The following is a 144,179-nucleotide window of genomic DNA, read 5'->3' on the forward strand; positions in this document are numbered from 1 at the left end:
TGGTTTCAAGCGCAGCATTAAACCCGTATTTCTTTTATCCATATTGTTTTATCTCTCGCGTCGGGGCTGCTGCTGACCACTTTCTGATATATGTGCATCAAGGAGTTGTGCCTGACACAACTTCAAGAGGTGAGTGTGCCTTTGGCACCAAATTTGCGAAATCTTATACCTGGAAAGACCCTATGTGCGCTTTCTCTTCCACTGACAAATAACTCCATGGTACAATGAAAGTGGAATCAGGTAAAAATGAAAAATCAAAAACCATTTTATTTACATAAATAGTTTAGCACAGAACTTTACATAACTACAGTTCACATTCTAGGTAGGCTGGCACATAGCAGACCTGCACGGAGGTGTTTAATGTCACAGCAGAGGCACAGGTATGAGGAGGTACAATGGAAAAGTGACAACTTTATTCTCGTGTGATAGTTTCCATTTGAGAGCACTATAAAAAAAATGCATAGATTATTGGAAAGATCATTTACAGAGGAAATTTGCATGAACGGACATTCTTAAATAAGTTCAGGCAGAATACACTAGATAGCAGCCAAATGTAAAACCTATACATGGCGTGTATCAGTCACTGTCAAACTCCTCTATCTTCAGCTCTTCATCTTCCATAATGTTTGCAGCGGTAACAGGTTGAGGTTGACTATTTGGAAGATCAATTTCTCCTCCTTGACTGGAAGGCAGTACTGAACGGTCTGATCTCTCCTGAGTCTTGGGTCTGATTTCACTCCCCTTTTCTTTTGTAGCTTGTCCATTAGGTGCGTCTTCTTCATCTCCACTATCCCCATCTGGTACGCCGGAGTCCTTGTCAGTTAGGGCTTCAAGCCTCAGCCTAGACCAACAATATAGAGGTCATTACTGGAATAACTCAAAACTTATTCATATTTACAGATTGCTTGCCACAGATACATTTAAAGGAAACTGATCAGGTCCAATAACGCTATTACCTGCAGATACAGGGTTAGTCTTCAGATAACAGCAGTACCAATGTAACAATTTTTGGTTGCACGTCCCCCCCCCCATCCAAGGATGCCCCTCTAGGCTCTATTTACAATTCATTTGCCAAAAGAAACATTTGGTACAATTTCTGGTGCTTCTGGTTGAGAATGCGCAGTGCAGTCAACTAACTTTCAGCATGGCATCTAGCTTTAAATATATGCTATGCCTCTGTGCACGGCCTACTTCTGTATAGTACCCTGTCAGGCCGATTTCAATTTTTGCCATCTACATTAGTATAGCTGTCTGTCTGATTTTATATATATTAGCTGGTTTCTAGCAGAGATCAACTCTCCTTCACTCCTATACATCATGGCTTGTAACTACTAGGCAATGCTACATTAATCCGTATGGCAGAAGATTATCCTTTGCCATATGCATCAACAGAGCAGGATTTGCAGTTTCACATCACTGATCCTCCTGCATATTATTGGAGGTGTTAAGGAAAAAAAAAAAAAAAAAAAAAAAAAAAAAAACAGTTGGCCTGAATTATGGTTCTATGATATTTATAGCAAGTTATATTAAACACTTTTCTTAAAACCTGGAAAACCTGTTGCATCAATTCTTTACATAGCATTCTCTAAAGCCATTTGCTAGGTATGACAGCACAATTTTTGCCAAAAGAAATTTTAAGAGCAAAGCCAAATATGTAATTCACATTGCAGTGACGAACCACACAAGCCAAAATAAAAAAAAAAAATGTTTAAAAAAAAAAAAACAACATGACCACCACATCACAACCTGACTGATTTGTCTGGTCTCCACAACACGAAACCTAATTATTGTTTTATTATGTTTCCAACTAAAAGCTACACTTTGAATATAAAAAGGACATTGTCTGTAGCATGAGTAGTTTTATGGTTAAGAGCTATGCTAAAAAATATTCCCAACTAAAACTGTGGCCAGTGACTGACACTGACGGACTAAGGCTCTATGCCCACGTTGCGTATTTGCATGCAGTTATGCTGCGTATTGCACTGCAGCGTAACTGCATGCGTCCTGCGTCCCCTGCACAATCTATGAAGATTGTGCATAATCCATGCGCACGTTGCATTTTAGAGAGCAGCGATTTGCATGACTGCCAAATCGCTGCGTTCTAAAAAGCAACATGTCAATTATTCCGTGCGCTTTGGATGCAGCTCCCGCTCTGTCTATGGTGGGTGCTGCATCCAGAGCGCATGAAATCGGCTTTTTCACTGCATTTATTACGGACTGTTTCTGCAGCGATTTGAAGCGCACAGGTGCTGTTCAAATCGCTGCAGAAATTTTTGCAGGGACACAATGCAATGTGGGCACATAGGCTACAGGCCGCTTTACACGCTGCGATATCGGTACAGATATCGCTAGCGTGCGTTACCGCCCCCATCGGTTGTGCGACACGGGCAAAATCGCCGCCCGTGTCGCACAGCATCGCCTGGACCCGTCACACATACTTACCTTCCCTGCGACGTCGCTGTGACCGGTGAACCGCCTCCTTTCTAAGGGGGCGGTCCGTGCGGCGTCACAGCGACGTCACTGAGCGGCCGCCCAATAGAAGCGGAGGGGCGGAAATGAGCGGGACGTAACATCCCGCCCACCTCTTTGCTTCCGCATTGCGGGCGGCGGCAGGTAAGGAGAGGTTCCTCGTTCCTGCGGCGTCACACGGAGCGATGTGTGCTTCCGCAGGAAAGACGAACTACATCGTACCTGCAGCTCCAACGATATTCGAGAATGGACCCCCATGTCACCGATAAGCGATTTTGCACGTTTTTGCGATGATGCAAAATCACTCATAGGTGTCACACGCAACGGCATCGCTAATGCGGCTGGATGTGCGTCACAAATTCCGTGACCCCAACGACTTCGCATTAGCGATATCGTAGCATGTAAAGCCCGCTTAAGTGTAATACACCAGTAAACTATTTCACATTTCCTGAAACATGAAGTTTGGCCACATTCGGCTGCTGGTTAATGTGGATGTGGATTTTGCACGGATAATCTGTTACTATTCACATTCCAACTCAAGTAGTTGGGGGGGTCTTCCAAACAGTCTCAGATTTTCAGTGTATTTCATCCTTTTTAAGTGCAACCCTCTGATATCTGTGCCCCAAAATTACAGCAGATTGGCAAGAAAATTGACGGCAGAAAAACTGCTTGACGTCTAAACCCACTTAATCTATCGAATTACAGAAACCTAACGTTAGAAAACTCTAAACCAATACTGCCTGATATCATAGACAACACACTGGCAGATATAGCACAAGAGACACGGTCATGCAATACACAGCATAGTAAGCTTTGAAATACCTTGCAAAATGTGTCTTCAATGGAAGCCTGCCAATATCCTGGATAAATGCAATTTGTGCTGCAGAAGAAAAAAAAAATGACCACTTATGACTACTGTATCTTCATCAATACCCAAAAATGAAGCCAGGATCACCATTTACAAGTGTTGACTGACAAGGAACAACTTTAAAAGGGAACCTGTCACCAGATTTGGTGACTATAAGCTGTGGCCACCACCAGCTCTTATATACAGCATTATAACATGCTGTATATAAGAGCCCAGGTCGCTGTGTAGAACGTAAAAATCACTTTACACCACTTACCTAAACGGTCGGTATCGTGCAGACTGGTCGGATTGGTGTCTCAGTTCTCCGGTATCGGCGCTTCCTCTTTTAACATCTTTGTCCTCCTTCTTCTGAAGCCGGGGTGCATGATGCGTCCTACATCATGCACATGCGCCGGCATTGAGTTCCTGCGCAGGCGCACTACAATACAATCTGCTTAGGGCAGATCAAAGTGCGCTTGCGCAGGACCTTAATGCCGGCCTGTGTGAATGACGTAGGACGTGTCATGCACCCCGGCTTCAGAAGGAGGACAAAGATGGCCAAAAGAGGAGACACATATGACCAGTCTGCACAGAACTGACTGTTTAGATATTATAAAGTGATTTTTACGTTCTACACAGCGGCTTGGGCTCATATATACAGCATGTTAGAATGCTGTATGTACGAGCCCACTGGTGGTGGCCGCAGCTTATAGTCACCAAATCTGGTGACAGGTTCCCTTTAATGCAGAGATACCACACACTGGAAGTGACAAGGGCCGGGGAATAACCTTGTAGTTTACCTTGGTTTCTTAGCGGATTTGTGAGCTTTGCCAGGTATGGCACCACTTGGGTCTGAAGGCACATTGGTGAAGAACAGAAATTTGAGAACAGTTCCCTGGCAGCAAGTGTATTTTCCTGATACTGGAAGAAAAAGGAAGGCATATTGAGTTCCTAGAGATACAGTCTTGTTGAAAAAGGAAGTCAAAATTTGCCTTTAAGCATCATATTACGCAGAACGGGTTAAATACATAAGTTGCAAAACCAGTTTTAGAAACTGCCTTACTAACTTTACAGGGAAACAATTTCTTTCAAGTAACTTTTCAGAATAAGGTGTCCTGTATATTTACATGAGGAATAATAATAATAATAATAATAATAATGAAGGGAATTTTGTTTACTTACCATAAATTCCTTTTCTTCTAGCTCCTATTGGGAGACCCAGACAATTGGGTGTATAGCTTCTGCCTCCGGAGGCCACACAAAGAATTACACTTTAAAAAGTGTAACCCCTCCCCTCTGCTATACACCCTCCCGTGGATCACGGGCTCCTCAGTTTTGGTGCAAAAGCAGGAAGGAGAAAACTTATAAATTGGTCTAGGGTAAATTCAATCCGAAGGATGTTCGGAGAACTGAAGACCATGAACCAAAAGAACAATTCAACATGAACAACATGTGTACACAAAAGAACAACCAGCCCGAAGGGCACAGGGGTGGGTGCTGGGTCTCCCAATAGGAGCTAGAAGAAAAGGAATTTACGGTAAGTAAACAAAATTCCCTTCTTCTTTGTCGCTCCATTGGGAGACCCAGATAATTGGGATGTCCAAGAGCAGTCCCTGGGTGGGTAAAAGAATACCTCAATAAAAAGAGCCGAAAAACGGCCCCCTCTTACAGGTGGGCAACCGCCGCCTGAAGGACTCGCCTACCTGGACTGGCGTCTGCCGAAGCATAGGTATGCACTTGATAGTGTTTCGTGAAAGTGTGCAGACTAGACCACGTAGCTGCCTGACACACCTGCTAAGCCGTAGCCCGGTGCCGCAATGCCCAGGACGCACCCACGGCTCTGGTAGAATGGGCTTTCAGCCCTGAAGGAAGCGGAAGCCCAGAAGAACGGTAGGCTTCGAGAATCGGTTCCTTGATCCACCGAACCAAGGTTGACTTGGAAGCCTGCGAGCCCTTACGCTGGCCAGCGACAAGGACAAAGAGCACATCTGAATGGCGCAGGGGCGCGGTGCGAGACACGTAGAACCGGAGTGCTCTCACAAGATTCAAAGAGTGCAAATCCTTTTCACACTGGTGAATTGGATTAGGGCAAAATGAAGGCAAGGAGATATCCTGATTGAGATGAAAAGGGGATACCACCTTAGGGAGAAATTCCGGGACCGGACGCAGAACCACCTTATCCTGGTGAAACACCAGGAAGGGGGCTTTGCATGACAGCGCTGCGAGCTCAGACACTCTCCGAAGTGATGTGACTGCCACTAGGAAGGCCACCTTCTGCGAAAGACGTGATAGAGAGACATCCCGCAGCGGCTCGAAAGGTGGTTTCTGAAGAGCCGTTAGAACCCTGTAAAGATCCCAGGGTTCCAGCGGACGCTTGTAAGGTGGGACTATGTGGCAAACTCCCTGCAGGAACGTGCGGACCTGCGGAAGCCTGGCTAGACGCTTTTGAAAAAACATGGAGAGCGCCGATACTTGGCCCTTGAGAGAGCCGAGTGACAAACCCTTGTCCATTCCAGATTGAAGGAATGAAAGAAAAGTGGGTAAGGCAAACGGCCATGGAGGAAAACCGTTATTAGCGCACCAGGATAGGAAGATTTGCTAAGACCTGTAATAGATCTTGGCGGACGTAGGCTTCCTGGCCTGTCTCATGGTGGCAATGACATCCTGAGATAACCCTGAAGACGCTAGGAGCCAGGACTCAATGGCCACACAGTCAGGTTGAGGGCCACAGAATTCAGATGGAAAAACTGGCCTTGTGACAGCAAGTCTGGGCGGTCTGGAAGCGCCCACGGTTGACCCACCGTGAGATGCCACAGATCCGGATACCACGACCGCCTCGGCCAGTCTGGAGCGACGAGAATGGCGCGACGGCAGTCGGACCTGATCTTGCGTAGCACTCTGGGCAGCATCGCCAGAGGAGGAAACACATAAGGCAGTCGAAACTGCGACCAATCCTGGACTAACGCGTCCGCCGCCAGAGCTCTGTGATCCTGAGACCGTGCCATGAATGCCGGGACCTTGTTGTTGTGCCGCGACGCCATGAGATCGACGTCCGGCGTTCCCCAGCGGCGACAGATCTCTCGAAACACGTCTGGGTGCAGAGACCATTCCCCCGCGTCCATGCCCTGACGACTGAGAAAATCTGCTTCCCAGTTTTCTACGCCCGGGATGTGAACTGCGGAGATGGTGGAGGCTGTGGCTTCCACCCACTGCAGAATCCGTCGGACTTCCTGGAAGGCTAGACGACTGCGAGTGCCGCCTTGGTGGTTGATGTAGGCGACGGCAGTGGCGTTGTCCGACTGGATACGGATCTGCCTGCCCTCCAGCCACCGATGAAAAGCCAATAGGGCTAGATACACTGCCCTTATCTCCAGTATATTGATCTGAAGGGATGACTATCGGAGTCCAGGTTCCCTGAGCCCTGTGGTGGAGAAAAACCGCTCCCCAACCTGACAGGCTCGCGTCCGTGGTGACCACAGCCCAGGTTGGGGGTAGGAAGGATTTTCCCTGCGACAGAGAATTGGGAAGGAGCCACCACTGAAGTGACGTCTTGGTTGCAAGGGAAAGAGAGACGTTCCTGTCGAGGGAAGCCGAACTCCTGTCCCATTTGCGGAGAATGTCCCATTGGAGTGGCCGAAGATGGAATTGCGCGAACGGGACTGCCTCTATAGCTGCCACCATCTTCCCCAGGAAGTGCATGAGGCGCCTTAAGGGGTGTGACTGACTCCGAAGAAGGGATTGCACCCCTGCCTGCAGAGAAAGCTGTTTGTCGCTCGGAAGCTTGACTAACGCTTGCTGGGTATGAAACTCCATCCCAAGGTACGTCAGTGATTGGGTCGGTGTCAACTTGGATTTCGGGAAGTTGATGATCCACCCGAACCGCTGGAGAGTCGCCAGAGTGACGGATAGACTTTGTTGACACGCCAACCGAGACGGGGCCCTGACTAGGAGATCGTCCAAGTATGGAATCACCGAGTGGCCCTGAGAATGCAGGACCGCCACAACGGATGCCATGACTTTGGTGAAAACCCGTGGGGCTGTCGCCAAGCCGAAAGGCAATGCCACGAACTGAAGGTGTTCGTCCCCGATGGCGAAACGCAGGAAACGTTGATGTTCAGGTGCGATCGGTACATGGAGATAAGCATCCTTGATGTCGATCGATGCTAGGAAGTCTCCTTGTGACATCGAGGCGATGACTGAGCGGAGAGATTCCATCCGAAACCGTCTGGTTGTCACATGTCTGTTGAGTAGCTTGAGGTCCAGAACAGGACGGAATGACCCGTCCTTTTTTGGCACCACGAACAAGTTGGAGTAAAATCCGCGACCATGTTCCTGAAGGGGAACGGGGATCACAACTACTTCCATCTTTAGAGCGGCCACTGCCTGAAAAAGTGCGTCGGCTTGAGCGGGGGGCGGAAAGGTTCTGAAGAAACGAGCCGCAGAACGAGAGCTGAACTCTATCCTGTAACCATGAGACAGAATGTCTCTCACCCATCGGTCTTGAACATGTGGCCACCAGGCGTCTCCAAAGCGGGAGAGCCTGCCACCGACCGAGGATGCGGCCAGGGGAGGCCGAGAGTCATGAGGTAGCCGTCTTGGAGGCAGTGCCTCCTGCGGCCTTTTGCGGGCGTGACTTGGATCGCCACGCATAGGAGTTCCTCTGGCCTTTCTCCGGCCTGTTGGACGAAGAGGATTGGGACTTGGCGGAGGGACGAAAGGACCGAAATCTCGATTGGATTTCTCTCTGTTGAGGTCTCTTAGGTTTGGCCTGGGGTAAGGAGGAGTCCTTTCCCTTGGATTCTTTAATAATCTCATCCAATCGTTCGCCAAACAAACGGTCGCCAGAAAACGGCAAACCGGATAAGAACCTCTTGGAAGCCGAGTCTGCCTTCCATTCGCGCAGCCACATGGCCCTGCGGACTGCCACGGAGTTAGCAGATGCTACCGCCGTACGGCTAGCGGAGTCACGGACGGCGTTCATGGCGTAGGACGAAAAGGCTGACGCCTGAGAGGTCAAAGACGCAACTTGCGGAGCAGAATTACGTGTGACAGCATTAATCTCAGTCAGACAAGCCGAGATTGCTTGGAGTGCCCACACGGCTGCAAAGGCCGGGGCAAAAGACGCGCCCGTGGCCTCATAGATGGACTTCACCAGGAGCTCTGTCTGTCAGTGGCATCCTTCAGGGATGAGCCATCTGCAACAGACACCACGGACCTAGCCGCCAATCTTGAGACTGGAGGATCCACCTTGGGACAGTGAGCCCAACCCTTAACGACTTCAGATGGGAAGGGGTAACGCGTGTCAGTGAGGCGTTTAGCAAAGCGCTTGTCCGGGACCGCTCTGGGCTTCTGGACAGCATCCCTGAAGTTAGAGTGATCAAAAAACGTATTGCGCGTACGTTTGGGGAACCGAAACTGGTGTTTCTCCTGCTGAGACGCCGACTCCTCTACAGGAGGAGGCGGGGGAGAGAGATCCAACACCTGGTTGATGGACGAGATAAGATCATTTACTAAGGCGTCCCCCTCAGGTGTATCAAGGTTAAGGGCGACGTCAGGTTCAGAGCCCTGAGCTGCGACGTCCGCCTCGTCCTCCAGAGAGTACTCAAGCTGGGATCCCGAGCAGTGAGAGGAAGTCGGGAAAGAGTCCCAGCGAGCCCGCTTAGCCGGTCTAGGACTGCGGTCCGGGCAGGAGTCCTCCGCCTGAGACCGAGGGGCCAACCTGGGAGCGCGCTGCGGCGCGGACCGAGAGGGGCCTGGAGGCGACGAGCTAACAGGGGCCGGGGCCTGTGAAAGGTCCGGTCTGGACTGCAAAGCCTCAAGCAGCTTAGAAGACCATTTGTCCATAGACTGTGCAATGGATTGAGAAAGAGACTCAGAGAGTTTCTCAGCAAAAGAGGCGAACTCTGTCCCTGCAGCCTGGTCAGGGGGAGCAGGGGGGTCTACATGAGCCGAGGGGCCCACCAGTGTCCGAGGCTCCGGCTGAGCAAGCGAGGCAGGAGTCGAGCATTGCTCACAGTGAGGGTAGGTGGAACCCGCAGGTAACATAGCCCCACAAGAGGTACAGGCCGCGAAAAAAAACCTGTGCCTTAGCAGCTTTGCTCCTTGTGGACGACATGCTGTTGTCTCTTAGGAGAGTGACCACTGAGGGTATATGGGAAATGGGTATACAGCCCGACCGAACAGATATATATATATATATGTATCTATTCCGGCACCCTAGGGGGACCAGCACCGGGTGACCGGTGTGGCTTACCGACCGCTAATGAGCGGAGTGTGTCCTCCAGATTCCCTGCCTTGGATCCCCCGGAGCTGCAGAGCTGTTCACTGAGAAGCCTCCACCGGCAGAATGCCAGAAAATGGCTGCCGGAGCTCTCAGGGGAGGAGTGGAGCCGTGGGCAGCGCCAGCAAAGTGCGGGAATCTGGGGTCCCCACAGTGATCAGTGAGGGGGGAGGAAGACATGCAGGCTGCTCCAGCCCTCACATCCGACATCATGTCGGTAATCCCGCCCTTACCCCTGACAGGCAGGCCCGGGGGCGGGATTTTTGCGACTAGGCCGCGATGAAGCCGGGGACTAAATTTGAGACTGCGCCCGATAAGCAGGCACTGTCGGCGCGGAAGTCCACCGGCCTCCTCAATTCAGCAGCTGCCGCGGCTTCCGGGAAGAAGGTGCGCTCCCTGCACAGTCCCCTATGGGGACACAGAGTACCTTTGAGTTGCAGGGCCCGGTCCCTTTGGTTGAAGAGGCTCCGGTCCGGCAGGTTCCCACAGGGGCTGCGGATGGAGCACGGTCCCAGCAAATGACCGCTTAGGATCCCACTTCTCCCAGAGCCGCATAAGGGATGGTGAAGGAGACGGCATGTGGCTCCAGCCTCTGTACCCGCAATGGGTACTTCAACCTTAACAACACCGCCGACATAGTGGGGTGAGAAGGGAACATGCCGGGGGCCCCGTGGGGGCCCTCTTTTCTTCCAACCGACATAACTAAGTATGAGAATGCATGAGTGGATGTGTGCCTCCTTCCACACAAAGCATAAAACTGAGGAGCCCGTGATCCACGGGAGGGTGTATAGGCAGAGGGGAGGGGTTACACTTTTTAAAGTGTAATACTTTGTGTGGCCTCCGGAGGCAGAAGCTATACACCCAATTGTCTGGGTCTCCCAATGGAGCGACAAAGAAAGAAGGGAATTTTGTTTACTTACCGTAAATTCCTTTTCTTCTAGCTCTAATTGGGAGACCCAGACAATTGGGTGTATAGCTACTGCCTCCGGAGGCCACACAAAGTATTACACTTAAAAGTGTAAGGCCCCTCCCCTTCTGCCTATACACCCCCCGTGGGATCACGGGCTCCTCAGTTTTAGTGCAAAAGCAAGAAGGAGGAAAGCCAATAAACTGGTTTAAGCAAATTCAATCCGAAGGAATATCGGAGAACTGAAACCATTCAACATGAACAACATGTGTATACAAAAAAACAGGGGCGGGTGCTGGGTCTCCCAATTAGAGCTAGAAGAAAAGGAATTTACGGTAAGTAAACAAAATTCCCTTCTTTGTCGCTCTATTGGGAGACCCAGACAATTGGGATGTCCAAAAGCAATCCCTGGGTGGGTAAAATAATACCTCGTAATAGAGCCGTAAAACGGCCCCTTTCTACAGGTGGGCAACCGCCGCCTGAAGGCTCGTCTGCCTATGCTGGCATCCGCCGAAGCATAGGTATGCACCTGACAGTGTTTCGTGAAAGTGTGGAGGCTGGACCAGGTAGCCGCCTGACACACAAGCTGAGCCGTAGCCTGGTGCCTCAAGCCCAGGACGCATCCACCGCTCTGGTAGAATGGACCTTCAGCCCTGAGGGAACCGTAAGGCCAGCAGCACAATAAGCTAGAGAATTGGTTCCTTGAACCACCGAGCCAGTCTTGATTTGGAAGCCTGCAACCCTTTACGCTGGCTAGCGACAAGGACAAGAGTGCTTCCGAGCGGCGCAGGGACGCCGTACGATCGATGTAGAGTCTGAGTGCTCTCACCAGATCTAATCAAGTGCAAATCCTTTTCACATTGGTGAACTGGATGAAGACAAACAGAGGGTACGGATACCCTGATTGAGATGAAAGGGGGGATTCCACCTTAGGGAGAAATTCCGGAACCGGACGCAGAACCCCTTGACCTGGTGAGACACCGGGAAGGGGACTTTGCACGACAATGCTGCCCCGACAGACACTCTCTGAAGTGAAGTGACTGTCCCTAGGAAAACCACTTTCTGCGAAAGGCGTGAGAGAGAAAAATCCCTCATAGGCTCGAATGGTGGTTTCTGCAGAACCATCAGCACCCTGTTCAAATCACAGGGTTCTAACAGTCGTTTGTAAGGAAGGACTAAGCGGCAAACCCCCTGCAGGAACGTGCGTACTTGAGGTAGTCTTGCTAGGCGCTTCTGAAAAAAATACAGAGAGCGCTGAGATTTGTCCCTTAAGGGAACCGAGCGACAAACCTTTTTCCAACCGAATTGCAGGAAGGAAAGAAAGTAGGCAAGGCAATTGGCCAGGGAGAAACTCCCTGAGCAGAGGACCAAGATAAGAATATCTTCCACGTTCTGTGGTAGATCTTGGCAGATGTGTGTTTTCTGGCCTGTCTCATAGTGGTAATGACCCCTTGAGATAACCCTGCAGATGCTAGGATCCAGGACTCAATGGCCACACAGTCAGGTTGAGGGTCGCAGAATTCAGAAGGAAAAAACGACCCTTGAGACAGCAAGTCTGGTCGGTCTGATAGTTCCCCCGGTTGGCCTACCGTGAGATGCCACAGATCCGGGTACCACGACCTCGTTGGCCATTTTGGAGCGACGAGGATGGCGCGGCGGCAGTCGGACCTGATCTTGCGTAACACTCTGGGCAACAGTGCCAGAGGAGGGAACGCATAAGGGAGTTGAAACTGCGACCAATCCTGAACGAAGGCGTCTGCCGCCAGAGCTCTGTGATCGTGAGACCGCGCCATGAATGCCGGGACCTTGTTGTTGTGCTGAGACGCCATTAGGTCGACGTCCGGCATCCCCCAGCGGCAACAGATCTCCTGAAACACGTCCGGGTGAAGGGACCATTCCCCTGCATCCATGCCCTGGCGACTGAGAAAGTCTGCTTCCCAGTTTTCTACGCTCGGGATGTGAACTGCGGATATGGTGGGTGCTGTGGCTTCCACCCACAGCAGAATCCGCCGGACTTCCTGGAAGGCTTGCCGACTGCGTGTCCCACCTTGGTGGTTGATGTAAGCCACCGCTGTGGAGTTGTCCGACTGAATTCGGATCTGCCTGCCTTCCAGCCACTGCTGGAACGCTTTTAGGGCAAGATACACTGCCCTGATCTCCAGAACATTGATCTGAAGTGAGGACTCTTGCTGAGTCCACGTACCCTGAGCCCTGTGGTGGAGAAAGATCGCTCCCCACCCTGACAGACTCGCGTCCGTCGTGACCACCGCCCAGGACGGGGTTAGGCAAGATTTCCCTTTCGATAATGAGGTGGGAAGAAGCCACCACCGAAGGGAAGCTTTGGTTGCTTGAGAGAGGGAGACGTTCCTGTCTAGGGACGTCGGCATCCTGTCCCACTTGCGTAGGATGTCCCATTGAAGAGGACGCAGGTGAAACTGCGCGAAAGGGACTGCTTCCATTGCTGCCACCATCTTCCCCAGGAAGTGCATGAGGCGCCTCAAGGGGTGTGACCGACCTTGAAGGAGTGATTGTACCCCTGTCTGTAGTGAACGCTGTTTGTCCAGCAGAAGCTTCACTATCGCTGGAAGAGTAAGAAAACTCCATGCCAAGATATGTCAGCGATTGGACCGGTGTCAGATTTGACTTTGGAAAATTGATGATCCACCTGAAACTCTGTAGAATCTCCAGAGTAACGTTGAGGCTGTGTTGGCATGCCTCTTGAGAGGGTGCCTTGACCAGCAGATCGTCTAAGTAGGGTATCACTGAGTGACCCTGAGAGTGGAGGACCGCAACTACTGTAGCCATGACCTTGGTGAAAACCCTTGGGGGTGTCGCCAGGCCGAACGGCAGTGCCGCGAACTGAAGGTGTTCGTCTCCTATGGCGAAGCGCAAGAAGCGCTGATGCTCAGGAGCAATTGGTACGTGGAGATAAGCATCCTGATATCGATCGATGCTAGGAAATCTCCTTGGGACATTGAGGCGATGACGGAGCGGAGGGATTCCATCCGGAACCGCCTGGTCCTTACGTGTTTGTTGAGCAGTTTTAGGTCCAAAACAGGACAGAAGGACCTGTCCATCTTTGGAACCACAAACAGGTTGGAGTAGAAACCGTGACCCTGTTGCTGAAGAGGAACCGGGACCACCACTCCTTCTGCCTTCAGAATGCCCACCGCCTGCAGCAGAGCCTTGGCTCGCTCGGGAGGCGGGGATGTTGTGAAGAATCGAGTCGGAGGACGAGAGCAGAACTCTATCCTGTAACCATGAGACAAAATGTCTCTCACCCAACGGTCTTTTACTTGTGGCAGCCAGGTGTCGCAAAAGCGGGAGAGCCTGCCACCGACCGAGGATGCGGTGTGAGGAGGCCGTAAGTCATGAGGAAGCCGCCTTGGTAGCGGCGCCTCCGGCGGTCTTTTTAGGGCGTGATTTAGACCGCTACGCGTCGGAGTTCCTCTGATCCTTCTGAGGCCTTTTGGACGAGGAGAATTGGACCTGCCTGCGCCCCGCAAGGACCGAACCTCGACTGTCCCCTCCTCTGTTGGGGTATGATCGGTGTAGCCTGAGGAAAGGATGTATCCTTTGCCTTGGATTGTTTGATGATTTCATCCAGTCGCTCACCAAACAAGCGGTCGCCAGAGAATGGCAAACTGGTTAGGCACTTTTTTGGAAGCAGAATCTGCCTTCCATTCCCACAACCACAAGGCTCTGCGTATTACCACTGAATTGTCGGACACAACCGCCTTCCGGCTCGCCGAGTCCAGGACAGCATTAATGGCGTATGACGCAAACGCTGTCGTTTGAGACGTTAAAGACGCAGCCTGCGACGCAGACATACGTGTGACTGCCTCAATTTGCGCTTGAGCCGCTGAGACCACTTGGAGCGCCCAGACGGCTGCGAAAGCTGGAGCAAAGACACGGCAATAGCTTCATAGATGGATTTCAACCAGAGCTCCATCTGTCTGTCAGTGGCATCTTTGAGTGAAGCCATATCTTCCACTGCAACTAAGGATTTAGCCGCTGGAGATAGGAGGTCCACATTGGAACACTGAACCCAGCCCTTGACAAGGTCAAAAGGGAAGAGATAACGTGTATCCTTAAGGCGTTTTGAAAAAACGATATCTGGACAAGCCTGGTGGTTCTGGACTGCCTCCCTGAAGTCAGAGTGATCCAGAAAGCGTACTCCATGTACGCTTGGGGAACCTGAAACGGAACTTCTCCTGCTGAGAAGCTGACTCCTCAGGCGTAGGAGCTGAGGGAGAAATAACCAACATATGATTGATGGACGCCGTAAGATCGTTCACTACGGTGTCACAATCAGGTGTATCCAGGTAGAGAACATTCTCAGGATCAGAATCCTGATCAGATACCTCCGCCTTATCATAGAGAGAGTCCCCATGCTGAGACCCTGAATGATGCGGTGACGTCGAGGGATGCTCCCAGCGAGGTCGCTTAGGGGGTCTGGGACTGCGGTCCGAGTCAGACCCCTCACCCTGGGATCCCTGAGACACTCCAGGAGCACCTTGTTGTACCAACTGGGGGGGGGGGGGACCAGGGGCAATGAATCAACAGAGCCCATGGTCTGAGGGACCGGTCTGGACTGCAAGGCTTCTAGTATGTTAGCCATAGTCTCAGAAAGTCTGAAGTAAATACTGCAAACTCCGTCCCCATCACCTGGACCATTAGCAGAGACTCCGGCTGAGTAAGTTCCACAAGGGCCGTGCATTGCATACAATTGGGGTCCGTGGAACCTGCCGGCAGTATAGCCGTACATGCTGTACAGGCTGCATAGAAAAACCTGTGCTTTTGCACCCTTGTTTTTCACAGACGATATGCTGTTATCTCCCCCGACCATCAAGGAGGGTATATAGCCAAAATACAAAAGTGCGACCGAACAGTGCAATGTATAGCGTACAAGCATATATCTATATGTGCATTTCGGCACTAGTGGGGTCAGCACCACAGGTGCTGCTTACCGCCCGGTCACAGCGGGTGTGTGACCACCAGAATCCCTGCCAGGGTCTTCCCAAACTTGTCTCTTTTCTCAGTCACAGAAAAAACTGACATGAATGGCTGCCGGCGTCCTGTGTAGAGGAGGAGGCCGTGGGCGTGCCCCAGAAAGTGCGGGAATCCGGTTTCACACTGTGTACAGTGAGAGGGGTGGAGTATGCAAAGCATGCTCCATCTCTCAGCGCTGCCGTGCTGTGCAGCGTCACGCCCTTACCCTGACTGGCAGGCCAGTGGCCGGTAACGAAGTGAGAGTAGGCCGCAAAAGCCGGGGACTAGAGTGATAAGCGCGGCCCGGCATATAAGCCCTGGTCGGCGCGGAAGTCCCCGGCGCACCACAAGTCCCAGCCGCGCCTGAGATAAAAATGGCAGCGGCGGTTAGCGCGGCAGTCCCTCAATACTCTAACACACCCAGAACGCTGTAGTGTGCGATGGCACCAGTGCGGGCAGCGCCGCCATCCCTGGCGCACTAACACACCCAGCAGTGCTGCCGTGTGTCTGTGCGCGGTCCCCTTCATGGGGACACAGAGTACCTCAACGTAGCAGGGCCATGTCCCTGAGGATACTCAGCTCCATGTCCAGCAGATTCCCAGGGGCTGTGGATGGAGCACGGCCTCAGTGCCTGGAGACCGATAAGATCCCACTTCACCCAGAGCCCTAAGGGGATGGGGAAGGAAAGCAGCATGTGGGCTCCAGCCTCCGTACCCGCAATGGGTACCTCAACCTTAACAAACACCGCCGACAAAAGTGGGGTGAGAAGGGAGCATGCTGGGGGCCCTAGTATGGGCCCTCTTTTCTTCCATCCGACATAGTCAGCAGCTGCTGCTGACTAAACAGTGGAGCTATGCGTGGATGTCTGACCTCCTTCGCACAAAGCATGAAAACTGAGGAGCCCGTGATCCCACGGGGGGTGTATAGGCAGAAGGGGAGGGGCCTTACACTTTTAAGTGTAATACTTTGTGTGGCCTCCGGAGGCAGTAGCTATACACCCAATTGTCTGGGTCTCCCAATAGAGCGACAAAGAAATAATAATAATTTTATTCATTTATATAGCGCTATTAATTCCACAGCGCTTTACATACATTGGCAACACTGTCCCCATTGGGGCTCACAATCTAGAGTCCCTATCTGTATGTCTTTCGAGTGTGGGAGGAAACCGGAGAACCCGGAGGAAACCCACGCAAACACGGGGAGAACATACAAACTCCTTGCAGATGTTGGCCTTGGTGGGATTTCAACCCAGGACCCCAGCGCTGCAAGACTGCAGTGCTAACCACTGAGCCACCGTCCAGTGCCGCCCTACACTTTCTTAACTATTGTACATTTTGTACCCTGAATTTTCACTAGTTTTTATCTCTGCAGGCTCTCTCTTGTTTACAAGTGACTCTGAGCTGGTGGGAGGAGAGTACCTGCTATCATTTCACCCATTCACAGCACACAGAAGGATTCCTGTTCTTCATTCCTTTTCAGCATACAAAGACAGAAGCAGAAGCAGTGTAAATGTGAATAAAGCCAAGGGGTGAGGCAAAAGACTTGCAAGAAAGCTCAGCATAATCTGTGTCTTCCTCTGTTTTCTCACGGCTTCTCCCCACTCCTCTTTCCGTAGAGTGTAATACATGTGGCACCTCAGGAGGAGGGGAGAGGGGGGGGGGGAGGGAACTGGTGGCTCATAAGTGGAGAAGGAAGCTAAATTCTATAATACTACGTTCCTTATAATTACTTATACAATTGTATTATGCAAAGTTTGTTAAAGATAGTTTCCATGTCATAAAAGTTGTAGGAATAAGTGACCCAGATGAGCTAATGTACCAAACTGTTCTTCAACCTCAGAGAAAACCATTTTACATATTGTAATAGGTGACTGAATAATTATTAATTTTCCAATCACAATACACTTATTGCCCTGTTATGCTGGAGAGAAGCTGACAGTATATAATGGCAGCAGTTAGAAGAATAATACACGGTATAGGGACCCAGATAAGAATGAAGTGGCTACAGAAAACCATTTTCACAATGTAGTACCGCTCTGTCTAATACGCAGCTCAGCCGCATCATTTGTGCTTATGGATAATCTTGCAATTCACCCACCAATGTCAAATCCTAAAAATCTCATTCAACTCCCTTCAGGACTAACCTATTTTGGGCCTTCTGGTCAGAGAACTTTTTTTTTCCCTTTGACATTTCAAGAGCCATAACATTTTTATATGTTTCCTTTGGAAGGAAGAAAAAGGTTAATCTCCTGCGCCGCAAAACCAGTCCAAATGATGTGGATAAAATATGATCTATTGCTCAACGCGTTTCAAAGCCCTCAGAGGCTTCTTCATCGGGTCCTCATGAAGTTTGGAGGCGCAGAAAATTAATCCTTTTCTTCCTTCCATTGTTGGTATCTCCACGTGGGTTCGGCAGCGGCCTCGGCGTTTTATGGTGGTTGTGAATTGCACAATCGCACAAGGTGAGCCTTTCCGAGTTGTTTCTCCTTTAATTTTAATTGGATAAGACCCTATTTAGCTCCATTTCTCTTTCCAGCTCCTATTAATTATAAGTTTCCTTTGACATAACCATATGAGGACTTGCACTTTGCAGGAACAAGTTGAATTAATCTGTCGCACCATATCAGGTATCAAAACATATTAACTAACTTTTATTAACCCTTTATAAAAATTAAAAAACAAAAACACAAAATTAACACAGCCATTGTATTTTTTTTTTTTAACATTCTAAATCTTACACTATTCACCGAGCTGCACAAATGAAGTATTCTCTTCATTTTGTAGATCCTTTATTACTTTCATGAAAAAATACAAACAAAAAGAAAACAAAAGGCAGTCAAACAGATCTGCCGTATCTGGATCTTATAGTCTGCTGTATATAGTAGACAGAGGTCATTGTTCGACCTCTGGCTACCATTGGCACCTTTCGGCAAACCACGATCATGCTGCGTCCAGTGCACTGACAGAGTGATCCCCCACCGTCAAAGTCTTTACATGTGGAGACTGTGGGAACACTACATGTAAACATAAAAACATACAGGATCACTACATGGGAACACTACAAGTAAACTACATGTAAACATAAAAATATACAGGATCCTAGATGATGCATACATACAGCTGGGCTCCTACAGCAATGGCTGGCTCTGACGCCATGTCATACTCGGCACTGTGCCATACATGTATGGCATGGCACAGTAACGGACAGGTACAGAGAGGTGAGTAAAGTATGTGTGTTAAAGAATCAAACACATTGTACCTTTTTATTAACGAGAAGCCATTGTGGCTTATGTAGAGGTCGGAATCCAACTCCTGATTGACAATTGGCAAAAGCCCTGGAACTATTGGCGTGTATTATCCCTCTGCTCGCCACCGAAGAGCCATACACATTCAGCGTAGATCGGAACTGCAGTGAGAAATCACATGGAAACAAATGAAGAAAAATGCAATCACATACAAAGACCCATACCAGACAACCATTTTCACAATGTAGTACCGCTGTGTTTAATACCATAGCTCATGACCACTGTAATCCTAACCAAGGGCAAAGAGAAAAAGCTAACTGGTAAATTCCACATGGTATATTTAATTTAATTATAATAAAAATGGATTATGACAGCAATAAAAGGAACAGCCTATGAGGTGGAGCACTGCACAGAGCGCTAATCTCAGCTGTGCTCGGTGTCTGGATTTGCAGTTCGATACACTTCAATACGAAAGAGCGGCAAAGGTATACGGAGCGCTGGGAAGGGTATCAGAATTGTAATCAGAATTTGGTTCAGCGCTGGAGCGGCGCTTTAAATCTAAGCCCCCTGCCCCAAGTCTTATACTAACCCTAAAGCGTTTTCATGCTTTTTTAGCAGCGGTCCGGTACCTCAGCCCCATCTTATGCTTGTAACTTCTGACTGGCTGAAAGTTAGAAGTTACATCACAAGCGCTCAATGCGTCTCAATAACATCCAGAACGAGGCTCTCAGTTACACTGATTTGTGACTGCAGCGCCGGAGCTGCTGGCAGGTCACAAATCACTGTAGACAAACTGGAGCAGCGGTGAGAACAGATGAAGACGGTGGCAGGCGAGTATAATGCAGAGGGCAGGGAACTTAGATTTAAAGCAACACTCCAGCGGTACAATAAAAAATAAATTAAAAAAATGCTGGAGTGAAAATAAAAAGATCATATTAGTACAGATGACAACTGTAAAAGCCTTACATTCCAGTCACCAGTGAGACCATCGGCCGCACTGAGATACTCGCTGGCTCGCACAACATCATCAATATCCGAGAAGAAATCTAAGTAGTTTTGGTGAAGATATAAATTAAATAATTCACTTCGCATATGAGACTTCTCTACAACGGCCTGTGGGGGAAACAAGAGAAATATTACAGAACAAATATCAAAACCCTAAAATATAGACTGCCAGAAAGAAAAGGGTAACAGACGTCTGGAAATCACTAAACATTCTTCACCGGTATCTACAACCTTATTACCCAGTCTAAATGGTGGTGCCATAAAGTACTGAAAATCTTCTACTCTACACAAAGCTCACAAAGCTATTGTACAGGTCCAGACAGACTGTGCATTTGTATGGTGGCGTAGCCCCTCTACATAATCCATTGGCCATATGATAGATTGTAATCACTCTGATCAGAGTGTATGTACAATGTGGGATATGTTGGGTCTACATAAGGAATAAGAGCCTAAAGCTAAATTCAGCTAACTCACTCTGTATAATGTGAACAATCTTTGCCTTTAAACAGAACACAGTCAAAAACCGTTTTAGTGCACCGGATTCACACATAAGAGCATCAATACTGGAAAGTAAATGTCTCACCTCTGGAAGAACCAACAGCAGGTCTCGGTCATGTTGTGATAAATGGGCAGGCAATCTATGGCCGTCAGAGTCAGATTCTGGAACCTCTCCTGGAAATACATATGGAAGAGGTCATCACTGAATAACGGGCTCTAATCCTAGTTACTGTTTGGGACAGTTTATGGGCCGGGATCCTTTATAACCGCATGTACTGATGTCACACACCACTTTGTAATGTGTCTATGCAGCTGGTATTTTCCTATATGAAAATACCGCGGCAAAACTAAAGAGGGTCTGAACTGTTCGCAGAGCAAAAGCCTAAACTCATGACAAGACCTTCAAGCACATGAGCCCTCTTAAGGTGGCTTTACACACTGCAACATCGCAAACGACATCGCTGTAACGTCACCGGTTTTGTGACGTAATAGCGACCTCCCCAGCGACATTGCAGTGTGTGAAACACATCAGCGACCTGGCCCCTGCTGTGAAGTTGCTGATCGCTACAAATCGTTCAGGACCATTCTTTGGTCCTTTGTTTCCTGCTGTGCAGCATGATCGCTAGAAAGTCTCAGTGTGTAAAGGGGACTTTACAGCGACTTCGTTAGCGACTTCCCTTTCAAAAAGCTGCTTTACAACGTCCCCAATGACTAGCTAGGTCATTCTGCAGGTCCATATCGCTGTTGCGTCATTTTCCAGGTATGCCTGTTTGACAGCTCATCAGCGATTCACCAGAGACTTTGTAGTGATCCCAGACAGGTTGGGATCGCTGGTGGGATCGCTAGAAAGTCTCAGTGTGTAAAGGGGCCTTTACACAGGCACATTTCTTTGAAGGGCACAAGCACCAATAATGATTGCATTGGGGAAAGCAAACATTTAACTATTTGTTAGTTTGTTCTCAGTTATTTTAGGCTGCTGACCACTGATGTTTTTCAGCTGATTTGGCCAAAATGAAGTATTCGCTCATTTGTTGACTGGTTCACGACTTCGTACATATTGGGCAATGATTCAGAAAAATAAACTTTGGTTCGATTGATCAACGGCCCTTTTAAATAATAAAGGAAAAAAAAAAACGGATTTTTGTGTACTCACCGTAAAATCGTTTTCTCTTAGCCATCATTGGGGGACACAGGACCATGGGGTGTTATGCTGCCTATCCATAGGAGGACACTAAATAGATGTAAAAAGCATTAGCTCCTCCTCTGCAGTATACACCCCCTGGCCGGGCCAGGCAACCTCAGTTTTAGTACACAAGCAGTAGGAGAAAAAAATATTAAAAACTTATCTCAACAGAGGAACATGAGAAAAAAAAGAGTCATAACCAAATAAGGTACTGAGAGAACCAAGGCCCAACAGGGTGGGAGCTGTGTCCCCCAATGATGGCTAAGAAAAAACGATTTTACGGTGAGTACACAAAAATCCGTTTTTCTCTGACGCCTCATTGGGGGACACAGGACCATGGGACGTCCTAAAGCAGTCCATGGGTGGGAAACATAAAAGAAGACAACACAACCCAAGGACTAGGAACCAGTCCCAGACAGCCTGGAGCGCCTACTGAGAGAGGTGCTCTACTGCCATTTTCAGAATTTTCCTACCCAGGTTTGCCTCAGTTGAAACCTGGGTATGGACTCTGTAATGCTTTGAAAAAGTATGTAGGCTAGACCAGGTCGCAGCCTTACACACCTGTTCCACTGAAGCCTGATGCCGAATGGCCCACGAAGCGCCAACTGCTCGCGTGGAATGAGCCCGCAGCCCACTAGGAATGGGCTTGAGTTGCAAGCGGTAGACTTCCTGGATCGCAGAGCGAATCCAGGGAGCCAGAGCCGCCTTTGAAGCTGCCTGTCCCTTCTTAGGCCCCTCAGGAATGACGAACAAAAGTCTGTTTACCTAAAGGGGGCTGTCCTGGATATGTAATATCTGAGAGCTCTGACGAGGTCTAACGAATGCAGAGACCTTTCCACCCTATGAACTGGGTGTGGACAAAAGGAAGGCAGAACGATGTCCTCGTTCAAATGAAACGGGGTAGGAACCTTTGGAAGAAAATCCGGAAGGGGGCGCAGAACCACCTTGTCCTGGTGAAAGATCAGAAAAAGCTCGTGGCAAGAGAGTGCTGCCAGCTCCGAAACCCGTCTGATGGACGTAATTGCCACCAGGAATGTTACCTTCCAGGACAGAAGAGCAAGGGAGGATTCCTTGAGAGGTTCAAAGGGAGACCTCTTGAGACCGTCCAGAACGAGATCGAGGTCCCATGGGTCCAGCGGCCGTTTGTGCGGGGGAACTAGATGGGAAACGCCCTGGAGGAAGGTCTTGACTTGCGGTTTTTGAGCCAGGCGGCATTTTGAGAGAGTGCTGAGACCTGCCCTTTAAGGGAACTGAGAGCCAACCCCGCTTGCAAGCCAGACTGCAGAAAGTCGAGAATTTTGGGGATGGCCAGAGGCATAGGCTGGACGTTAGTTTCCCTGCACCATGAAAAGAAGATTTTCCACGTACGGTGGTAGATGCGGGATGAAGCAGGCTTTCGGGCGCTGATCATGGTGGAGATAACCGCGGGGAGAATCCCGCTCTTGTTAATACCCAGGTCTCAATGGCCATGCCGTCAGCTTCAGAGCTCTGATGGGAAATGGGCCCTTGGGTCAGCAAGTCTGGGATGTCTGGAAGGCGCCACGGTACGTCTGCGAGCAGTTGTACTAATTCGGCGTACCAGGCGCGCCTGGGCCAGTCCGGTGCTATCAGCATCACCGGGACTCCCTCTGCCTTGATCTTCCTGATTACCCGCGGCAGCAGGGGTAGAGGTGGAAATATGTAAGGCAGGCGGAAGTGGTGCCAGGAGCAGACTAGAGCATCCGTGCCGATGGACTGCGGGTCGCGTGACCTGGCTATGAACGCGGGTACCTTTGCGTTCAACCTTGAGGCCATTAGATCCATGTCTGGTGTGCCCCAGCGAGTGCAGATGTGTAGAAACACTTCTGGGTGGAGAGACCATTCTCCGGCGGCCAGGCCTTGGCGACTTAGAAAGTCTGCTGCCCAGTTCTCTACCCCCGGTATGTGTACCGCTGATATCACTGATCCCGTCGATTCGGCCCAGCTGAGGATCTTGTGGGCCTCGAGATAAGCCGCTTTGCTGCGGGTGCCCCCCTGTCGATTGATATAGGCTACAGCTGTCGCATTGTCCGATTTGACTCGAATCTGACGACCCGCTAGCAGAGGGCAGAACGCCCTGAGCGCGAGGAAGATCGCGCGGATTTCCAGGATGTTTATGGGTAGGGAAGACTCCTGGGGCGTCCAACGTCCTTGAGCAGCGTGGTGCCGGTACACTGCTCCCCAGCCTAGGAGGCTGTCGTCCGTGGTCAGGACCAGCCAGTTCACTGGGAGAAAAGATCTCCCCTTCGATAGGGATGAGGACCGAAGCCACCAGCGGAGTGCATACCTGACTGAAGGCGTCAGGTGAAGATGTTTGTCCAGAGAAGGAGGGGCTCTTGTCCCAGGCAGCTAGAAGGGCTAGCTGCAGTGGGCGGAGGTGCAGTTGAGCAAAATGTACTGCCTCCATAGCCGCCACCATCCTGCCGAGCACCTTCATGCTGAATCGAATGGAGCGAGACGGAGTACGTAGAAGGCAGCGTACCGCTTGTCGAAGAGCGATCGCCTTGTCCTGAGGGAGAAGGATCAAGCCCCGACGGGTGTCCAGGGACATGCCCAGGAAGGTGATGGATATGCTGGGACTGGGGATGATTTGTCTATATTCAGTAGCCACCCTAAGCGGGATAGGGTGTCCACGGAGATCTGTACGCTGGTTGAGCAGTCGCGGAAGGAGGGGGCCTTGATGAGGAGGTCGTCCAAGTAAGGGAGAACGACTACTCCCCTGGCGTGAAGGATGCTCATGGCGGCCGCTATGACTTTGGTGAAGACCCTTGGTGCGGTGGCAAGGCCGAAGGGTAGGGCTACGAATTGAAAATGAGAGTCCTGAACTGCGAAGCGGAGGAACTTTTGGTGATCTGGAGCGATGGGTATGTGCAGGTACGCGTCCTTGATATCTATGGAGGCGAGGAATTCCCCTTCGACCATGGATGCAATAATGGACCTTAGGGACTCCATTCTGAATCTCCGTACGTGCACATGTTTGTTCAGGTGTTTGAGGTCCAGGATGGGTCGAACTGACCCATCCTTTTTGGGGACCACAAAGAGGTTGGAATAAAAACCCCTGATCTTCTCGTCGTCAGGGACGGGTATTATCACTCCTGCTGTTTGGAGCGAGTGAATTGCTGAGAAAAAGGCCTCGCGTCGTTTTCGAGTCTTTGGGGGGTTTGAGAGAAGGAACTGACTAGGGGGGTCTGCTCGGAAATTCTATGTGGTAACCGGAAGACACAAGGTCTTGCACCCATTTGTCGTCTGAGGCGGCAGGCCAGATGTGTTGAAAGAGCCGCAGTCGACCTCCTACAATGAGTGTGTCTTCTGGGGCGCCAAAGGAGTCATGAGGGGGGGAAAACGTCATGGACGAGTCTCCCTAGTCCTGGACTGTTTCGGTCTAGGCTGCCATGACGAAGTGGGTTTCGGGGAGAGCTGAGAAGGTCAGTCCCTGCGTAGTCCGCGGCTAGTGGCGGGGGCAGAGCAGGATGTCGACCAACCAAATGAGTTCCGAAAGGAGCGGAACGAGGACTGTGGACGTCTGGTGAAGGTCGTCCTGGGCTTCAGCTGGGGAAGGGAGGTACTTTTTCTTCCCGTGGCGTCAGAAATGAGCTTGTCCAGACGTTCGCCAAACAATCGGTCTGGAAAAAAAGGAAGGCCCGTGAGAGACTTCTTGGAAGCAGAGTCCGCTCGCCATTGTCGGAGCCAGAGAGCTCTATGGATGGCTATGGTATTTGAGGCGGCAAAAGCTGCGCAGGTAGCAGCATCAATGGAGGCCTGCATGAGGTACTCCGCCGCAGCGGCAATTTGAGCTGTTACCTCTGTGACGGTATGAGGGAATTGGGATTCCTCAAGCGAAGTGTTAAGGGATTTTGCCCAGACAGAGATCGCCTTTGCGACCCACACAGAGGCAAAGGAGGGCGAGAGGGAGGAACCCGCAGCCTCAAAGGCAGAGCGGGCGAGGTGCTCCACCTGTCTGTCTGTCGGGTCCTTGATGGAGGAACCATCGGGTAAAGACAGGAGCGTTTTTGTGGCAAGGCGGGAGACCGGGGGGGAGTCGACCGAGGGCGGATCGTCCCAGCCCTTAGGGGCAGGTGAGGCAAAAGGGTACCGGGACTCTATGAGTTTACGGTTACCGAAGTGCCTGTCAGGCTTCTCCCTTTGCTTTGTGAGGATATCCTGAAACTCTGGGTGATCAGCGAAAACCTTTTGGGGTTTCCTTGCCTTCTTAAAGGAGACCACATGGTCAGTGGTAGTGGATGGGGGATCCTCCACATGCAGAGTTTGGTTGATTGCTGCTATAAGGGAGTCTATTGCAGTTTGATCATCTGGGGAGGGTGAAACCAAGGAATCATCCTGGTACAAACAGCATTCTCCCTCCTCCAGCTCTTCAGAAGCCGTGCAGCGTGTGGGAGAGCCTGCCCTGTGTGCTCCCGAGGGAGAGCCATGGGTGCCATGAGAGAGTGTTGGAGACACCCGGCCGTGTGTTCTTTTCCTGATCCCTGCAACCGGTGAAGCATGGGCCCGGATTAACTCAGAAGAATCCTCCATAGGGGTATCCTCAGGCTGCGTTCCGTCCAGGGGCCCAGAAGGGTGTGGAGGACGACATTGCATAGCCAGCACCAGGTTCTGTGACAGTTTTTCCATGGATTGGGACAGAAACTGTGCCCATTCCGGTGGGCTGGGAGCCTTAGGCTCTGGGCTGACGGTTGCGGCGGTGGTGGTGGTGGGGGCGGGTTTTGGGGGGCTATAGGGACACAGGACTCACAGAGAGAAGAGGTGTGTTTACGTGGTAGCTCAGCGTGGCAGGCAGTGCAGGCTGAATAATAGACTATGTGAGCCTTAGCACTCTTAGTACCCTTAGAGTTCTGCATGTTCCTAATAGAAGTATGCCAGGAAGGGGAGCAATGATATGCAGAGCTACAAGTGAAGCAGTGGGAAGCAATGATTGTATTTGCTTCGGTGTACCTCTCCAGAATCAGCCGATGGCCCTGCGTCCTCAGGAAGGAGTCTCTGTGGAGAACTTCGCGCGTTTTCCTGGGGGGGGGTCGGGGCTTAGCGCTAAAAGAGCGCCAAGAAGAAGTTAGTGTGCCCCCCTGCTGTCGGCAGTAAAAAACGGCGGGAAGGGAGCCTCTGTGAGAGTTTTTCTCCCCCTCCCTCCAATCAGCACACAGCTACCAGTAGATTCTCTCTGCAGGATTCCCTGCAATCAGCAAGGGACTTTCCCCTCCTCCAGCCAGCACGCAGCTATGGTGGGAATAAAGACTGTAAATTCAGCAGTCCTGGGAGTCTTCCCTGCACCGTCTTTCTCCCTTTGTCTGGGAAACCAGTCAGGGGGGATCTCACCTTAACACTGCCTCAGTCCAGGCAGTGGAAATAGAGTCAGCCTGCTGTGTTCGGCCACACAGGTGCAATGTATTAACTCAGAGCCTGCAAAGAGGGGCTGAGGAATTGTGCCTCTGCCCTGGGCTCTGGAAAATCGGTGTCTGTGGGACCCGTCGTCCAGGAAAAGGCAGCCCAGGATCCAGCGTAGCAGGAGGGGGTACGTGGAGGCAACACTCCGCGTTCCCGCCCGTTGATGGTATTGGGAGATCGGTTCCTAAGGGAAACCATCGCCCTCAAAAAATAACAAAACCTTGAAAGGATGTGCCTCCTACAGACACTAAGCTAAAACGGAGGTTGCCTGGCCCGGCCAGGGGGTGTATACTGCAGAGGAGGAGCCAATACTTTTTGCATCTACTTAGTGTCCTCCTATGGATAGGCAGCATAACAGCCATGGTCCTGTGTCCCCCAATGAGGCGTTAGAGAAAAAAAAGAGAATTTTGTTACTTACCGTAAATTCTTTTTCTTATAGTTCCGTATTGGGAGACCCAGACCATGGGTGTTTAGCTTCTGCCTCCGGAGGACACACAAAGTACTACACTCAAAAGTGTAGCTCCTCCCTCTGAGCTTATACACCCCCTGGTAGCCAGTCCTAGCCAGTTTAGTGCAAAAGCTGAAGGAGAATAGCCACCCACAAGTAGAACCGAGTAAGAACCGGAACAACCGGAGACTCTGTCCACGACAACAGCTGGTGATAACACGCGGAACAAGAAAATTGCCAACAGGCAACAGGGAGGGAGCTGAGTCTCCCAATACGGAACTATAAGAAAAAGAATTTACGGTAAGTAACAAAATTCTCTTTTTCTTTATCGTTCCTTTGGGAGACCCAGACCATGGGACGTTCCAAAGCTGTCCCTGGGTGGGAATAAACAGAAAAAACTAAGAAGTAGGTGGAGCCTAACTTCACAAGTGGGCGACAGCCGCCTGAAGGATGCGTCTGCCCAAGCTCGCATCTGCCGAAGCATGAGCATGCACTTGGTAGTGCTTCGAAAAGGTATGCAGGCTAGTCCAAGTGGCAGCCTGACAGACTTGTTGAGCCGTAGCCTGGTGCCTAAAAGCCCAAGAGGCACCGACAGCTCTGGTCGAGTGTGCTTTGATCCCCGGCGGGGGAGGCACCTGAGTACTCTGGTAGGCGTCTGAAATGGTCGATCTAATCCAACGGGCCAAGGTCGGCTTAAAGCAGAGAGACCCTTGCGCCGCCCTGTGGTTAGCACAAAAAGAGAGGTGCACCGCCTAAGCGCAGCGGTGCGAGACACATAAATCCGGAGAGCACGCACCAGATCTAGAGTATGCAGCGCTTTCTCAAAGCGATGAACAGGGGCCGGACAGAAGGAAGGCAAGGAAATATCCTGGTTAAAGTGGAAGGGAGAGACCACCTTAGGAAGAAAGTCCGGGGTCGGACGGAGAACTACCTTGTCTTGGTTAAAAACCAAAAAAGGTGACTCCGAGGAGAGCGCAGCCAAATCAGAGACTCTCCTGAGAGAAGTTATGGCAACTAGAAAGGCCACCTTTTGAGAAAGATGATACAAAGAAACCTCCCTAAGGGGCTCGAAAGGGGGTTTCTGCAATACCGTAAGGACCAAGTTAAGGTCCCAGGGATCCAAGGGCCGCCGATAAGGCAGAATGATGTGAGACGCACCTTGCATGAAGGTGCGGACCTGAGCCAGCCGGGCGAGACGCCGCTGGAACAGCACTGATAGAGCTGAGACTTGTCCCTTGAGAGAGTTGAGGGACAGTCCTAGCTGCAGACCGGACTGTAAAAAAGACAGAAGGGTCGGCAATGAGAATGGCCAAGGAGAATGGACATCAGGAGAAGAGCGACATCAGGACAGGAAAATTTTCCAAGTCCTGTGATAGATCTTGACGGAGGAAGACTTACGGGCCCGAGTCATAGTGGAGATGACTTCAGGAGGAATACCAGAAGCCGTCAAAATCCAGGACTCAAGAGCCACGCCGTCAATTTGAGCGCCGCAGAATTCGGGCGGAAAAACGGACCTTGCGAGAGCAGGTCTGGACGGTTCGGAAGATGCCACGGCATCTCCACGGACAGTTGGAGCAGGTCCGGATACCAAGCTCTCCTGGGCCAGTCCGGTGCAATAAGGATGACTCGACGGCCCTCCATTCTGATCTTGCGCAGGACTCTGGGCAAGAGAGCTAGAGGGGGAAACACGTAGGACAGATGAAACTGGGACCAGTCTTGAACCAGAGCGTCCGCGGCGAAGGCCTGAGGATCGTGGGAGCGAGCCACGTAAACCGGAACCTTGTTGTTGTGACGGGATGCCATTAGGTCCACGTCCGGAGTGCCCCACTTGCGGCAGATTGACTGAAACACTGCCGGGTGCAGGGACCACTCGCCACCGTCCACGGATTGACGGCTGAGATAATCTGCCTCCCAGTTTTGGACTGCGGATATGGTGGACTTGGAGTCCTCCGCCCATTGAAGAATGCGTTGGACCTCCAACATTGCCAGGCGGCTGCGTGTCTCGCCTTGGTGATTGATGTAGGCAACCGCTGTCGCGTTGTCTGACTGGACTCGAATGTGCCTGCCCGCCAACAGGTGGTGAAAGGCTAGGAGAGCTAGAAGCACAGCTCTGGTTTCCAGCACATTGATTGAAAGGGCTGACTCGGACGGAGTCCAAGTGCCCTGAGCTCTGTGGTGGAGATGTACCGCTCCCCAGCCGGATAGGCTGGCATCCGTGGTGAGAATCACCCAGGACGGAGTCAGGAAGGAGTGCCCTTGGGACAGGGAGAGGGGTCGAAGCCACCACTGAAGAGAGCTCCTGGTCCGTGGCGACAGAGCCACTAACCTCTGTAAGAAGGAAGGCCGCTTGTCCCAACAGCGGAGAATGTCCAGCTGCAGAGGACGCAGATGGAACTGGGCAAAGGGAACCGCCTCCATGGAGGCCACCATTTGACCCAGCACCTGCATCAGGCACCTGAGGGAATAACGGCGGGGCCTCAGGAGCGAGCGCACCGCTAGCCGGAGAGACTGCTGTTTGATTAAGGGCAACTTCACAAGTGCCGGCAAAGTCTCGAACTGCATCCCTAGGTACGTGAGACTCTGGGTCGGAGTCAGAGTGGATTTGGGAAGATTGACAATCCACCCGAATTGGGCTAGGGTGGCGAGAGTGAGCGAAACACTCCGCTGACAGTCTGCGCTGGATGTACCCTTGACCAGAAGGTCGTCCAGATAAGGAAGCACTGCTAACCCCTGGAGGTGCAGGACCGCAATCACTGCCGCCATGACCTTGGTGAATACCCGAGGGGCCGTGGCTAACCCGAAGGGGAGAGCCACGAATTGGAAATGATCCTCTCCTATCGCAAAACGTAACCAACGCTGATGTGACACTGCGATTGGCACATGTAGATAGGCATCTCTGATGTCGATGGACGCCAGGAACTCCCCTTGGGTCATAGAGGCAATGACTGATCGCAGAGACTCCATGCGAAAATGCCGCACCCAGACATGCTTGTTGAGAAGCTTGAGATCCAGGATGGGCCGGAAGGTACCGTCCTTTTTTGGAACTAGGAAGAGATTTGAGTAAAAACCTCTGAACCGTTCCTGAGCGGGAACTGGGACAATCACTCCGTTTGCCTGCAAGGATGCCACGGCCTGCGAGAAGGCGGCGGCCTTGGAGCAGGGGGGAGTTGAGAGAAAAAATCTGTTTGGAGGGCTGGAAGAGAATTCTATCCTGTAGCCGTGAGATATGATGTCTCACCCACTGATCGGAGACTTGCTTTAACCAAGCGTCGCCAAAGTGGGAGAGCCTGCCACCGACTAAGGACGTGGCTGGAGCGGACCGAGAGTCATGAGGAAGCTGCCTTAGTGGTAGAACCTCCTGTGGTCTTCTGCAGACGCGCTTTTGGGCACCAGTTGGATTTCTGATCCTTGGCTGAGTTAGCGGACGAGGCGGAAGGCTTAGAGGATGACCAGTTGGAGGAACGAAAGGAACGAAACCTCGATTGATTCCTACCCTGGGCGGGTTTCCTGGTCTTGGTTTGTGGCATGGAAGTACTCTTCCCGCCAGTAGCTTCTTTAATGATTTCATCCAGCTGTTCACCAAACAGCCGTGAACCAGCAAAAGGGAGCCCAGCAAGAAACTTCTTGGAAGAAGCATCTGCCTTCCACTCTCGAAGCCACAAAATCCTGCGGATAACAAGAGAATTAGCTGAAGCCACCGCAGTGCGGTGAGCAGCCTCTAGCATGGCAGACATGGCATAAGATGAAAAGGCTGAAGCCTGAGCAGTTAAGGTAACCATCTCAGGCATAGATTCCTTGGTGAGGGAATGCATCTCCTCTAGAGAAGCAGAGATGGCTTTGAGAGCCCACACTGCTGCAAAAGTCGGGGAAAACGCGGCCCCCGCAGCTTCATACACAGATTTGGCCAGAAGGTCAATCTGACGGTCAGTGGAATCCTTAAGTGAGGTGCCGTCAGCCACCGACACAACGGTCCGGGCTTTTAGCCTAGACACCGGAGGGTCTACCTTTGGGGAGTGAGACCACTCCTTGACCACCTCAGGTGGAAATGGAAACCGGTCATCAGAACCACGCTTTGGAAAGCGTTTGTCAGGGCAGGCCCTGGGTTTGGTCACAGCGGTCTGAAAACTGGAGTGGTTAAAGAACACACTCTTCACTCTCTTAGGCGAGGTAAACTGATGTTTTTCTGCCAAAGAGAGTTGCTCCTCTGACACTGGCGGATTGAGATCCAGCACAGAATTAATAGAAGCAATCAAATCACTAAGATCTGAGTCACCCTCAGAGAAATCGATGGGATACATAGCCTCCGAGCCCCCAGTGAGGGCATCCTCCTCATCTTGAGAGTCAGCTCTTGAGACAGAGCCGTGGGATGGGGAGGGGGAGGAAACCCTGCGCCTTCTCTTAGAAGGACGGGGTCTGGGATCAGATGATGAATTCTCCGTGAGCTCTGATGGACGGAGGTCAGAGGATAGGAGTCCTCTGTCAAGAGTATTAGAGGTACCCTGTGAGGGAGGCTGATGCATATTCATCAAAGTCCTGGACAAAAGTCCCATGGACTCAGCAAATGACTGGGATATGGACCTAGAAAAGGACTCTACCCAGGCCGGGGGTTCAGTCACAGGTGCAGCAGCAGCCTGAAAGACCACTGGGGGTGAGACTCCAGGCTGTGGCACCGCCAAGTTAGAGCAACCATCACAGTGTGGATAAATGCTCGGCTCAGGCAGCAGGAACTTACATGCAGTGCATGCAGAATAAAGCTTTGGAGCCTTGCTCCTTGTGTGAGACATGCTGCTGGAGTGGGGACTTTGCAGAGAATGAACCCCAGGGAGAATATACAGAGGTCCACAACCGGAGACCTGCTGTGGCTTACCAGACCGCTGAGCGCGGTGTTGTGTGCCCTCCAGATCCCAAAGCCCGGTCCCCCAGTCACAGCACCTCAGCAGAGATGCAGAATGCAGGATGTCCCAGAGCAGAGTGAACTCTGCCTGAGAAATGGAGAGAGGGGGCGGGACTAGGGGGCGTTCCTATAAAAGAGCGGGAACTGGAGGGCTAGAGAGACCTGCAAGGAAGGAGGGACGCCCCAGCAGTGGGGAGTGTCCCTCCCCTGTGTAGAACGGCCGCCGGGAGGAGCTGAACCTGTCCCTCTGCATGAGTGACATGCAAGGGCAGGAAAATGAAACTAGGCCTCCGGCGAAGCCGGGGCCTAAATTTAAGCGGCGAGGCCGACAAGCAGGCACCATCGGCGCGGTTCTCAGGCAAAAGCTAGAGAACCCGCCGGAAAAGTTAAAACAATCACATACAGCATACTCTCCCCTTACAATAAAGAACCGGGACCCCCAACATAAACGTCTCAGGTACTTAGCTGCTGAGACGCAGGGCCATGTCCCTGGGGATGAGTGCTCCGGTCCAACAGAATCCTCAAGGGGCTGTGGATGGAGACCGGACTCCTGCCAGGCATGGAGACCGTGCTGGCTCCCACTTCAAGCCAGAGCCCAGAAGGGATGGTGAAGGAGCGCGGCATGTAAGGCTGCAGCCTTGTAAATCAACCTTAACAACACCGCCGACACAGTGGGGTGAGAAGGGACATGCCGGGAGTCCAGACATGGACCCGCTTTTCTTCAAACTCTTTCCAAAAGTCAAACAAATCAGATGAGAATGCATGTGTGGATGTATGCCTCCTGACACAAAGCAATAAACTGGCTAGGACTGGCTACCAGGGGGTGTATAAGCTCAGAGGGAGGAGCTACACTTTTAAGTGTAGTACTTTGTGTGTCCTCCAGAGGCAGAAGCTAAACACCCATGGTCTGGGTCTCCCAAAGGAACGATAAAGAAAAGCATTATTCCCTAAGATCATCAACCTAAAAATAATAGCCCAGTCTTCAGTCAGCGGTCCAATCCCTCCTAGGCAATCTAGCTCAAAAAAGCCCTCTGGATATATGAAAACGAAAAGTGGAAAGCAACACTCGAGGGGCCCTGCTGATGTATAAGTGGAGCTGTGTTCACCCATTTAGGTGCATTGATTAAAGGTGACATGTCACCATGAAAATGCATATCAATCTGCAGGCAGCATGTAATAAAGCAAGGGGACCTAAGCAGATTGATGTATAATTTTGTGGGAAAGAATATAGTATAACTTTGATTTCAGTAATTTAATCCTCTGCTCTTCCTGGGATTTTCAGTCCAGTGGGCGGTCCTATCAGTGACCGACAGCTATATTTGTATAGTTGTACATACAGATGTAGCTGTCAGTCACTGATAGAACCGCCTACTGGACCAAAAATCCCAGAAAGAGTAGAGGATTAAATGATTAAAATCCAGGTTATACTAAACCATGTCCCACAAAATTATCCATCAATCTGCTCAGCTCCCCTTGCTCTATAATATGCTGCCTGCAGATTGTACAGCATTGCAACGGTGGCAGGTTCTCCTAAAGGCTTCCAAACTGAAGCCCTTGGTGCAAAATATTAAGAAAAACCTAACAGGTATAGTAATGGAACCTTATTTGACCTTTTATTTTAACACGCGACTTGGAGCAGTAGATGAAGAAACATTAAAGTAAAATGCCTTGAGTGACTCTTACTTTTACAATGCAGTATTTTCCCCAATGCTCGGAACAAAAATAGAGACGCGTCTTTGCCTCCGATGGCTTGAATTTCATCTGCTTTGTCTCCTACTTTAGACGATTTTTTTTTATTCTTTAATTTAGATGATGTCTTTGACACCTTTGAGGGTTTTCCTTTCTTCTTAGACCAAAAATCACTTGTCAGGGAAGAATCTGTAATCATTCGAGAAACAGGAATATTAAATTCCCTGATACAACTACTACTGATAATAAAAGTAATCAATAAAAAGAAGGGAATTTTGTTTACTTACCGTAAATTCCTTTTCTTCTAGCTCCAATTGGGAGACCCAGACAATTGGGTGTATAGCTATTGCCTCCGGAGGCCACACAAAGTATTACACTTAAAAGTGTAAGGCCCCTCCCCTTCTGGCTATACACCCCCAGTGGGATCACTGGCTCACCAGTTTTAGTGCCAAAGCAAGAAGGAGGAAAGCCAATAACTGGTTTAAAGACCAATTCAATCCGAGGAAACATCGGAGAACTGAACCATACCACATGAACAACATGTGTACCCGAAAAAAAAAACAGAAAAACCCCGAGAAAACAGGGCGGGTGCTGGGTCTCCCAATTGGAGCTAGAAGAAAAGGAATTTACGGTAAGTAAACAAAATTCCCTTCTTCTTTTTCGCTCCTAATTGGGAGACCCAGACAATTGGGACGTCCAAAAGCAGTCCCTGGGTGGGTAAAAGAATACCTCGTGATAGGGCCGTCAAACAGCCCTTTCCTACAGGTGGGCAATCGCCGCCTGAAGGACTTATCTACCTAGGCTGGCGTCTGCCGAAGCGTAGGTATGCACCTGAAAATGCTTGGTAAAAGTATGCAGACTCAATCAGGTAGGTGCCTGACACACCTGCTGAGCCGTAGCCTGGTGCCGTAATGCCCAGGATGCACCCACGGCTCTGGTAGAATGGGCCTTCAGCCTTGAGAGAACCAGAAGCCCAGTAGAACTGTAGGTTTCAAGAATTGGTTCCTCGATCTTCCGAGCCAGGGTGGATTCAGAAGCTTGCGACTGTTTACGCCGACCAGCGACAAGGACAAAGAGTGCATCCGGGTGGCGCAGGAGCGCCATGCGGGAAGTAGAACCTGAGTGCTCTCACCAGAACCAACAGATGCAAATCCTTCTGAAATTGATGGACTGGACGAGGACACAAAGAAGGTGAGGTGATATCCTGATTGATATGAAAGTGGGATACCACCTTAGGGAGAAATTCCGGAATCGGACGCAGAACTACCCTGTCCTGGTGAAGGACCAGGAAGGGAGATTTGTATGAGAGCGTTGCTAGCTCGGAAACTCTCCTAAGAGACGAGACCGTTACTAGAAGGCCACTTCCCGAGAAAAGCGGGAAGGGAGACCTCTTTCAAAGGCTCGAAAGGCGGCATCTGGAGAGCAATTAGAACCTTGTTCAGATCCCAGGGCTCTAACGGCCGCTTGTACGGAGTGCTGAGACGACAAACTCCCCGTAGGAACGTGCGTACCTGAGGAAGTCGTTTCTGAAAAAATACAGATAGCGCTGAGACTTGTCCCTAAAGGGAACTGAGCGACAACCCTTTTTCCAACCTAGATTGCAGGAAGGAAGGAAACATAGACGATGCAACCGGCCAGGGAGAAACACCCTGCGCCGAGCACCGAGATAAGAATATCTTCCACGTCCTGTGGTCAATCTTGGCGGACGTTGGTATGCTAGCCTGTCTCATGGTGGCAACCACGTCCTGAGGTAATCCTGACGACACTAGGTTCCAGGACTCAATGCCACACCATCAGGTTGAGGGCCGTAGAATTCAAATGGAAGAATGGCCCTTGAGACAGCCAGTCTGATTGGTCTGGTAGTGCCCCCGGTTAGCCTACCGTGAGGCACCACAGAACCGGGAACCACAACATCCTCGGCCAATCTGTAGCGACGAGGATGGCGCGGCCGCAGTCGGTCCTGATCTAGCGCAGCACTCTGGGCAACAATGCCAGAGGTGGCACATAAGGTAGCTGGAACTGCGACCAATGCTGAACTAAGGCGTCTGCCGCCAGAGCTCGATGATTGTGAAACCGTGCCATGAAGCTGGCACATTGTTGTTGTGCCGTGACGCCATTAGATCGACGTCCGGCCTCTGTCAGCGGCGCCAGATCTCCCGAAACCCGTCCGGGTGAAGAGACCATACCCTTTCGGCCACACCCCGGCGACTTAGGAAGTCAGCTTCCTAGTTTTCCACGCCTGGGATGTGAACTGTGGATATGGTGGATGCCGTGTCTTCCACCCACATCAGAACCTGCCGGACTTCCTGGAAGGCTTGCCGGTTGCGCGTTCTTCCTTGGTGGTTGATGTATGCCACCGCTGTGGAGTTGTCCGACTGAAGTCGGATTTGCTTGCTGTCCAGCTGCTGTTGGAAGGTTTGTAGGGCAAGATACACTGCTCTGTGTTCAAGAACATTGATCTGAAGGGTGGACTCTTGCTGAGTCCACATACCCTGAGCGCTGTGGTGGAGAAAAACTGCTCCCCACCCTGATAGACTCGCGTCTGTCGTAACTATCGCCCAGGATGGGGATAGGAAGGACCTTCTTTTTGACCATGAGGTGGGAAGAAGCCACCACCGTAGAGATTCCTTGGCCGCCTGAGAAAGAAAGACGACTCTGTTGAGGGAGGTCGACTCCCCGTCCCATTGGCGGAGAATGTCACATTGTAGTGGACGCAGATGAAACTGCGCGAAAAGAACTGCCTCCATTGCTACCATCTTACGTAGGAAGTGCATGAGGCGTCTCAATGTGTGCGACTGGTTCTTAAAGAAGAGATTGCAGCCCGTAGTGAATGCTGTTTGTCTAGCGGAAGCTTCACTATCGCTGAGAGAGTATGAAACTCCATGCCTAGATATGTTAGCGATAGGGTCGGGGTCGGATCTGACTTCAAAAAGTTGATGATCCACCCAAAACTCTAGAGAGTCTCCAGCGCAACGTTCGGGCAGTGTCGGCCTGTTTCCTAAGAGAGTGCCTTGACAAGTAGATCGTCTAAATCCTCCTTCGCACAAAGCACAAAACTGGTGAGCCAGTGATCCCACTGGGGGTGTATAGCCAGAAGGGGAGGGGCCTTACACTTTTAAGTGTAATACTTTGTGTGGCCTCCGGAGGCAATAGCTATACACCCAATTGTCTGGGTCTCCCAATTAGGAGCGAAAAAGAAAAGAAAATTTGAAACATGCATTTCTGACTCAGGTCTCCTTGGATCTGTCGTTTTCCAATTCCATAGAATAACTTTTTAAGCACTAGCTAAATGAGACCTTTCACCAGTTTGAGCATGGTAAACTGGCCACATCATAGAAAGTGGCTGCAGTGTTGAATATAGCTTTTCATTTCTAAATTTCTCCTCTTTGTTAGGAGGGATAAGCTTGAAGTTTAGATTATAATTTATGATAAAACCAACTGGGCAGGAAGCGTCAAGTAGGGAAACAAATGAACAAAGAACACACAACCACAATAGGTTAGAACAGGCTTACTCCAGTGTGAGACATGTAATGACAGACAGTCTCCTCACTGATCTAACTGCAGACTTGTGTGTGGTTACAAAATGCAGTGAGTAGAGCAGAGGTGAGTGTGATTACTAAGACTTCTTTAGTTTTCACCTCATAACAGTCCATATGGGAGAGAGGCAAACGGCAGAGCTGAGCTTTATCGCATTACACGTAGTTCTAGCACATCTATACCCACACTGCTGTCAGCTCTGCTGTATGACCATACCCCCAAACTAATTGCCGTGAGATAAAAGATGAATTGTTAGTAATCACACATCTCTGCTCTACTCCCAGCACTTAGTAATCACACAGCGCTCTACATGTCTCACACATGAGAAAACCTGTTCCATGTCTTTGTGGGAGGAATGTTCTTTTCTGCCCTGCATGACTATTTCTGCTCATGATTGGTCAACTTCATACAGGGGAAGTAGTACACGCCCCTCCCCCCTCCCGAGAACAATCTCTGGTAACAGCCACTATGCACTGGAAAGGAGAAAATAAAACATAAAAACTACATGCTATTCAGCTCTGCAGCATCTCTTTGATGATGTGGCCAGTTTACCATGAACAAACTATAGAAAGGTCCTCCAAGTTCAGGCTTACCTTTAAGTGCTGAGAACTGAAGGCTGTTAATAGCGCTTCTAATATCACCCGAACATCCAGAGCACAAGAGCTCCAGAGCCTCCTTATCAGGGATAACAAATTTTCCTCCACTCTGAAAAGGAGAACAACAAAGTGCAAATCACAAATGCATTTTTGTGGTGCATACACTTAGAGATGTATGATATTATGCAGCTTTATTAAGACCATTTTATTTAAGATCACACATTTACTAATAGAAATGTCAAGGATAACAAGCTGACTGCTTATAGGGTCAACGTGGAGAAAAAAAATAAACCTGTCATTTAGTGTCCCCCTTCTAAACTACTGCCATTGCTTTGTTAGTGCACTAAAGAGGTTATTAAGTTATTTCATCCGTGCAGCATGGCACATCTGAGAAAAGTCTCTTTTTGTCTAGCAGCATATGCCAATCACCATCCTTTACTGTTAATTATAATACGAAGCAAAAGCAGCAAACAGTGGGGTGTGTGTGCGCTATCTGAATATTAATGAATGCTCGCTAGAAATGAGCGGACCCGTGGAAGTTTGGTTCGGCAAGTTCAGCTACACTTTATCTAAAATTCAGTTTGGGGCCCGGTGGTAATCTGTAGGACAATCCCTCTAAACAGTCATCCGGGGCCATTAGTTGTGAGAATTGGTGAATGAAAGATACCTATTTCACAAAAAGGCGAGGGCTAGAGAGGAGTAGACGCATGGAAGTTCGGGTTCTGCTGGTCCAGCTCAACTTTTTTTAAAGTTTGGATTCGGACCCGGGCTTGACCTGAACTTCATTTGAATTCACTGATTAGCGGCGTTTTTCCATTATTATTTATTTTTGGGGTACACACTACATCCAATCACGCTGTTGTTACCCCTAGCGCGAGCCATTCAAACACTGCAAGCGGCTCGCACTGGGCCGAGCACTGACTGGTGATCATACGTAAAGCATCCGAACTCGGTTTTTTTGTAAAGTCTGCGTTTGGTCCGAACACCAAACCTCAGGTTCGCTCTTCTCTAATGTTCACTAACACATTGCATTTTAGTGGACAATTTTGTACATTTGTAGGATGATTGTTATATAGCAAAAAGCATTCATTCCCTGTTTCCACAGATATCAATTTATCCATGCTATCCATTATGACATTTTACGATTGCCGATCTCATATTCTTGTCTTTATGTACCCTTTATAAATTCAATAAAAGCTTTGGAATAAAAAAGGATTATGAGGTGTCTAAACTATGCACATACTGACCATAGTAGCTTCTGTAGCTGCAATCCGGCTCAGCACTTTCATCATACTGGTGGGGGCAACAGGATTAAAGCTGCAAGAGAACAACAGCATTTACTACACGTTTTTTACAAGAAATTGTAGGATTTGTTTTCCGAGAGACCTCTTGATGACAGAACACTTATTTTATTGGGGTCACTTTAGCATTTAAAAAGGGATTATCCAGTGGGGGACAACTCCTCTTATATATGGCAATATTTTGGGTGGAGATAAATAGACAGGTCAGAATAAAGAAAGCCTTCACCTGATATTGCAAACACACAACTCGTCCTGGATTTCTTTTGGGAACAGTCGTCTTTGATGGCTGTCACCACTCAGACTGTCTGATATTATGAACACTAGGGGGCAGCGACCGGTCTTTACAAATTTCCTGTGGTGAAATCAGAAAAAGAAGTTTAACTCTACAAGCTATATGACCATACAGCAAAGGACCACAGCTTATATTCTAACTTACCTGAGAATATCATGTAGACTTGTAGGGTCCCTATAAAATTGGTTGGGCATATCCTGAAAGAAAAATAGTGATTTGGGCCATATGTAATCAATACACATTTTGTCAGTATTACACTCTGTGACAAAAAAACAAAGCAAATAATCAAAAAGAGGAATTGGGTATAAAGGACAAAGAAAAAAATCCCTTAAAAAATACTTAATTTAATACTAATTAAAACGGTATACCCTAGACCAGGGGTCAGGAACCTTTTTGGCTAAGAGAGCCGTAAACGCCACATATTTTGAAATATAATTCCGCGAGAGCCGTACAATATGTTTAAAGGGCCATTGACAGATCAATCGCTCCAATGTTCACTTAGTACAGCAAGGAATGCTCCTCCCTGCTGTATAAAGCCACAACTGGACTGAAACAATGGTAATTAGCAGTAAAAAAATCAAATAAATAACTTACATTGTGAACTTGCGATGCATGACATCAGTCCAGCAGTCTGGCTTCTTCTTTTTCCTGTGCATGACTGGAAGCTGGCATTCTTCCCACCTGATGTTGAGAGAATGCCAGCTTTGAGGCATTCGCAGAAGAAAGAAGCTGGAATATTGGACATGTCACACAACGCATTGTCAGTTATGTCAATTATCTATTTTATTATTTTACAGCGAATTATTGTTTAGGTCCAGCGGTGGCTTAGTGCAGCAGAGAGGAACACTCCTTTGTGTACTAAGTGACCGCTGGAGCAATTGTATCTGTCAGTGGCCCAGACACCCTGCTTCCCATACAGCCTGCACCCCCCATATCACACACACACACTGCTCCCCATACAGCCTGCACCCCCCATATCATACACACACACTGCTCCCCATACAGCCTGCACCCCCCATATCCCACACACTACACCCCCATATGTCGCATACCCTGCTCCCCATACAGCCTGCACCCCCATATCACACACACTACACCCCCATATCTCACACACCCTGCTTCCCATACAGCCTACACCCCCATATCTCACACACCCTGCTTCCCATACAGCCTACACCCCCATCTCTCACACCCTGCTTCCCATACAGCCTACACCCCCATATCTCACACACCCTGCTTCCCATACAGCCTACACCCCCATATCTCACACACCCTGCTTCCCATACAGCCTACACCCCCATATCTCTCACACCCTGCTTCCCATACAGCCTGCACCCCCCATATCCCACACACACACACACTGCTTCCCATACAGCCTGCACCCCCCAGATCTCACACACTACACCCCCATATGTCACATACCCTGCTTCCCATACAGCCTGCACCCCCCATATCACACACAATACACCCCCATATCTCACACACCCTGCTCACATATCTCACCCTGCCTGTACCCAACTTACCCCTCTCAAACACTCTGCACCCCTTCACATGCTTCTGTCACAGTCTGCAGCCCTCATATGCCCCTCACCCTGCAGCCCCCCTCACCCTCATGTCCCCTCTTTTCTTATTACCAGTCATCATGTGTCCAAATCTCCTTCAGGATTCAGCATCTCTTGCTTTCTGCCCGGCCTCCTGTGTCTCCTCCCACACAGTCACATGGGCGTGACATCATCGCAGGTCCTGCAGGATGGAGATTCCGTCTGCTGTGCAGGTCAGGACTAGCACTCCTGCAGCTCAGACATGGCTGGTGGCCTCTCCAGGTCAGGGGCCCCTCTACTGACACTGGGCTCCCCTGACTCACAGTTCGGCCACTACACAGCAGCACTACACATAGACGCAGAGCGGCTGCCGGGCCCCTATGTGTACTAGTGCCGCTGTGTAGTGGCCGGCCTGTGAGTCAGGGGAGCCCAGTGTCAGTAGAGGGGCGGCTCACTTCTCGTTCCCCCGCTGATCCGGTCTCCTCGGCGCATCGTCCATTGCTGTCGCTCGCTGACCTCTCAGCAGGCGCGCAGTGATGACGTCACCACGCTCGCTGCAGAGCTGTCAGAAGAACGCCGACAGTCACAGCGGGGAGAATGATAAGAGAGAGAGCGCGCCGCTCACTCTCTCATCATTGCTCTCAATTGTATCGGCACCTGCGATGCCGATGCAATTGAAAGCTCGATCCTCGGCGGGGGGCGGTGACAGCGCGGCCACCGGGCCCCCCTGAGTAGCGGTGCGCCACTCCTGCCACCGCGAGTGGGCCCCCCCGGCAGCTGACCGGGTTTGCCGGGTGCTGGCGCCGGCCCTGATCCTTCCCATAGACAGGTAGGAGCCCTGTCTGCGAGCCAGATACGGCCATCAAAAGAGCCATATCTGGCTCGCGAGCCATAGGTTCCCGACCCCTGCCCTAGACCCACCAATATAGTCCTACCACACCGTGGTCAAGTGAAGGGGGGGTGCAAAACACACAAAATAAGGTACAAGAGGAGGGGTAGTGGTGAAAAGGGTGACGGTATTCACTGATACTTTCAAGAATTACCGTATTTTTCGGACTGTTATGGGATGAGGATCTGTTGCTGACACTGTATGGGGGTAATAAAAAAAACAAACAAAAAAAACGGCGTGCGGTTCCCAAATTTCTGATAACCAGCCAAGATAAAGTCTCACAGCTGGGGGCTAGTATTCTCGGGCTGGGGAGACTCACGTTATTGGGAGCTCCCCAAGCCTAAAACTATCAGCCAGCAGCCGCCCAGAATTGCCGCATCCATTAGATGCGACAGTCCTGGGACTTTTCCCAGCTCGTCCCGATTGCCCTGATGCGGTGGCAATTTGGACGTTAATGGCAGCAGCTATAGCTACGAAGCAAACGAACAATAAGAAAATTTACTGCATTGGAGACCACAGCCTTTAAGATTTTGCAGAATGGTTTTATTTGACTTTTATTTGTAATCTGCAAGCAAGGTATGACGACATCTCCCTTCTATACGTAGGTAAGCTTTGTTGATGAGCACAGTCTATTTTTATTTTAGGACTTACATCTACGATGATGAGTTTTCTGTCGGTGGAGGGCGACTCTCCCAGCATCTGAAGTTTGTTGTACTTGTTAGCCCTTAAAAGAAAGTCCTGAAAAAGAGCGGACTGCGACTGACTGGTGAACATCTGGAATCCCATATCTACAAGAGAAAATGGAACCAAACATTTATGTTGAAAGCCATAATGGATATTTGAAAAATTCAAAGGGGCCGAATACTTTCGCAAGGCACTGTATGTGCCTTGCGAAAGTATTCGGCCCCTTTGAATTTTTCAACCTTTTCCCACATTTCAGGCTTCAAACAAAGATAAAAATGTTAATGTTATGGTGAAGAATCAACAAGTGGGACACAATTGTGAAGGTGAACGGTATTTATTGCTTATTTTATACTTTTATAAAAAATAAACTAAAAATTGGGGCATGCAATATTATTTGGCCCCTTTAAGTTAATACTTTGTAGCGCCACCTTTTGCTGCGATTACAGCTGCAAGTCGCTTGGGGTATGTGTCTATCAGTTTTGCACATCGAGAGACTGAAATTCTTGCCCATTCATCTTCTTTGCAAATAGCTGGAGCTGAGTGAGGTTGGATGGAGAGCGTTTGTGAACAGCAGTTTTCAGCTCTTTACACAGATTCTCGATTGGATTCAGGTCTGGATTTTGACTTGGCCATTCTAACACCTAAATACATTTATTTGTGAACCATTCCATTGTAGATTTTGCTTTATGTTTGGGATCATTGTCTTGTTGAAAGACAAATCTCTGTCCCAGTCTCAGGTCTTTTGCAGACTCCAACAGGTTTTCTTCAAGAATGGTCCTGTATTTGGCTCCATCCATCTTCCCATCAATTTTAACCATCTATCCTGTCCCTGCTGAAGAAAAGCAGGCCCAAACCATGATGCTGCCACCACGTTTGACAGTGGGGATGGTGTGTTCAGGGTCATGAGCGGTGTTGCTTTTACGCCAAACATATTGTTTGGCATTGTGCCCAAAAAGTTCGATTTTGGTTTCATCTGACCAGAGCACCTTCTTCCACATGTTTGGTGTGTCTCCCAGGTGGCTTGTGGCAAACTTTAAACACTTTTTATGGATAGCTTTGAGAAATGGCTTTCTTCTTGCCACTGTTCCATAAAGGCCAGATTTCTGCAGTGTACGACTGATTGTTGTCCTATAGACAGACTCTCCCACCTCAGTTGTAGATCTCCGCACTTCATCCAGAGTGATCATGGGCCTCTTGGCTGCATCTCTGATCAGTCTTCTCTTTGTTCGAGATGAAATTTTTGAGGGACGGCCGGGTCTTGGTAGATTTGCAGTGGTATGATACTCCTTCCATTTCAATATGATCACTTGCACAGGGCTCCTTGGGATATTTAAAGTTGTGGAAATCTTTTTGTAACCAAATCTGGCTTTAAACTTCTCCACAACAGTATCATGGACCTGCCTGTTGTGTTCCTTGGTCTTCATGATGCTCTATCTGCTTTTAACAGAACACTGAGACTATCACAGAGCAGGTGCATTTATACGGAGACTTGATTCCACACAGGTGGATTATATTTATCATCATCAGTCATTTAGGACAACATTGGATCATTCAGAGATCCTCAATGAACTTCTGGAGTGAGTTTGCTTCACTGAAGGTAAAGGGGACAGCCCACTTTTCAGTTTATTCTTTTTTACAAAAGTTTAAAATAAGCAATAATAGGAGCCCGGCCATGTAACCAGTGCTGCATATAAGTAGACCTGGCACAACCTTGATTATGACAGCTCACGTGATCGAACCCGTTTTTCCCCACAATTTTTTTCGTTTACATATTTTCCTACCTCGGTCAAAAATGACTGGTGGCTCATCTTGTTTATATTCTTGCATTAAAGGGTTGATCCATTCCTGGACTTGGATGCCCATCTCCTTGGCAAGCACTAGGATGGTTGCAGTTTTTCCACAACCAGGAGGGCCAGTCAGCAATAAAATAGACCCACCCTGTGAAGACATACAGATGTGTTAGGGCTCTTGGGGCTCCAGTGATCACTAGAATGGGGGGTCCTGAGCAGTCATGCTGTGAGGAGACAGCCCTCCATACAGTTGTCAGACTGACGACCCCCATTCCAATGATCTGCAATCAGCCTTTATTACCCGTCCTGTGCAGGAGTAATAAATGTCAACTATGGAAAATCAGTTTACCTTAATGTAGGTTGGACAAATTCTATATAGTGTTCGGACTGAAGATGAGCATAAAAAGAGATTTTCTAATAGACCATAAGGAAGCAATGTAACATAAGCAGACAAACCTGTTTTTTGTCAGCGTGAGCTCTTAGCCAAGTTTCAACCTCCTCCACTTTCTTCTTATGTACAGCAAGTTCTGTCTGCAAAAGGAGCAAAGGTGAAGATCACAGATGCTGTCCATATACTTTAATAATGGCAGTGCTCATTCTTGAACATTATAAGGCGTTGTCCCCTTTTCATATGCCTTATAAAGGGATTAAGTCTGCAGGTTTTTCCTATGTAATCTGAGAGCAGCATGATGTAGGGACAGAAACAGGATTCCAGTGGTGTATCAATAAACTGTGTGCCATGGCTTCAATGAAATCAGCAGAAGATTATCACTACAGGACTATATGTCTTCTGCCGCCTAGTGTGTGCTGTGTGTAACCTTCACCCACCACTGATTTGTAGCTTTCTGCCTATACACAGTGTACACAGAAAGCTGCCATTCAGTGGTGTGGTCGGGGCTGTACAGAGCTCAGCATTCAGAGAACTGGTAGATCTGAGCAGAGAAAACAGCGATTGTATCAAAATGAGATCAAGAAGCCAAATAAGTAAGACATCGCTGGAGTCAGGGTCTCTGTTCATATATTATGCTTTCAGATTACATAGAAAAAAGGATGGCGACAAATTCCCTTTAACTCCTTTATGGCATTTGACATACTTACGTCATGATCGGGAAGGGGCTCCCGCAAAATTACGTAAATGTATGTCATGGTGATCATGAGGGCACAGGGGCTGGGTTAAATGTGTCCAATATGGCGCTCTTCCCCTTCTCAGCTTTGCACTGTACCTCAAAAGTAGTTACAGATTAAATGGCGTGTATTGGCGAACTGACAAAAAACATTACATAAACAGTGTGGTGCATTTTTTTCTTATAAGCCCTTATAATATTTAAAAACTTGGGGCTAAAACAACATATTAATGAAAAAGATAAAAAAAATAAAATAAATGTAATTCTTCTTTCTTCGCCTCAGAATGCTAGAAAATTCTGTGACACACTTGTGGTGTAAATATGCTTACTGTACCCCTAGATGAATTCATTGAAGGCTGGACTTTGTAAAATGGGGTCACTTGTGGGGGATTTCTACTGTTCTGGCACCTCAGTGCTCTGCCAATGTGACATGGCACCCCTAAACCATAAAACCAAAATCTGCACTCCAATATGGCGCTACTCCCCTTCTGAGCTTTCCACTGTGTCTCAAAAGTAGTTTTTGACCACATATGGGGTACTGGCGAAAACATCAGAAATTGTGTAACAAACTGTATGGTCCATTTTCTCCCATTACCCTTTTTGAAAAGCAATATTTTAGTGGGAAAAAAATGGATATTCTTTATTTTCATAGCCCAATTTATACAATTCCATGAATCACCTGAGGGTTAAAATAGCACAGTACACCCCTAGAAGAAATCTTTGAGAGATATAGTTTGCAGAATGAGTTCACTTGTGGGGGGGGGGTTTGGTTCTGCTGTTTTGGCATGCTAGGCGATCTTTATATGTGACATGGCATCCACAATCTATTTCAGTCAAAACGGATGCTCCTACCCTTCCGAGCCCTGCTGTGCGCCCAAACAGTAGTTTTACATTACACATGGAGTATCTGTGTACTTAGGAGAAATTGCACAAAAAAAATTGTACAGTCGAATTTCTCCCGATTCCCTTATGAAAATGAAAAATTTGGGGTGAAGGCAACATTTTTGTGGTAAAAAAAAAAAAAAAAGTATTTTTTCCATTTTCATGGCTCAACGTTTTAAAATTCAGCGAAACACCTGTGAGTTCAATATGCTCACCAAACATCTAGATAAATTGCTTGAGAGAGGTGTAGTTTTCAAAATGGAGTCACTACTGTTTACCCACATCACGGGCTCTGCAAACATGACATGGTGTCCGCTATCGATACAAGACAATTTTGTGCTTCAAAAATCATAATTAAGATCCTTCCATTCCTGAGACCTGACGTGCGCCTAAAGAGTATATTTCCACCACATATGGGGTATCCCTGTATTCAGGAGAATTTGTATGACAAATTATATGGTGCACTTTCTCATGTTACTCTTGTAAAAATGCAAACTTTGGGGCTAAAGTAACATTTTTGTGGGGAACAAAAGTAACATTTAAATGTTTTCCTTCCATATTGCTTTAGTTCTTGTGAAGAATCTGAAGGGGTAAACTTCTTGAATGTAGTTCTGAGCACTTTGGGGGGTGTAGTTTTTAGAATAGTGTCACATTTGGGTATTTTTTTTATCACATAGGCCTCTTAAAGTCACTTCAAATATTGGGACCCTCCTCTAAGTGAAACTGCAGAGTTATTATAAAAGCCGCCCGCCCATGCATTATATGGGCAGCCATTATTCAGATTACCAGCCATATAATATTTCATAGTGGTGGCTGCAGGGAGAAGGTTTTCTGTAGGTCAGGCCTAATATGTGATCATAAACAACTAAAGGGTTATTCCAACCTCTGCCTTTCACAGCTGATATGGGAATAACTGTTCTCAGGTATCAGCCACCAATGGCAGAATTATGAAAACACCTTAAAGCGATCTACGCCGCCCCGGCAGCCTGCGAGTAACGCCAACAGTTCACTTTGCTACGTTATTTCCATAACTCTCAGCAGCATGGTGGCTCAGTGGTTAGCACTGCAGCCTTGCAGCGCTGGGGTCCTGGGTTCGAATCCCACCAAGGACACCATCTGCAAGGAGTTTGTATTCTCCCCGTGCTTGCGTGGTTTTCCTCCGGGTACTCCGGTTTCCTCCCACAATCCAAAAATATACAGACAGAGGATTTAGATTGTGAGCCCCAATGGGGACAGTGTTCCTGATGTATGTAAAGCGCTGCGGAATATGTTAGAGCTATATAAAAAAATAAAGATTTATTTTTATAACTCTCACTTTGGTGACCAAAAGCTGAAATGACAATAAAATTTTAATAAAGATGGACCATAAAACTGCTCAAGATATTATTTAATCCCTATAGTCAATTTCCAGGATTCTGCCAAGACATTATAATAAAGAACATTTCCTATACATTACTAAGAGAAATATAAGGGGTTAAAATTGGAATTAGAAAGTGAGATTTTCCGAATAATAAAGTCATTGCTTAAGATAAGCTCTAAAAAAAATCCATTACAAAACCGTCTTCACCTTTTCTGAGTGACCTACCTGACCACTGGGTCTGTATCTATCAATCCACGGGTCGCTCTGAGACTCGCCGGACGTCGCTGCGACTCCATCTTTACAATGATCCGCAGAGAATGGATTGGCTCTTTTTTTGCTGTGAGACTGGTTCTCTAGCGCGGACTCATCTTTTTTGCTAACGCCTCGCTTAGACGTCACAGAAACGTGTGAGGAGACTTTACCCGAAGCGCCAAAGAAATCTTCGAAGGACGGTTCTACCCAGTCAGTGATCTGGAAACAAGTCACATCAGAGAGGCAGGATATAATATACAGAAGGCTTCCCGCAGTGCGGTCATTCATAAAACCAAGGAACGGGTACACTGAGGAAAACATACATACATTTCTGGAGGATATCGGAACGGAAATAGCATTCGGTATCTGCATATGCACTCAATCATTTCATGTGTTGTGTGATTTTATCACAAATTGTGAGTGTACTGCAAAAAGCAGATTGTATTTCTGTACAAATGTACAAAGTATCATCCAACTATCAGACATTTCCTCCTCTACACACTGATCTCATGGGCCCGCACATCAAATACACTAGTCTATATAAAGCAATGTAAGGATTTATAGAAGGCACAATAATAGTATGGACATGTGAAAGCCAACGGCCAATATGAGCAGTAAATACGTCAGTATGGCCCCATATGGAACCCAAAATGTTGGGTAGCAAATTAGTACACGCAAATCATACCCACGCTCTGGGACTGGGTCTTGGACTTCTCTTCCAGACGGTATTATCCTAGGCACAGCACATACACTTCCCAGAGTAGTTAAAGGGAATCTGTCACCAGGTTTTTGCTCCCCCATCTGAGAGCAGCATAATGTAGAGACAGAGACCCTGATTCCAGCGATGTGTCACTTACTGAGCTGTTTGCTGTCATTTTAATAAAATCACTGTTTTCTCTGCTGCAGATCTAGCAGTTATATAGAGCTCATGAATGTGCTGGACTACCTGCAGCACGCCAAGTAGTCCTCTAATGATAATCTACTGCTGATTAATCAGTGATTTTATCAAAACTATACTAAGCAGCCCAGTAAGTGACATATCACTGGAATCAGGGTATCTGCCCCTATATTATGTAACTCTCATATTAGGTGGCAAAAAACTGGTGACTGGTGACTGATTCCCTTTGAAGAGTAATAGTCTTCATAAAGTATTTGACCTGTCATAGTAACATATTAGAGGGATTTAAAGGGGTTGTCCACTGCTAGGACATCCCCTTGTGATTCCAAACTTCCCTCAGGCAAAATAATAAAGCCTATACTCACCTTACGTGTCGGCGTCATTACATTCACGTGGCTAATGTGACCTAAAATAACACAAGCCCCACATTCAATCAGTGCCAGCTTCTGTCTCCCCGCCTTCGGACATACGAGTTAATCAACAGGAAGTGAGCGCTGTGGCTGCCACTCACTTCCTGTTGATTGCTCCAGTATCTGAAGGCGGGGAGACAGAATGCAGCGCTGATTGGACATGGGGGTCACATGGCATCACATGAGAGCTGGAACAGCGCCGGCATGGCAGGAGAGTATAAGCTTTTTTTATTTTACCTGGGGGAAACATGTGGAATCAGAAGGGGTTGCTCTAGTAGTGGAAAACTCCTTTAAAAGCTCCAGGGGCTCAGCTGCCCACTGATCAATGAAGCAAAATGTCAGCATTGGTCAGTCAAGTGCTGTAGTTATTTGGCTTTGATCGTCTCTAGTTCTCCAGAGAAAGGTGATTTTAACGTTGTAAAGACTTAGGCTATGTGCCCATGGGAATCTGTACCTGCGGATTGTGCCGCAGAAAACCTGCGGATTTATCTGGATTTTCTAGACAAATCCGCAGGTTTCAGCAAGTACAGACACTCCCGATGTTATCCTATGGGACATGGGGAGCGCTGTGTCCATGCTGCGGTATGTGCGGCTGTGGAATATGCTGCGGATGTGCCGCAGCCGCACATAATTGCATGTAAATTATTTCTGCTTAATTACCTGCGGAAATCCCGGCCCTCCACAATGGAGATAGAGGCCGGGACTTCCGCAGGTAAGTCGCATGAAAGTCCGCAGGTTTACCGCCGCTATTCCGCTGGAATCCCGCAGCAATGGATAGCTGCGGATTCCGGGGATCAGCTGCGGGAAACCTGCGGATATATCCGCGCGTACATAGTCCCGTGGGCACATAACCTTAGGGTTCTTCTCAGATGTCTGTGATCATCATCTGATCTTGGATTGCAATGCATTGACTGGCCACATGACTCCCGACCCAAGTGTGACCGCTTCATATTCTGCTTGGGTCGGGAGACGCGCGGCCAGTCCATGCATCACACTCAGACTTCTGAAGGAGCCCTTGGGCTATGTGCACACATTGGCTATAAAACACAGCAAACTCTCCATGTTTTTCAAGCAGAAGGTGCTCAGGACATTTTGGCCTCTTTTTGTCTGGTTTACAAGTTTTTGTGGTGTCTTTCTTTGACTTATGCTCCGGCCGTTCTTTTTTGTTTTTAAAAAAACATTTCATATGCTCATTCTTTTGAGCGTTGTCTGAATCTGTCTGAAAAAGACAATGTGTGCACGTTCCCTTACAGAGACTGAGCGTGTATACCACTGACCCCTCTACCTGAGAGCGGAGCAAAGCCAAACACAACCAAAAAGATGAATTCAAGGAACTCATAACATTAGTAACCAAGCTCTTTACCTTAGCAGAAGTGACTTTCCTTCTGCAAGATGTCTTTGACATTATAAAGTTGTAAAATTCCCATCAGCTCAGCACTGCATGATATCGGGGGACCAGGCCTTGTACTATAAAAAGGAAATGTGACACCATGTATAAATGGATTAGGCAAAAAAGATACCAAAGGGTTAAATCAGTAAGTATAAATCCACTGTAAGGGGGGGGGGGGAGAACTGCAGACCACATTAAACGATGTGCACTGAATGATCTGTAACAGAGTCTATGGGAGCCTCGTTCTGATTCTCATAGAGATGCATTGAGAGCCTGTAACGTATCTTCTGACTTCCAGCCAGTCAGAAGTTACGGGCACAAGATGGAGCCACTGGATCAGAGCGGCGTTGGTAAAAGATGAAGCCACCAAAAGGTAAGTATAGGATATGGGCGCAGGGGGGCTTAGATTTAAAGCGCCACTCCAATGGTGATAAAAACAAATGCACAATGGTGCTTTAAACATAAGAGATTCTGCACCTGAAATGTGCTGTCAATTTCAGTACAAAACATGTAACCTGAGTTTTAAAACATCATCCACCTCTAATGGAAATATTCAGAGCAGTAGAAAGAGAAGGGGGTGGATTATTAATGTGGATTTCACGCCTGTAAATCCATAGCACAATCCAAGGATGAGTTTAGCTGTAGCGCTGCAGACTGTGGCAGAAACATCTTTCTGCTGCTGGACCTAAAATGTCGACGTTATTTCTTGTAGGCTAATAACGGGCCGATTTCCATCAATGTTTTGGATCAGATTTTCAATAAGAGTTTGGTCATCAAATTTTCTTGTGAGCAAAAAAGAAAAACACTGATGGCGATTTCTCCAGCCTCACCTATGAAACATGGGTTGAGGGTGGGGAAGTAGCACCCACAGAAACCCGGCAAGGTGGGGAAGCATACACACACACACACACACACACACACAAGACCCCGGACAGTGAGGGGGGGCAGCGTACACACACAGGACCCCAGGACTGTGAGGGGGGGGGCAGCGTACACACACAGGGCCCCCGGACAGTGAGGGGGGGGCAGCGTACATGTAGCGCCCCTGAGTCATCAAGAGCTACAGCGAACTGCATCCTGTCAAAGATGCAGGGCCTACCCCCAAGGACCCAGAAGACCAGTGCCGGTAACAGTAAAACACACATATAATCCCGGTTTTTCCCTTCCCCAAGAACTGGTGACAGGCTAGGGTTGGACCCAATGGATGGCCACCTGGGGGTGGAACCGATCCAGTCCACTAGACGACAACCAGGGAGGAGGGTTCAGTCAGTAAGTTGAAGTGAAAGGAGACGGATGTAACGATACTGACAGGAGAGTGTAACAGTGACCTGTCAGGCGCATGCGTCTGGTTGCCGAAGGAGTACGGTGGAGTACTCTCGGAACCATAGCATTGACAGGGTACAGAGCCCTAGGTCAGGAAAATGCCCCAGGCAGGCCTGATAAAATCTGCACGGTGAGGGGACCATCAAGGACCTCACTGACCGTAGAGTCTGGGACACAGCAGTGACGGGAGAACCAGGGATCGGGACTTGAGGACCGACCCGACAGGGTTCATACTGCCTGCCATATGGACCAGAACAAACATAACCAGGAGGGGACCCCCAGACGCTCCAAGCCACGGGGACCCACCAGACACAGGTGCAGAGGAAGTAAGCCACCAGGTTACCACACAATGGCACTGGAAGTAAGGGGACCAGTAATGGGGACTAGTGGTGAGGACCAGCCTCACCCTTGTGTGGTCTACCCTCTTTCCACACCCCGCTACTGGTAATGGACTTAGGCTATGTGCACACTTACCGGATTTTGCCGCAGATTTTTTGCGGTTTTGCTGCATGTTTCGCTGCAGAAAATGTTCATAACATCTCTGCAGTGAATCACCAGCAAATCCTATGGGCAAAAAAAATCCTGTGCGCACTGGGCGGAATTTGACAGCTGCATGTTTTGCTGCAGGATTCCCGCAGCAAAAACAATTGCATGTCAATTCTTTTCCGCACGTCGCTGCGGGATTTCACTCCATTGACTCCAATGTTAATCGTGAAATCCCGCAGGGAATAACGCAGGAAGCAAATTCTGTGCGGTTCACTGCGTTTTCCTGCGTTATTCCCTGCGGTATTTCGCGGTTTACCTCCGGTAATGTACATCGCTTGCTTGCGGTTTTGCAGGGAAGTGATGTCATTACAGGAAGAGGAAGCGGAGCCGAGAGTAAACACACACAGATCACACTCACATAGACATCACAGACACAGACACATCACAGACACAGACATAGACACAGACACATAGAAAGCAAACGGAAATATAGAAAACAAAGAACGTGGGCTCCGCTGTATATTTACCGTCCAGCCGAGGTAAGCACACAGCGGCGGCCCGGTATTCTCAGGCTGGGGAGGGAGAGGGGCAGGGTTAATGTCCCCCGCCTCACTCCCCCTCCCGCAGCCGAGAATATCAGCCGCAGCTGCCCCGGCACTGTCGCATGCATTATGCGGCACTACCGGAGTGTCCTAGGCTCTTCCTGACGCCGTGTAGCAGTGGCAGCAGGGTAATACAAGGGGTTAATGGTGGTGGATCACCGCCATTAACTCCAGGCTTGATCATGGCAGCGTCTATGAGACAGCTGACATGATCAACCCGTAAGTAAAGTGAAAAAACACAGACACCGAAAAATCCTTTATTTTAAATAAAACAAACAAGCCTCGTTCACCATTTTATTAACCCCTCCCGCAGCAAAGCTCCGGCGTAATCCACAGCTCCTGCGCTGCTTACATCCAGCCGCGACTGTCACAGACACAGCGCTGAATGAATGCAGCAGAGGTAATTACTGGTCATTTCCCACGGCCGGTAATGTGAACTCACTGCCGACCGTGGAAAATGTAGCAATCTATCTATCTCTCTATCCATGTATCTATCTATCCCTCTATCTATTCTTCTGTTTATCTATCTACTATCTCAGAATTAAATGACTTTTTTTTTTCAATGTGCTTTATTGCATTGAATGCAATAAAGCACATCCCAACCCGCACGCGGCAAAACCTCGGCAATACCGCGAACAAAACCGCGGTGAAACCGCGGCAAACCGCATGCGGTTTTGGGGTGCGGTTTGCCGCGTTTTTTTACCGCGGGTGCGGTAATCTTTGAGAGCATGCGGAATTTTCTCAAGAAAATTCCATTTCCCAGTGCGCACATAGCCTTAAACATCAAACACCATAATTTATCCCCTGGGCCCCGACCTTACTTGCAGAGGGCCACAAAATCCAGGCTGCCATTAAATCCAGCCCCAGCAGTGAGAGACTGTGCAGCGGCGGCTCCATCCAAATCGCCGCAACCCGCAAGTGGCGTCACGACAAAAACTTTATTTTAATCCCTGTAAATACCCCCTTTTAAAAGCGACCCCCAGGGTCACGGAACCGGGCACCGGCCATTACACCTGTGACACTTAAAAGGGAAACCATGCCCGGGACTGAGTACCCCAAAGCCCTGGGGAGCGACATACACACACAGGACCCCCGGACAGGGGGGAGCGCACACACACAAGACCCCCAGGCAATAGGGGGGGGGGAGCGTACACACACAGGACCCCCAGGCAATGGGGGGGGGGAGCGTACACACACAGGACCCCCGGACAGGGGAGGGGGAGCGTGTACACACACAGGACCCCCGGACAGGGAGGGGGGAGCGTACACACACAGGACCCCCGGACAGGGGAGGAAAGCACACTGAACCTCTGGCTTTGCACTCACCTCTTCACACCACAACGCCGCCTTTCTCCGTGCAGCCGTTACCGTTCCCGTTCACACCGCGGGCGCCTCACATCTACGTCACCGGCGCAGAAAGAGCACTACTGAGGATGATGAAGGCAAAGACGCCATGTTTGATATGGGCAGAAATTTGTGTAAATAAATCCTTTGTGTAACCTGTATCGTAGGTATCGCGATATACCAATTATACGTCCGTGGGTTTATTTATTTTTGACTGTATAGTCATGATATACAGTCTGATGACACAGGCCTCAGCTGTGACGTCACGTCGCCCCGCCTCCCGTATGTGTGAGTCTCTATGTGGCAGGCTACAGCGTGCGATACCGGTGCAGCACGTGACTGAGCGAAATCATCGTGTGCGACCATGAGGCGCCCCAATATCCTGCTGACGGGTGAGTGCAGCCCCAGTGCCCAACCTACTGCTGCCAGGAGAGCAGAGTGCCCCCATATACTGCCCAGAGCCCAACCTACAGCTGCCAGGAGAGCCGAGTGCCCCCATATACTGCCCAGAGCCCAACCTACAGCTGCCAGGAGAGCAGGGTGCCCCCATATACTGCCCAGAGCCCAACCTACTGCTGCCAGGAGAGCAGAGTGCCCCCATATACTGCCCAGAGCCCAACCTACAGCTGCCAGGAGAGCAGGGTGCCCCCATATACTGCCCAGAGCCCAACCTACTGCTGCCAGGAGAGCAGAGTGCCCCCATATACTGCCCAGAGCCCAACCTACAGCTGCCAGGAGAGCAGGGTGCCCCCATATACTGCCCAGAGCCCAACCTAGAGCTGCCAGGAGAGCAGGGTGCCCCCATATACTGCCCAGAGCCCAACCTAGAGCTGCCAGGAGAGCAGGGTGCCCCTATATACTGCCCAGAGCCCAACCTACAGCTGCCAGGAGAGTAGGGTGCCCCCATATACTGCCCAGAGCCCAACCTACAGCTGCCAGGAGAGCAGGGTGCCCCCATATACTGCCCAGAGCCCAACCTACTGCTGCCAGGAGAGCAGAGTGCCCCCATATACTGCCCAGAGCCCAACCTACAGCTGCCAGGAGAGCAGGGTGCCCCCATATACTGCCCAGAGCCCAACCTAGAGCTGCCAGGAGAGCAGGGTGCCCCTATATACGTCCCAGAGCCCAACCTAGAGCTGCCAGGAGAGCAGGGTGCCCCCATATACTGCCCAGAGCCCAACCTACTGCTGCCAGGAGAGCAGAGTGCCCCCATATACTGCCCAGTACACCACCTAATGCTGCCAGGAGAGCAGGGTGCCCCCATATACTGCCCAGAGCCCAACCTAGAGCTGCCAGGAGAGCAGGGTGCCCCTATATACTGCCCAGAGCCCAACCTAGAGCTGCCAGGAGAGCAGGGTGCCCCCATATACTGCCCAGAGCCCAACCTACTGCTGCCAGGAGAGCAGAGTGCCCCCATATACTGCCCAGTACACCACCTAATGCTGCCGGGAGAGCAGGGTGCCCCCATATACTGCCCAGAGCCCAACCTACAGCTGCCAGGAGAGCACGGTGCCCCCATATACTGCCCAGTACACCACCTAATTCTGTCAGGAGAGCAGGGTGCCCCTATATACTGCCCACTACACCACCTGACCTAATGCTGCCAGGAGAGCAGGGTGCCCCCATATACTGCCCAGAGCCCAATCTACAGCTGCCAGGAGAGCAGGGTGCCCCCATATACTGCCCAGTACACCACCTAATGCTGCCAGGAGAGCAGGGTGCCCCCATATACTGCCCAGAGCCCAACCTAGAGCTGCCAGGAGAGCAGGGTGCCCCTATATACTGCCCAGAGCCCAACCTAGAGCTGCCAGGAGAGCAGGGTGCCCCCATATACTGCCCAGAGCCCAACCTACTGCTGCCAGGAGAGCAGAGTGCCCCCATATACTGCCCAGTACACCACCTAATGCTGCCGGGAGAGCAGGGTGCCCCCATATACTGCCCAGAGCCCAACCTACAGCTGCCAGGAGAGCACGGTGCCCCCATATACTGCCCAGTACACCACCTAATTCTGTCAGGAGAGCAGGGTGCCCCTATATACTGCCCACTACACCACCTGACCTAATGCTGCCAGGAGAGCAGGGTGCCCCCATATACTGCCCAGAGCCCAATCTACAGCTGCCAGGAGAGCAGGGTGCCCCCATATACTGCCCAGTACACCACCTAATGCTGCCAGGAGAGCAGGGTGCCCCCATATACTGCCCAGAGCCCAACCTACAGCTGCCAGGAGAGCAGGGTGCCCCGATATACTGCCCAGTACACCACCTAATGCTGCCAGGAGAGTAGGGTGCCCCTATATACTGCCCAGTGCACCACCTAATGCTGCCAGGAGAGCAGGGTGCCCCCATATACTGCCCAGTACACCACCTGACCTAATGCTGCCAGGAGAGCAGGATGCCCCTATATACTGCCCAGTGCACCACCTAATGCTGCCAGGAGAGCAGGGTGCCCCCATATACTGCCCAGTACATTAACTACAGGTGCCAGTAGAGCAGCGTGCACCCCATATACTACCCAGTACATAACCTAATGCTGCCAGGAGAGTAGGGTGACCCCACATACTGCCCAGTACACACCACCTAATGCTGCCAGGAGAGCAGGGTGCCCCCATACTCTGCCCATTACACAACTTACTGCTGCCAGTAGAGCAGGGTGCCCCCATATACTGCCCAGTAAACATATGCATTTCTGTAGCAGAGATTTTCTGTTCCTTTGGTCACTTTTATCGTCTTTTAGGTACGCCAGGTGTTGGTAAGACAACTCTAGGCAGAGAACTGGCAGAGAGAACTGGTCTGGAATATGTCAACATTGGAGATTTGGCAAAAGATGGTAAGTCACAGTGTGTGGAGGCGTTAATTCAACAATGAATGAAGTGTTAGCTTAGGGGTCTCAAACTCGGCTGGGTGTATGGGCCGCAAAAAGGAAAAAAAATAATTTGGGGGGCTGCATTCTTTGTAGGACAAAGTGTTTTTTGGGGTTTTTTTACACACTTTGGATCACTGATTTTGAACATTTTTCACTTGTTTATTATAGCAAATGTGCACATTCTTTGTTTATATATATATATATATATATATATATATATATATATAAAATGTTGATAGTGAAAAAAAAAAAACATAGGTAAGGATGGTTGACCTTGGGGGGATCAACCGTGAAGACACCATCACGTGTTTCTCAGCGCAGTGACACTAGAACAAGGCCCCCTGGGAAAATATGCAAAACAAGAATGCCGCGGAGACACCATAACATGTTTCTCAACGCCGGCAGGCAACTAGCCAGGTCTTTCACCGGAAAGGAAAAACCACGGGAAAGGCAGTCTCCAGTCAAGGAAACCGCCTATACCAAAACATGGTATCCATCCACAGACAGCTGTTTCGGGGTATTTGCCCCTCATCAGTGTGAAGTAGGAAACTGGCTAGTGGGAGCAATTCCTTGACTGGAGACTTTACTTCCCGTGGTTGTTCCTTCCCAGACCTGGTTTCCTGCCAGCATTGAGAAACTTGTGATGATGTCTCCGCGGCATTCTTGTTTTGCATATTTTCCCAGACGGCCTTGTTCTAGTGTCACTGCGTTGAGAAACACGTGATGGTGTCTCCGCGGTGCTGGATGTTGATCTCCCCGAGGTCAACCATCCTTACCTATGTAGTCTTCTACTAGACATTGCTCCCACTAGAATTCAGAAGTGCTGTGCCCACGTTTAGTGTTTCTTTGTCGCTCCATTGGGAGACCCAGACAATTTGGTGTATAGCTTCTGCCTCCGGAGGCCACACAAAGTATTACACTTAAAAAAGTGTAACCCCTCCCCTCTTCCTATACACCCTCCCGTGGATCACGGGCTCCTCAGTTTTATGCTTTGTGTGGAAGGAGGCACACATCCACTCATGCATTCTCATATTAGTTATGTCGGTTGGAAGAAAAGAGGGCCCCCACGGGGCCCCCGGCATGTTCCCTTCTCACCCCACTATGTCGGCGGTGTTGTTAAGGTTGAGGTACCCATTGCGGGTACAAAGGCCGGAGCCTCATGCCGTCTCCTTCACCATCCCTTAGCGGCTCTGGGAGAAGTGGGATCCTGAGCGGTCATCCATTTACTGGGACCGTGCTCCCTCCGCAGCCCCTGTGGGAATCTGCCGGACCGGAGTCTATTCAACCTCAGGGACCGGGCCCTGCAACTCTAAGGTACTCTGTGTCCCCATAGGGGACTGTGCAGGGAGCGCACCTTCTTCCCGAACGCTGCGGCAGCTGCTGAATTGAGAAGGCCGGCGGACTTCCGCGCCGACCGTGCCTGCTTGTCGGGCGCGGTCTCAAATTTAGTCCCCGGCTTCATCGCGGCCTAGTCGCAAAAATTCCGCCCCCGGGCCTGCCTGTCAGGGGTAAGGGCGGGACTGCCGACCTGACGTCGGATGTGAGGGCCGGACCATCCTGCATGTTTCCTCCCCCCTCACTGATCACTGTGGGGACCCCAGATTCCCGCACTTTCCTGGCGCCGCCCACGGCTCCACTCCTCCCCTGAGAGCTCCGCCAGCCATTTTTTGGCATTCTGCCGGTGGAGGATTCTCAGTGAAGAGCTCTGCAGCTCCGGGGGACCTAAGGCAGGGAATCTGGAGGACACACACTCCGCTTTTTAGCGGTCGGTAAGCCACACCGGTCACCCGGTGCTGGTCCCCCTAGGGTGCCGGAATAGATACGTATTTATATATATATTTCTGTTCGGTCGGGCTGTATACCCTTTTTTGCCCATATACCCTCAGTGATCATTCTCCTAGGAGACAACAGCATGTCATCCACAAGGAGCAATGCTGTTAAGGCACAGGGGTTTTTTGCGTCCTGTACCTCTTGTGGGGCTATGTTACCTGCGGGTTCCACCTACCCTCACTGTGAGCAATGCTCGACCCCTGTTTCGCTTGCTCAGCCGGAGCCTCGGTCACTAGTGGGCCCCTCGGCTCATGTAGACCCCCCTGCTCCCCCTGTCCAGGCGGCAGGGACAGAGTTAGCCTCTTTTGCTGAGAAACTCTCTAAGTCACTTTCACAATCCATGGCTCAGTCTATGGACAAATGGTCTGCCAAGCTGCTAGAAGCTTTGCAGTCCAGACCGGTCCTTACACAGGCCCCGGCCCCTGTTGGATCGTCGCCTCCAGGCCCCTCTCGGTCCGCGCCACAGCGTGCTCCCAGGTTGGGCCTTAGGTCTCACGTGGAGGACTCCTGCCCGGACCACAGTCCTAGACAGGCTAAGCGGGCTCGCTGGGAATCTTCCCCGACTTCTTCACGCTGCTCGGGTTCCCAGCTTGAGGACTCTCTGGAGGACGAGGCGGACGTCGCAGCTCAGGGCTCTGACCCTGACGTCGCCCTTAACCTTGATACACCTGAAGGGGACGCCTTAGTGAATGATCTTATCTCGTCCATTAACCAGGTGTTGGATCTCTCTCCCCCGCCTCCTACTGTAGAGGAGTCGGCGTCTCAGCAGGAGAAACACCAGTTTAGGTTCCCCAAACGTACACGTAGTGCGTTTTTCGATCACTCTAACTTCAAAGATGCTGTCCAGAAGCCCAGAGCGGTTCCGGACAAGCGCTTTACAAAGCGCCTCACTGACACGCGTTACCCCTTCCCCTCCGAGGTCGTTAAGGGTTGGGCTCAGTGTCCCAAGGTGGATCCTCCAGTCTCTAGATTGGCGGCTAGATCTGTGGTATCGGTTGCAGATGGCTCATCGCTAAAGGATGCCACTGACAGGCAGATAGAGCTTCTGGTGAAGTCCATCTATGAGGCCACGGGCGCGTCTTTTGCCCCGGCCTTTGCAGCCGTGTGGGCACTCCAAGCTATCTCAGCTTGTCTGGCTGAGATTAATGCTGTCACACGTAATTCTGCTCCGCAAGTTGCGTCTTTGACTTCTCAAGCGTCAGCTTTTTCTTCCTACGCCACAAGGATGCTTATCTCCACGTGCCGATCGCACCCGAGCATCAACGCTTCTTGCGTTTCGCCATCGGGGACGAACACCTTCAGTTCGTGGCATTGCCTTTCGGCCTGGCGACAGCCCCACGGGTTTTCACCAAAGTCATGGCATCAGTTGTGGCGGTCCTACACTCTCAGGGCCACTCGGTGATTCCCTACTTAGACGATCTCCTAGTCAGGGCCCCTTCTCGGGTGGCGTGTCAACACAGCCTTACCGTCGCTCTGGCGACTCTCCAGCAGTTCGGGTGGATCATCAACTTCCCGAAATCCAAGTTGACATCGACCCAATCACTGACTTACCTCGGGATGGAGTTTCATACACAGTCAGCGGTAGTCAAGCTACCGCGGGACAAACAGCTTTCTCTGCAGGCAGGGGTGCAATCTCTTCTTCGGGGTCAGTCACACCCCTTAAGGCGCCTCATGCACTTCCTGGGGAAGATAGTGGCAGCGATGGAGGCAGTGCCGTTCGCGCAATTCCATCTGCGGCCACTCCAATGGGACATTCTCCGCAAATGGGACAGGAGGTCGGCTTCCCTCGACAGGAAAGTCTCTCTTTCCCTTGCAACCAAGACGTCTCTTCAGTGGTGGCTCCTTCCCAATTCTCTATCGCAGGGAAAATCCTTCCTACCCCCAACCTGGGCTGTGGTCACCACGGACGCGAGCCTGTCAGGGTGGGGAGCGGTTTTTCTCCACCACAGGGCTCAGGGAACCTGGACTCCGATAGTCTTCCCTTCAGATCAATGTTCTGGAGATAAGGGCAGTGTATCTAGCCCTATTGGCTTTCCATCGGTGGCTGGAGGGCAGGCAGATCCGTATCCAGTCGGACAACGCCACTGCCGTCGCATACATCAACCACCAAGGCGGCACTCGCAGTCGTCAAGCCTTCCAGGAAGTCCGGCGGATTCTGCAGTGGGTGGAAGCCACAGCCTCCACCATCTCCGCAGTTCACATCCCGGGCGTAGAAAACTGGGAAGCAGATTTTCTCAGTCGTCAGGGCATGGATGCGGGGGAATGGTCTCTACACCCAGAAGTGTTTCGAGAGATCTGTCGCCGCTGGGGAACGCCGGACGTCGATCTCATGGCGTCACGGCACAACAACAAAGTCCCGGCATTCATGGCTCGGTCTCAGGATCACAGAGCTCTGGCGGCGGACGCGTTAGTTCAGGATTGGTCGCAGTTTCGACTGCCTTATGTGTTTCCTCCTCTGGCGATGCTGCCCAGAGTGTTACGCAAGATCAGATCCGACTGCCGTCGCGCCATTCTCGTCGCTCCAGACTGGCTTTCGGCGGTCGTGGTACCCGGATCTGTGGCATCTCACGGTGGGACAACCGTGGGCGCTTCCAGACCGCCCAGACTTGCTGTCACAAGGCCCGTTTTTCCATCTGAATTCTGTGGCCCTCAACCTGACTGTGTGGCCATTCAGTCCTGGCTCCTAGCGTCTTCAGGGTTATCTCAGGATGTCATTGCCACCATGAGACAGGCCAGGAAGCCAACGTCCGCCAAGATCTATTACAGGTCTTGGCAAATCTTCTTATCCTGGTGCTCTGATAACGGTTTTCCTCCATGGCCGTTTGCCTTACCCACTTTTCTTTCATTCCTTCAATCCGGAATGGACAAGGGTTTGTCACTCGGCTCTCTCAAGGGACAAGTATCGGCGCTCTCCGTATTTTTTCAAAAGCGCCTAGCCAGGCTTCCGCAGGTCCGCACGTTCCTGCAGGGAGTTTGCCACATAGTCCCACCTTACAAACGTCCGCTGGAACCCTGGGATCTTAACAGGGTGCTAACGGCTCTTCAGAAACCACCTTTCGAGCCGCTGCGGGATGTCTCTTTATCACGTCTTTCGCAGAAGGTGGCCTTTCTAGTGGCAGTTACATCACTCCGAAGAGTGTCTGAGCTTGCAGCGCTGTCATGCAAAGCCCCCTTCCTGGTGTTTCACCAGGATAAGGTGGTTCTGCGTCCGGTCCCGGATTTTCTCCCTAAGGTGGTATCTCCTTTTCATCTCAATCAAGATATCTCCTTGCCTTCATTTTGCCCTAATCCAATTCACCAATGTGAAAAGGATTTGCACTCTTTGGATCTAGTGAGAGCACTCCGGCTCTACGTGTCTCGCACGGCGCCCCTGCGTCGTTCAGATGCACTCTTTGTCCTTGTCGCTGACCAGCGTAAGGGTTCGCAGGCTTCCAAGTCAACCTTGGCTCGGTGGATCAAGGAACCGATTCTTGAAGCCTACCGTTCTGGGCTTCCGCTACCTTTGGGGCTGAAAGCCCATTCTACCAGAGCCGTAGGTGCGTCCTGGGCATTGCGGCACCGGGCTACGGCTCAGCAGGTGTGTCAGGCAGCTACGTGGTCTAGTCTGCACACTTTCACGAAACACTATCAGGTGCATACCTATGCTTCGGCAGACGCCAGTCTAGGTAGGCGAGTCCTTCAGGCGGCGGTTGCCCACCTGTAAGAGGGGGCCGTTGCGGCTCTTTTTATTGAGGTATTTTTTTTACCCACCCAGGGACTGCTCTTGGACGTCCCAATTGTCTGGGTCTCCCAATGGAGCGACAAAGAAGAAGGGAATTTTGTTTACTTACCGTAAATTCCTTTTCTTCTAGCTCCTATTGGGAGACCCAGCACCCGCCCCTGTTCCCTTCGGGCTGGTTATTCTTTTGTGTACACATGTTGTTCATGTTGAATTGTTCTTTTGGTTCATGGTTTTCAGTTCTCCGAACATCCTTCGGATTGAATTTACCCTAGACCAATTTATAAGTTTTCTCCTTCCTGCTTTTGCACCAAAACTGAGGAGCCCGTGATCCACGGGAGGGTGTATAGACAGAGGGGAGGGGTTACACTTTTTTAAGTGTAATACTTTGTGTGGCCTCCGGAGGCAGAAGCTATACACCCAATTGTCTGGGTCTCCCAATAGGAGCTAGAAGAAAAGGAATTTACGGTAAGTAAACAAAATTCCCTTCTTTTCCCTTGCGTATTTGGTGCAGATTTTTTTTTTTCTGCACCAAATACGCAAAGGAAAAATAAGCAACGTGGGCACAGCACTTCTAAATTCTCATAGACTTTGCTGGCTGTACAATGGACATGCAGATTTTGCTGCAGAATTCTAAAAATGCATGTCAAAACTGCACAACGTGGCACTAGGCCTAAAAGTTTACCAATCGGAAGTCATATTGAACCACCGCTCGATTCATGTATAAAGGACTCTTAAAGGGAACTTGTCAGGTCCAGTATGCACCCAGAACCACAAGCAGTTATGGGTGCATATTTCTAATCCCTGCCTAACCGTCCCTGTATCTAGGAGCATAGAAAAGGGATCTTTACAAATTTTATTTCTAAAGATCCTTTATGAGATGCTAATGATGCAGGGACTAGTCACAAGGGCATTAGTTCCTGCCTTCATTCTGCCCTCTTAGCAGGTTATCACACCCACAGGGGCATGCTAAAATGCTATTCTGTGCCCACTGCCCAGCCTCATCATCGGCAGTGACACGCGTACTTGTCCGTTGCACCGCTTCAGAACGCTGGGCATAGGGTCAGTGTGCATGACCGGAAGTTTTAGGATCATGCGCACTGAGCCAAAATCCAGCGTTGGGTACGGTGGCAGCAGAGGTGAGCGCGACCATACCTCTGACTCTGCGTATTCATTAGCATGCACACAGGGGTGTGCTTACATGCTAAGGGGCCGACTAGCCAAGGGAATTAATGCCCTTGCGACTAGTCGCTGCGCTCATTAGCATATTATAAAGGATCTTTAGAAATACTTTTTCTAAATATCTCTTTATCTATGCTAGTGTATACAGGGACGGTTAGGCCGGGATTAGTAATATGCACCCAGAACTGCTCGTGGCTCTGGGTACGTATTGCACCTGACAGGTTCCCTTTTAAGATTTAGTGAAATAAACAGCCATACGGTTAATCACATGCATTTGTACTGATCTTTTAAATGAGTAGTTTTTGGTGCTTTAAGGTGCCGTCACACATAACGAGATCGCTAGTGAGATCGCTGCTGAGTCACGGTTTATCTGACGCAGTAGCGATCCCATTAGCAAGCTTGTTATGTGTGACATCTACCAGCGATCAGGCCCCTGCTGTGAGATCTCTAGTCATTGCAGAATGGTCCAGGCCATGTTCTTCAAAGGCGATGTCCTGCTGGGCAGGACACATCGCTGTGTGTGACACTGTGTGACAGGGTCACAGTGACTGCTGAGATCGTTATACAGGTCGCTACTGCGATCTGTATTGTTCTGCATCGCTGGTAAGATCTGACTGTGTGACATCTCACCTGCGATCTCCCAGCGACTTACCTGCGATCCCTATCAGGTCGCATCGTTTACGGGATCGCTGGTAAGTCGTTGTGTGTGACTGGGCCTTTATGAATGAGGCTCTATCATCGCATAAGTTGCTGTCTATCTGGCGCTTTAAGTAAATAAGAAGATAAAGGGTGAGGGACTTTTCTGTCCCATTTTAAGTCGTGTTGTCCTTCTATGAATAGTATTAGGTAAAAAGCTGCCGAGACCTGTAATTACAAGGCCGTTCCACCCAAAACCAAAGACGCAGGCGAGGATGAGAAAATGCTAAAATAGGACTAAATTCTAGTCTGTTGTGTCTGGATAATTAGTCATGAGTTGTGTTATCCCTTAATTATACAGATGAACACAGCACCTATACACTGTACATAGTTACATAGGTTGAAAAAGACCTAGGTCCAGCTAGTTCAACCTTCCTCCACCAATTCTACATTTATTTTTTTTTCACTGAATCTTCTATAACCCACAATGTTGTGTGTACTGAGGAAATCATCCAGCCCTTTTTAAAAGCTGTTATAATATCTGCCATTACTACCTCTTGTGGTAGGGCATTCCACAGTCTGACTGCTCTAACTGTAAAGAACCCTTTCCTATTTAGCTACTGGAATCACATTTCTTCCACTCGCAGTGAGTGCCCCCTGGTCCTTAGTATTGTCTTTGGAAGGAATAAGTCATGTGCCAGTCCTTTATATTGACCACACATGTATTTATACATATAAGTGAGATCTCCCAACTCTGCCAACCTGTCATCATATGGGAGGCCTTCCATTCCTTGTAGTAGTCTAGTTGCCGCCTTTGAACTTTGTAGCTTCTGAATGTTCTTTTTAAAATGTGGAGCCCAAAACTGGATAGTTACATAAATAATATCCTAATATGTATAATAAATTAGGTTATTATATCCTAATATATAAAGCAGATTTAAAAGGACTGATGCCCTATTAATTTATATACGAACACCCACATATTTAACAATATTATTATTGCAATCGCACTAGTAGCATCTTTTTAAGGGATGGGGATTAGCAAAAGAGGATAGATACCCCATTAGATCATATGTAACGTCTACTTATTTATTAAAGGAATAGTGACCCTATTTATTTTTTACCTTTAGGCTATGTGCGCACGTTGCGTAAAAACATGCAGTTACGCTGCGCTTTGTAGCGCAGCGTAACTGCATGCGTCCTGCGGCCCCTGCACAGTCTATGGAGATTGTGCAGGGGCCGTGCGCACGTGACGTCTAAGAGCGCAGCGCTTCGGCTACTGCCGAAGCGCTGCGCAAAAAGAAGTGACATGTCACTTCTTTCCTGCGCTTTGCCGGCAGCTCCTGCTCTGTCTATGGCAGGAGCTGCAGGCAGAGCGCATGGAATCGGCGCTCACTACGGACATTTCTGCAGCGATCTAAAGCGCACATGTGCTCTTCAGATCGCTGCAGAAATTTCTGCAGGGCTTGTACGCAACGTGCGCACATAGCCTTATACCCCATTCTTTTACATCCACTTATTGGTATAATTAAATACAAGTGCCCTAGAAGCACTTTATTTAGGAGATGGTGATTGCAATATGTCAAAGTAGTTTTAAAGGGACAGATACCCTCTTATCAATTGTTGTAACATTTATTCATATTATGTATCGGTCCATAAAATTAATTTAATGCGGCAGTGTGAGACACCGCAAAGGTTTTGTCGGCAAGTATTTGACTACGTATTTAATTTGTTTCAATATTGTTTTTATTGAACATTTTTTTCCAAAAGGACAACTACAGAAAAGAAAAGAAAACAACAAACAATAACAATTTGTGAATAAATGTGCTTCTTTTAATTGTGTATTTAATAAATAATAATTTTAATGTTACAATATACTCATTTGTTAATTTTGTGGTATAATATTTGCATAGATTTTGTCATAACCCAGTCACGTTTGCAGATTTGGACATGATTAGGTAAATTATCACAAAGCCAGGTACAAAGGTGAAGGTCAAATTTTGATGACTAGATGCTGAGTCGTTTATCCAGTGAAAAGTGCAGGACCACCATTTGTGGGGACCACCGTGTGATGTTATACTTCACAAGGGTGGCACGGTGGCTCAGTGTTTAGCACTGCAGTCTTGCAGCGCTGGGGTCTTGGGTTCAAATCCCACCAAGGACACAATCTGTAAGGAGTTTGTATGTTCTCCTTATGTTTGCGTGGGTTTCCTGCCGGGTTCTTCGGTTTCCTTCCAAACTCTATAGACATACTGATAAACTTTAGATTGTGAGGACAGTGTTCCTGATGTATGTAAAGTGCTGCGGAATATGTTAGCGCTATATAAAAATAAAGATTTGATTCACAAAAGCTACTGTAGCCCAGATTGCTGAAATGGTGCTAATACTGAATATAAAGGGCTTGTTGAGTCAGTGCGATCTGCAGGCAGCATGTTATAGAGCAAATTGATATATAGTTTTGTGAGAAAAGATTTAGTATACTGTATATACTGGCGTATAAGACGACTTTTCTTTGTCACTCTATTGGGAGACCCAGACAATTGGGGTGTATAGCTTCTGCCTCCGGAGGCCACACAAAGTATTACACTTAAAAGTGTAAGGCCCCTCCCCTTCTGCCTATACACCCCCCGTGGGATCACGGGCTCCTCAGTTTTCATGCTTTGTGCGAAGGAGGTCAGACATTCCACGCATAGCTCCACTGTTTAGTCAGCAGCAGCTGCTGACTATGTCGGATGGAAGAAAAGAGGGCCCATACTAGGGCCCCCAGCATGCTCCCTTCTCACCCCACTTTTGTCGGCGGTGTTTGTTAAGGTTGAGGTACCCATTGCGGGTACGGAGGCTGGAGCCCACATGCTGCTTTCCTTCCCCATCCCCTTAGGGCTCTGGGTGAAGTGGGATCTTATCGGTCTCCAGGCACAGGAGACCGTGCTCCATCCACAGCCCCTGGGACTCTGCTGGACATGGAGCTGAGTATCTTCAGGGACATGGCCCTGCTACGATTGAGGTACTCTGTGTCCCCATAAAGGGGACCGCGCACAGACACACGGCAGCACTGCTGGGTGTGTTAGTGCGCCAGGGACGGCGGCGCTGCCCGCACTGGTGCCATCGCACACTACAGCGTAGCTGGGTGTGTTAGAGTATTGGGGGACTGCCGCGCTAACCGCCGCTGCCATTTTTATCTCAGGCGCGGCTGGGACTTGTGGTGCGCCGGGGACTTCCGCGCCGACCAGGGCTTATATGCCGGACCGCGCTTATCACTCTAGTCCCCGGCTTTTGCGGCCTAGTCTCACTTCGTTACCGCCCACAGGCCTGCCAGTCAGGGTAAAGGCGTGACGCTGCACAGCACGGCAGCGCTGAGAGCTGGAGCATGCTTTGCATACTCCACCCCTCTCACTGTGTACACTGTGAAACCGGATTCCCGCACTTTCTGGGGCACGCCCACGGCCTCCTCCTCTACACAGGACGCCGGCAGCCATTCATGTCAGTTTTTTCTGTGGCTGAGAAAAGAGACAAGTTTGGGAAGACCCTGGCAGGGATTCTGGTGGTCACACAACCGCTGTGAGTGGGCGGTAAGCAGCACCTGTGGTGCTGACCCCACTAGTGCCGAAATGCACATATAGATATATGCTTGTACGCTATACATTGCACTGTTCGGTCGCACTTTTGTATTTTGGCTATATACCCTCCTTGATTGTTCGGGGGAGATAACAGCATATCGTCTGTGAAAAACAAGGGTGCAGAAGCACAGGTTTTCTATGCAGCCTGTACAGCATGTACGGCTATACTGCCGGCAGGTTCCACGGACCTCAATTGTATGCAATGCACGGTCCTTGTGGAACTTACTCAGCCGGAGTCTCTGCTAATGGTCCAGGTGATGGGGACGGAGTTTGCAGCATTTACTTCAGACTTTCTGAGACTATGGCTATGATACTAGAAGCCTTGCAGTCTGGCTATGATACTAGAAGCCTTGCAGTCCAGACCGGTCTCTCAGACCGGGGGCACTGTTGTTTCATTACCCCTGGTCCCCCTCCAGTTGGTACAACAAGGTGCTCCTGGAGTGTCTCAGGGATCCCAGGGTGAGGGGTCTGACTCGGACGCAGTCCCAGACCCCCTAAGTGACCTCGCTGGGAGCATCCCTCGACATCACCGCATCATTCAGGGCCTCAGCATGGGGACACTCTCTATGATGAGGCGGAGGTATCTGATCAGGATTCTGATCCTGAGAACGTTCTCTACCTGGATTCACCTGATTGTGATACCGTAATGAACGATCTTACGGCGTCCATCAATCAAATGTTGGTTATTTCTCCCTCAGCTCCTACGCCTGAGGAGTCAGCTTCTCAGCAGGAGAAGTTCCGTTTCAGGTTCCCCAAGCGTACATTGAGTACGTTTCTGGATCACTCTGACTTCAGGGAGACAGTCCAGACCAACCAGGCTTGTCCAGATATCGTTTTTTCCAAACGCCTTAAGGATACACGTTCTCTTCCCTTTTGACGTTGTCAAGGGCTGGGTTCAGTGTTCCAATGTGGACCGCCTATCTCCAGCGGCTAAATCCTTAGTTGCAGTGGAAGATATGGCTTCACTCAAAGATGCCTATGAAGCTATTGCCGCGTCTTTTGCTCCAGCTTTAGCAGCCGTCTGGGCGCTCCAAGCGGTCTCAGCGGCTCAAGCGCAAATTGAAGCAGTTAAGCGTTTGTCTGCGTCGCAGGCTGCGTCTTTAACATCTCAAACGTCAGCGGTTGCGTCATACGCCATCAATGCTGTCCTGGACTCGGCGAGCCGGAAGGCGGTTGCGTCCGACAATTCAGTGGTAATACGCAGAACCTTGTGGTTGCGAGAAGGGAAGGCAGATTCTGCTTCCAAAAGGTGCCTAACCAGTTTGCCAATCTCTGGTTACCGCTTGTTTGGTGAGCGACTGGATGACATCAAACAATCAAAAGGAAAAGGATACATCCTTTCCACAGGCTAAACCGATCTTACCCCAACAGAGGAGGGGACAGTCGAGGTTCGGTCCTTGCGGGGCGCGGGCAGGCCCAATTCTCCTCGTCCAAAAGGCCTCAGAAGGATCAGAGGAATGCCGATTCACGGCCTAAATCACGGTTACAGATGAGAGTTTTCCTCTCGTCCTCCGACTCGATTCTTCAGAACATCTCCGCCTCCCAAGAGAGCCGAGGCTCTCAGGCAGGCGGTGTGCACTCTGAAGGCAGAAGGAGTGGTGGTCCCGGTTCCTTTTCAGCAACAGGGTCACGGTTCTTACTCCAACTTGTTTGTGGTCCCAAAAAATGGCGGGTCTTTCCGTCAGGGCAACAGACACGTTAAAACCAGGCGGTTCCGGAGGAATCCCTCCGCTTCGTCATCGTCTCAATGTCCCAAGGAGATTCCTTGCATCGATCGGTATCAAGGACGCTTATCTCCACGTGCCGATCGCTCCAGAGCATCAGCGCTTCCTGCAGTTCAACATAGGAGACGAACACCTTCTGTTCGCGGCACTGCATTTCGGCCTGGCGACAGTCCCGCGGGTTTTCTCCAAGGTCATGGCAACAGTAGTAGCGGTCCTCCACTCTCAGGGACACTCGGTGATTCCTTACCTGGACGTTCGGCTTGTCAAGGCACCCTCTCAAGGGGCATGCCAACACAGCCTCAACGCTACTCTACAGATTCTCCAGAGCTTCGGGTGGATCATCAATTTTCCAAAGTCAAATCTGACACCGGCACAATCGCTGACATATCTAGGCATGAAATTTCATGCCCTATCGGCGATGGTGATACTTCCGCTGGACAAACAGCGGTCACTGCAGCAGGGTTGCACAATGTGACATCCTTAGCAAATGGGACAGGAAGTCGGCGTTTCTCGACAGGAACGTCTCCCTCCCTCAGGCAGCCAAAGATTCTCTTCGGTGATGGCTTCTTCCCTCTTCATTGTCGAAGGGGAAATCCTTCCTACCCCCATCCTGGGCGGTGGTCACGACGGACGCGAGTCTGTCAGGGTGGGGAGCAGTTTTTCTCCACCACAGTGCTCAGGGTACGTGGACTCAGCAAGAGTCCTCCCTTCAGATCAATGTTCTGGAAGTCAGGGCAGTGTGTCTTGCCCTAAAAGCTTTCCAGCAGTGGCTGGAAGGCAAGCAGATCCGAATTCAATCGGACAACTCTTCAGCGGTGGCTTACATCAATCACCAAGGAGGAACACGCAGTCGGCAAGCCTTCCTGGAAGTCCGGCGGATTTTGATGTGGGTGGAAGCCACGGCCTCCACCATATCCGCAGTCCACACCCCGGGCGTAGAAAACTGGGAAGCAAACTTTCTCAGTCGCCAGGGCATGGACGCAGGGGAATGGTCCCTTCACCCGGACGTGTTTCAGGAGATCTGTTGCCGCTGGGGGATGCCGGACGTCGACCTAATGGCGTCTCAGCACAACAACAAGGTCCCGGCATTCATGGTGCGGTCTCACGATCACAGAGCTCTGGCGGCAGACGCCTTTGTTCAGGATTGGTCGCAGTTTTCAACTCCCTTATGCGTTCCCACCTCTGGCACTGTTGCCCAGAGTGTTACGCAAGATCAGGTCCGACTGCCGCCGCGCCATCCTCGTCGCTCCAGAATGGCCAACGAGGTCGTGGTACCCGGATCTGTGGCATCTCACGGTAGGCCAACCGTGGGCACTATCAGACCGACCAGACTTGCTGTCTCAAGGGTCGTTTTTTCCATCTGAATTCTGCGACCCTCAACCTGATGGTGTGGCCATTGAGTCCTGGATCCTAACATCTGCAGGGTTATCTCAAGAGGTCATCACCACTATGAGACAGGCCAGAAATCACACATCTGCCAAGATCTACCACAGAACGTGGAAGATATTTTTATCTTGGTGCTCTGTTCAGGGAGTTTCTCCCTGGCCAATTGCCTTGCCTACTTTCTTTCTTTCCTTCCGGCAATCCGGTTTGGAAAAAGGTTTGTCGCTCGGCTCCCTTAAGGGACAAATCTCAGCGCTCTCTGTATTTTCTTCAGAAGCGCCTAGCAAGACTTCCTCAGGTACGCACGTTCCTGCAGGAGGTTTGCCGCTTAGTCCTTCCTTACAAACGACTGTTCGAACCCTGTGATTTGAACAGGGTGCTGATGGTTTTTCAGAAACCACCATTTGAGCCTATGAGGGATTTTTCTCTCTCACGCCTTTCGCAGAAAGTGGTTTTCCTAGGGGCAGTCACTTCACTTCGGAGAGTGTCTGTCGGGGCAGCATTGTCGTGCAAAGTCCCCTTCCCGGTGTCTCACCAGGTCAAGGGGTTCTGCGTCCGGTTCCGGAATTTCTCCCTAAGGTGGTATCCCCCCTTTCATCTCAATCAGGGTATCCCGTACCCTCTGTTTGTCTTCATCCAGTTCACCAATCTGAAAAGGATTTGCACTTGATTAGATCTGGTGAGAGCACTCAGACTCTACATCGATCGTACGGCGCCCCTGCGCCGCTCGGAAGCACTCTTTGTCCTTGTCGCTAGCCAGCGTAAAGGGTCGCAAGCTTCCAAATCAAGACTGGCTCGGTGGTTCAAGGAACCAATTCTCGAGCTTATCGTTCTGCTGGGCTTACGGTTCCCTCAGGGCTGAAGGTCCATTCTACCAGAGCGGTGGATGCGTCCTGGGCTTGAGGCACCAGGCTACGGCTCAGCTTGTGTGTCAGGCGGCTACCTGGTCCAGCCTCCACACTTTCACGAAACACTGTCAGGTGCATACCTATGATTCGGCGGATGCCAGCATAGGCAGACAGGTCCTTCAGGCGGCGGTTGCCCACCTGTAGAAAGGGGCCGTTTTACGGCTCTATTACGAGGTATTATTTTACCCACCCAGGGATTGCTTTTGGACATCCCAATTGTCTGGGTCTCCCAATAGAGCGACAAAGAAGAAGGGAATTTTGTTTACTTACCGTAAATTCCTTTTCTTCTAGCTCTAATTGGGAGACCCAGCACCCGCCCCTGTTTTTTTGTATACACATGTTGTTCATGTTGAATGGTTTCAGTTCTCCGATATTCCTTCGGATTGAATTTGCTTAAACCAGTTTATTGGCTTTCCTCCTTCTTGCTTTTGCACTAAAACTGAGGAGCCCGTGGGAGCACGGGGGGTGTATAGGCAGAAGGGGAGGGGCCTTACACTTTTAAGTGTAATACTTTGTGTGGCCTCCGGAGGCAGAAGCTATACACCCCAATTGTCTGGGTCTCCCAATTAGAGCTAGAAGAAAAGGAATTTACGGTAAGTAAACAAAATTCCCTTCTTTACCCCCTTAAAATAATGGCTACAGTGGGGGGTCGTCTTATACGCCGGATATACAGCGGTGACTGCAATATGTTAACAAAAACCGCAGATTCGGGGAGGAGGGGACCTGTTCCTGACCTTAGGGGGGGTGGTGCCTCCTCCCCGGACCTACGGAGGCTGTGATTGGCTGACGAACGCCGCTCAACCAATCACAGCCACTGTAATGTTCCAGCCATTTAAAATGACTGAAACATTGAAATCCAGCCCTGGCCAGTGCAGCTGTAGCACTGGCCATTGGCTGGAGCTGGGTGACCTCACTGGATCACCCTCCCCCAGCTCCAATGCTCTGATTGGAGAGATCGGCCTTGTGACCACTGTCTCCAATCACAGTGGACCTGTTGCCGGTGACCGCCCCCATCAGCTTCACTTGTCCCTGCAGCACGCCAGCACACTGAGCACAGTGAGTGACTGTACACAGTGCAATGGCAGGGCGACAAGCTCCGGTCCCATGCTGTTATGAGACCGGAGCATGGGACCCGGAAGTTGCCGCGCTGCCATTGCACTGTACGAAAAGCGTCCCGATCCGCCGCTGCCCTCCGCGATCTGCCACCTGTCTCCCCGATCTCCTGCCCGCACCCTCACCCCCACACCTCCCGATCCGCTGCCGCCGCCGCCCTCCATCTGCCACAGTGCCACCGCTCCCCCCAATCTGCTGCCCGGCCCCTCACCTCCGTGCAGCAGATCGGAGGGAGCGGTGGCACTATGACAGATGGACAGTGAGTATATCCCAAATTCTATATTTTTAGGGCAGAAGTTGGGGGTCGTCTTATACGCCCAGTCGTCTTATACGCCGGCATATACGGTAATCTGTGTTTTCATCATTTAAAGGGAACCTGTCACAAGTTTTTTCATGTCTGACCAAAGACTAGCACCAGGCTGCACTCGTAAAGATTTCTATTATCCTCTGACTTCTCCCCAAAACACCTTTTAAATTCTCCCGTTCTCTATGTAAATGTTGACGGCCCGGTCCAATGGGCGTCCTTGGTGCGACGTTTATCCCTCCTCTCCGGTGCTGATCACTGTCCTTTTGCTTTGGTTGATGCGGATGACGCCTCCTGCTTCATCCACATAGCTGGGTGAAATCTCCCGTATGCACAGAGATATCGCCGGCTCACTTCTGCGCAGTTTGCTCTGTCCTGCTACGGGCCAAAATCATCAGTACCCATATGCGAGCTGTCGATGTCTCTGCACAGATGCGAGATTTTGCCCAGCTATCGAAGCAAAAGGGTGGTGATCATTAGCAGAGAGGAGAGACCCTGCACCAAGGACGCCCATCAGACCGAACCGTCCGGATTTACATACAGCATGGGAGAATTTAAAAAGGGTTTTGAGGGAATACAGGGGGAGTCGAGAGATAATTTACACCTTTATGGAGTGTAGCACGGGCGCTGCTGAAGCCAAAAATCCCTAGCTTTTTGTGAGTAGTGTATTAAAGAAGTTGTCCCCTACTTTTACTTTGATTGCCTATCCTTAGGATGGTCCATCAAAGTAGAAGTAGGGAACAACTTCTTTAATACACTACAGTATTAGCTAATCAGGTGTTCTTGGTCCTGGCTTCGGCAGCAGAAAATGCTCTGTCCTGTAATAGTGGCCATGGACATTCGTCTCCCATTCAGATCAATAGGAGGCAGATGTCTAGTACCTGGCTGTGGCCACTGTCAGATGATTGAGCAGTTTCGGAACAGAGTATTTTCAGCTGTCTGTTGCCGCCACCGGGACCGAGAACAGCTGATCGGCGGGGGTGCCGGATGTCAGGCCCCAGGACCCCGGATGATCAAACATTGATGACCTGGATAGGCCGTCAATGTAAAACTAGTGGACAACCCCTTTTTAATCTAAGCAAAAAAAAAAAACAAGTGATAAGTGAGATTACTGTCTGAATTTTAGGATACAAGTAGACAGGGCTGACTCTATGCCATAAATCTGGTATAGCGAGAAATGTTAAAAATTTCTCCTTCACCATTTCTTGCCTGGATTATTTTACATCAATATTTTGCATCAGAATAGCACACGCCATAATCCACTGCGTTTTGTGGCATTTCCAGCTCTAGAGCGTGGCAAATACATGGACTCTTTCAGTGAATTTTGCTTAGTAATTGTTTATATCTCTTCTTGTAGGTAACTTGTATGAAGGGTTCGATGAAGAGTACGAGTGTCCTGTACTTGATGAAGACAGAGTAAGTCGTACTACGTATTTTATTCTTATATATACGAACTTCATTCTGTAAATCTGGAGAAAAAAAATCTTGTCCTGTTTTTACCATTATTCTCAAAAATCCCTTTAACCGTAATTAATTTGGGTAGGAATCCTAGTTTCAGTTGTTTCCTTTCTTGTAGGTGATTGATGAGCTGGAGGACAGAATGAGTGAAGGAGGCATCATCATAGACTATCATGGCTGTGACTTTTTTCCAGAAAGATGGTTCCACATAGTATTTGTGCTGCGAACAGACAATTCCTTATTATATGATAGACTGGAAAGCAGGTAAGTACTGAAAATGCTAAACTAACCAGATAAAATACATCAAAGGGGTATTTCCATCCTTAAAAAATAAATACTGTATTTTTCGTTTTATAAGACTCACCGGATTATAAGACGCACCCCAAAATTTAGAGCTAAAAAAGTAAAAAAAAAAAAAAGTAAAAATCTGGGTTCCGTTTTATAATCCGGTGGGGGGCAGAAGCAGTGATGAAGTCGGGGGTCACAGGAGGCAGCGGCGGTGGTGGAGCAGGTCAATGCTACGGGGCCCAGATACTCACTGCAGAGCTGTGCTGGGGTGGCCAGCGCTGCTGTGTGCTGATGCGCTGCTGTTGTGCTGCTGTGCTGGGGCGGCCGTCGCTGCTGTGTGCTAGTGCTCGCTGCGGGCACTGGCCATTCTGAATATGTCAGCGGTGTGGACTTTAAAGAAATGGCGGCCGCAGTCGGCGCTTGCACAGATGGGAGCTTGAGCCGAGAGCTCTATCTGCGCATGCGCCGACTATGGGCGCCATTATTTGAAGAACTTACCGCTGATATCTTGAGCCCCAGCAGCACACAGCAGCGCAGGCTGCTGCACAGAGCCTTTCCGGGCAGCACCGAACGGCCACTCAGAGCCGCGCCGATCACCGCACAGGGAGCCGCGCTGGCCGCCCCACAGAGCCGCGTCAGCCCCGCACAGAGCCACGCCGGCCATCCCTCAGAGCCGCGCCGGGCGCCGCACACAGAAGCACAATATTGTCCTGCCTCCAGTGTCCCCTCTCCGCTACCCCCCCTCCCCCCGGTAAGCTATATTCGTGCATTTTAAGACGCACCCCTAATTTTCTTCCCAAATTTTTGGGAGGAAAAGTGCGTCTTATAATACGAAAAATACGGTACATGCAACAGAAAAACCTGTTGTAAACAATGGGCTTTTTTGGATTCTAGTTTCCCTTTAAACATTTAGAGTAGGTCAACAGGATAATTGGTTCATAGAGATGAGCGAACCTGAAGTTCAGTACGAACTCAGACTTTTCCAAGAAAGCAGAATTTGGGTGGTTTACGAATGCAAACCACTCACTCGAGCATCGCTGTGCTCGGGTACACTCGGTTTTCGGCCCAGTGCGATCCTCTTGCAGTGTTTGAATGGCTCGCACTGGGGGGTAACAATAGCGTGATGGGTTGTGGTGTGCAAAAAAATTTTGAAAAGCCCCTCCCTTGCTGTGGCTCGAGGGTCTCCAGACCCAGGGGCTTACGGCCACTTCAAATGTAAAAGGGGGAAATTATTTACAAGGGAGAGTTCGTGAAGCCACCCATGGTTCGCGGTAAGGGGGAGTACTGCCGATGGGAGTACCCGGGGGATATGGAGTGGCGCAGCCAGATGATGATCCCTCCACGGGTAGGGAATACCCCGGGACTCTGGATGTAAGTGGCAGATAGCATTGTGCAGGCTATGCGGGCAGGCAGGATGCAGGGTGAGCAGTGTACTCACTCAGGCTGTGTGGATGTGGCACAGTCATTAAGTAGACTCTGACACAGAAGTAAACCAAGTCTCTGGGTGCCGCTGCCACTCGGGGGAGCTCGTGCGGGTATCTGTCCCCACTGTTACTGCTTAGTGAGCCTGAAGCTGTGAGGGTCCCGCTCCCTATGTTGAAATAGTGGAGCTGTGCTCTCGATGGCTGACACTTGGGATTTCTGTAGGCCGCATAAGCTGGGAAGCCCTATCCCCCTCGTTGTGTTGGTGCCTTCGATCTCTGAACTCTTGGGGAAAGTTCATAAAGACTATCCTCCACAGGTGAATTATCAGGTTGTGTGAAGCTACTCCCTGATCTAGGGTCCTGTACCCCGCCGTGCGTGCTCAATATCGGTCGGGTTACTGGACTTTCCGGTGCCGACCGTTCTCCAAAACTAAATCAGTACACCCTTCTCCAATACCCTGCGACCAGGTCTCCGACTCCTCTGTTCCCAGACCACCGTCTGCGACCTAACCAAGGTTACAAAGTGAGTTCCAACTCCCTCCAGCTCCTCACTCTCTTAGAGCTACTACTCGACTTCAGGGAGCTGCTACTCCCAGCTCCTCACTCTTTGGGAGCTATTACTGATCTGATTTCTTCCCTCCCACCAGTCTGCCTGACCCCTAGGCGGGTGGCCCTTTTCCAGCTAGACCACCCACTAGTGTGCCTGATAAACTGTGGTGTGAGGTGTGGCTAGGATTTGAGTCCTGATGGAAGTAATACCAGTGTGTAGGAAACCAGAACCATGGAGGGTGAGTTCTGCACCATAAGAGAAAGGGGTGCAGTTCCCTGTGACACCCTGATAGTCAGGGGCGTCACACATGAAGACCCAAACTGCCAATCAGTGACTTGAAATTAAGTTCAAGTCAAGTCTGGGTCCAAAACCGAACTTTGAAAAAGTTCAGCTGGACCAGCAGAACCCAAACTTCCATCGGTCCACTTATCTCTAGCCCTCACCTTTTTGTAAAATAGGGATCTTTAGTTCACCAACTCTCAGCAGTCACGGCCCCGGTTGGCTTGTTAGAGGCAGGGTCCTACGCATTACTCTATTCTCTTCCTCTATAGATAAAATTTTTATGCCATGGGAAGCAAAGATGAAACCCCTGAGAAGGGGGCTGGCTTTAGGACTTAGACCCGCTGCTGACAGTTGGACGTTGGTGGAGCTTTGATTCTATTTAACCCTCAACTGGTGAGGTGGGGTTTGCAACACCCCAGGGAAATTTTGTTCAGCTGCCATTCATTGGAAAATGCTGGTATGAATCATCAATGTATTACATTTTCCGATACTTGTGGGTGTCAGAAATTTGGTATACTCATGTGTAATCAATCGCCAATAAGAAAATGATTAAAACAAACGTGATCTTTGCATTTTCTGTAAAATTAGAGATTTCCAAACACTGGGGTATAGGAAGCCCCACATCACCAGTTGCGTGACAAAAATCCCACCTCACCAGTTGAGGGTTAAAATAAGACAAAGAAACTTTTCCTCTAGTGGTACCACCCGTTTTTTCCCAGTTTGAGATTAGAAGACCTTTAGTACCAATGCACGTGACTTACCAGTGCTTCTCTTTATGAATTTGATGTTTGACATTTTTTATACTTTTAGAGGATACAAACAGAAGAAGCTTCAAGACAACATCCAATGTGAGATTTTCCAAACCATATATGAAGAGGCTATGGAGTCATATCGAAAGGATATAGTTCACCAGCTTCCCAGTAACACACCAGAAGACCTGGAGCAAAACCTGGAACAGATTTCCCAGTGGATCCAACAGTGGCTGAAGGATAATAACTGAATTGTGACTGCTTTTACCTGTGTGATTCTTGTTGCTTTAGAACATGCACTGCTGTGTGTTTCAGCATTTACTGCTACAGCTGAAGACATATGTATTGGACCCTATGTACATATTGTAAATTGTTATAATTATTACATATCCAAAGGTTAGGGTTTGGAGGCATAGACTGAACCCCTTTACTATAGCCTTGTATAGTATTCATCTTCCTTTGTTCCCTTTCTACACCATTTGATGGCAGTAGGCTGTGTTTCTTTTATACTATAAAGGATGGATAATAACCTGTAATATTTTAACTAAATAGTTAACTTCCTTACTTGAGTTTATTGTTGAGATGAGTTAAAAGACTTGCAGGGTGCTGTCCAAGCGGCAACGCCAGTACTCTGTCCACCAGAATATTGGACTACAACCGTACTGCCTGCTACATACCCAGTGCCTCTTTGACTCATAGGTCTCTGCGATTTAAACATGCGTCGCGGTGTACTGATCGGTTTTGCATGAAGACTGTTGTTTTTTTGCTTTGTTCTCTTCGGTCTAGTAATTTGGGGTAAGTGCACCCAAAATGAGAAACTGCCACCTAAAACATAAAGAAATCTATACAGTTAGGGAATCGGTAGAGGTAGAAACAGAAGTTGTATCAATTTCTTGGTGCCAAATGTAAAAAAAAAACAAGCAACAGACCAAAAAAATTTCTAGGAAGAACAAAAAAAAAAACCATTGCATGGAAATTTCAGATTTTTAACCAGCAGTATAGCATAAGGTTTACCCGAAGACATTTATTTTATTTCAGTGAATTCTAAGCTCCAGTAAGGGCTTTATACCACTGTCTATGGTGTGATGAGAAACGTGCTAAGAAAAAGGCCGGGGTTAAGAGGGAGGGACGTGGCCGACCACCGCCCAACAGGTTATTATAATTTACACAAGAAGTACGATGTAATATAATTCAGAGACCCTTGCTCATAATATGCAAATATTTTAAATTCTCACACATGCATGTCCAAAAAGGCACCAAATTTTAAGGGGTGTGAACAGTCTACTAATTTTTTTTCCATTTACTTCTAGTATTATCCCTCCTCCAGCAAACCTTACAGGTGGCACAGTACAGTCCGGCATTTGCCAAATCGTGACACTTCCAACGGAAGCATCAATAATGCGAATGGACACGGCACTTCTGCTAAAGAAAGGGTGCTCTAGTAGAATCCAACTCTATAAAACAATATAAAATGATGAAAAAATGATGATTTTATTAACAGCCAACAGTTCAGTCATCAGACGTTTCAGTCACAATATCGACTTTCATCAATAGGAACTAGCTGTATGTATTTGAATGTAAAAGGTTAGAAAAGCCAGAAGTAAATGATGTGTAGCGAGGAAAATGAGGGTTAGGTATAGGTTATAGACAACTGGTGGTGCCGAGTGATGCTAATAAGGAATAATCAGCTAATGGTCGCACTGATAAAGTATTAGACTATGGTAACCTAGGGTGGAAAATACAATAGATCCAAAATATTTTAAAGTAGAAATACACGCCATGTCCACCGTGAGTGTAAAGGGATCCAAGAATTATTTACATCAAAGCATAGTGGGTAAATGCTGTAATAGTGGTGCAATCTAGATAATATATATGGGTAACTGCATGGTCTCAACTGTTCTGAAGAGGTCAGGCGTCCGCAGCTGACTGATGTCGGGTATCCACCGCTAGTCTCTCCGCACACTAGTGGTGGATACCGCGTGTGTTCCCGCACTCCTGATACCTGACCATTACCCACTATGCTTTGAACTAAATAATTCTTGGATCCCTTTACACTCACGGTGGACATTGCGTGTATTTCTACTTTAATATATTTTGTATCTATTGTATTTTCCACCCTAGGTTACCATAGTGTAATACTTTGATTATCAGTGCGACCATTAGCTGATTATGCCTTATTAGCATCACTCGGCACCACCAGTTGTCTACACCCTATACCTAACCCTCATTTTCTTCACTACACATCATTTACTTCTATCCTTTAACATTCAGATACATACAGCTAGTTCCTATTGATAAAGGTCGATATTGTGACCGAAACGTCTGATGACTGAACTGTTGGCTGTTGTTAATAAAATCATCATTTTGAAGTGCCTAGCCTAATTATATTACTGCCAACAGACGCTACATCTTGAAGTGTTAGCCATCACACCTCAGAACCCATTTGCACGGCTCCAGCATCCAGTGGCACCATGCTTTACAACATTTCATCTGACGCCTGGACTTGTGCATGGTCCTGTAAGGCTTGCATGCAGCTTCTAGGTCACATAAATCCATGCTAGAAGGCTCCTGACATGCAGCTTCTGTACTGAAGTTAAAGGTATTTGACCGTAAAATTAGTTTTTTGGTGGTATACTCTCCTTCCAATGCCTCTCTGCTGATCCAGTGCAGGCCGTTCCAGAGGTCTACACTGTCTATGGAGGTAGTGTCTGCTCCGTTTGGAAGTTGCAGCACCAGTGCAGCGTGTAATTAGCTGCAGCGGTTTGGTAACTAACAGAGTGCGTCTATGGATGATTCGGTATGGGGCCTTGGCACTTATACTTACACCCCTGCTGACAATCCATCATTTAATGCAATTCTTCTGTGCGCCTCCAGCTATGGAAGTAAAATTGACAAAAGTGAACATATGCTGCACATGCCTATTTATGCTTAAGGCTACTTTACACACTGCGATATCGGTCCCGATATCGCTAGTGTGGGTACCCGCCCCCATTTGTTGCGCGACACGGGCAAATCGCTGCCCGTGCCGCACAACATCGCCCAGACCTGTCACACATACTTACCTGCCCGGCGACGTCACTGTGACCGGCGAACCGCCTCCTTTCTAAGGGGGCGGTCCGTGCGGCGTCACAGCGACGTCACGGAGCGGCCGCCCAATAGCAGCGGAGGGGCGGAGATGAGCGGGACGTAACATCCCGCCCACCTCCTTCCTTCCGCATAGCGGCCGGGAGGCAGGTAAGGAGAGCTTCCTCGTTCCTGCGGCGTCACACATACCGATGTGTGCTGCCGCAGGAGCGACGAACTACATCGTTACTGCTGCAGTAACGATAATCGAGAATGGACCCCCATGTCACCGATGAGCGATTTTGCACGTTTTTGCAACGATGCAAAATCGCTCATCGGTGTCACACGCAGCAACATCGCTAATGCGGCCGGATGTGCGTCACAAATTCCGTGACCCCAACGACTCCGCATTAGCGATGTCGCAGCGTGTAAAGCCCCCTTTAGTCATAAAGTTGATCCTTTTATACATCTTCATTGGTAAAAAAGGCAAATGCCAATTGGATATTTTAAAGTGTCAAAGACTTGGCAGTTATATGTAACCATGATGGTTTTTGTTGTCTAATGCTTTGCAGATCAGTCGCCTTCCCTCCTGCGTCAATTCCTGGCAGACACCAGTTTACACGATAGGGTGTGCTACTGATACAATTTTAAGGTCATAGAATATTTTATCAACGACCAAAGAGAAGTTGCTGCATATGTTATATGGACATTGATTGAGAACCTTTGCACTATGTAACCATTTTTTACACGATGCACCATAGTCCATTTTTAAATTTGTGGAATTATTTTTTTTTTTTACACTTATATAGGTACACGAAGTATTTGGAATGGGTTGTACCGAATTTATTAGGAAAAACATGCTTTTTAATATGTATTTTAATGGCAAGGCTCAAGCATCTCGGAGTTGGTAGCACAAAAATGTTGTGAAATCCTGATATATTTGAATGTATATTAGACTCCTGCATGATTCTTCTTACAGCAATGTGTAAACTTTATTTTCTGGTTATTTTCCAAGTTGCATGTACCTATTAACCCTAAATTTAGATGATTTAGGAAGGAAGCAAAATGATGTAGTCAATATAACTTTTACTTTCGAAGCTTGCACTTACTGTGTGATGGAAATATATATTATATATACACTGCTCAACAAAAAAGTAAGGGAACACTAAGTCGCTATATCGTCAGGGACTAAAATCTCTAGTATTTGGCACAATATAAATCTGAGGAGATTGGATATTGACCCCAATTTGTAGAGAGCGGGATTGGTGGATTTGAGACCGATATATACACTTACTGGCGTTAGAACAATTGAAACCCTTAATGAAGAACTGGATCTCCCCAATAACTTCCTATTTGGTTTTCTACAACTCAGACTTGTCCTTATGACCAAGTTCCACGATATCAGACACTTTACAAGACTACCATAGCTAAAGGCCCCTTTCACACATCAGTTTTTTGCCCATCAGTCACAATTTGTTTTCTCGATGGATCCATCACAGATTGTGGCAAAACTGATGTGACAGATCCGTTTTTCGACGGCTCTGACTAGCTGGGGGCTAAATAATAATTGGAGCATGCTCAGTTTAAAAAAACTGAATCCGTTGCCGGATTCCGTCATTTGACGGAATACGACTGATCCTGCGGCCATAGGCTTTCATTCTACTAAACAACGGACGGCGTCGCTGTCCATTTTTTCGACGTAGACAAAAACCCTTACTTTTGCCGTCGTCTCCGTCGGCCGTACAAACAATTGTCGATGAACGACTGATGAAACATGAGACCATCCGTCGCTAATACAATCGATGAGAAAAAACGGATCCAGCGGCATCAGTCGCCGGATATTTTTTTCAAAATTCGATGGATTTTGACTGACTGCAAAAAACTGATGTGTGGAAGGGGCCTAAGATGTTAAGTTCCCCCGTAACCAGGCATATTTCTATTTTGCATGAGGATGTAGTAAACAAAATTACCAAAGCAGCACAAAAGACAAAAAATAGACTGGAGGAAGATGATGTAACCATGTCCGAGGAGCAGTGGGAGTTTGCGCTCGAGGACTCCAACTTAGATTTCCCGGTTTCTCTAAATGGGCTATATAGTTATATATCCTCCAGTGATCATACTCCACCACAACCAGGCTTCACAGGTTTCAGCCTTGGGACACAAGTTCAGGGTTTAAGTGCCAGAGGACCCTGGTGACATTTTTCCATCTGCATCAGAGATGCAGGGCTGTTGGGTCCAAGTAGGTAGATTTCTGAAGGACTTGATGGGAATTCCCTTTAGGCCTCTTTCCCACGTCCGTGCCTCCGGTACGTGTTTGGTCAGTTTCCTCATGTACCGGAGACACGTACACACGTAGACCTTCAGTTTTTAATGGACTTGGATACACGTATGTATTTACGCACGGAACGTGTGTCCTTGTGTTTCTCACGGCAACATGTCCGTTTTCTCTTTGGCATCACGGGTGTCACACGGAATGCAAACGGGTCACACGGAACGCAAACGGACCACACGGATGTGTTCCGTGTGACACGCACCGGAGAAAACACGTGTCTGCGAGGAAAAAAAAACAAAACATTACTCACCTTCTCCAGCCCTCCTGTCTCTGCTGCTGCTGTCACTTGCTTCCGACCGCCGCTCATTATGCTCATTGCATATTCACTTCACTGCGGCCGGAAGCAGCAGCAGCGGGGAGTCGGCAGGACCGGAGACCGAAGATCAGCACCACGGACAGCGAAGCCAGGGACAGGTGAGTAGAAAGTTTCCGTTCTCCATGTGTTATCACGGATAATACACGGAGAACACGCGTGTGCTATAAACACGGCTCACGGAGAGCAAAACGCACCTTTGACATGTCCGTGAAAAACGTGCGTGGTTTTTCACGTGTGAAAGAGGCCTTTCAGAGAACCCAAAGTCTTGTATGCTGTTTATACATTCAACTATGTCTTGTCCCTGCAGATTGTTTTCTACCAAGACTGTGTTTTTTTTGTTTGCTAGCAAATATGTGTACAGATATTGAATGTTGATTGGAAACCAGCTCTTTTCTCTTGCTTTTAAAAAAGTTATTGACACAGGCTGCACTGAGAAGTTTTCCAAACTCTCACATCTTGGGCGTCCATTTGTACTTGGAATATTTGGCAGATTCAACGATATCTGTTTTTTTCCTGAAACAGTCCTGACCATAATCCTACAGAAATGTTATGGAAGGATCTGCAGCGAGCGGGTCATGGCAGAAAACCCACCAACGTAACACAGATGAACATTTTTATAGGGAGGAATGGGCTTAAAAAAAAAATTTCAAGCTAATATACAGGACAAATAGATCATTTTACTCAAAAAAAATATTCCAATATTTTGACTCATTTGTTTCATTTGATTCTCTTTTTCTACTTTTAAAACTTGTTTGAAAATCATGTGAAAATCTGATGTTTTAGAAGAAATTTATGCAGAAATATGGAAAATTCTGAAATGTTCACAAACTCGTAAGCACCACTGAATATGGCTTTGTTGGTGGAAAAAAATAAAGTTATACCTCTGAAATCATGGCAATGCAAACAGATATTTGTACAAAAAATAAAAGCATTTTTAGTTGTTAAAGTAGGAAATTATAAAACGTTTTATATAAATCTGGTATCACTGTTTTCATACTGACCCAATCAATAAAGCCATCTTATCAGTGATACCACACTGTTTGAAAATAAATAAAAACAATTGTTGAACTGCTGCTTATTTGCTCATTCTTCCAACCAAAAATTAATAATAGGTTTGTTCAGATTTATTATGTTCTCTTTCATGAACACTAAAAAAAAAAAGTAGGATTCCGAAAAATCACCCATGGAATGGGGCCGATGGAGGAACTTTGGACTCTGTGGCCTCTTATTTTGGGCAGTATCCCATCTTTTTCGGCATAGACAGAAGCACAGTCAATCACACATTTGTACACCTCTAAAAGCGGAACATCACCGGAACAGAGGATAGACGTCCTAAGTGACTATCTGCCTGAGTATATTGAATTATTCAGTTGGGTGTTGTCTAAATCATGTATTTCTGACAGATGAAATCCGTGACCAAAGTGCTCAGCGTAGAGCAGGGAATAAATGTGAACCGAGCCTTCAAAGTGATCAATAATGATATGTACCCCCAAAATGGTAACAGTGAAAGCTTCAATTGAACACAAAAAATAAGCCCCATACAGACCCATATACAGTGTGTCCACCCGTATCCTGTCCACCGCCATTAACTTGAGAATGCCGGCAGCTATAGGCATAGAAGTGGTGTCTAGGTATAGTAAAGTAGCCATGCGCTATGCAATGAAACCACCTATAGCGCCACCTGGGGAAAAACAACGAAGTTAGCATTTTTTTCTCGAAAACGGGACGAGATAGAGAAAAAAGTGAATTACAAAGTTGTAGGGCATCATCAATTCACTACGAATCGACACCTTGCATACAGAAATGCTATATGAAAGCCATGACTCCCCCAAAACATTGAACGCTGGTCACGCATATGGCGCTCATTTAACTTTGATGCTCAAAGTGGCCACAGTCAGCTGCAAAGCACATCTGGGACTCTGGAGATCAAACTATCTTGCTGCACGTTGTGCAATATGGTAGGTGACACGTTTGCACAAGAATCTGTGATACGTCGTCGTAGGTCCTGCATTGTTGGTGGAGGGGTCGCATACACCTGCTTTTTGATGTGACCTCACAGAAAGAAGTCCAATGGGGTCAGGTCAGGTGAGCATGGAGGCCACTCCACGCAGCCACCATACCCAATGACTTGTAGGAAGGTGTCCATGAGGTATCACTTCACGTCCACAGCCTTGTGAGTTTTACATGTTCTACTTATAACATTTCTGTATGCAATGTGTCGATTCGTATTGAATTGATGATGACCTACAACTTTGTAATTCACTTTTTTTCTCTATCTCGTTCCGTTTTCGACATAAAAATGCTAACTCCGTTGTTTTCCACCAGGTGGCGCTATAGGTGGTTTCATTGCGTAGCGCGTGGCAACTTCACTATACCTAGACACCACTTCTATACCTATAGCTGTGTCGCCCAAGGAAGAGGGTACTCGGTCCCAGGCCGTTGCAAACGGGAATGTCACTTCGGGTGGCCGTTGCCCTGTCCCGTGCCCTGGGGACGCTTAATAAAAGGGGGTATTTACAGGGGATAATAGAATTAATGTTTGTGACTCCACCTGCGGGTTGCAGTTAAGAATAGAGAACCGCCGCTGCTCAATGTGGGTACTCCCAGGGATGGTGATAGTGGCAGCTATGGTGGTAGGCACTCCGCAGGTAGTGCTGTGCCTGGGAGATGTATGATGTATAATGATGGAAACCACACCAGGTAAACTTTAACAGTCTCTACTCACATGGACCCTTGGCTTGCTGGTTCCGGTGCCAGGAGTATCAGTGCCAATGTAGTGACCCAGGCTGCTCCATCCCCGGCACTCTCTGTATATTGAGTCCCCGTAGCGTGGAGCATTTGGGAACCCCGACTGTCCCTTTTCGGGAACAGTCTCCTCCGTATGGCGGGCAGTGGGGACCCTGCGGGGAGGTAAGTGTCCGAACCCCGATCCTGGTTTACTGCTGATGCCCCCGGATTATTTGGTTCGATGAAGTCCGTGAAGGTGTCCTCACCGTGCAGGTATTTATCAAACCGTTTGAAACTTGACATTTGACCTAGGGCCCTTCGCCACGTGTGTGCTCCGTTCCCAGTGGTATTTCGGTACCCGTCCTGGCAACCTGTCTCCTGTGAACCCAGGGTCACCGTTAAACGGATCCAGCTCAGGCACGTTCACACACCTCTCCTGTGTGCTCCCGACTTTCTGACTGCCTCTGACTGACTGACCCCTCGCACCAGGCTGGCTATACCCAGGGACTCGTTCCCATGGCAACCATCCCCTTACATGGTTAACCCTCTATGCCCAGTGTGGAGAGGAGAACTAGAATTTAGATGTGTGTTGGTGGAATTAGCACTGGTACTCTAGGTCCCAGGGGGTAGGTCCTGCATCCCCTAGAGGATGCAGTTCCTTGTAGTGCCCTGAGGTTCTCAGGGGAGCTACATTCCCCCTTGGTTAAACACAGCATGTCCTCGGGCTGTAACAAGTAGAGTTTTTATTTTTAACCGCAAAGGAAAAAGAAGGTTAGAACATATTAACTAACAGTCTTCCCATGCAGGGGAGGTAATACCCTTGTAACGTTACGGCGAGCAGTTTCCCCATCAACACACCACCCAAAAAAGTCCTGGTTCCTCAAAACCCCTTGAGAAGGCAGGTCACCGTTCCCATTGGTGACCAGGTCTGGGCCTTCTCTATCCCACACCTTTCCTCCAACCCTCCTCTCCTTGGTGGCGGGATTAATGTCCTGATGTTGGAGAGGACTACTCTGGTAGGCACCTTAGGTGCAACTGTTTACAGAAAGCACAAGTTCGTGCTGGCTTCTGCCAGTCCTGCAGCCATGGTCCGTTTTTAAATTAACGGTATAAAGCAGGAAAATCAGGTGACTGTTCCTTGGATCATTCAAAATTTTTCCAACTTTTTCAAATGTTTAGCAGCAAATATCATAACATTTCAACAATATAACAACATTACTAACGGTAACAACTGCTAGGGTAGCCTGGTTCAGCTACCACGGCGTGGAGGACCTTGGACATGGTGGGGGAATAGGGGGAATTGGCTGGCCCAGGTCCTGGATTTTCTCGACATCAAGGGCATACCAGCCCCTCTCTCGATGATGCCTGGTATATGTGACCACATCACCCAGGTACAGGTCATGATCCGGGTGTCCTTGTACCACGTGGTCCAGCACATCTCTGCGGGAGACAAACATGCCAGCATGCATCCCAGGCTCCTTGAATCCCCACCCTTTGTACTGGTCGAATTTGTTGACGGTGCCCTGGTACCAGATGCCACGGGCACCCCAGGTATCTTGGAGCAGGCTTTCCTTCTCTTTCATAGCACGGGCTTTCACCTCTTTTCTCTTGGCAGCCCGAGTCTGATGCTCCTGGTACAGCTGCCGAATGGTGGCTTGGCAGACCTCCTCGTTCACAGCTGCCCTCTGTGCCCCAGCAGCTATTCCGGACTCCCCCTCGAACCATACGCTCCCTGAACCCGGATTACCCGCATCCGGATTACTGTTAGCGACATCTTAGTGACCTCTTAGTGACCAGGTCAGGCTGGTCACCGGTGCCTTCTCTGGTGGTCGTCGGGTCTCCCAGGTCTGTGTTCCATAGCCTAGCTAGGTCCGGTCTGGTCGTGGACGATGGCGTTGCGGCCTGGTCCGGTCTGGCCGTGGACTGTGGCGCCGCGGCCCGGTCTGGGCTGGCCGCGGTGGGAGGATCCGGTGTTACCGGCAGGTCAGCGGGCATGGGTATTTCTGGATCCACGACCGCCGAGGTTAGTGGGGCTGAGGATGATGCCTCGCTTACCGGCTCCTGGTGCCGCTCCTTGCGCAGGACCCGTTCTGCTTGAGTCCACACCTCCGCCACCATCCCCCTCATCTCCCGGCACCAGTCCTCAATCTGTTGAGGATCATTTACAGCCGCATCCGCAGACACAGCAGATCCAGCTCCGCTTCGAGCCAGGGCACGGTTCTGCGGGCTGGAGGTGCAGACATCTTGTCTTGCGCTGCTCTGCAGAGTCAGTGTTGCAGGGCTGGTGTCGCTTACACATACCAGGGTAAATTCTGCCGGCCCCCTTCCGGCCTCTTGCAGCCAGCTTCACTTTTGCATGTTATCCAATTTTAAGCTGTGTCACCCAGGGAAGGCGGTACTCGGTCCTGGGCGGTTGCAAACGGGAATGTCACTTCGGTGGCCATTGCCCGGTCCCGTGCCCTGGGGAAGGCTTAATAAAAGGGGGTATTTACAGGGGATAATTGAGTTAATGTTCTTGACGCCACCTGCGGGTTGCGGTTAAGAATGAAGAACCGCCGCTGCTCAATGTGGGTACTTCCAGGGATGGTGATAGTGGCAGCTATAGTGGTAGGCCCTCCGCAGGTAGGGCTGTGCCTGGGAGATGTATGATGTATAATGATGGAGACCACACCAGGTAAACTTTAACAGTCTCTACTCACATGCACCCTCGGCTTGCTAGTTCCGGTCTCAGGCCTATCAGTGCCAATGTAGTGACCCAGGCTGCTCTATTTCCGGCATTCTCTGTATATTGAGTCCCCGTAGCGTGGAGCGGTTGGGAACCCCGACTGTCCCTTTTGGGGTACAGTCTCATTCTCCGTACAGCGGGCAGTGGGGACCCTGCGGGGAGGTAAGTGTCCAAACCCCGTCCTAGTTTACTGCTGATGCCCCCGGATTATTTGGTTCAATGAAGTCCGTGAAGGTGTCCTCACTGTGCAGGTATTTATCAAACCATTTGAAACTTGACATTTGACCTAGGGCCCTTCTCCCCGTGCGTGCTTTGGTCCCAGCGGTATCTCGGTATCCGTCCTGGCAACCTCTCTCCTGTGCCCCCGGGGTCACCGTTACACGGACCCAGCTCAGGCACGTCCGCACACCTCTTCTGTGTGCTCCCGACTTTCTGACTGCCTCTGACTGATTGACCCCTCCCACCAGGCTGGCTATACCCACTGAATCATTCCCATGGCGACCATCCCCTTACATGATGAACCCTCCATGCCCAGTGTGGAGAGGAGAACTAGGATTTAGATGTGTGTCGGTGGAATCGGCACTAGTACTCCTGGTCCCAGGGGGTAGGTCCTGCATCCCCTAGAGGATGCAGTTCCTTGTAGTGCCCTGAGATTCTCAGGGGCGCTACATAGCTGCCGCCGTTCTCAAGTTAATGGCGGTGGACAGGATATGGGTGGACACACTGTATATAGGGGATTTCCACCTTTCAGGTAACTGGAAAAAGTGATATACTCACTCCAAAAGAAATCTAACGAAATCTGTGCTCACAAATCCAAAATCCCTCTACTTTCTGAGCCCCTCAGTGTGCTGAAACCACATTTGCCATCCACGTTTAGCATAACTGTAGTAGGAAGAGCCCACTTAACAATTTTTGGAGTGCATCCCTCCAGAAGCAAAATGTGGACACAATGTATGGGCACTAAGCTGGCATATGTGCACTTTTCACTGTGCAACACCAAATGTGGCCAAATAGTCACTACACCCATAGATGAATCCCAAGAGTGGTGTAGTTTCTAAAATGGAGTCACTTGTGGGGGAAAAAAATCTGTTCTAATTTGTAGGAGCTCTGCAAATGGCTTCTGCAAACTATTGTTGGAAAATCTATACTACAAAAATGACATAGCACTCATTCCTTACAATCCCTACCATGTGGCCAAACACTAGTTTGCAAACACACTTAGGGAATTGATGCTTCCAGACGAAATTGTGTAAGAAATTGTAGGGTCTAATTTTAGCTATTACTCCTGGTAAAATTAAAAATCTGGGGCTAAAACAACATTTTAGGGGTGAAAATGTAATTTCATTTATAAAAATGTTTATGGCCAAATTATATAAAATTATGTTAAACTCCTAATGTCGACATGCTTGTTACACCCCTAGATCAAATCATTATGGGGTGTAGTTTGTTAAAGGGGGTAACTATTGATGGGTTCTGCTGTTCTTGCAGTTTAGAGGTTTTACCACTATGACAAGAAACCAACAAACCATTCCTCCTCAGAGGCTCTGCCAATGCCAAATGGTATCCAGTCTATTCCAGCTAAAATTGCGCAAAAAGTTAAATACCGCTTCCATCATGGAGCCAAACAGTAGTCTCCGACACCATATGAGGTATCCGCATATTTAGAAGCAATTGCACAACAAATAGGTTGGTTCATTTTTCCGTTACCCTTGTGAAAATAAAAAATTTGACACTAAAGCAAGATATTAGTGGATAACAAAATGTATTATTTCATTTTAACGGCCCAATGTTTTAAAATTCTGTGAAGCCCCTGTTGTTTCAACCTGGTCATCACACACCTTCATAAATTTCTTGAGAGGCATAGTTTATAAAATAATAAATAAATAAATAAATAAATAAAGTTAGTTGTGGGGAGGATTCTGCTGTTTTGGCACTTCAGAGAGTCGTCAAATGCGACATGGTGCTCAAACAGCAGAATCTGACCACATACCGTGTGTGGGATTGCCCTATTCATTAGAAATTGCATAATACATGTTTGGTTGCATTTTCTCTCATTCTTTTGGTAAATTGGGTTCAATTTTTATTTATTTTGCTTTTTAAACACTACAATTATCAGACATAAAACTCAACACATATACAGTATGTATGAAAAGGAGAATAACAGTTTATCAACAGACATAAAAAGGAGCACACTTGTGGTTTGCAGAATTAGTTAGACATTAGTCATTCAAGGTCATGTCAATATGTCAAACATTATATCCGATTACTCTTACCAATACCAGTTTCCTTACTATTACAAGAGAATAATACATTTCTCTGCTCACCAATGTCTGAATGTTTAGTCCAACATAATTTGAAATCTTACATGAACCATGTCAGCACCCTTATAGACGTAGAGGTTGTGGTATGGCAGTGTAGGTGCTTGTCCCCCTCAAAAAATGATACTTTTTTTACAGAGATCTGATGTGGCAGTCATAAAAAATGTAGTATAGAAGCCGTATTCAGATTGGTCTGGGTATGCAGTGGGGGCGTATGTGTGCACTTGTAAGAAGCAAAGTGCAGTGACACGCCCCCAATGCACTTCCAACCTGATTTGCATATATTTTGTACACTAGATCTCTCATGATGGTCACATCAAATCTTGACAAAAATTGTTTCATTTTCATTGGGGGATAAGTGCCTACACTGTAATACCACTATGATTATATGGAAAGGAGTGTTAGCTATTTTTTCAGAACTTCTCAGATCTGTCACATGTGTGCACCCTGCAGTCATGTGCATCCTGTGTCCTGCTCTAAGACTTACAAGTGCATCTCAATAAATTAGAATATTCTCAAAAAGTTAATTTATTTCAGTAATGCAGTACAAAAAGAGAAACACAGATATATAGAGTCATTACAGAGTGATCTATTCCAAATGTTTATTTCTGTTAATGGTGATGATTATGGCTTACAGCTAATGAATAGCAAAGAGGAATGGCAGCTGGCAGTAGGTTGGGTAGGCCTCGAGAGATTCCAGTTCTGGATAGGGTTCAAGACTGAGAAAATGTGATTACGGTGCCAGAGAAAGTCAGGGAACCTGAGGTAAACTTGAGAGGTCTGGAGTCTACAGCCCACCCCAGCAGGGACCTGAAGACTACAGCGGTAAGAGGGAGAGTGAGGGAATGGAGACACAGGCCTAGCAGCTTGAGAATGAGATCCAACATAGCGGGGATAGCTTGAGAGAGAGTGCACCACAATAACAGACACAGCAGAACCGTGAGACGTTGAGGTCATGTCTGTCATACTGGTGTGAAGAATAAGCTGAACAAGTTTTGTGGCCAAGCAAACTCTGGTGTTGAATCGGTTACTATCTGTCTATGACGATGACCAGTAGCGATGCGATGGACACCAGCCTGAAGAAACCAGTAAGTGTCTTACACCCCACCCGAAGACCTGTATACTGAGTTTCGCTGACGAAACAGCACGGAGCCCGCGCGGCCCAGCTTCGGTTCCATCCTTCAGCCACAAGCTGAACACCAACACAGCAACCTGCTCCAGTTGATATTTGCAGCAATAGGTCATCACCATCGGTTATCATAATGTTTTCCTGTGCCTCCAATAAGTTCTATTAAAATTAAATGGAGGTTTTGTAAATTTCGTTTGAAAAATCAGAAATTGCTGATAAACTTTAAATCCTTCTAACTTCCTAACAGAATAAAATTATGTTTCAAAAATAGTGCTGGTGTAAAGTAGAGATGTTTGAAATGTTATTAACTATTTTATGTGACATATCTCTGTAGTTTAAGGGCATAAAAACTCAAATTTGGAAATTTTCGAAATTTTTACCAAATTTCTGATTTTTTTCACAAATAAATGTAGAAGATATCATACTAAATTTAGAACTATCATGTTACATTAAAAAAAAACAATCTCAGAAGTACCTGAATCCATTGAAGTATTCCAGAGTTATAGAGTGCCTTGCGAAAGTATTCGGCCCCCTTGAATTTTTCAACCTTTTCCCACATTTCAGGCTTCCTAACATAAAAATAAAAAAATTTAAATTTAATGCTGAAGAATCAACAAGTGGGACACAATTGTGAAGGTGAACAATAATTATTGCTTATTTTAAACTTTTGTAAAAAATAAAAAAATAAAAATTGGGGTGTGCAATATTATTTGACCCTTTACTTTCAGTGCAGCAAACTCACTCCAGAAGTTCATTGAGGATCTCTGAATGATCCAATGTTGTCCTAAATGACTGATGATGATAAATATAAGCCTGTGTGTAATCTAGTCTACGTATAAATGCACCTGCTCTGTGATAGTCTCAGTGTTATGTTTAAAGCACAGAGAGCATCATGAAGACCAAGGAACACAACAGGCAGGTCCGTGATACTGTTGTGGAGAAGTTTAAAGCCGGATTTGGTTGTAAAAAGATTTCCAAAACTTTATACATCCCAAGAAGCACTATGCAAGCGATCCTATTGAAACAGAAGGAGTATCATACCACTGCAAATCTACCAAGACCCGGCCGTCCCTCAAAAATGTCATGTCAAACAAGGAGAAGACTGATCAGAGATGCAGCCAAGAGGCCCATGATCACTCTGGATGAACTGCAGAGATCTAAAGCTGAGATGAGAGAGTCTATCCATAGGATAACAATAAGTCGTACACTGCACAAATCTGGCCTTTATGGAAGAGTGGCAAGAAGAAAGCCATTTCTCAAAGATATCCATAAAAAGTGTTGTTTAAAGTTTGCCACAAGCCACCTGGGAGACACACCAAACATGTGGAAGAAGGTGCTCTGGTCAGATGAAACCAATATCAAACTATTTGGGCACAATGTCAAACAATATGTTTGGCATAAAAGCAACACAGCTCATCAGCCTGCACACACCATCCCCACTGTCAAACATGGTGGTGGCAGCATCATGGTTTGGACCTGCTTTGCTTTAGCAGGGACAGGGAAGATGGTTAAAATGGATGGGAAGATGGATGGAGCCAAATACAGGACCATTCTTGAAGAAAACCTGTTGGAGTCTGCAAAAGACCTGAGACTGGGACGGAGATTTGTCAATTGACAATGATCCCAAACATAAAGCAAAATCTACAATGGAATGGTTCACAAATAAACGTATCCAGGTGTTAGAATGGCCAAGTCACAGTCCAGACCTGAATCCAATTGAGAATCTGTGGAAAGAGCTGAAAACTGCTTTTCACAAATGCTCTCCATCCAAACTCACTCAGCTCGAGCTATTTGCAAAGGAAGAATGGGCAGGAATTTCAGTCTCTTGATGTGCAAAAATGATAGACACATACCCCAAGCGACTTGCAGCTGTAATCGCACCAAAAGGTGGCACTACAAAGTATTAACTTAAAGGGGCCGAATAATATTGCACACCCCCATTTTCAGTTCATTATTTTTTACAAAAATTTAAAATAAGCAATACATTTCGTTCAACTTCACAATTGTGTCCCACTTGTTGTTGATTCTTCACCATAACATACATTTTTTTATCTTTATGTTTGAAGCCTGAAATGTGGGAAAAGGTTGAAAAATTCAAGGGGGATGAATACTTTCGCAAGGCACTGTAACTTCATAAAGTGACACTGGTCAAAATTGTAAAATTTGGTCTGGTCACTAAGGTCAAAATTGGCTCCATCACTAAGCGGTTAAGTGAAATAGTTGAGTTTCTTTGAGGCCTCTTTCACACATCCGTGTCTCTGGTACGTGTTTGGTCCATTTCCTCACGTACCGGAGACACGGGCACACGTAGACCCATTAAAATCAATGGGTCTGCGCTCACGTGCGTATTCTGCCATGGACCGTGTGTAGGTGTGGAGCATACGTGTGCCCGTGTGCTCCACATGTAGACATGTCCATTTTTCTCCGGCATCACGGGTGTCACATGGAACGCAAACGGGTCACACGGAACGCAAACGGACCACACGGATGTGTTCCGTGTGACACGCACCGGAGAAAACACGTGTCTGTAAGAAAAAAAAACAACTTTACTCACCTTCTCCAGCCCTGCTGTCTCTGCCGCTGCTGTCACTTGCTTCCGACCGCCGCTCATGATGCTCATTGCATATTCACTTCACTGCGGCCAGAAGCAGCAGCAGCGAGGAGTCGGCAGGACCGGAGACCGAAGATCAGCACCACGGACAGCGAAGACAGGGACAGGTGAGTAGAAAGTTCCCGTTCTCCATGTGTTATCATGGAAAACACACGGAGAACACATGTGTGCCATAAACACGGCTGACGGAGGGCAAAACGCACCTTTGACACGGACGTGTGAAAGAGGCCTTAACTGCGTGCACACCAACTTAAAATAAGAAAACATTTTTAAGAGGAGTAGGGAGATTTCAAAAACTGACAAAAAATGTCTGGAAGATAAGACTATAATTTTAAAGGAGTTGTCAACTACTTGTACAACCCATTCTCATGTTATAACAATGTGACGTGGGCCCCGGGAACACAAGTTCCGACAGCACTAGATCCGCGCCGCACCGCAGGTGAGTATATGTGTTTTTATTTTTATGGAGGCGCACATGAGGAATGAGAAAGGCTTTCACATGTAGTTAACCCTTTTAAGGAGTAATTTTAGTTTTAAATATATTATTGAAGTCTACCAAATTGGGGTCATATTCACAGTTTGTATGTATTGCATGTATAGATCTGCTGGGCCTTTAATCAGATTTCCTTCGAAAAATTGAACACAAGTAAAGCAAATTGCGTATTAAAAGACACATTGAGTAAATTGCGGTTTGCTATTTAATATGATCAAATATATAAAGCTGAGTTTGTGTGTGTGTGTGTGTGTGTGTGTGTGTGTGTGTGTGTCCGCTAAAGGAATCCACACCGTTGCATTTACAATAAAAAAAATTTGCACAGATCACAGATGCCCCATGTGACTCAGGGAATGTCATAGACTATGTTTTGACGGGAAAATTTAACCCTGCGCTTTACAGTTACTCTCCAAAAAAACTGCTTCCATTAAAAGTCAATAGACCTGCGAGCTAAAGGTTATTAATAGCAGCTGTGATTGTTTGCTATAGGAACAAAGGACATTCATAGTATAAGAAGCTTATGTGTGAACTAATAAGATGTCGGTGGGGAGATGGATAGAGAGCAACAGAAAGAGACAGACAGACATAGGCACAGACAGAGTAAGAAGCAGACAGGGAAAGAGACAGACAGAGAGATAGAGGCGACAGAGAGAAAAAGAGAGACGCAGACAGAGACAGACAGGGAAAGAGACAGGGAAAGAGGCAAACAGAGACAGACAGAGAAAGAGAGAGAGACAGACAATCAAAGAGACAGTCAGAGGCAGACAGGCACAGACAGGGAAAAAGACAGAGAGACACAGACAGTCAAAGAGACAGAGGCAGACAGATACAGACAGGGAAAGAGACAAACAGAGAGGCAGAAAGAGACAGACAGGAAAAGAGACAGAGAAGGGGAAAGAGACAGAGACAGGGAAAGAGACAGGGAAATAGACAGACAGACAAGGAAAGAGACAAGGAAAGAGACAGACACAGGGAAAAAGATGGGGAAAGAGACAGGGAAAGAGATGGAGTCAGATGGGGAAAGAGACAGACGTGGAACGAGACAGACCTGGAACGAAACAGACCTGGAACGAGACAGACTTGGAATGAGACAGACGGGGAAAGAGACAAAGGGGAAAGAGACAAACGGGGAAAAAGATAGACGGGGAAAGAGACAGATGGGGAAAGAGACAGATGGGGAAAGAAACAGCCAGGGAAAGAGACAGACAGACACAGAGATAGAGAGAGAAACAAAGACAGACACAGAGATAGACAGAAAGACACAGAGATAGAAAGACAGACAGAGAGAGATAGAGAAAGAAAGACAGACACAGAGACAGACAGAGAAAGATAGAGAGACAGACAATCAAAGAGACAGACAGAGGCATACAGACAGGCACAGACAGGGAAAGAGACAGACAGAGGCAGACAGATACAGACAGGGAAAGAGACAGACAGGGAAATAGACAGAGAGACAGACAGTCAAAGAGACAGAGGCAGACAGATACAGACAGCAAAAGAGACAGGCACAGACAGACAGGGAAAGAGACAGGCACAGACAGATAGGGAAAGAGACAGACAGAAAGAGACAGACTGACAGGGAAAGAGACAGAGATAGAGACAGAGACAGGGAAAGAGACAGAGACAGGCAAAGAGACAAAAAAAGGGAAAGAGACAGGGAAAGAGACAAAGAGACAAGGAAAGAGACAGATGGGGAAAGAGACTGATGGGGAAAGAGACAGATGGGGAAAGAGACAGCTGGGGAAAGAGACTGACAGACACAGAGATAGAGGGACAGACACAGACAGACACAGAGATAGAGAGACAGAAAGACAGACACAGAGATAGAGAGAGACAGACAGATAGAGAGAGAGACAGACACAGACAAACACAGAGATAGAGAGAGACTGAGACAGAGACAGACAGATAGACACAGACAGACAGAGAAACAGGCACAGACAGACAGACATGGATAGAGACAGAGACACACATGGATAGAGACAGACACACACAGAGACAGACACACAGAGACAGGAACACAGAGACAGACAGAAAGAGACAGACAGAAAGAGACAGACAAAAAGAGACAGACACACAGAGACAGACACACAGAGACAGACAGAAAGAGACATAGACAGAGAGACAGAGACTGTGAGAGAGACAGTTATTATCCCGGGCAACGCCCAGGTACTACAGCTAGTAAGTAATACAAATAAAACTATTTTGCTGTAAATTAATATTTAAATATGTAATAGTAATTCAGACAACACAACACAAAAGTGATGATCACAGACCAGCAAGTCTAGAGAACAAAAAACTCATAATAGTAGTGATATTTGTGATAATTCAAAAGCTTTTTCAAAATTGTAATCACCACTAGAGATGAGCAAACCGAACAGTAAAGTTTGGGGTTTGTACAGAACATGGAGTTTACAAAACAATCAGTGTTCAAGTTTACGTACAGTACAGACCAAAAATTTGGACACACCTTCTCATTCAAAGAGTTTTCTTTATTTTCATGACTCTGAAAATTGTAGATTCACATTGAAGGCATCAAAACTATGAAATAACACATGTGGAATGAAATACTTAACAAAAAAGTTTGAAACAACTGAAAATATGTCTTATATTCTAGGTTCTTCAAAGCAGCCACCTTTTGTTTTGATTACTACTTTGCACACTCTTGGCATTCTCTTGATGAGCTTCAAGAGGTAGTCACCGGAAATGGTCTTCCAACAGTCTTGAAGGAGTTCCCAGAGATGCTTAGCACTTGTTGGCCCTTTTGCCTTCACTCTGTGGTCCAGCTCACCCCAAACCATCTCGATTGCCTTCAGGTCTGGTGACTGTGGAGGCCAGGTCATCTGGCATAGCACCCCATCACTCTCCTTCTTAGTCAAATAGCCCTTACACAGCCTGGAGGTGTGTTTGGGGTCATTGCCCTATTGAAAAATAAATTATGGTACAACTAAACGCAAACCGGATGGAATAGCATGCTGTTGCAAGATGCTGTAGTAGCCATACTGGTTCAGTATGCCTTCAATTTTGAATAAATCCCCAACAGTGTCACCAGCAAAGCACCCGCACACCATCACACCTCCTCCTCCATGCTTCAAGGTGGGAACTAGACATGTAGAGTCCATCCGCTCACCTTTTCTGCATTGCACAAAGACACAGTGGTTGGATCCAAAGATCTCCGATTTGGACTCATCAGACCAAAGCACAGATTTCCACTGGGCTAATGTCCATTCCTTGTGTTATTTAGCCATAACAAGTCTCTTCTGCTTGTTGCCTGTCCTTAGCAGTGGTTTCCTAGCAGCTTTTTTTACCATGAAGGCATGCTGCACAAAGTCTCCTTTTAACAGTTGTTCTAGAAGATGTGTCTGCTGATAGAACTCTGTGTGGCATTGACCTGGTCTCTAATCTGAGCTGCTATTAACCTGCGATTTCTGAGGCTGGTGACTCGGACAAACTTATCCTCCGCAGCAGAGATGACTATTGGTCTTCCTTTACTGGGGCGGTCCTCATGTGAGCTAGTTCGTTTTTAGCGTTTGATGGTTTTTGCCACTGCACTTGGTGACACTTTCAAAGTTTTCCCAATTTTTCAGACTGACTGAGCTTCATTTCTTAAAGTAATGATGGCCACTCGTTTTTCTTTACTTAGCTGCTTTTTTCTTGCCATAATACAAATTCTAACAGTCTATTCAGTAGGACTGTCAGCTGTGTATCCACCAGACTTCTGCACAACACAACTGATAGTTCCAACCCCATTTATAAGGCAAGAAATCCCACTTATTAAACCTGTGAAGTGAGAACCATTTCCGGTGACAACCTCTTTCAGGTGTTTCACACTTTTGTGTTAAGTATTTCATTCCACATGTGTTAATTCATAGTTTTGATGCCTTCAATTTGAATCTCCAATTTTTAGATTCATGAAAATAAAGAAAACTCTTTGAATAAGGAGGTGTGTCCAAACTTTTGATCTGTACTGTATGCTAACCACTTGATTGAGCCTCGTGGTGCTCAGGTACTCTCGGTGCTCAGCCCAGTACTAGCTGCTTACAGTCTCTGTCTGAACCGACCATCTGTGTTGATGTTTCGGGGAGCTCCCCTTTTATCCCAGTGAACTGAAAAACTTTGTTCTTCCAAACCATACTTGAATCCAGAATGTAACATCAGCATATGCCCAAATTGGCCGATGAAACTGCATGTGGGCACTGCACTCCATAAGTGTACCCAAAAGGGACAAATTTCTTAATGATAGGACTTTTCATCAATGTATTTAAATGGACACTATTCTATTGACGCTGTCATCAGTTGTATTGAATTCCTTTGCTGAAAAACAGCTACCGTATATGTTGAAAAAGAGGATATGTGATTTAATTGCATTTGACATATAAATTGAATTTCACTGCTGAACATACCTCGAAAAATGGATATGTGGTCTATGTGCATCTGATGTATTTCCTGATATGGATTCTTCTGAGAAAAATAATTAACGTGAAAATATATCACTGCAAATATAAAGCAAAAATATAAAATACAAGAATTTTTTCACTTGCAGTTATTTCTGTATTTTGTATGTGCTACAGGCTAAAAGGAAATAGCCTAAATAACGGTATTTTTTTGCGGGAACATTTTTCAGCCCTTTTTTCTGAACTCTCTATGCAGACTGAATGGTGTCATTCAAAAGTACAACTAGTCCCGCAAAAAAAAACCGACAACAAAAAAATTGCCCAGGGGTGAAGGGGTTAAGATACAAAACATAGGCCTAATTACTTATCTGACAACAGAGTTTTGGTATGTAATCTAAACACAACAAGAGTTAAAATATAGAATTCAGGAATGTGTCAAAGTCTGATCTGTTGTTTTCCTGGAATGTTTTTTTAAGCAGCAGGACTTCTCATTGCTCTCAGACTACAATGTCTCGCACATGGCAGTCCGGCACGCCCCCTCCTCTGATTGACACCTCACTGTCAATGTACAATCTCTGTACAGAACATGCTGTGGGTGGGATAGTTCTCTCAGCTTTGCTACATGACTAAAGGGTGCTTTACACGCTGCGACATCACTACCGATATATCATCGGGGTCATGTCGTTAGTGACGCACATCCGGCACCGGTAGCGACATCGTGACTAAAGGGTGCTTTACACGCTGCGACATCGCTACCGATATATCGTCGGGGTCACGTCGTTAGTGACGCACATCCGGCACCGGTAGCGACATCGCAGCGTGTGACACCAAGAAGCGACGATCAACGATCGCAAAATCGTCCAAAAACGGTGATCGTTGACACGTCGCTCCTTTCCTTAATATTGTTGCTGCTGCAGGTACGATGTTGTTTGTCGTTCCTGCGGCAGCACACATCGCTATGTGTGACACCGCAGGAACGACGAACATCACCTTACCTGCGTTTACTGGCAATTGGCAATGTGGAAGGAAGGAAGGAGGTCGGGATGTTACGTCCCGCTCATCTCCGCCCCTCCGCTTCTATTGGATGGCCACTTAGTGACGTCGCGGTGACGTCGCTGTGACGCCGAACGCACCTCCCCCTTGAAGGAGGGATTGTTTGTCGGTCACAGCGACGTCGCTGCACAGGTATGTGCGTGTGACGCTGCCGTAGCGATAATGTTCGCTACGGCAGCGATCACCAAATGTCGCACATACGACAGGGCGGGTGCTATCGCGCATAACATCGCTAGCTATCGCTAGCGATGTCGCAGCATGTAAAGTACCCAGTCCGAACGGCTGCACCCAGTAATTGAAGTGATATAGTCTCTTTGTCTACACTGTGTGGCTCTTAGATAAGGGAGCAAAGACCCGCTGACAGATTGCCTTTAATTCAGATGAAATCTCCATGATGAATGTGGGAAAATGATTCAGAAAAAAATGTTTAGATAGATGATAGTTGATCCAATAGATAGATGATAGATAAGTTGATATAGATAAAGTGACAGACACATCGAGAGTGATAGCACAGTGATAGATACCGTATTTTTCGGACCATAAGACGCACTTTTTTCCCCCAAATGTTGGGGGTGCGTCTTATGGTCTGACTATAGGGCTGCGGCCAGGAATAAGGGTGCTGCGGTGGAGCGGGTCATCGGGGGGCACGAGCAGGCTGTAGCAGCCTGCTGTGACCATGTGGACCCGCTCATTACATATGCACGCCCATCCTCCTGCCCATTTCTCAGCGCAGAAGCCGGCACTGACAGGTGGGCGGGAGGACGAGCGGGGACGCGCGCATAGTCAAGAGCCGGTCCGCATGATCACCCCTGGCAATTACAGCCTGGAGTGATCATGTGCGGCTGTATTCACTGCCCCCCGCGCGTCATCATCAGCGCGGGGTGCAGTGAATCAGTGTACTCACCCGTCCCCGTGTGGGGAGCCGTCCCCCTGCAGCACGCGATGTCTTCCTGTCTGTGCCGGTCAGCTGATCTGTGCTGATCAGCTGATCGGCACAGACAGGAAGACATCGCGATGCTGCAGGGGGACGGCGCAGAGAGGAAGATGATTGTTGCTGCAGGGAGTGAGGAAAAGGTGAGTATAAACCAGGGATCTCAAACACGCGGATCGCAGGCCGCATGCGGCCCCTCAGGGTAGTTCGTGCGGCCCCCAGGCCCGTGCCCCTGTTCACTATCGCTGCCGGTGCAAGGGCCGCAGCCACTGTCTGCACTTTATGTCAGATGAATGTATTGCAGGCACTGCGCTCTCGCGCCAGCAATACAATCATCTCACATAAATCACTAACAGAGGCTGCGGCCCCTGCACCTGCCGCGATAGTGACCAGGGGCACGGGCCTGGGGGCCGCACGAAGAAGAGATGAGGCAGCGGAGGGAGTGCGGGACAGGTGAGAAGAATGGTGTGTGTGGGTGTGTGTGTGTGTGTTGGACGTTAACCCCTTAGCGACCTATGACGTACTGGGTACGTTATGGCTCCCTGGTACTTAAGGACTCATGACGTACCCAGTACGCCATGGCGAAATTGCAGCCCCGGTAGCTACGATTGCTGCCAATACCTTAGACTCGGGGAGGAAAGGACCTCAGGAGGGGTGGTGTCTCCTCCCCGGACCTACAGAGGCTGTGATTGGCTGACGAACGCCGCTCAGCCAATCACAGCCACTAAAGCCTGCTTTACACGTTGCAATTAGTTGTACAATCGCATTTGCGATGTGACACGCCCAGGTTGCATACGGGATCTTAAGAGATTGCACGTAGGTCGTTCATTTGCTGTCACACGAGCGTTAGTAGTCTAGGTTAAATTGATCAATTTTGTGTGTGTGGCGCCCCAGGACCTGGTCACCACAACAGCATTGCCCCTACAAAGGGTTAATGCTGAGCCTGGAGGTTATTGGGGGAACTATTGGCCAGTATGTTCAACATCCAACGCAGTTTCTCCCTCAGGCCAGCAGGGGGAGCTCTGAACCTGGAGTTCCAGGGAGCATTCCTTAAGTCTGACCTGAGGGAGGAATTAGTGGTCAGTCTGTAGAGAGAAAGCAGAGAAAGCAGACGCAGAGTAGTGCTGTCCTGAGGAACTGAGGCCTAGAGCTGGAGTAGCTTGGCCCAGTGAAGCAAGATTTGCAGAGAGGCACAGAAGAGACTCGGACATCGGAGTCTGTGGTTGCCAGGGTATAAAATCCTTCCCTGGTAGCCGAATCCGGAGGGCAGGAGAGCGGCAAGCCCCCTGGCCCAGAAGCAATCTGAAGGTACAGCTGCATCCCAAGGGCCCGGTGTGGACTCCAGCAGAGAAGCACCAGAGAGGGTCTGCGCAGCCTACCACACAGAAAAAGGGACGAACCACCGGTCCCAGCAGAAAGAGGGCCATTGCTAAATTCAGAGTGCAGGGTCCTGTAGAAGAAAAGGAAAGAACAGGAGTAGGCCTCATACTCATCTGGCCAAAAAGATACCTCAGCTACTTCCAGGCCGGCCGGAGCCCTCTACCACCTGTAACGGTCTCCCAGGACTAACCGTTTGCAAAGTAAAAGAGGAGAAGGTAAAGAGATTGTTGTTTGTGTCCGGTCCTTTCACCGCCTGTCGGCCCTGCACTACACCCTTCACCATAGACTCTCATGAGCACCAACAGTGTCCCCGGGGCACCGCTCCACCTGTGGGGAGCAGTACCACCATTGCTGCCATTACACCAGCCCCGGAGGCCTCATCCAGCAGCGGCGGCTTAGTAGCTGCAAACCACAGGTGGCGTCACGACAAATATAAACTTTATTCACCCCAAGTCACCAGCCATATTAATTGACCCCACCAGGGCCACGGAGCCGGGCCCCGCCACCACTGACGACCACCGTTGCTCCAGTCACCTCCACGCAGCAACTGAAGACAGCCGCGCGATCAGCTGAGCTGTCACTGAGGTTACCCGCTGTCACTGGATACAGCGGTGGCCGCGGGTAACCTCAGTGACAGCTCAGCTGATCACGCGGCTGTCTTCAGTTGCTGCGTGTAGGTGACAGGAGCGGCTGTGTCTGCTGCAGCTCCAGTCACCTCCATGCAGCAGAGCTGGAAGCGACGCTGGAGGTCCGTGGATTCCGCCGGACATGGAGGGCTTTTTCGGGCTTATTAAAGTGGTTAACCAGGGTATATGTTTGTGTTTTTTATTTCTAATAAAGGATTTTTTCAGGTGTGTGTGTTTATTTACTGTCACTTACAGATTAATCATGGAAGGTATCTCGGGGAGACGCCTGACATGATTAATCTAGGAGTTAATGGCAGCTTTGGGCTGCCAATAACTCCTTATTACCCCGATTTGCCAACGCACCAGGGCAAATCGGGAAGAGCCGGGTACAGTCCCAGAACTGTCGCATATAATGTATGCGGCAATTCTGGGCGGCTGCTGGCTGATATTGTTAGGCTGGGGGGCTCCCCATAACGTGGAGCTCCCCATCATGAGAATACCAGCCTGCAGCCATATGGCTTTATCTGGCTGGTTTTAAAATTGGGGGGGACCGCACGCCGTTTTTTTAATTATTTAATTATATATTTCACTGCACAGTATAGACACGCCCACCGGCTGCTGTGATTGGGTGCAGTGAGACACCTGTCACTCAGCGTGGGGGCGTGTCTCACTTCAACCAATAACCAATCATAGGCGCCGGTGGGCGGGGAATGCAGTGAATACGAGATTGTTTAATGGGCGGCCGGCTTTTTCAAAATAGTAAAAGCCGCCGGAGCAGTGTGAATGCCGTGCAGCGCCGCGCCGAAGATCGGGGATCGGTGAGTATGAGAGAGGGGGTAAGAGGGATAGACTGACATGGACAGAGAGAGAGGGACAGAGATAGTGACCGACTGACAGAGATTAGTGAATGACAGACATTGTGAGGCGCTTCAGAACGCAGCTTTTCAGCTGCGCTCTGAAGCAGACGTTTTTTAAGCTGCGGTGCAGAGCGCACACCTGCGCACATAACCTCAGACACCAAAATCGTATGAGGGATGTCACACGTTTCAATTGACTAGGTTCGTGCAACAAAACGTTCAATTCTAGACAAAGATACGATGTGTTTGCGATCAACTGTTTTGCGTTCAATCCTGATCGCACGTAGATGTCACACGCAGATACCTCACAAACGATGCCGGATGTGCGTCACTTACAACTTGACTCCAACGACGGATTGTGAGATATATTGAAGCGTGTAAAGCAGGCTTAATGTTTCAGCCATTGAAAATCGCTGAAACAATGAAATCCAGCCAAGATCAGTGCAGCTGTAGCCCTGATCATTGGCTGGAGCTGGGTGACCTGTTTCACCCGCCCCCAGCTCTGATTGGAGAGACCAGCCTTGTGACCGATCTCTCCAATCACTGTGGATCTGGGGCCACAGACCACTCCCCTCAGCTTCACTCCGGAGTCTGTGGAAGGTGAGGGGAGCTGCTGACCCATTACTACAGGATGGGGACAAAGTGCGCACATTACTATGAGATGGGGATAAGGCTGGGGACATTACTATAGGATTGGGACATTACAAGGATGGGCACAGTACTATTGGATGGGGACATGATTACTATAGATTGGGGACATTACTATAGGATGGGGACTAGGACGAACACATTACTATAACATGGGGACAAGGATGGGGAACATTACTTCAGGATGGGGACAAGGATGAGCACATTACTGTGGGATGGGGACTAGGATGGGGTACAATACTACAAGGGGACAAGGATGGGCACATTACAGTGGGATGGGGCACAATACTACAAGGGGACAAGGATGGGCAACTTACAACAATATGGGGAACATTACTAAAAGATGTTGGTCAAAATTTCTATATAGTGCTAATTGTAAGACTATTAGTTACAAGAAAGGAATAAAATGTAAAAAAAAAAAAAATGTTTATATTTAAACAAAGAATGTGCACATTTGCTATAATGAAAAGAGAAAATGTTCAAAATCAGTGATCCCAAGGAGTGTAAAAAACAATAAAATATATTATATATGGTACCAATAAAAATGTCACTTTGTCCTGCAAAGAATGCGGCCCCCCAAATTATTTTTTTTCCTCTGTGCGGCCCAAACACCCAGCCGAGTTTGAGACCCCTGATCTAGACCCTGGTGCACCTATCTAGGCTTGCAGAAGATCGATCTTCCTACAGAGCGTTCATCAAGTTGTCATGGAGCGATCCGAGGAGGCCTCCTTCAGGGTGTGGTCTATTGTTGGGTGAGTGCGGGCCTCCAGGAGTGGCCATCTGTGGGGAGTGGAGAAAAACCTGCTCCATCTTGTTTATGTCCCCTGTGTCTGCACCGGTCTATAAACTAGAGGAATTTCGGTCGGGGTCACTGCTCCTCCACATCAGAGACAAATAAGATAGCTCTGTCCATCTCCAACCTCCATTGACATTAGTTTGGGCACCAGTGTGCCGCACTGTCCTTACTGTCAGATTGATGATCACTTTTGCAATTTACTGCTGCCGAGTATTGCTGGAGCCTGGCCGACTTTGGAGCAATACTTAAAAGCAAGAAAGCAGCGGTGGTCGGTCACCTAGGCAACGAGCTGTAAACAACAGAAAAGTGTTAATATGTCAAGAACGGCTGCAAATATTAACAAGCAGTAAATTGCAAAAGTGTGTGTTTTTACAAGCTCTAACCAGTAAAATATCCATTTATGAAGATGGGAATAACCCTTTAATGAATGAAGCACCATGTTTTATTACACGCCTGCCATCTCCAGGATTATTCCTCTGCACTTATGTTACTCACATATCTTTAATTGCCTCCTATTAAACCTCATTTTTTAGGTGATTTGGGCAAAGTAAACTGGAAACCCAGAGAAGGCGTCTTAGGGTACATAGGGTACGCTCACACTGGCGTATGACTCGCACGAGTGCAATGCGAGAAAATCTCACATCGCACTCGGCTCCATTTAAGACAATGCTGCAGCTCAGATCTGCGAGTTTTTTCCTGTACTAGTCTATGGGTGTGAGTGAAACATTGGACTGCACTCTGATGACATCCAAATGCAGTGCGATATACACACAGGCTGACAATGGAGGAGCTGGAGAGATCACTCCCTCCCTGTCCTCCGCAGCTGTGATCCGATCGCAAAATCAAATCACAGTATAATTGCAATCAGCTCACTTCCGTAACACGGACATCACACGGATGTGTGTTTTTAACATGCTGTTTTACATACAGTCAACGATAGGTAAAAAACACATATATAATGTCCCACCCTCCCTGCATATTTAAGCTTGCACTCTTTAGTGCAAACGCCATCTTACTAAAGGGAAAATGTACTGGCAAAAAATACCACTCAGTCATTAGCCAGAAAAGATCCCAAACAGCAAAGCAAATATAAAGGTGACCCAAAGATCCCATCCATACTTTCTCTAGGTGATCTAAAGATGGATGAAACACAGAGGGGATGATCGCTCAGTATTAATATTGGCCGATAGTATAAAACCTACAAAAATAAATTTCTATATGGACAGTATAGATCATGTAACGGTCCCTTGTGTATATCTGAAAAACCAAAAGAGATTTCCCTAAAAGATCCCAAGTGTAAGGACTATCAGTAATGTTCAGGAAAAACAAAAAACAGGACCAGTATGATAAAATTATAATTTTATTGACATCTTATTAAATAAGGCAATCAATAAATGGGAGAAAATCCCACATCGAACAGTGGTAATTGCTCAGTGCACCCCTTCCCCCCTCTTCTTGTGTCCCCACTGACATCACTAGTCTTATCATGGGCAAAGTTAACTGTTTCTTATATAATACACTTTGTAGTTATACTATTTATACTTACATGTGCCTTATTGGAGACACTTCATTTTTTGGTAGTGTTTATTTTCCCTTACTATTATGAGATGACCAACACCAGTTCTCTTATTTTCCATTAATAGCGCTCAATGTGTGATTTTTCTCCCATTTGTTTGTATAAATAATATATATATATTATATAATATATAAATATATACAGTACAGACCAAAAGTTTGGACACAGCTTCTCATCTCTAGAGCAACTATTAAGAGGAGACTTTGTGCAGCAGGTCTTCATGATAAAATAGCTGCTAGGAAACCACTGCTAAGGACAGGGAACAAGCAGAAGAGACTTGTTTGGGCTAAAGAGCACAAGGAATGGACATTAGACCAGTGGAAATCTGTGCTTTGGCCTGATGATTCCAAATTTGAGATCTTTGGATCCAACCACCGTGTCTTTGTAGAAAAGGTGAACAGAAGGACTCTACATGCCTGGTTCCCACCGTGAAGCATGGAGGAGGAGGTGTGATGGTGTGGGGGGACTTTGCTGGTGACACTGTTGGGGATTTATTCAATATTGAAGGCATACGGAACCAGCATGGCTACCACAGCATCTTGCAGCGGCATGCTATTCCATCCGGTTTGCGTTTAGTTGGACCATCATTTATTTTTCAACAGGACAATGACCCCAAACACACCTCCAGGCTGTGTAAGGGCTATTTGACTAAGAAGGAGAGTGATGGGATGCTACGCCAGATGACCTGGCCTCCACAGTCACCAGACCTGAACCCAATCAAGATGGTTTGGGGTGAGCTGGACCGCAGAGTGAAGGCAAAAGGGCCAACAAGTGCTAAGCATCTCTGGAACTCCTTCAAGACTGTTGTAAAACCATTTCCGGTGACTAACTCTTGAAGCTCATCAAGAGAATGCCAAGAGTGTGCAAAGCAGTAATCAAAGCAAAAGGTGGCTACTTTGAAGAACCTAGAATATAAGACATATTTTCTGTTGTTTCACACTTTTTTAAGTATTTCATTCCACATGTTTTAATTCATAGTTTTGGTGCCTTCAATGTGAATCTACAATTTTCAGTCATGAAAATAAAGAAAACTCATTGAATGAGAAGGTGTCCAAACTTTTGGTCTGTACTGTATATATATAAATATATATATATATATATATATATATATATATATATACTAGAAGGTGGCCCGATTCTACGCATCGGGTATTCTAGAATTTACGTATTGTGTAGTTCATGTATGATTTTTGTTATATATATAGATGTTGTTGTGTGTAGTTACCAAGTGTTTGTGTAGGGCGCTGTACATGTTCTGAGTGTCGCGGGGGGTGAGAGCGGTGTTGTATGTGTGTTGCGTGTGTTGCGTTGTTTGTGGAGCGCTGTGTGTCTGTAGCGTTGTGTGTGTGTGTTGTGCGGTTTGTGTGTGTGTGGTGTGTTTTGGGGGGAGGTATGTTTTGAGCAATGTGTGTGTTGTGCAGTATGTGCGTATATTTGTGTGTGCAGCGTTGTCTGTGTGTGTGGGTGTCTGTGTAGGGCGTTGTTTGTGATTCCTAGTGTGTGTGTGTTGTGCAGTGCGCGTGTGTGTGTGTGTTGGGGGGAGGTGTGCACCTCCCATCGTGCTCCATCCCCCATGCTGCGCACCCCCCATCGTGCTGCATCCCCCATGCTGCGCACTCCCAAACGTGCTCCATCCGCCATGCTGCGCACTCCCAAACGTGGTCCATCCGCCATGCTGCGCACTCCCAAACGTGCTCCATCCGCCATACTGCGCACTCCCCATCGTGCTGCATCCCCCATGCTGGGCACTCCCAAACGTGCTCCATCCCCCATGCTGCGCACTCCCCATCGTGCTCTATCCGCCATGCTGCACACTCCCAAACGTGCTCCATCCGCCATGCTGCGCACTCCCAAACGTGCTCCATCCGCCATGCTGCGCACCCCCTATCATGCTCCATCCGCCATGCTGCGCACTCCCAAACGTGCTCCACCCGCCATGCTGCGCACTCCCAAACGTGCTCCATCCGCCATACTGCGCACTCCCAAACGTGCTCCATCCGCCATGCTGCGCACTCCCAAACGTGGTCCATCCGCCATGCTGCGCACTCCCAAACGTGCTCCATCCGCCATGCTGCGCACTCCCAAACGTGCTCCATCCGCCATACTGCGCACTCCCCATCGTGCACCATCCGGCATGCTGCGCACTCCCAAACGTGCTCCATCCGCCATGCTGCGCACTCCCAAACGTGCTCCATCCGCCATGCTGCGCACTCCGAAACGTGCTCCATCCGCCATGCTGCGCACTCCCAAACGTGCTCCATCCGCCATGCTGCGCGCTCCCAAACGTGGTCCATCCGCCATGCTGCGCACTCCCAAACGTGCTCCATCCGCCATGCTGCGCACTCCCAAACGTGCTCCATCCGCCATACTGCGCACTCCCCATCGTGCACCATCCGGCATGCTGCGCACTCCCAAACATGCTCCATCCGTCATGCTGCGCACTCCCAAACGTGCTCCATCCGTCATGCTGCGCACTCCCAAACGTGCTCCATCCGCCATGCTGCGCACTCCCAAACGTGCTCCATCCGCCATGCTGCGCACCCCCCATCATGCTCCATCCGCTTAGGAGTGCGCAGCATGCCGGATGGTGCACGATGGGGAGTGCGCAGTATGGCGGATGGAGCACGTTTGGGAGTGCGCAGCATGGCGGATGGAGCACGTTTGGGAGTGCGCAGCATGGCGGATGGACCACGTTTGGGAGTGCGCAGCATGGCGGATGGACCACGTTTGGGAGTGCGCAGCATGGCGGATGGACCACGTTTGGGAGTGTGCAGCATGGGGGATGCAGCACGATGGGGAGTGCGCAGTATGGCGGATGGAGCACGTTTGCTCAGCCTCTCTCCTTCCAGCCTCCCTCAGCATCAGCCCCCCCCTCCCAGCCTTCCCCAAGATCAGCCTCTCTGCTCCCAGCCTCCTCCAGCACGCCGTGCTCCTCTGCCGACACTCACCCACACCCGATCGCATCCACTCACCCACACAACCGATCGCATCCACTCACCCACACAACCGATCGCATCCACTCACACACACAACCGATCGCATCCACTCACACACACAACCGATCGCATCCACTCACACACACACCCGATCGCATACACTCACACACACACCCGATCGCATACACTCACACACACACCCGATCGCATACACTCACACACACCCGATCGCATACACTCACACACACAGACACTGACGATATTGCACATACGCGCTGATACTCACAACATCCGGGGATATCACATGCTTCTGGCCATGTGATCCTCCCGCAGGTCCTGGAAGATCACAGCACAATATCGCCGCCGAGAAGCAAGCGATATCCCAGGATGTTGTGAGTATGTGGATGCGATGTGATGTGTGTATGTGAGTGAGTGTGATCTGATTTGTGTGTGTATGTGTGTGTGTGTGCTGTTATGTGTCTGTATGTTCTGCAGCTGCAGGACCTTGATGTGTGGATGCGATGTGATGTGTGTGTGAGTGTGAGCCGGTGTACACTGGTAACTATGATACACATCGGGTAACTAAGGGACCTTAGTTACCCGATGTGTATAATGGTTACCAGCTTTCACGGCCTCCGTTAAGATCCCAGCATCGCAAGGTTATGTGTGGCGCTGCCGGGATCCTGACGGAGCCGGTGTAGAAGCAAGCGATATCCCAGGATGTTGTGAGTGTGTGGATGTGATGTGTGAGGTGTGTGTGAGAGTGAGTGTGATCTGATGTGTGTGTGTGTGTACTCACCTGGGAATCGGAGCCCCGTGTCAGTTGGGCCACAGCGAGCGTGCATTGCGTGAGGGGGCGGGGCCTGCAGAGAGCCGGGGCGAGAGGCCAATCCGTGTGGGGGGGCGGGGCCATGGCGAGCCCAGCGGCCAATCAGCTTTGTGTCACCGTAAGGACACAATTTCGGAGCATGACAGACAGACAGACAGACAGATAGACAGACAGATAGACAGACAGACAGACAGAATAAGGCAATTATATATATAGATATATATATATACTGTATATACATACACACACACACACATATATATTGATTTTTTTTTTTTGTCAACCAGGCGCCACAGCAGAGAGACAAGAGGCACACAACCAGGCACCGCAGCAGAGAGACAAGAGGCACACGACCAGGCGCAGTAGCAGAGAGACAAGAGGCACACAACCAGGCGCCGCAGCAGAGAGACAAGAGGCACACAACCAGGCACCGCAGCAGAGAGACAAGAGGCACACGACCAGGCGCAGTAGCAGAGAGACAAGAGGCACACAACCAGGCGCCGCAGCAGAGAGACAAGAGGCACACGACCAGGCGCCGCAGCAGAGAGACAAGAGGCACATGACCAGGCGCCGCAGCAGAGAGACAAGCGGCACACGACCAGGTATCACAGCAGAGAGACAAGAGGCACACAACCAGGCACCGCAGCAGAGAGACAAGAGGCACACGACCAGGCGCAGCAGCAGAGAGACAAGAGGCACACGACCAGGCACCGCAGAAGAGAGACAAGAGGCACACGACCAGGCGCCGCAGCAGAGAGACAAGAGGTACATGACCAGGCGCCGCAGCAGAGAGACGAGAGGCACGCGACCAGGCGCCGAAGCAGAGAGACAAGAGGCACACGACCAAGCACCACAGTAGAGAGACAAGAGGCACACGACCAGGCGCCACAGCAGAGGGGCCAAGGACACATTACCAGGTGCTGCAGCAAAAAGGAGAGGGGACCATTGTCAGGTGCCCCAGCATAGGGGGCTTGATGCCACGTGCAGTAGCAGAGGGGTGCCCTATGCCAGGGACCAGATCAAAAGGGTACCCTTCGCCAGTTGTAGGGGTAGCAGGGCAGAAGTGATGTACTGCAGGATGGGGCTGAGGAATGTTGTTCTGCAGGGTGTGCTGAGGAGTGATATACTGCAGGATGGGCTGAGGAATGATGTTCTGCAGGATGGGGCTGAGGAGTGATGTTCTGCAGGATGGGCTGAGGAGTGATGTTCTGCAGGATGGACTGATGAGTGATGTACTGCAGGATGGGCTCAGAAGTGATGTTCTGAAGGATGGGGCTGAGGAGTGATGTTCTGCAGGATGGGCTGAGGAGTGATGTACTGCAGGATGGGCTGAGAAGTGATGTACTGCAGGACGGGCTGAGGAGTGATGTACTGCAGGACGGGCTGAGGAGTGATGTACTGCAGGATGGGCTGAGGAGTGATGTACTGCAGTAAGTGGAGCAGAACCAAAATTATCAAATGGAAGGTTGTTGTGAGCCCCTGCACCCTGTCACCTGCAATCCCTATAATAAGGTTTACTGGGGTCTCTTATATATTTATTATACATAGTTTTCGCCATCACATCTCCAGGGCTCTCTTGGATTTCTAAAAATTCTGAATTTTTATTTAGTTTAATATCTGTCACTCAGTTTCCCCAGAATCCTCGGTGGCCAATCTGCGGCTCCAGAGCTGTGAATTGGGGGCGGCCATCGATCGCACATTTGCCTTTTATAGAACTAAGTCCTCTGCTTTGTAACTAAACTTGAAAACTGAGACATCTGTGTGCCGCTGTTTTCAGATGATGATGATGGCCGGGATCAGAATGGAACGTTCATGTTTGTTCTCACTGTGGTGACATCATAGGTTTATGACATCATGGAATATGCAAATTATAGCCGACCACTCCGATGACTACATAAAGGGGCGACACTCACTTGCCTATGTCATCACTTTGTGATGTCACAGTGATCAAAGGGTCTAAAAATCCGCTCCTGAGAGCCTAACAGCCATTATACTTCATAAAGCAACAGAACGATGGACCGAGCTACACAAGCAAGAAAGAAGAAAGAGGAGCCCTTGGAAAATAAACCGTGGAGCCCTTGGAAAAGAAACCATGGAGCCCTTGGATTATACACCGTGGAGCCCCTAGATTATACACCGTGGAGCCCCTGGATTATACACCGTGGAGCCCCTGGATGGAGTCCCTGGATTATACACCGTGGAGCCCTGCACCTTTACTGCCTTTTTGGATAGTAACCAGGATAGGAACGCCCCACAATGCAGGACCGTGAGCATCGTGAGAACCTGGTGACCATATCACTGCTCGTTATCCGCTAATGTCATGTAAACCTTTGCTGAGCAATTTATCAAGGCTGGGGCTTTTCTGCGCCGACCTTCATGACGCGCCCCCTGGAGTAAGATCTGTCAGGGATATTTTACCCCACTTTTGATCCCTATATTATACTAAGCTCTGCTCACTTTTTAAAAAGATGAAAGAGCCGGTGTAAAAAGGTGAAAAGTGATCACATGTAAGGTGTGCGGGACGTTTTCAGGATTTCAGACAGTTTTACAACACTTTTCTGGTGCTGGTCCCCCTGATCTAAATTCGGCAGCCTCATAAAGTGTATCGTATATGGAGATGTCGAGTTCTGGTCAGGGTTGTGTCCAAGAGACCACGAAAGAAGAAACTAATTATAATTAATGTTATAAGTTGTTTGTTAATTTGCACAGATTTGTGTTAGTATTGATAGTTGGGGTTTATTTCAGTTAGGGTTGTTTTGGCCTCACTAGCCTCAAGCTCGCTCCTCCGGCCAGCAGCTACTCTGTAGATGCAACCCTGGGCCTGTGGTAAGGCTTTATCCCTATTAAGGGGTGTAATGGTGACGGTCAGGGTTCCTATGGAACCTACAGAATGAAATGGCTTGTGTGAAGTCTGTCTGAGGAAGCCTTTTTGAGCTGATGGCCTTAGACAGATTCTAACATTTTGGGAAAAAAGCTTTAGTAGCTCATTCCCATTAGGGATAATTCAGCCGCTCTAGTATTAAGCTCCTAATTCCTTTTGTGTAAAGGACATTTTTATAGTGTGAGCAATGAGATGATGGATCTCTCCACCCCATTATCTTACGGTCATGGAGGCCTATGCACCTTTCATGACTATTTGTAGGTTATTGGCAGTAGATGCTGTTATGGGACGTTGATCCAGGGAACTAGTCTGATTGCCGTATGTGGAGTCGGGAAGGAATTTTTCCCCTAATATGGGGCAATTGTCTTTTGCCTCATGGGGTTTTTGCCTTCCTTTGGATCAACACATTAGCTTTTAGGCTGAACTTGTGTCTTTCAACCTTAAGGCTATGAAACTGTCCCTCTATTGAGGTTCAAAGGTCTATGCCAGGGTTCCTTTGGAGTGTTTTGCTCCACGTCTGTGCTGGAAGCTTTTTTGAGCCAATTGCCTCTGAAAGCTTCATTTAGGAAAGTACCATTAGTTAGAATTTATTTTAGTGAGAATTAGCTGTTGTGTACCCACTGTAGCCTTAAGCTCGGCCCTCGGCCAGCAGCTACTCTGTGGATGCAATCCTGGCTCTGTAATAAGTCTTTATCACTGTACAGAGGTGTAAGATTGAAATCTAGGGTTCCTTTGGAACCTGAAAGATATAGAGGCTAGTGCCATGTCTGTCTGAGGAAGCTTTTTTCAGCCAACGGCCTCAGACAGGTGCTATCAAGAGAGAGTAGCATTAGATAGTTTTTTTCATTTAGGGTTGATTGAACCACTCTAACCCCAAACTCGCTCCTCCGGCCAGCAGCTACTCTGTAGCTGCAACCCTTGGCTTGTGGTGAGTCTTTATTACTTGTTCAGGAGGGTGTAATGGTGAAGGCCAGGGTCCTTAAAGGACATGCAAAATGGAGTGGCTTGTGCCAAGTCTGTCTGAGGAAGCCTTATGAGCTGATGGCCTTAGACAGATCCCAACATTTAGGAAAAAAGCTTTAGTAGCTTATTTCCATTAAGGTTAATTCAACCGCTCTAGTATCAAGCTCCTAATTCCCTTTGTGTAAAGGACATTATTACAGTGTGAGCAATGAGATGATGGATCTCTCCGCCACATTATGTTACGGTCATGGAGGACTGTGCGCCTTTCTTGACTATTTGCAGGTTATTGGCACTAGATTATGGGACGTTGATCCAGGGAACTAGTCTGATTGCCGTGTGTGGAGTCGGGAAGGAATTTTTTCCCTAATATGGGGCAATTGTCTTTTGCCTCATGGGGTTTTCACCTTCCTCTGGATCAACACATTAGCTTTTTGTGTCTTTCAACCTTAAGGCTATGAACCTTTTCCTGGGGCCGACGGCCTCAGACAGATCCCAACGTTCAGGGGAAAAAAAGATTTAGTTAAAGAGGGAGAAATTAAAAGTAAAGCTCCAGAAACATAAGCTAAAATCCCCAAAAATTTATAAGTTCCAAATAATATAATATAGAGCAAAAGTATTCTCCTCTCCGGTCCCATGTCAGGGCATTAGTCTGTGATCTGGGCAGATTAATGCTGTTGCTCTTCTATATTAAATAGGAAATTTTGTGGAATTTTAGTTTTTTTCCGTAGCTTTGCTGTTAATTTTAGGGTAGGGACTCGCAAGACATGAGGACCCTTGACGTGGGTTGCGAGCTTTGTGTATTTTGGCCAAAATATCAACCAATGCCACATAAATGTATTATATATTGTTTTTCCATGTTATATTTATTTGTATACAGGCGCTGGGTACTTCATGTGTGTGACCAGCGCCCTATACAAGCCTTATCTAATACTGAGCAGTCACCCCCTCCATGAATCGGGAGGTTATGAGTGGTGGTCTCATCAGTATTTTGCCCCCATCTTTAGTGCAGTATTTTCTGGTAAATTGTGCTGCCCCTATTTTTTGTTATATTGCACTTATGAAATTTTGGGGAATTTTAATTCCCAATTCTGTGGCTTTTGTTTTTAATTTTAGCAAACGGACTCACAAAACAATGAGGACTCTTGACGTGGGTTAAAAGGTTGTGATTTTTTGGCCAAAATATCGACCAATACCTCATATATTAATCATGTATACTGTATATTATTGTACGTTATATATATTTTTATGCAGCCAATCCCATGTATATTGGCTTTGTAATCTAAGGTGTCTTTCCCGGTGGGCAGCCCACCTGATCTAATAGTGGGGGCTTCACTAATCGACTGTAAGCCGGGTACTGTGCACTACATGTGTGTGACCAGCGCCCTATACATGCCCTATGCCAGGGATCTCAAACACGCGGCCCCTCAGGGTAGTTCGTGCATCCCCCAGGCCCGTGCCCCTGTTCACTATCGCGGCCGGTGCAGGGACCGCAGCCACTGTCTGCACTTTATGTCAGATGAATGTATTGCTGGTGCTGCGCTCTCGCGCCGGCAATACAATCATCTCACATAAATCACTGACAGTGACACCGCACCTGCCGCGATAGTGAACAGGGGCACGGGCCTGGGGGCCGCACGAAGAAGAGATGAGGCAGCGGAGGGAGTGCGGGACAGGTGAGAAGAATAGTTTGTGTTTGTGTGTGTGTGTGTGTGTGTGTGTGTGTTGGACGTTAACCCCTTAGCGACCTATGACGTACTGGGTACGTTATGGCTCCCTGGTACTTAAGGACCCATGACATACCCAGTATGTCATTGCGAAATCGCAGCCCCGGTAGCTACGATCGCTGCCAATACCTTAGATTCGGGGAGGAGGGGACCTCAGGAGGGGTGGTGTCTCCTTCCCGGACCTACGGAGGCTGTGATTGGCTGACGAACGCCGCTCAGCCAATCACAGCCACTAATGTTTCAGCCATTGAAAATCGCTTAAACATTGAAATCCAGCCAAGATCAGTGCAGCTGAAGCCCTGATCATTGGCTCGAGCTGGGTGACCTGTGTTTCACCCGCCCCCAGCTCTGATTGGAGAGACCAGCCTTGTGACCGATCTCTCCAATCACTGTGGATCTGGGGCCACAGACCACTCCCCTCAGCTTCACTCCGGCGTCTGTGGAAGGTGAGGGGAGCTGCTGACCCATTACTACAGGATGGGGACAAAGTGCGCACATTACTATGAGATGGGGATAAGGCTGGGGACATTACTATAGGATTGGGACATTACAAGGATGGGCACAATACTATTGGATGGGGACATTATTACTATAGTATGGGGACATTACTATAGAATGAGGACAAGGCTGGGGACATGACTATAGAATGGGGACAAGGCTGGGGACATTACTATAGGATAGGGACTAGGATGAGCACAGTATTATAGGATGGGGACATTACTACAGGACGGGGACAAGGTGGGCACATTACTGTAGGATAGGGACATTACTACAAGGGGACTAGGATGGGAAATATTACTATAGAATAGGGATAATGCTGGGGACATTACTATAGGATGGGGACAGTACTATAGAATGGGGACAGTACTATAGGATGGGGACATTGCTACAAAGGGACAAGGATGGGGAACATTACTATAAGATGGGGACAAGGATGGACACATTACTATAGATTGGGGACATTACTATAGGATGGGGACAAGGATGAACACATTAATATAACATGGGGACAAGGATGAACACATTACTACAAAATGGAGACAAGGATGGGGAACATTACTTTAGGATGGGGACAAGGATGAGCACATTACTGTGGGATGGAGACTAGGATGGGGTACAATACTACAAGGGGACAAGGATGGGCACATTACTGTGGGATGGGGCACAATACTACAAGGGGACAAGGATGGGCACATTACAACAATATGGGGAACATTACTAAAAGATGTTGGTCAAAATTCTATATAGTGCTAATTGTAAGACTATTAGTTACAAGAAAGGAATAAAATGTAAAAAAAATAATACAAATGTTTATATTTAAACAAAGAATGTGCACGTTTGCTATAATGAAAAAGTGAAAATGTTCAAAATCAGTGATCCCAAGGTGTGTAAAAAACAATAAAATATATTATATATGGTAGCAATAAAAATGTCACTTTGTCCTGCAAAGAATGAGGCCCCCCAAATTATTTTTTTTCCTCTGTGCGGCCCATACACCCAGCCGAGTTTGAGACCCCTGGTATAAACGTTTATTTTTTTTCTCTGTGCTATAGGATACAGGCCATATACCAGGATGGTATATGTATATGAGCACGATGGGGGCATATAGCAGGATGGGTGTATATGAGCAGGATGGATGGGGGGGCATATGAACAGGATGGGGGTATATGAACAGGATGGGGGTATATGAACAGGATGGGGTATATGTACAGGATGGGAGTATATGAGCAGGATGGATGGGGAATATGAGCAGGATGGATGGGGGGTATATCAATAGGATAGGGGTATATGAACAGGATGGGGGAATATGAGCAGGATGCTGGTATATGAGCAGGATAGGGGTAAATGAGCAGGATGGGGGTATATGAGCAGGATGGGGGTTTATAGCAGGATCATATACAAGGCAGGAGGATCATTATTAGGATGGGGTACCTTAGTAGAGAATTTGGGGACATTACCCCCATAACAGTGTCAGCAGCAGATCCTCGCCCCATAACATTGTGTCATGACCACATTTTTTTGCTTAAAGTTTTATTTTCCTATTTTCCTCCTCTAAAACCAGGGTGCGTCTTATAGTCCGGTGCGTCTTATAGTCCGAAAAATACGGTAATAATAGTTAGATAAATATATAGAAAGATAAATGAGAGACAGTTGATAGAGTGATAGATGTTAGATAAATATATAGATATGGTAGAATAATATATAGATGAGAGATAAAGATGTACAGTTGAACTCAGAAGTTTACATACACTATCTATAAAGACACATCTGCAGGTTTTTCTTACTATCTTACATGAAATCAGAATAAACCTTTCTCGTTTTAGGTCAATTATGAACCAAAATTATTTATATTTGCCAAATGCCATAATAATGAGAGATAATAATAAGGCATTTTTATTAAAAGTTTACATATATTTCATTTTGTACCATTGCTCTTACGCTGTATGACTTGGGTGAAACCTTTTGGATATCCGTCCACAAGCTTCTCACAATAGTTGTTAGAAATTTGGACCCATTCCTCCTGACAGAACTGGTGTAACTGAGCCATGTTTGTAGGTCGCCTTGCTCGCACCTGTCTTCTCCGCTTTGCCCATAAATTTTCAATTGGATTGAGTGCAGGGTTTTGTGATGGCCACTCCAAAACATTGACTTTGTTATCCTTAAACCATTTTGTAACCAGTTTGGTAGTATATGCTTCGGATCATTGTCCATTTGGAAGACCCATTTCCACCCAAGCTTTAAGTTCCTGGCTGATGTCTTGCAATGTTGCTTCACTATTGCCACATAATCTTATTTCCTAATGATGCCTATCTTTTTGCTCATGCACACCTTTTTCAAATTTAATGGGTCCTTCTACCTGCAGCTCTAGTGTACAGCTATGAGGGCTGCATGCACACCCTCGTATGCCATTCTATTCTTGGAGCTGTGGGGGAGAGAAGGACCTATTCCTGTCAGATCAGAACCCCTCTATGGAACAGGTCATTTTTGGAACTGGTACATAGATCATGTCTTCGTGACCTGGTGGGGTACACCAGAAGATCTGCAGGAATTTTTTCATGTACTTAATTGCAACATGCTAAACATCCATCTAACATAAGTACGATCATTCTGTGATTGATTTTCTAGACTTACTAATTAAGAGGGAGGAAAATTGTTTTTGTTCAATCTGACATCTTCTCCAAATAGACTTCAGTCAATGTAGTTCTGCATGCATCATCAGCACATCCTGCTCAAGTGACCAACTTGGTAACTACAGAACAATTCTTGAGATTGAGGCATATCATAGGCATTACCCCAAATCAACTGTGACGCCCTGGACTAGCCAATAGTCACAGACATAACAACATACACACCCCCTCCCCTGGATAGTTACACCAGTCAAACAAAAACCCTTGTTGCCTCCCTCCAGGGGCTGATGTCCACACAAGGTGGGGCGGAGCCAGGCAGTTGGCCCCACCCACCAAGGAGTTCACAGGCCTGGAGGCGGGAAAAGGAGTCAGATGAGTTTTGGAGGTGAAAGTGAGAGGAGTAAACCATCTGCGTGTGCCTGGGTAGGAGCCCAGGCACTGACAGCAAGGTCGGCAGACGGTGGTGGCCGTCTGCAGGAGTTAGCGGATCTCTGCGGAACCGTAGGACCAGGGTTGGGCGGTGGCCCACCGGTACCGAACCAGGGAGCGGAGTGAAGTTAAGCACACAGGCAGGGCCATCGGACCCCGACTAGGCTTGGAGCCGCCGATAACGGTCAAATCCGAGAGTGACCAGAACCCCAGGGGTTTCCTAACACCCAAGTCCCGCTAGAAGGCAACAGTCCACACCGTGAGGATATACAGCCACTGCCACAGGCTAGAGATCCAAGGGCCAGCGCCTGCGGGCAAAAGGGCTCCTACGGTACCAACACGTCGGGGAGCGGACTACCGTTGGGAAACCATCTGAGTCGACCCATTCTACACAGGTGCAGGGAAAGACAGCCACCATCACCTGTCCGGGGAGAGCAAAGACACTTCAGCCGGCTGCGGGACCCGTCCATCCGGCCGTTTGGTTCACCAAAGACTTTGTGACTTTCTGTCTGAGTGAGTACAACAGTGCCATCCGGCACCGCGCTGCGCTGCCCCTGAAACCCTGCATCCCAGCTATCCAGCCTCCCCGCATCATCACCGGGCCCTGGGAATACCAACCCCTACCCACGGAGGGGACAACACCCTAGCTGCTTCCTACCATCGCTCCCGGGATCCCCGTCACCAGCAGCGGTGGTGCCATCATCACCACATCCCGTGGGTGGCGTCACGAACTATCTCCCCAAACAAACCATCCCTTTTCACTCACAGGTGAGGCGCGCTGCTCGAGTCCCCGGGTCCGGCCCACCGCTCAAGCCACCGAGCAGCAGCAGCAGAAGCCCCGGACTCGAGCGTGGCGAGCGCGTCCCTCCACCCGCGACAACTTGGCGTCTCGAACAGGATAGAACCAATCTATCTACCGGTAGAAGTGCGCCTTGCAGTCCCCGCCGGCGGCGTCCAGACGAAAAATTTGAAGTGCCGCCATCTTTGGCGCAAAGATTTCCCGCTCGAGCGTCTTCCCCGAGCAGGGAAGGCGCGAAAGCGAAGCCCCGCCCCAAAGAGGAAGTGCTAGAAAGAACCAAGGGGGACGGGAAAACCATTGGGGGAGTGGTGGTCGCAGCCGCAGCGGCGCCCACAGATGGAAACGAGATAGCCCGTGCTCTGGCCGCAAGAGCGGGGGAGGCCGCGGGTCCAGCGGTCGCGCAGGTGATGCCGTTCTCCCTGCCCTATGTGCCTGGTGCTACCTGGCTGCCGCAGTACGATGGGAAACCTGATGCTTTGCAGGTGTTCCGGAAAAAGATTAGCCCGGTCCTCGATTTATATCCCTTGTCTGACAGGCAACAGGCAGCGGTAGTGCTAGGGCAGCTAACCGGCGCGGCTGAGCAGGAGACGGAAACCTGGACCGACGCGGACCGGGCCTAGGTGACTACCATTTTTGAGAAACTCTAAATCGCTTTTGAGACCCGCACGGAAGCAGAATTGCAGATGCAGTTTTATCAGTGTCGACAGCGGCCTACGGATAATATAAGAGACTATGCCCTGCACCTGCAAACAGCCCTCCGTACGCTGAAGCGGGTGGACACTATCAACGATGCGGACAGCAATAAGATTGTCACGGGCGGGCGACTCTGCGTTCTCCCACTGCTCGGGTCCGGCTACTGCTGCTGCGGCTGCTGCTCGGTGGTGGCTCGAGCGGTGGGCCGGATCCCGGGGACTCGAGCGGCGTTCCTCGCCCGTGAGTGAAAAGGGGGAATTGATTATGGGAATTGGATATATTGTCCGTGACGCCACCCACGGTTGTGGTGAGATTGGTGACACGACCGCTGCTCTGGACAGGGATCCCGGGCGCGATGACAGGGAGCAGCCTGGATGTTAGTTCTCCCCTCCGTGGGTAGGAGGTTGGTTGTCCCGGGGCCCGGTAATGGGGTAGGTAGGGATGGGTGGCAGGCGGGTTGCGGGGCCTGGTGAGGTGCAGGGTCGCAGGGGCAGCGCTGTGCTGCACGGCATGGTGGTACTCACTCAGCCAATGATGAAGACACCGTTCTCGATAAAACACACGGCTGGATGGACGGGTCCCACAGACGGCTGCGGTGTTTCTGCTCCCGGCAGGTTGATGGTGACTGCCTTTCCCTGCACCTGTGTAGTGTTTAGTTCCGATGGGTTCCCACCGATAACCCGCTCCCCGGCTTGGATATGGGCCGGAGGAGCCCCTTCTGCCCGCAGGCTCTGGCCCTGGGAACGGTAGCCTTGGCGGTGGCTGTGTTTCCCTTTCTTGGTTGGACTGTTGCCTTCTGTCGGGACTTGGCTGCTGGGAAACCCAGGAGGTTCCCTTCGCTAACGAATTTGGCAAATTCACGGCGACTCCTAGCCTTGCCGGGGTCCGTAAGCCCCTGCCAGATGGTGCTGACTTCTCTTTGTGTACCGGTCCGGTACCGCCGGGCCACCGCCCATCCACGGTCCGTGTGGTAACCTCCAATAGGCCACTCCTGCAGACGGTCACCACCGCCTGCCAACCTTGCTGATCCATCCGGGCCACACACCCGGACCAACTTCAGTCTGTTCTTCTGCTACTTCCCTCCTCTCACTTTAACTTCTCCAACTCAACACTCTAACTGAACTGTTTTCCCGCCTCCAGGACTGTGAACTCCTCGGTGGGCGGAGACCAACCGCCTGGCTCCACCCCCTGGTGTGGACATCAGCCCCTGGAGGAGGGCAACAAGGGTTTTGTCTGACTTCGGTGTGCCTGACCGGGAGTGTGGGGTGTGTTTGTGTTGTTCTCTGTGGCCCCTGGCTTGTCCAGGGCGCCACATTCCCCCTTAGTAAAATGCAGACCGTCCACGGGCTGCCCGTCCATCACCAGTTTTATTTTCACAACTGAAAAGATAAGTGGTAAAACAGGTTACAAATATAATAACATTTCCCACATCGGGAGGTACTCTTACTTGAACTTTACTAAACGGTACAGCTTCCGCTCTCTCCCACCCAAGCAACCTGGCCCTGATGCTGCCCCTAAGCAACTGGGCAGCACCCCTTGACCCCAGTCCAGCACAAGTTACCCGAGCGGGTTCTGTCCTTTTCAGGGGACCCACGTCCATGGGGAACCCCTGAAACCCCCAGAGGATCGCCACCGGTTCCGGTGGTTGCTGGGCCCCAGCCTACTCCACTGCGGGCCCTTCCTCCAATCTGCCTCTCGGTAACGGTAAAGCCAACAAAATATTTATTTACAAGCCACAAGTTTGTGGTTGCCCTGCTAGTTCTCGGGCTTGTCCGTAGTAGTTTCTACGCATAATTTGAAAAGGGGGTCCCAACGGGGACCAGTTGCCGGCAACGACCGGTTCCAATCAAGTTGTCAATCAGGTAACTTTCACGGTATCATTCACTTCTTATCATTTTCAAAACTTGCAAACGGTACTTTCAACACACAAAGTCCCCCCCCCCTTTAAATAGTAGTTTCCCTGTGCCTAAGAGGGGGTCTACCTAGGTTGGGACGAGTGGACCTCCGGGGTCCGGTGTCAGTGGTGACAGGCAGCGGAGGAGAGGGAACAATCAGTTCCTCTCCCCCGCTATCATGTGGGGCAGGCGGAGGCATAGGGGAGCTGGGTACAGGTTCATCCCTGGGCACTGGCTCACGGTTGACCTCTTCCATCACTTCCTCATCCACAGGTTGTGGGAACAGTATCACTGGAAGAATCACCGCGCCGTTCTGTGTAGGCCAGTCTGCTGGAAAATCACCCATCATGGTGTGGATTACCTCTTTTGCCTTCTCTGCCGGTCTGGGAACCGGAGCTTCAGCCGCTACCCTTAATGCTGGTGGGCACCTCTTTAGATGGTCCCGGGAAACCGTGGCCAGAGTTCCTCCTTGGTCACGGCTGATCTGATAAGCCTTTTCATTCTCCCACCCTGTGGGCTGTATGACATATGGGGTTTGTTCCCATTGATCATCCAGCTTGTGGGTCCTCCTCTTTCGCTTCAGCACTACATCTCCAGGCTGGAAGGGACCAGCAGACGCCTTCTGGTTGAAGCGCTGCTCCTGTTGTTCCCGACTTCGGCTCAAGTTCTTTTCAACATATTCCTGGATTTGTCGGTACTGCACCCTCCGCCTGGTGTCCCATTCGGCTGTTGAAGGGAGTGCTTCCGGGGCCTCCAACCCCATGTCCAGATCCACCGGTAGCCGGCCGGGGCGAGCCCTCATCAGGTAGGCTGGGGTGCATTTCGTTGAGCTGGAGGGGATATTGTTGTACATATCGACCAGGTTAGGTAGCTTCTCCGGCCACAGGTTTCGCTCTTCTAGCGGCAACGTCTTCAGGAGGCCTAGGACCAGGTGGTTCATCTTTTCACACATGCCGTTGGTTTGGGCGTGGTAAGGCGTGGTCCGTATCTTCTTGCAACCGTACAACTGGCAAAATTCTTGGAATACCTCCGCTTCAAAGGTCAGGCCTTGGTCGGTGAGCACCTTCTCAGGGTATCCGTGTGGTCGGCAGAAATAAGCCTGGAGCGCTCTAGCGGCGGTGCGGCCGGTTAGGTCTTTAACTGGAACAACCACCATGAACCTGGAATAGTGGTCTACAATGGTTAGAGCGTAGGTGTACCCACTTCGGCTGGGGGTGAGTTTTACATGGTCCAGGGCAACCAGCTCCAGCGGTTTATGTGTAACGATCGGGTGCAGGGGCGCCTTCTGGCTGGCCTCGTCTTTCCTTCTCAACGTGCAAGGGACACATTCTCGGCACCATACCTCTACAGACTCCCGCATTCCGCTCCAATAGAACCACTCCCTCAACAGCATCTCTAGCTTCTTCCATCCGAAGTGCCCAGCACCATCATGGTATGCTTGCAGGACGGTGGGTACGTTGGCTTGGGGGATCACCAACTGGCGGATCTTCTCATGGGTCTTTGGGCTAATCAGCTCACGATACAACTTTCTCTGGTGTAGGTACAGCCGGGTCCGTTCTCGCCACAGGCGTTGGGCTTCGGCCGGGGCAGCAGGGTCTATCCCAGCAGCGCCTTGCTCCACCAGGATCTTGACTAGGCGGACAGCGGGCGCCTGGTCCTGACTGGGCAGCGGATCCAGGTTCGCCCGTTGTTGGTGGACATGCACCTTCTCAGTTGGCGGCTGGTGAAATGCAGGCAACTCGATCTCTTTGAGGTCGTCATCCTCGCACCCTTCTTCCGACAGGTGGGGCATCCGAGAGAGTGCATCAGCATTAACGTTGGCACGGCCGGCCCTGTATTTGATGGTGAAATCGTAGTTGGCTAGCCTGGCCACCCACCGCTGTTCTAACGCGCCCAGCTTGGCTGTGTCCAGGTGGGTCAGCGGATTGTTATCCGTGAAAGCGGTGAATTTCGCTGCGGCCAGGTAATGGCGGAACCGCTCGGTGATAGCCCACACCAGCGCCAGGAGCTCAAGCTTGAAAGAGCTGTAGTTCTCAGGGTTCCTTTCAGTCGGTCGGAGCTTTCGGCTAGCATAAGCAATCACTTTTTCCTTCCCGTCTTGGACTTGGGTAGGACTGCCCCCAAGCCCACATTGCTGGCATCGGTGTAGAGGATAAATGGGTGGCTGTAATCAGGGTACGCTAGGATCTTCTCTCCGGTCAAGGCCGCTTTCAGCTGGCGGAAGGATTCCTCATGCCTCTCTTCCCACACCAGTGGGGCTCCGAGGGGTCTACCACCTTTGGTCTGTCCCACGAGGAGGTCTTTCATGGGGGCAGCCATCTTCGTGTACCCCTTGATGAAGCGACGGTAGTACCCCACCAGACCCAGAAACTGCCTTACTTCCCTCACTGTGGTTGGTCTCGGCCAGTCTTGCATGGCAGTGATCTTCTCGGGGTCGGGGGCGACACCTTCCGCGCCCACCACATGCCCTAGGTACTGCACTCTGTGTTTCAGTAGATGACACTTAGAGGGCTTCAACTTCATCCCGTATTTGGCAAGGTATGCGAACACCTCGGCTAGGTGCTCCAGGTGGGCTTCATATGTCTGTGAGTACACAATCACATCATCCAGGTACAACAGGACGGTCTCGAAATTTAGATGCCCCAGACAGCACTCCATCAACCGTTGGAAGGTTCCAGGGGCGTTGCACAGCCCGAACGGCATACTGTTGAATTCACAGAGTCCCATAGGCGTGGTGAAGGCAGTTTTCTCCCGGTCTTCGGGTGCCACGGCCACTTGCCAGTACCCGCTGGTGAGGTCAAGGGTAGAGAAGTAGTACGCGGTTCTCAGTGCGGCCAAGGACTTTTCAATACGGGGTAGTGGGTAAGCATCTTTATGCGTTATCTGGTCAATCTTCCGGTAATCCACACACATCCGCATGGTGCCATCCTTCTTCTTAACCAGTACCAACGGGGCGGCCCAGGGACTACAGCTGTCCCTGATAACCCCTGCCTCCCTCATGTTCCTCAACATGTCCTTGGCACATTGGTAGTGTGCAGGGGGAATAGGCCTGTACCTCTCTTTGATAGGGGGGTGTTCACCGGTGGGGATATGGTGTTGGACCCCTTTAATCTGCCCAAAGTCTAGGGGATGTTTGCTAAAAACTCGCTCATACTCCCGTACCACCCGGTATACCCCTTCTTTGTGATGTGTAGGGGTATCGTCAGTGCCTACGTGTAACTGTCGGTACCACTCATCTAACTCCCCTTGGGGCGGGTGAGTGCTGGCAGTAGGTGGTGAGGTTGGGGGAACTGCCTTGCGGATGGTGTGGGGATCCAGAGTGAGCAACTTGGCAAGCGTAGCGTACCGGGAAAGCCTGACTTCTTCCTCCCCACAGTTCAACACCCTCACAGGCACTCTCCCTTTCTTTACGTCCACCACTCCTCGGGTGGCCATTACTGTGGGCCAGTGTTCAGAGTGCATGGGTTCTATCATGGCAGGGTAGTCACGCCCCTTGGGCCCTACCGCTGCCCTACACCAGATCATCATCTCACTCCTGGGAGGTACAATCAAAGGGGCAACATCCATCACTCTCACCCCACCAATCTCTCCTCCTGTCTAGTTCACATGTTGGCGGTACATCAGGGCTCGGATCTCACGCTGCACAGCTCTCTGTCAGCTCCCCGCCGCCGTGGCGGCCAGCTGCTGCAGTAGGGTCAGCACGTCACTCATACAGTGCTCCATCACATTAGTCCCTAGCACTACCTTCGGGTTATGATCACTGGGTTCATTCATTATCACAATCATACCCTGGTGTTGCAGTTCAGCTCGTCCCACAGTCATGGCCACCTGTTTGTACCCTACCTGGGTCAATGGGAGTCCATCGGCAGCAATCAGTGTTATACTGGCGTCTGGGGGAGCCAGTTCGTCTTTTCCCCAATACCGTTGATACAGTGTGTATGGTATAGTGGTTACCTGTGATCCAGTGTCCAGGAGAGCCATCACCGGTATGCCGTCCACGGCCACGGGGATGATGGGCCGGGCTCAGATGTACCGGTCCCGCCAGTCGGGGGGGCCATGGGGTTCTACTCCTGAGGATTGGCCCGTGGCCCCAGGGGTTGCTCGTTTAACAGACACCGTCGGGAGTAGTGGCCGGGTTTGCTGCACCTGTAACAGATCGGGGGTCCATACCGTGAGTAATTGGTCCTTCTCCGCTGCATCCAGGGGACGTCCTCAGGGCTGTCGGCGAGCTGCATCTTCACCGGTGCCTGGGATCTGGTTGGAGGCTGGAGTGCGGCGAGAATTTTAGCGAGGTCCCCATCCATGCGGCGTACCTGAGCCGCGAGTTCTTCCATCGTTCCACTTGGGGCCGCAGGTCCTGGAGGTGCTGTTGGGGTAGGGGTCACCACGACAGGAGCAGTCTCAACCGGCCATGGGGCTGGCTCAGGGGCTTCAGATGCAGGGGGTTGCAGAGCTTTGATGGCCCGTTCCTTTAACACGGCAAAGTCCACATCAGGATGTTCTAGGGCCCACAGCCGCAGTTGTTTGCGGTCCTCTGAGGACCTCATCCCCTGCACGAACTGCTCAGTTAACATTTTGTTACTGTCCGCACTGTTGATGGTGTCCACCCGCTTCAGTGTACGGAGTGCGGTTTGCAGGCGCAAGGCATAGTCTCAAATGCTATCTGCGGGCCGTTGCCGGCATTGATAGTACTGCATCTGCAACTCTGCCTCAGTACGGGTCTCAAAAGCAGTCTGTAGCTTTTCAAAGATGGTGGCTACAGAGGACCGGTCCCCCTCGGCCCAGGTCTCTGCCTCTTGCTCAGCCGCACCGGTTAGCTGCCCCAGCACTAGCGCTGCACGTTGCTTATCCGTCAGAGGGTACAGTTCTAGTAGCGGACTAAGCTTCTTCCGGAAAACCTGCAAGGCATCAGGTTTCCCATCGTACTGCAGTAGCCAGGCAGCTCCGGGCACATAGGGCAAAGAGAACGGCATAACCTGAGCGAGAGCTGGGGCCGCGGCGCCCCCCGCCAGTGCGGCTGGGACCTGGGCAGGCCCATTCCCATCCACGGGTGCTCCCACGACTGCGTCCGCCGCTCCTCCGGCGGCTCCATCGGGCGCAGACATCTTGTTTCCGTCCCCCTTAGTTTCTTTCTGGCTCCTCCTCTACAGGGGCGGGCTTTAGGTTTTCGCACCTCCACTACTCGAGGAGACGCTCGAGCAGGAATTCTTCGCGCCCAAGATGGCGGCTTCTCCAAATTTTCGGCCGGACACCTCCGGCGGTCACAAGGCGCACCTCTACCAGACGGCAGAGCGATAAGATCCTGTTCGTGACGCCAAGTTGTCGCGTGCGGAGGAGGGGACGCTGCGCTCTCCCACTGCTCGGGTCTGGCTACTGCTGCTGCGGCTGCTGCTCGGTGGTGGCTCGAGCGGTGGGCCGGATCCCGGGGACTAGAGCGGCGTTCCTCGCCCGTGAGTGAAAAGGGGGAATTGATTATGGGAATTGGATATATTGTCCGTGACGCCACCCACGGTTGTGGTGAGATTGGTGACACCACCGCTGCTCTGGACGGGGATCCCGGGAGCGATGACAGGGAGCAGCCTGGATGTTAGTTCTCCCCTCGGTGGGTAGGAGGTTGGTTGTCCCAGGGCCCGGTAATGGGGTAGGTAGGGATGGGTGGCAGGTGGGTTGCGGGGCCTGGGGAGGTGCAGGGTCGCAGGGGCAGCGCTGTGCCGCACGGCATGGTGGTGCTCACTCAGCCAATGATGAAGACACCGTTCTCGGTAAAACACACGGCTGGATGGACGGGTCCCACAGACGGCTGCGGTGTTTCTGCTCCCGGCAGGTTGATGGTGACTGCCTTTCCCTGCACCTGTGTAGTGTTTAGTTCCGATGGGTTCCCACCGGTAACCCGCTCCCCGGCTTGGATATGGGCCGGAGGAGCCCCTTCTGTCCGCAGGCTCTGGCCCTGGGAACGGTAGCCTTGGCGGTGGCTGTGTTTCCCTCTCTTGGTTGGACTGTTGTCTTCTGTCGGGACTTGGCTGCTGGGAAACCCAGGAGGTTCCCTTCGCTAACGAATTTGGCAAATTCATGGCGACTCCTAGCCTTGCCGGGGTCCGTAAGCCCTTGCCAGATGGTGCTGACTTCTCTTTGTGTACCGGTCCGGTACCGTCGGGCCACCGCCCGTGCATGGTCCTTGCGGTAACCTCCGATAGGCCACTCCTGCAGACGCCTGCCAACCTTGCTGATCCGTCCGGGCCACACACCAGGACCAACTTCAGTCTGCTCTTCTGCTACTTCCCTCCTCTCACTTTCACTTCTACAACTCAACACTCTAACTGAACTGTGTTCCCGCCTCCAGGACTGTGAACTCCTCGGTGGGAGAAGACCAACCGCCTGGCTCCACCCCCTGGTGTGGACATCAGCCCCTGGAGGAGGGCAACAAGGGTTTTGTCTGACTTCGGTGTGCCTGACCGGGAGTGTGGGGTGTGTTGGTGTTGTTCTCTGTGGCCCCTGGCTTGTCCAGGGCGCCACAAGATGCTAGTGGAACAATTCTTGCAAGGGCTGGGGTCTGCAGAAGACCGCAAGCAGCTATGGCTGTGGGCCCTGGAACACCCCAATCTGGACTTTGCAGTATTGAAGGAGCGGGCCATCAAGGCCCTGCTGGCCCCAACGCCAGACGCTCCTGAGGCGGCCCCATGGCCGGCTGAAACCGCTCCCATCACGGTGGCACCTCCTCTCCCGGCTCTACCGGCCCCTGCAGCGCCCATCGGAATGATGGAGGAGCTAGCTGCCCAGGTCCGCCGCATGGATGGAGACCTAGCCAAGATCCTCGCCGCACTCCAGCTTCCGACGAGAGTCAAGCCCCCATGGAGGATCCAGCTCGCCGACAGCCCGGAGGACGTCCCCTGGATGCAGCGGAGAAGGACCAATGACTTACAGGTACAGCAAGTCTGGCCACTACTCTAGGCGATGCCCGTTAAACGAGCAACCCCTGGGGCCAAGGGCCAATCCTCAGGAGTAGACACCAATGGCCCCCCCGACTGGTGAGACCAGTACGTCGGAGCTCGCCCCATCATCCCTCTGGCAGTGGATGGCATCCCGCTTATGGCCCTATTGAACACAGGATCACAGGTAACCACTATACCATATACACTGTACCAGCAGTATTGGGTTACTGATGAACTTGCCCCCTCTGATGATAGCCTGACCCTTGTCGCGGCCAATGGACTCCCTCTAACCCAAGTGGGATACAAACAAGTGACCCCAACCGTGGGACGTGCGGAGCTAAAACACCAAGGAATGATTGTGGTGATGAATGAACCCAGTGACCATAACCCAAAAGTAATTCTAGGGACCAATGTGATGGAGCATTGTATGAGTGAGGTGCTGAGTTTGTTGCAACAGTTGGCCGCCACAGCAGGAGGAGGCCAACAGAGGGCTGTGCAGCGTGAGATCCGGGCCCTCCTATATCGGCAACAAGTGAATTCAACGGGTGGAGAGATTGGTGGAGTAAGGGTGATGGATGTGGCCCCCTTGGTAGTGCCACCCAGAAGCGAGATGATGATTTGGTGCAAGGCAGCAGTAGGCCCCCAGGGGCGCAACTACCCGGCGATGGTGGAACCCACGCCTCCTGAACACTGGCCCACAGTGATGGCGGCCAGAGGGGTGGTTGACGTCAAAAAGGGGAGACTGCCTGTGAGAGTGCTGAATTGTGGGGAGGAAGAAGTTAGGCTTCCCCGTTACGCTACCCTTGCCAAGTTGCTTACCCTAGACCCTCACACCATTCACGAAGCTGCCCCTCCTACCTCAGCATCCCCTGCCAGTAACCATATACCCCCCGAACAGTTAGAAGAGTGGTGCCAGGAACTACATGTAGGCACTGAAGCCACACCCATGCATCACAAAGAAGGGGTACACAGGGTAGTGCAAGAGTATGAACAGGTTTTCAGCAAGCACCCATTAGATTTCGGGAGGATTAAAGGGGTTCAACACCATATCCCTACAGGCCTACATCCACCCATCAAAGAAAGGTATGCCCATCCCGCCAGCACATTATCAATGCGCCAAAGACATGTTGAGGAACATGAAGGAGGCAGGGGTCATTCGGGATAGTTGTAGTCCCTGGGCAGCCCCACTGGTGCTGGTGAAGAAGAAGGACGGCACCATGAGAATGTGTGTGGATTACCGGAAGATCAACCAGATAACGCATAAAGATGCCTATCCTCTCCCCCGTATCGAAGAGTCGCTAGCTGCGCTGAGAACTGCTAACTTCTTCTCTACCCTTGACCTTACCAGCGGATACTGGCAGGTGGCGGTCGCACCAGAGGACCGTGAGAAGACTGCATTCGCCACTCCCATGGGACTCTGCGAGTTCAACAGCATGCCGTTTGGGCTGTGCAATGCCCCTGGAACCTTCCAACAGTTCATGGAGTGTTGCCTGGGACATCTCAATTTCGAAACTGTCTTGCTGTATCTGGATGATGTGATCGTGTACTCCCAGACGTACGAGGCCCACCTGGAGCACCTGGCTGAAGTGTTCGCGTCCCTTGCCAAATATGGGATAAAGCTGAAGCCCTCCAAGTGCCATCTACAGAAGCCTAGTGTACAGTACCTCGGACATGTGGTGAGCGCAGAAGGTGTCGCCCCAGATCCCGAGAAGATCACTGTTATCCAGGACTGGCCGAGACCGACCACGGTGAGAGAGGTGAGACAGTTCCTGGGCCTAGTGGGCTATTATCGCCGCTTCATCAAGGGGTATACGAAGATGGCTGCACCTATGCAAGACCTCCTCGTGGGACAGACCAAGGGTGGCAGGGCCCCTGGGCCCCCGTTTGTGTGGGAGGAGAAGCACGAAGAGTCCTTTCACCAGCTGAAGACGTCCCTGACAGGAGAAGAAGTCCTGGCGTCGCCTACACCAGCAGAAAACTCCGGCCCACGGAAAGGAACCCCGAAAACTACAGCTCCTTCAAGCTTGAGTTCCTGGCCCTGGTGTGGGCAATCACCGAGAGGTTCCGACATTACCTCGCAGCGGCAAAATTCACTGCCTACACGGACAATAATCCGTTGACCCATCTGGACACGGCCAAGCTGGGTGCGCTGGAACAACGGTGGGTGGCTAGGCTGTCTAACTACGACTTCACTATCAAATACAGAGCTGGCCGTAAGAACACCAACGCGGACGCGTTATCCCGGATGCCCCACCTGCCGGATGAGGGGCCGGAAGATGATGACCTCGAAGAAATCGAGTTGCCCGCGTTCCATCGGCCACCGGTCGAAAAACTATATGTCAAACAGCAACAGGCGAACATGGACCCGCTACCCAGCCAGAGATGGCAAGAAGCCCAAGACCAAGCGCCTGCCGTCCAGCTAGTCAAGACCATGATTGAGCAGGGCTCTTCCGGAATGGATCCTGCAGCTCCCTCTGAGGCCCAGCGGCTGTGGAAGGAACGAGCCCGGGTATACTTGCACGAAGGGAAGCTGTATCGAGGGCTGATCAACCCGAAGACTCACGAGAAGGTTCGTCAGCTGGTGGTCCCTCAGGCCAGCGTGCCCAAAGTCCTATGGGCATATCACGATGGCGCCGGGCATTTCGGCTGGAAAAAGCTGGAGATGTTGCTGAGGGAGCGGTTCTATTGGAGTGGGATGCGAGAATCTGTGGAGGCCTGGTGCCGAGAGTGCGGCCCCTGTGGGCTGAGAAGGAAGGATGAAGTCAGCCAAAGAGCCCCTCTACAGCCGATCGTCACCCATCAACCAGCCGAAATGGATATTCCTATGCCTTGACCATCGTGGACCACTACTCCAGATTCATGGTGGTTGTTCCCGTCAAAGATTTGACCGGCCGTACCGCAGCTAGGGCATTCCAGGCCTACTTCTGTCGACCGCACGGATACCCGGAGAGGGTGCTTATGGACCAGGGTTCAGCCTTTGAAGCAGAGGTGTTTCAAGAGTTCTGCCAATTGTACGGTTGTAAGAAGATCAGGACCACGCCATACCATGCCCAGACTAATGGGATGTGTGAGAAGATGAACCACCTGGTCCTGGATCTCCTCAAGGTGATACCGTTGGAAGAGCGGAAATGAACCTAGAAATGGACTTGGAAGCTCCAGAGGCCCTTCCTTCGACTGCTGGCTGGGATACCCGGCGGCAAATCCAATACCGACAGGTCCAGGAGTATGTGGAGAAGAATCTCGGTCAGAGCCGAGAGAAACAAGCGCAACGCTTCAATAAACGAGCGTCAGCCGTCCCCTTTGAGCCGGGAGATGTAGTGCTGAAGTGGAAGAGAAGGACCCATAAGCTTGATGACCAGTGGGAAAGGACCCCGTATGTCATACAGCCCACTGAATGGGAGAATGAGAAGGCTTATCTGATCACTCGCGACCAGGGGAGGACTGCCACTACAGTTTCCAGGGACCACCTGAAGAAATGCCCTCACCCCTTGAGAGTGGCAAATGAGGTTCCGGTTCCCACGCCGAGCGGGGAAAAGGAGAAGGAGGTGATCCACACAGTGATGGGTGATTTTCCAGCAGACTGGCTGATGTAGAACGGTGCGGTGATTGTTCCGGTGATAATGTTCCCACAACACGTGGAAGAAATGGAGACGGAAACGCCCGCCAGTGAGCCACTCGAACTAGCGCCCAGGGATGCACCTATACCCCCTCCCCTTGGGTCTCCACTTGCCATATCTGACAGACGGGAAGAGGAAACGGTCGTCTCCTCTATCCCCTTGCCCGCTACTAGCGACATTGTTCTCCGAAGGACCACACGCCCCAACCTAGGTAGGCCCCCGCTTAGGTATAGGGAAACTACCATCTAGGGGTGCAGTATGTTAATTGTGTAAATAGCTGAACGAATGAATACTAATCAATCCGAAGTCTCACCTGATCATCAACCAGTTGATTATCCCGGCCATTGCCGGCAAGTTGTCCCCATAGGGACTCTGTGTGTTTTACCGCCCACATGAGGAACTACTCATGAACATGGCTGAGAACTAGCAGGCCACCCACGAACTTGTGGGTTTGTAAATAATTTGTGGGACGTTTTCCGTGCCGGCTCCGGTGAGGCAGATTGGAGGCAGGGCCCGCAACAGAGTAGGCTGGGGCCCGGCCACCACCTGCACCGGTGGCCATCCTCCGGGGGTCAGGGGTCCCCCTGGACGTGGGGTCCCCTGAATTGACAGCCGGGTGCGAGACACCGTACCCGTTCCCGCTCGGGTAACCTGGACCAGGACTGGGAAAGAGGGGTGCTGTCCGTTTCTTAGGGGCAGCACCAAGGTTTAGGTTGCTTGGGTGGGGGAGCGGAAGACCATGAACCCGTCCATTTTAATAAAAATGTTTACCGTTTGCAACGTTAAAGTACCGAGCCTCCCGTGAGGGAAGAATGAAAATGTGCTTATGTTGAATGTTTACATGTTAATTTATATGTTACAGAAAAATAAAACCGGTGATGGACGGGCAACCCGCGGACGGTCTGCATTTCACCAAGGGGGAATGTGATGCCCTGGACTAGCCAGGTAGTCACAGACATCATACACACCCCCTCCCCTGGATAGTTACACCAGTCAAACAAAAACCCTTGTTGCCTCCCTCCAGGGGCTGATGTCCACACCAGGTGGGGCGGAGCCAGGCGGTTGGCCCCACTCACCAAGGAGTTCACAGGCCTGGAGGCGGGAAAAGGAGTCAGATGAGTTTTGGAGGTGAAAGTGAGAGGAGTAAAACGTCTGCGTGTGACTGGGTAGGAGCCCAGGCACTGACAGCAAAGTCGGCAGACGGTGGTGGCCGTCTGCAGGAGTTAGCGGATCTCTGCAAAACCATAGGACCGGGGTTGGGCGGTGGCCCACCGGTACCGAACCGGGGAGCGGAGTGAAGTTAAGCACACAGGCAGGGCCATCGGACCCCGACTAGGCTTGGAGTCGCCGACAACGGTCAAATCCGAGAGTGACTGGAACCCCAGGGGTTTCCTAACACCCAAGTCCCGCTAGAAGGCAACAGTCCACACCGTGAGGATATACAGCCACCGCCACAGGCTAGAGATCCAAGGGCCAGCGCCTGCGGGCAAAAGGGCTCCTACGGTACCAATACGCCGGGGAGCAGACTACCGTTGGGTAACCATCGGAGTCGACACATTCTACACAGGTGCAGGGAAAGACAGCCACCATCACCTGTCTGGGGAGAGCAAAGACACTTCAGCCAGCTGCGGGACCCGTCCATCCGGCCGTTTGGTTCACCAGAGACTTTGTGACTTTCTGTCTGAGTGAGTACAACAGTGCCATCCGGCACCGCGCCGCTCTGCCCCTGCAACCCTGCATCCCAGCTATCCAGCCTGCCCGCATCATCACCGGGCCCCGGGAACACCAACCCCTACCCACGGAGGGGACAACACCCTAGCTGCTCCCTACCATCGCTCCCGGGATCCCCGTCACCAGCAGCGGTGGTGCCATCATCACCACGTCCCGTGGGTGGCGTCACGAACTATCTCCCCAAACAAACCATCCCTTTTCACTCACGGGTGAGGAGCGCTGCTCGAGTCCCCGGGTCCAGCCCACCGCTCGAGCCACCGAGCAGCAGCAGCAGAAGCCCCGGACCCGAGCGTGGCGAGCGCGTCCCTCCGCCCGCGACACAACTACCATCAGGAGGTTACGTATGTCGGGGCCACTGACTAACGCAGTTGCCTGTTTATAGTCCTAGCAGTAAACTGCCCTAAGTCTCTGAACAACAAACAATAATATGGTATATAATGGATTAAGTATGGGGCATTATCATTACAGTCCCTGCATTAGATACCGCACTGAGCATTAAGCAACAGCCTGGCTCACTTGGGTCACCCATGGACAGCGGGCTTGACAGGCAACGAATGCGGCTTGACTACGTAGTCTGGGCTCAGGATCTTCAAAGGCAACGTCTGCAGCTTGACCTCATAGTCTGGGCTGGAGGTCTTGACAGGCAGCATATACGGTCATTCTCCCCAGATATGTTTCCCTCAAAGAACCTGCTTGCTGATTTCTTGTTACTGAGCAATTTTTTTTATTCCTTAGCAATATCTTTGGCTAGCAGAGAGCAGTGTCCCATCACTTTTGATTGGCTTGGCTCTTAGCAACACCAAAAGGTCAGGGACCCATAACCAAGGAGGTGGATACCATGCATAAGGGCAGACTGCACAATACCCTATGACGACCTGATAGGCCAGGGTGTCACATTCCCCCTTGGTTAAACGTAGCTCGTCCCCGAGCTACAGGACACCAGAGGTTTATTATTTTTTTTAAACTGTAGAAAGATAAAAACAAGTTAACAGCAATTTTTATTGACAATTCTCATCCCTCACAGGGGAGGCACTTCACTTAAACGTTACTTAATTTTAAGGAGTTCATCTCCCAATGGTGGGACACTACCGGTTTTATTGGTAACGGAGGCTCAACCTATTCCGTTGCAGCCCCTTCCTGCGACTGTCCAGTCCCAATGTCTCGGATCCCAGTAATCCGCTACACAAACAACCTGACCCCCTGGAAACCTATGGTAGGTCTATGACGGGGTTAAAGTCCCAGGTGTGGTATTAGACAACTCTGGTTGGCATAGGAGGTGCAACTATATCTAATACACAAGTTTGTGTTGGTCATGCCAGTCCTGTGACCGTGGTCCATTTTTACTGACTATAAAAATTAACGGAGTCCATGTACCGGGTGCACACTGTAAAAGAATCTGGTTGTTAATCAGGTAACTTCCTCATTCATTTGTAATTGGCTACTCAAGCATTCATTTGCTAACATTTCTACATGAAAAACAACAAACTGTGGAAAATAACAAACTAAAACACAGATCCTCACTCTAACTTCTACGGTTTGAAATGGCCCAGCACCGCTGCCATCACTGCAGCAGGCAGTCAAGGTCTACTTGCGCCAGCGGGCCTTCCAGGGTACAGTGCTGGATCAGGCCACAGTTCCGTGGGTCCCGGACCCAGACGGCACTTTCACTCATAAGCGCCCGAGAGCCATTTCTTCTACGGTGCCGCTCTCTGGCTAGCACTTTTGTGTGGAATTGCATCAGCCGTCACCCCTGCATCTCCCAATCGTAGGGGTCAACGTCAGGCTGCACTTCATCTTCTGACACTGGTTGTAAGTAACCTCCTGCGGCCCCAACAGCCGTCGCGATACCGCGCGGCAACAGAACTGGTGGACCTGTAGGTTCCGCTTCCGCATCTGCAGACAGAAGGACCGACTGCTCGGCAGCTGGGTTGCAGGGTCCGGGTTCTCCGCCTCTGAGGACGGGCCCGGTGATGCGGCCGGCTCTGGTCTGGCTGGGGTCCGGGTGACCGCTGTCTTGACTGGAACGAGGGACAGCACCGGGGTTTCTGCACCTGGAGCTTTCCCTGTAGATATTGAAGGTTCCGTTGCCGGGATTGGTGTGGGCAGCTCGGGATCCGCCGAGGACAAGGTAGGTGACGATGTGGGGCTCCCCGCGAGCAGGGCAGGTCTGGATCCCTCAGCCTCCGTGGCCGGATTTGGGCAATCTATAGGGACTGGGTAACCGCTTACCCTCACTTCACGTGGGACTTCTGTCTCACGGGCTCGCACCACCAGGCTCCTCATCTGGCTTAGGATGTACAAGAACTGCGTCCACATTCTTCTGCACAGCTGTTTGGTCTCCTCCTCTATCCATGTTGCTGTCCCAGGAACAGCACGCCCCAGTGACCAGCTCCGTTACGCCATCATGCCTCTGCGTTGTCCAGGAATGTTATTGCAGAGTCCGGGTGTCCCTGCTCCACTTCCGCTGTGATTACATTCTGGCATCCGGATCCTAGAGGGGTCGCGCAGACACTCGGAATAATAGGGAGGGTATTTACAGGCGATTTTGTGGTTAGAGTTCATGACGCCACCCACGGTGCGTGGTAATGTGGGATACCACCGCTGCTGTTCGAAGCGCCTGGTGGTGATGGCATGGCAGCCAGGTGTTTAACCCCTCCGTGGGTAAGGGGAAGTGCCCCGGGGCTTGGTGATGAGGGGAGGGGATTACCGTTAGGGAGGAAAGGGTCACTGAGCACTCACTCAGTCCAATAACGTTGACACCGACAACTTGTAAACCGGAATTCTTAGCACCACTGTAGCAGGGAGGGAGTACGCTATGGGTCCGTACCCGATGATGTTGCTTGTTAGCCTGTGACCTTTTCCTTGGCACTGTCTCTACTTGTTGGCCCCTGTAGTTTGAAACTAGTCGGGTCCCGCTCACCCGTATGGCTAACTGAGTGAGCTTGCTCTCAGGGTTCACGCTTGGGATTTTCTGGACTGTGTATTGGGAAAGTCCTATCCCCCTCGTTGCGCTAGTACCCCAATTTTGGAGCGGGTGGAGAACGAATCATGAGGTCTTCGCTCTCGTCGGGTAAATTACCAGGACGCGTGAAGCTACTTCCCGGCCTAAGGTCCACGTACCCCGTCGTGCCCTGGCCCCTGCCCGGAGATGTCTCAAGGCCGCCGGCTGCCCTCCTCAGCAGTTCCGTGCCCCTTGACACGATTCCCTGCGACCGGGGTTCCAGCTCCTACCAGCCCCAGACCAACGTCTGCCACCTAGTACTGAGGAGCCCAGCTTCCAACCTGTGACCTCTCCTCTCAAGAGTCACTCCACAACTGTCTCCTACATTCCTGACCCTCCCAAACAAACCCCCCAAGTGAGCAGCCCTATTCCCTTCAGGCTATCCATTGGCGTGTCTGGTGGGTGTGGTGCAGAGTGTTTCTAGGATTTTTGATTGGCTTGGCTCTTAGCAACACCAAAAGGTCAGGGACCCGTAACCAAGGAGGTGAATACCATGCATAAGGGCAGACTGCACAATACCCTGTGACGACCTGATAGGCCAGGGCGTCACACCTGTGTACCCCCAAATGCCAGGGCTGAATTTTAGTCCCAGTCCGGCCCTGTTATCACTTATCCGTGGACTACTAAATCTATTTCTGACTTAAGCCCCAGTCACACACAGCCAGATCACTGAAACGTCGCAGGTTTTTGTGACGTATCAGCGACCTTGCCAGCGATATTGCTGTGTGTGACAAGCAGCAGCGAGCGGGCCCCTGCTGTGAGGTCGCTGATTGTTACAAAATGATCAGGACCATTTTTTGCTCGTTGGTCTCCCGCTGTGCAGCACGCATTGGCGTGTTTGACGGCGGAAGGCCAACAATCTGAATGTGCAGGGAGCCCACGTCTGGCAGCCTAAGCGGTAACCATGGTACACATCGGGTAACTATGCAAAGCGCTTTGCTTAGTTACCCGATGTGTACCATGGTTACCAGCGTACCGCCGCTTACAGGCTGACAGACGCTGGTACCCTGCACACGTAGCCAGGGTACACATCAGGTATCTATGCAAAGCGCTTTGCATAGTTACCCGATGCGTACCCTGGCTACCAAGCACAGCGTCGTTACACGGGCCGCTGGTGGCTGGACTCTGATAGCTGTGGAGATCTGCCTGATTGACAGCTCACCAGCGACCATGTAGCGATGCTCCAGCGATCCCTGCTAGGTCGGATCGGTGGTGCGATAGCTGGAACGTTGCTACGTGTGACGGGACCCTTACTCTTACTTTATTGCACGACTGGATGTACTCTGCATAACTTACATATGCCACCATATCATAAAATTCACATATCAATTAAACACCAGGTCAATTGCAATAAAAGGAAAGAGCAAATACTTGGCACTCAAATAATTGAAGAAACTGGTATTTTATTGAGTACTCTTGACCAGACACAGCACGGACGTTTCTGTCTTCATCAAAAGCGCTTTTGCCACACAAAGGTGGACACCGTGAGCTACACCAGAGCTACTTTCACTTTCACTCACAAGCTGAGCAGACCATCTACACTGCACACTGATGAAAGTCTATGTTACATCGAAATATCTGCGCTGTATCTGGTCAAGCTTAAGGCCGCTTTACACACTGCAATATCGGTACCGATATCGCTAGTGTGGGTACCCGCCCCCATCTGTTGTGCGACAAATCGCTGCCCGTGGCGCACAACATCGCCCAGACCTGTCACACATACTTACCTGCCTAGCGACGTCGCTGTGACCGGCGAACCGCCTCCTTTCTAAGGGGGCGTTTTGTTTAGCGTCACAGCGACGTCACAGCAGCGTCACTGAACCGCCGCCCAATAGCAGCGGAGGGGCGGAGATGAGTGGGACGTAACATCCTGTCCACCTCCTTCCTTCCGCATAGCGGCCGGGAGGCAGGTAAGGAGAGCTTCCTCGTTCCTGCGGTGTCACACGGAGCGATGTGTGCTGCCGCAGGAACGAGGAACAACTTCATTACTGCTGCAGTAACGATATTTGAGAATGGACCCCCATGTCACCGAGGAGTAATTTTGCACGTTTTTGCGACGATGCAAAATCGCTCATAGGTTTCACACGCAACGGCATCGCTAATGCGGCCGGATGTGCGTCACAAATTCCGTGACCCCAACGACAACGCATTAGCGATGTCGTAGTGTGTAAAGACCCCCTTACTCAATAAAATAACAGTTTATTCAACTATTTGAATGCCAATTATTTGCTCTTTGCTACATACGGGACTGGATCCTACTTTTGCACCTACCACACAGACGTGCCGTGTTTATCCACGAAATTGCAATAAAAGGGTCTCTTTGTGGGGGCTTTCTACTATTTGGCACCTCAAGTACTTTGCAAATATGACATGTCACCCACAGACCATTCCATCAAAGTCAAAGGAAAAATTGCACAACAGATTTGGTGGTCTATTTTCTCCTGTTACCCTTGTGAAAATAAAAACATTGGGACTAAAGCAACATTTTTGTGGGAAAATGTGATTTTTTTTATCTTCACAGCTCAGAGTTATAAAAGTCTGTGAAGCACTTGGAGGTTCAAGGTGCATAGCACATCTCTATATAAATTCCATGAGGGGTGTAGTTTCCAAAATGGGGTCATTTGTGGGGCGTTTGCACTGTTTAGGCACCTGAGGGTCTATGCAAATGCAACAAGGCACTTGTAAACAATTCCATCAAAGTCTGCACTCCAAAACGTCACTCCTTTCTTTGGAGTTCAATAGTGTGCCCAAATAGTAGTTTTTCCTTTCGTCACGACAGCACCCACGAGAGAGGGATCCGCCCCCTTCAGGACAGGAAACCTACAGATAAAAAGGGGCGGTCCCCCTCCCTCATCAGTTGGTTTCCTGTCCTGCAGGGATCGGAACCTACAGTACCTGGGTCCAGTTGAGTCCGTGCGGTCTCCAAGGGAACGGCGGAGCTCAGGATTCAGAAGCACGGTCGGTGGAGCTCCCCTCGTGGACTCCGTCCTCCGGTGCACCTCGTCCTCTTTCTCCTGGTCCGGCTTTGCCTCCAGGGATATGACGCCTGCAGCAGAGCGTGCTTCTACCGGAACGTGTGTGCGGCGGGGGGGGCCCTGCCGCGTCGGCGCACGCTCCCTGCTACAGTGACCCGGAAGTATACAGGAGCGCTTCCGGGGGAGCGGCCGGGAATGTTCCTGGTGAAGCCCGTGGTCCCCTCCATTCTGGCCGGACGCTGCGGTGATGGTGAGTTGCTATGGCGGTCGGGCCGGAGCCTCTCCCTGACGCGTGCCTGCGTCTTCACAGCTGCACGGCGTGTGCACGCGGGAGGGGGTGTCCTGGGCCTGCCGCGTCCGCGTTCTGTCTTCTCGACAGTAGCCCGGCAGTGCTCCTGCTTCTGCGGATCGGGGGGGCTCGGCTGTGGATCTCTGCCAGCCCTTCCCCCTGCTCTTCTGTCCGGGGTCGGTCCCTTTCTGGGACGGTCCCTCTGCCGTCAGCGTCCCACATGCTGTGGAATTCCTGGCCGCCTCTGTTCTCTGTGGAAGGCGTCCTGGTGGTGTCTGCACTGGGGGGTGCCCTCTTGGTCTGTGCTCGGTGGCCTCTGTGCCCTCCTGGCCTCTGTGAGCTCCTGGGCCCCTGTGGACTCCTGGCCCCTGTGGCCTCCTGGCCTCGGTGGACTCCTGGCCCCTGTGACCTCCTGGCCTCTGTGGCCTCCTGGCCCCTGTGGCCTCCTGGCCTCTGTGGACTCCTGGCCTCTGTGGCCTCCTGGCCTCTGTGGACTCCTGTGGCCTTCTGTGGCCTCCTGTGGCCTTCTGTGGCCTCCTGTGGCCTCCGGGCCTCTGTGGACTCCTGGCCTCTGTGGCCTCCTGGCCCCTGTGGCCTCCTGGCCTCTGTGGACTCCTGGCCTCTGTGGCCTCCTGGCCTCTGTGGACTCCTGTGGCCTTCTGTGGCCTCCTGTGGCCTTCTGTGGCCTCCTGTGGCCTCCGGGCCTCTGTGGACTCCGGGCCTCTGTGGACTCCTGGCCCCTGTGGCCTCCTGGCCCTTGTGGACTCCTGGCCCCTGTGGCCTCCTGG

General features: G+C 49.7%; 2 protein-coding genes across 2 annotated transcripts; one reads left to right on the forward strand and one right to left on the reverse strand.

The window, feature by feature from the left end:
* Positions 1–249: 249 nt before the first annotated feature.
* On the reverse strand, positions 250–54,757 carry RAD17 (RAD17 checkpoint clamp loader component). Its single transcript, XM_075325151.1, has 17 exons — positions 54,555–54,757; positions 50,791–50,894; positions 48,093–48,338; positions 44,958–45,032; positions 44,493–44,649; positions 42,679–42,815; positions 39,742–39,794; positions 39,532–39,657; positions 39,252–39,321; positions 38,002–38,113; positions 33,866–34,060; positions 20,328–20,416; positions 19,706–19,852; positions 18,754–18,900; positions 4,117–4,237; positions 3,292–3,349; positions 250–841 (listed from the first exon to the last, which is right to left on the reverse strand). The coding sequence occupies exons 2-17, from the start codon at positions 50,830–50,832 to the stop codon at positions 577–579; spliced, it is 2,040 nt and encodes a 679-aa protein (XP_075181266.1). The 5' UTR covers positions 50,833–50,894; positions 54,555–54,757; the 3' UTR covers positions 250–576.
* Positions 54,758–54,846: 89 nt separating this feature from the next.
* On the forward strand, positions 54,847–80,120 carry AK6 (adenylate kinase 6). The gene is made up of 5 exons (XM_075325152.1): positions 54,847–54,964; positions 57,306–57,398; positions 75,207–75,265; positions 75,426–75,571; positions 78,662–80,120. The coding sequence occupies exons 1-5, from the start codon at positions 54,937–54,939 to the stop codon at positions 78,849–78,851; spliced, it is 516 nt and encodes a 171-aa protein (XP_075181267.1). The 5' UTR covers positions 54,847–54,936; the 3' UTR covers positions 78,852–80,120.
* Positions 80,121–144,179: the final 64,059 nt, after the last annotated feature.

This window comes from Anomaloglossus baeobatrachus, chromosome 1 (assembly GCF_048569485.1).
Source record: "Anomaloglossus baeobatrachus isolate aAnoBae1 chromosome 1, aAnoBae1.hap1, whole genome shotgun sequence".
NCBI lineage: Eukaryota > Metazoa > Chordata > Amphibia > Anura > Aromobatidae > Anomaloglossus > Anomaloglossus baeobatrachus.

Bases quoted from the DNA above. Each gene is read 5' to 3' on its own strand.
- RAD17 (XM_075325151.1), bottom strand. From the start codon at position 50,832: ATGTCAAAGACATCTTGCAGAAGGAAAGTCACTTCTGCTAAG. The intron at 44,650-44,957 runs GTTTGTCTGCTT...ATGTCTTCACAG, and splicing joins CTCACGCTGACAAAAAACAG to GGTGGGTCTATTTTATTGCT. The intron at 3,350-4,116 runs GTAAACTACAAG...TTTCTTCTGCAG, and splicing joins AAATCCGCTAAGAAACCAAG to CACAAATTGCATTTATCCAG.
- AK6 (XM_075325152.1), top strand. From the start codon at position 54,937: ATGAGGCGCCCCAATATCCTGCTGACGG. The intron at 54,965-57,305 runs GTGAGTGCAGCC...ATCGTCTTTTAG, and splicing joins CCCCAATATCCTGCTGACGG to GTACGCCAGGTGTTGGTAAG. The intron at 75,572-78,661 runs GTAAGTACTGAA...TTATACTTTTAG, and splicing joins TATGATAGACTGGAAAGCAG to AGGATACAAACAGAAGAAGC.